The sequence below is a fragment of the Oppia nitens genome, unplaced genomic scaffold (assembly GCF_028296485.1).
Source record: "Oppia nitens isolate AA-2021 unplaced genomic scaffold, nextdenovo-longstitch-racon4-pilon3 scaffold1_pilon_pilon_pilon, whole genome shotgun sequence".
NCBI classification, from domain to species: Eukaryota; Metazoa; Arthropoda; class Arachnida; order Sarcoptiformes; family Oppiidae; genus Oppia; species Oppia nitens.
In genome coordinates this window covers 14,719,882-14,864,060 of record NW_026533199.1, presented here as the reverse complement: position 1 = coordinate 14,864,060, position 144,179 = coordinate 14,719,882, and the positions used below count along the sequence as shown (strand labels likewise).

The following is a 144,179-nucleotide window of genomic DNA, read 5'->3' as shown; positions in this document are numbered from 1 at the left end:
TTTATAATATTATTACTATTTATATTATTATTATTATTTATAATATTATTATTATTTATAATATTATTACTATTTATATTATTATTATTATTATTATTATTATTTTATAATTATAATTACAATATAAACAAGATTAATTTAAATTTAATTAAATTAATCAAGCAACATCTATATGGTGGTCTAACTATATTGTGTTCATACGATTATCTAATTTTAAGGGAATTAATTAAACGTACAAAATACAGGTTTTTTATATATTATTATTATTTCATACTATATATAAACTATAGAAATTAAATAAAAAATAAAATAAAATTATTATCTTATTAAATTATAGTTTAATATTTGTCGATGATAATATTTACAACAACATAAATACTACATCTAAAGGAATAAATCATATATATTATGATGTAAACAATTATTAAATTATAATTACTAAAAAAAAATATAAATTATAATTAATTTTTATATATAAAAAAAAAATTTTTTAACCAGAAAATCAATATATCTCTGGAATATTTTCTACTATCGGATAACATCATAGACTTTACGGATATAGTGTTTTCGCAATTATTGTCAAGTATTTTATTAATTGGCGGCAAATATCCCGTCACACAGTATAACGATTTGTTAGGATTTTTTAAAATCATTGAATTCAAAGTTTGTATTATAATATATTATCTTTTTAATTAAAATTTTTAATTAAAATTTTTAATAGTTATTTTTATATAAAATTTATACTGTACAATAATTTTTTTTGTTATTAATATCTATAAATATTTTTATATCTATTATCTATATTTTTACAATATATATATATATATATATATATATATATATATATATATTTATTTATTTATTTATATTGTAGTTTTGGTACTTAATGTTGCAAAGTGTTATATTTTGTACAACAATATTACTATTGAATGAAATGTTGTTTTCAAATATATCATCAAGGTTAGTATTTATACTATTTTATCATAATTACAATATATATTTTATAATAATCATAATAATACTTTTTTTAAAAAAAAATATTAAAAAACAGTTTTAAATATTATTTGAATTTAATATTAACAAACTTGTGGTTAGTAATTAATAACATCTTTTTTATGGGTAATAACAAATTTTTATATTAAATAATATATATAATAATAATAATAATAATAATAATAAATATAAATATATATATATATATATAATAGGTGTTACTTTAAAAAATACTACAATTAAAAATTTAATAATAATTGGTGTATTACTTGTTGTCAAGTTTTATGCAATTAATTTCCTAAACAATCAAATCCTATCGACAACTATACAACAATCGCATCAAACAATCGATACGTTAGAAAATTTAGATAAACTAATAGATAATTCAATGAATATAATATTATATTATAGTAATGAGGAAATTGAATTAATTAAGGTAATTAAGATTTTATTTATTTATTTTTTAATTTTATTAAAATATATAAATAAATAAATAATTATAATGAATAATTGCAAAATAAATATAAAAATTATTTTTTAAATCTATAAAATCAAAAAACATTATAATATAGATAATAAATATTATTTTTTTTTGAAAAATTAAACTTTATCTAAATCTTTGTAGATTTAATTTATATTAAACCAATTTTTTTAAACCTAAATACAATTATTATTGTATATTATATTAGATAATATTTATTATAATTTAAAAAAAAATAATTTTTTTTTAGAATAATGGTACAAAAATTGAACAAAATTTAATTAAAAAAACTATGAATAATAATAATAATAATAATAATATAATTATAAATGATTGGATATCATTATATACTAATATAAACGATTTAATGAATTTGATTTGTTTTAATAAAACACATGTAATGCTAACCAGTTTTACACTTTACGGATCAATTGGTAATAAATATTACAATAAATACATACATTTGGCTGAAAATAAATATTTTCAACAATCCTATGGACGGGTAGTTCATAAACAAAATCGTCAATCAATGGTTACCAAACACTATATGATATTGTATGTAATATTTTTTGTTTGTTTGTTTGTTTGTTTGATTGATTGAATATTAATTTTTTTTAAAAATTAAATATAATATTTAGTATATCATCTAACATTGATATATAAATAATAATAATAATAAGATTTAATAATAATAATAATATTTAATATTTAATAATAATAATAATAAGATTTAATAATAATATTAATAAGATTTAATAATAATAATAATAATAATAATAATAAACTACAAATATATTAATTAATTTTTTTAAAAAACTAATTAAATTTTATATAATGTCGTATAGATATCTGTGTACAAATTAATTAATTAAATTTTTATTCAAAAATAATACTATTTAATAATAAATAGTTAATTTTATATTGTAAACTATATAAACTATATTGAAGATAGAATGTAATATTTTTTTAGTTGTTTGTTTAAAAAATATTATTAATATTTTTTTTTAAAAATAACAATTTTAAAAATTAAAATTAATATTATATAAATAATAATAATAATTGTTATCAAATTTTTAATTCAATAGATTGCAAATAATGAGAGAAAATGGATTTTATGATAAAATGAGTGACGAAGGTTTTAAACTACTTACTATTAATGAAAATAATAATAATAATAATAATAAAGTGATGGATGAGTCAACATATTATGTGGACAGGGATTATATGATAGTGGATGAGCTGAGGATAGCATTGGGACCCTTAATCATAGGCATTACCGCTACTGTTATAGCATATGGTTTGGAAGTTATATTCAAATTATATAATTTATACTAACTTTTTTTTAAAAAAAATTTCATCAGTTAATTATCAATAATAATAATAATATTAATAATTATTAATAATAATCTTAGTTTTTATACATTAATTATAATGTATAAAAATAAACATATTAGAAATAATCATTTATATATTGTATATATATTTACTGTAAATAAAAATTATTTAAGCAATAGGTTTTATTTTTTATTATAAATTATATTAATTACTAACTAATAAACTAACTAATAAACTAACTAATAATAATAATAATGTATAATAGTTTTTTTTTGTTGGTATAATAGTTATACATACTGTACGGTATTAGTAATTAGTATATACTGTATATATATATTGTTAAAATTAATATATATTTATGTTTTACTTTTTATTAAACTCTAGAAACAATAAAAACATAATTTTAAAAAATAAATACTGTAATTAATTATAAAAATTCACATAAATTTGTTATAAGCTTTAAATCATTTAGAATTATGAATCAAAAATTTTTTTGATAAAATTACATATTTTCTCTAAATATTTATTTTTCCCAAAAAATAATTCCCATTTTTATCTAAATTTGATCTAAACTTAATTTTTTTTTATCTAAAATGAATATATTAGTAAAAAAATACAATTTACACAAAATTATATATTGTTTTCTAATTAAATTAAATTAATAATAATAACTTCTAATAAACTCTTAATAAAAATTATGATTTTTCTCTAAACTATTGATTTTTTTCCCCAAAAATATAGATTTTTCACAAAATCATATTTAAATCATATAATTACTAATATTATGAAAAAAAAGATTATATAATACTACAAAAAAATTTTATTGTAAATTATTATATTTGATATTAATAAATAATTTTTAAAATAATTATTATTTTTATAAAAAAAAATTAAACATTAAACATGAATATTATTGTAATTATTAATAATATTATTCCACAAATTTATTGTTTATGACATTAAATATATTTTTATTTTTATTTTTGAAAAACATCATAAATATTATATTATAAACAAAAAATTAATTAGAAATTAATTATTAAATAAAAAATATTTACTGTATATTAACATTACATATTTATACAGTTTAAAAACACATAATATTATTAATAGTTTTTTTTAATTGAAATTATAAATATTAAATATAATAATTAGAAAAAAATAATAAACCATAGATATATTAATATCTAATTAAGTGTATTTTTTTGTTTTCGAAAAATATTATATCATAAATAAATAATTATCAACAACAACAACAACAAAAATAAATTAGAAATAAATTATTAAAATCTTTACACTATTACACATTATTAAATATTTATACATTTTATATATACAATATATACACATATAATATTATATTAATTTTTKATTAATTGAATTTTTTGTTTTTGTTTTTTTTAATGACATATATATATACTGTATAACAAAATAAAATATATAAATTTGCTGGATAACTATTTGTATTAAAAATATTTAAAAAATTATATGTTATTTATGTTTAACATTATTATTTGTTTAATAGATGATTACTGTAAAAAACAATTTATATGTATGATAGTGTTCACATATAATATAATTTTTATTGTATAAGTTATTATTATTTATTTACTATTAATTACTTTAAATAAATAAGTTTAAAGTAAATAAAATATTATCAAAAAAAAATTATATATTTTAGTTAACATAGATGATTTTTTTTAATAATTATTAATTTCTATTAGTTATGGATCCTAATTTTCCATGTATAACATTTGATGATAATACAGCAAATCAATTTGATTTAACATCAATTGAATCAATTGGTAATCTAACTGTCTATACATCATTTATAGTGAGTATATAATTTATTAAATTAAATTATTTATTTATTTTACAGATATTAACTATTTATTATAATTATTTTTTTATACTTTAATAACAAAATAGATTAATAATAATAATTACTTTATAAATATAATTAATTATTATTATTCCTATTATTATTCCTATTATTATTCCTATTATTATTCCTATTATTATTCATATTATTATTCCTATTATTATTCCTATTATTATTCCTATTATTATTCCTATTATTATTCATATTATTATTATTAATTATTATTATTAACTTTAAAATTTTAGCATCATCTATTTGGTGGTTTAACTATATTATGTTCATATGATTATCTAATTTTAAGGGAATTAATTAAACGCACAAAATATAGGTTTGTATATACAGTATTAAAGCATACATTAATTTCAATAAATTAATTTAAAAAATAAATATTTTATTTTTTTTATTTCAATAAATTTATTATTATATCTTTTAATTTAGTTTAATATTTGTCGATGATAATATTTACAACAACAACATAAATAATACTAAACCTAAAGGATTAAGTTATATATATTATGAGGTAAACTGTTTTTTTTGTATTGTTAATTTTAAAATTATCTTAACTTATATTTTTAATTTTTAATTAAATTATAAATTAAATTTACAAAAAATTAACTAAATATTTATAAATATGAAACAGAAAAATTATATAATTAACTTAATTATTAAAATTTATAATTAAAACAAATAATTTATTTAAAAACTAAATACTTATAAACAAAACAAAAATTATAATTTATTTTTAAATTGTTTTTACTTTACATTATATATATATATATATATATTAGAAATGTTAATTTATATTATCTTCTATTAACTTAATAACTTAAATTATTAAATTAATAATTAAATATTTATAAAAAAAAATTATAATTGAATTTTTATTTTATTTTTTTTTAAACCAGAAAATCAATATATCTCTTGAATATCTTATGCTAACCGATGACATCATAGACTATACAGATATTGTTTATTCAGAAWTATCGTCAAGTATTGTAGTAATTGGCGGCAAATATCCCGTCCAACAGTATAACGATTTGTTGGGTTTTTTCAAAATCATTGATTTAAAAGTTTGTGATTTATTGATTATTAATTTTTTTTAAATAGTTTTAAATTAGTATTTATTTTAAAAAAATTATATATTGTAATATAGCTATATATATGTATATATATATATATTATTGATATATATTATTTTTAAAAAATTAATTTTTTAAAATCAAATATATATATGTATATATATATATATAGTAATATAGCTGTTCAATATATATATATATATACTGATATATATTATATATATTATTTTTAAAAAATTAATTTTTTAAAATCATTGATTTAAAAGTTTGTGATTTATTGATTATTAATTTTTTTTAAATAGTTTTAAATTTTATTTATTTAAAAAAATTATATAGTATTAATAGCTGGTATTAATATAGCATATATATATATATATATATATATACTGTTCAATTATATTATTGATATATATTATTTTTAAAAAAATAATTTTTTAAAATCATTGATTTAAAGGGTTTGTATTATTGATTATTATTTAATATTTATTAATTAAATAAAATTAAAAATTCAAATATATTTATAAAACACATTATAATATATAATATATATAGTTTTGGTATTCAAAGCATTATATTTTTCTGTACAATAATATTACTATTCAATGAAATTTTTTTTTGAATATAATTTATATATATATAGACATAAAAAATTTTTGATATTGTACACTTAGTAATTTATTATTAATATTTATATTTAGAGTTTTGGTATTTAATATATATATTAAAAACATAAATAAATTAAATTAATAAAATATTTGTTTATATTTAATATATATATWTTTTTAGTTTTGGTATTTAATGATTCAAAGCGTTATATTTTGTACAACACTATTGTTATGTAATGAAATGTTGTTTTCAAATATATCATCATCAAGGTTAGTATTTTTTTTTAAAAAAATCATGATTACTATATAACATAATAATAATACTTTTAAAAATATTGAAAAACGCAGTTTTAAATATTATTTGAATTTAATATTAACAAACTTATGGTTAGTACTAAATAACATCTTTTTTGATGGTAATAACAATTTTTTATATTAAATAATATATATAAAAAATAATAATAATAATAAATATATATATATAATAGGTGTTACTTTAAAAAATACTAAAATTAAAAATCTAATAATTATTGGTGTATTACTTATTGTCAAGTTTTATGCAATTAATTTCCTAAACAATGAAATCCTATCGACAACTATACAACAATCGCATCATACAATCGATACGTTAGAAGATTTAGATAAACTAATGGATTCAATGAATATAATACTATATTATAGTAATAAGGAAATTGAATTAATCAAGGTCTAAATCTAAATAATAAATATATTTTTTTTTGTTTTGTTTAATTAACTTATTTTTAATTTCTAATTATAGAATTTATCAAAAAAAAAATATTTTAGTTTATTAATAATTAACATAATATAACATATATAAAAATATATAAATTTATTATAAATTATATTAAACTATTTTAGACATTAATTAGCTATATATATATATATATATAAATTATATTTTCAATTATTATCAAAATTTATATTTACTATATTTTTTTTAGGCAACAGTTGTCTAAAAATTAATCAATTAGTCAAACATGATATTATTTAAAATCTAATTAAAAATTTTACTTTTTTAGCAATTCTTAAATTTAAAAATATTATAATTTATTTAATGAATTTTAGAGAAATATAACTAAAAAAATACACAATTATTTAAATTACAGTTTTTTTTAATGAACATTTAGTTGAAAATTTAATGTAAAACATATATAAATTTATATTAAAAAAGTAATAAATATTTTTTTATTTAATTAATTTAAATAAGTAAATAGTTTTATATATATATTAAATAAATTAGATTAGATATGAAATTATTTATGAATACAATTAAATAATTAAAAAAAAATTATAAATATTTTTAGATATATATATAATAGTCAGAAAATTTAAATTTTAATATTTATTTTTATTAGCTGATTACATTTTAGCATTATATATATATTTTTTATATTATTAATTTTTTTTTAGAATAATGGTACTGAAATTGAACAAAAATTATTTAAAAAAGCAACAAATTATAATAATAATAATAATAATAATAATATTAATATATTTCTACAAAATGCATCATTATTTGCTAATTTAAATGATTATATGAATTTGATTCGCTATAATAAAACACATTTACTGATTACTAGTGAAATAAGTTATGATGCAATCGGTAATAAATATAATAATAAATTTATACATTTAAGTGAAACTAAATATTATCAAAACTCATATGGACGGGTAGTTCATAAACAAAACAGTCAGTCAATTGTTTCCAAACACTATATGATTTTGTATGTAAATTAAATTTTTTTTAATTATATTTAAATTATTTTTAAATTATATTTAAATTATTTTTAAATTATATTTAAATTATTTTTAATTATATTTAAATTATATTTATATTAGTAATGTATCATAATTAAATATTCAACATATTTAACATATACTACTAATATATAATATTAATTAATTTTTTTAGTATTTTATTTAGTAGATGAGTCACTTTATAAAAATTTGATTAAATTATATAATTTGTAAATTTTTAATTTTATAGTAAATTAAAACAATCTATATATTAATGTATAACAAATTATTTTAATACAGTTTATATATATACAAAAAAAATATTATTTAAATAATGTTTTTTTATTATTTAATGAAAATAGATTGTATATAATGAGAGAAAATGGATTATTCACTAAAATGAATGCCGAAGGTGTTAAACGACTTATTGATGATAATAATAATAATAATAAAGTGATGGATGAGTCAACATATTATGTGGACAGGGATTATATGATAGTGGATGAGCTGAGGATAGCATTGGGACCCTTAATCATAGGCATTACCGCTACTATTATAGCATATGGTTTGGAAGTTATATTCAAATTATATAAATTATACTAAATATTATATATATGTATGTATAAAAAAAATTTTATCGAAAAACATTGTTTTATTATATTATAGTAGTAATAATTAATATTAATTTAAAAATCTATATTTTTTAAAATATAAATTATTAATTTTTATATTATATTAGTTATACCTAAATAGTATATCACTGAAAGCCATCTATAATTATATCAATAATTAAAAACAATAATATTATTTAAAATAAATTATAATAAACTGTTATTAATAAATAATTATGAATTAAATTGTTGTTGTTGTTGTTGTTGTAATTATTGTTTATAAATAAAAATATTATTTCTATTAATAAAATAAGTTTATTTACGTAAATATAATTATTAAAATAATTTTAAATTTATTAATTAGTATGATCAAAATAACTATTTAGGTTTAGTATTTAGTTTTAGTAATTGTTTATATAGTTATTGTTGTAGTTATTAAATTATAATTTTAATATTATTGATTAAAAATCAAAAATAAATATAATTATAGACTCTAAAACTTTTAGATATATATGATTTGTATATAAAATAAATTATTTAGTTATTTAATTTTTAGTCAAACAATAGACATAAAATTTTTAATTTGTATATTTTTTATTTTATAATTTTATTATTTATAACTACAATTATTTTATTTTTTTATTATTAATTTTTAGTAATTCAAATCATTTTTAATAAAACAAGCAATATTTATATTGACAGCTAAAAAATTTTTTAATATAATAAATTATTAGTATTTTAATTAACGATTTTTTTTACAAAAAAAATAACATAATTAATATATGTTATAAATAAAATATAATTTATACCACCATTGATTTAATTTTTTTAAATAATAAATTAATTATTATTTATTTTAGCGATTTTTATAATTATTAGAAAACATACATTTTATTAGATATAGAGAAAAAAATTGTAAAATAAATTAAATCTCTAATATTGTATTATATTAGTAATATTATTTTTTTTTAAAAATAATTATATACTAAATCTTATAACATTGATTGAAAAAAAAGTTAAAATTATAATAATAAAAAATGTAATTTTTATTTTAATATTAAGTTTTAATAATTTTACTAATATATAAAAAATATATTTTAAACACTTACCTGACTGTATGTGTGTGTAAGTGACTGTCAAATATCATAAGTAAACGTTGAAAAAAATAGTTACAAAAGTTTTTATTTTGTAACCGTATTATAACTAATTTATTATTATTATTATTATTATTAGTAATATATGATTGGATAATATATTTGTTGTTATTGTTGTTGTTGATTGTGTTGCTATTGATTTGATAAAAATATATTAATATTAACAAACAAAAAATAACAAACAAAAAAAAACAAACAAAATATTATAATAACTTAATAAATAAAAATAACATGTGTCAAAAAAAAAAATTTTGTTTTAATTTTTAATTATCATAGTTGTTGTTAATTTTAAATATATAATTAAAATAAATTTATTATTATTATTATTATTATTTAACATATATTAACAACAATAAATATATAACACAATTATAATATTTTAGTAGTAATAATAACATAAAAATAAAATAATATTATAGTTTTTTTTTGTGTACTTGTATTATATGTGTTAACACATATCAAAATATTGTTACAATTGTTGCTAATTGTTTGTTAATTTATTTAAATTATATACAAACAAATAAATTTAAACTAATTTAATAATAATAATTGTATTATTATTATTGTATGTGTTATTAATATTTAAAAAAAATTATAAAATAATAATAAAGTCTCAATTAATTACGTTATCATAAACGGGGTGGGGGAGGGAGGGGTTTAAATTGTTGTTTAAATAAAAGTGCAACCGTAATATCTGAATCACTCCTCTCCTCTCCTAACATATAATTTTATTTAAAATTTTATTATTTATTAAATTTTAAATATCAGATATATATTTAAATAACATATTTAAATAATGTTTAATATAAATCATATTTAAATTATATAATTTATACTAACGTTTCTAAATATTATCTGTTATTTAAATAATAATATTCAAAAATAAATAAAATTTACAGTTTATCATTTAATTATTTTAATCATTAATATAAATATTTAATTTACTCTATTTTATAGTTAAATTATTTTATGTTAAAAATCTAATCAAATCTGTAAAAAATAATTATAATTTATGTTTAATTAACATAATAAATGTTAGCAAATGTTATAACTAATAAAATTATTGTATCATTATTATAATTACAGTTTTAAAAAAGCGTTTATAACTAGTTTTATCTAAATTACATTTAAAATTAAAGTAATCTAATTATTTAATAATAAAAATAATATTATTTTATTAATATAATTTAATATTAATATAATTATTTGTTAATAACATAATAACAAATTAAAATTTTAATTTATAATTTAAATTTATTTTTAATAAATACAAGCAATATCTATATTGATAGTTTATTTTTTAATATATTAAATAATAATTATTATTATTTTAATTAAGGATTTTTTTAAAAAAAAATACATAATTAATATATGTTATAAATAAAATAGTATTTATACCACAATTTAATTTTAATGGGAGATGGTACTGAGATTTTTAAAATAAAAATAATTAAATAAATATTTTTTATCGATTTTTTTTTATTTGAAAACATATTATACTATTCAATAAATAATTACATATATAAAAACCAAACGAAAAATGCTTTTGAAAAAAAGCATTTCACTAAAACAAACTTTTAACTGGACTATAAATAGACAATGTACAAGTAGACATTAAAAAAAACTTTTAGGCTTTAAATGTTTTGAGCTTTTAAAAAAATAAATCTCTAATATTGTCTTAAATAATTTCAGGTAAAATTAGACAATTTAAATCTGATAATTTTTTATTATTATTTTATTTTATACAAACTTAATTAAATAATTAATTTTTTGGGTATTTATAAAAAACAAGTAGGTTTATCTGGTATTTATCATAATTTTAATTAAATATTTTTAGTAATACAAATAATTTTTGTGTGTAAAATTACAGGTATCTTTTTTATCTATTATAAAGTTATTAATTTGACAAAATTGATTGATTAATAATCTTTTTAACTGAAAATATTTTTAATAAATTTTTTAAAAAAAGTAATTTTCTAACCAAAAATCTGAAATCAGACATTCAAAACATAGACAAAAAAAACATATAGATTTCAATAAATATAAAATTTGTTTCAAATATTGATTTTTCTAGAATTTTTAATTTCAATGTACTATCAGAAATAATAATAAGATTTTTAAAAATAAAATATTTAATCTATTTTTTCGAAAACAATATTTTATAAATAAATAATTATTTCTAGAAAAATATATATTAGATAAAAAAATTATTAAAATTTTTAAAGCATTAACATTACATAATACAGTATTACTACAATAATAATAATAATATATTATTAATAGTTTATCAATAAAAAAAAAAGTTTTTCTATATATCTCATATACATATTTAAAGTAGATATTGATATTTATAATAAAAATATGCTGGCTAACTAAAACAAAAAAATATTACTAAAATTATTATTTTTAATAAAATAATTAATTTATAAATGTCTAACAATATAGAGTTTGTAAAGTATTGTAATTATATTTTATTTAAATATACTATTTTTTTGTATATACTTTAGTTTATAATAATATAATTCTAAAAAAAATAATTCTAGTTATAAATAAAATGATATATAACTTAATGTTTAATTTAAAAATCAATATAAAAATCAATATATTTGGTTGTTTGGTCATCATATTTTATTTAATTATTAATTATTAATGTATATAAATATAGTATAAATATATCGTATATATATAAACTAATAAAATTAAATATTGTTATTCAGATAACAACATTATTGACACATTACAGGGCTATTATTATAATAATAAAAGTTTTTTAAAAAAAAATTATATTTTTTACTATTTTATTATATTATTATTATTTTTTTAAAAACTATTTGTCATTATACAGTAATATCTGACTATTATTGACTACAATGAATCCTAATTTTCAATGTGCAACTTATGTGGATAATAAACCGACACAATTTGATTTAGTAATTGAATCAATTGGTAATCTAACTGTTTTTAGTAAATTTATAGTTGAGTATATAATTTGATTAATTTTTTTTTGAATATATATAATATATATATATATATATATATATATATATATATATATATATATATATATATATATATATATATATATATATATATATATTATATCTGATTTTAATATAATGGGAATTATGGTAATATAAATAATTACTATAAATTTGATATATTGATATTTATATAAATATTGTATATATTTATTTATTATTACATTTTATTAATATTTAATTAAAATTAACAATTAGAAACATATTTACGATGGATTTACTATATTATGTTCATATGATTATCTAATACTACTTGAATTAGTTAAACGTACAAAATATAGGTTTGTATATACATTACAGTATATATATATATATATATATATATATTAATATTTTAATTATATGAATTTTTTAATTAATTTTTATATACATTTTTATATTTGTCGATGACACTATTTACAATAACATAACAAATAGTACATTTAAAGGAATATATCATATGTATTATGATGTAATATTTTTTTTTTTTTTAAAAATAATTAAAAAAAACTATTAATAATATATTAAATTTAAACATTAATTTTTAATTTACTATTAGACTAAATATATATTAAAAATAATTTGTTATTAACTATAGAAAATCAATATATCGACCGAATATTTTATGCTATCGGATAACATCATAGACTATACGGATATAGTATTTTCTGAATTATCGTCAAGTATTGTATTAATTGGCGGCAAATATCCCGTCCAACAGTATAACGATTTGTTGGGATTTTTCAAAATCATTGATAAGAAAGTTTGTATTATTGTTTTATTAATTTGTTTTAATTTACTTAAAATTTTATAATTTATATTTATAGTGTACATTAAATTATTTATTATTTATTTCAATAAATCTATTATTTAATATATAATAATTAAAACAATAAAAAAACAAATATATTTATAAAACACATTATAATATATAGTTTGGTATTCAAAGCAATTCAAAGCATTATTATTATTGATTATCTTTTTTAAATATATATATATATATATAATTATCTATATAACTAGCATATAATATACTGTATATATATATATATATTAATATAATATTCATTTACTGTAATCTATAGTTATATATTTTTGATATATATAAATTTAAAAAATAATATATAATATATATATAAAATATTTATATATATAAATATAGTTTTGGTATTTAATGATATTAAGCATTATGATTTGTACAATTATATTACTATTGAATCAAATTGTTTCAAATATATCATCATCATCATCAAGGTTAGCGTATATTTGTATTTATTAATATTGATTATATTATAATATTAATTTAAAAAAAAAATTAAAACTCAGTTTTAAATTATATTTGACTTTATTATTGACAAACATATGGCTAGTAATTAATAACATCTTTTTTATGGGTAATAGTAATAATTTATATTTTTAATAATTAAGATTTAATAAAACTAAATTATTTTTTTTTAAAAAAATAGGTGTTACTTTAAAAACTATTACAATTAAAAATTTCATAATTATCGGTGTATTACTTGTTGTCAAGTTTTATGCAATTAATTTCCTAAACAATGAAATCCTATCGACAACTATACAACAATCGCATACAACTATAGATACGTTAGAAGATTTAGATAAAGTTATGGATTCAATGAATATATTACTATTTTCTAGTAATGAGGAAATTGAATTAATCAAGGTAATCTAGATTTTATTTTTTTTATTAAATTATAATTTATACATTTAAAAAATTTAGGAAAAAAAATGATAATTTATTTCAATTTCTAATTTAACAATTATACATATAATAAAATAATATGATTGTATTTTATATGTATATTTGTTAAATTAGAAAAAATTAGAAATTAAAATAAATTATTATTATTATTATTCAAATTTATTATATGTATAAATAATTACTAAAAAAATAATAGAATAATTTATAAATTATATTTTATATTTTTTTTTGTAATTATTATTAATTTTTTAATTAATTATTATTTAGTATAAGGGCAATAAATTTGAACGAAATTTAATTAATAAAATAATGAATATCGACAATAATAATAATAATAATAATAATAAAAATATAATTTTGCATGATACATTTACATTTGGCTCTCATATAAACGATTACATTAATTGGATACGATATAACAAAACACATGTAATGATTATTAGTGAATCAGCTTATGATGCAATTTGTAATAAATATAATAACAAATACATACATTTGGGTGAAAAAAAATATTTTCAACAATCCTATGGACGGGTAGTTCATAAACAAAACCGACAGTCAATGGTTTCCAAACAATTTATTATTTTGTATGAATTATTTTTTTTTAATTAAAAAATTAATTAATTAATATTATAATTAAATTTATATACTTTAATATTTTTATTAATATTTTTATAATAATATTTGTTTAATTATATTTATATATATATATAAATATTAATTACCAATTATTAGCATTATTTTTATGTTATTAAAATTTTGTATAAATTTTTTTTCAAAAAAAATATTAACATCGTATTATTAATATTATTTTAGTAAAAATTAATTAATATTTAATTTAATAAATGAAAATAAATTATTATTTATAATAATATTATCTTTTTTTTGATTCAATAGATTGCATATAATGAGAGAAAATGGATTTTTTCCTAAAATGAATGACGAAGCTGTTAAACAACTGTCTATTGATAATAATAAAGTGATGGATGAGTCAACATATTATGTGGACAGGGATTATATGATAGTGGATGAGCTGAGGATAGCATTGGGACCCTTAATCATAGGCATTACCGCTACTATTTTAGCATATGGTTTGGAAATCATATTTAAATTTTATAATTTATACTAACTTTTTTTTAAAAAAAAATTTCATCAGTTATTTATTTATAATAATAAATAATATTTATTATTATTATTATTATTATTATTAATCTTAATTTTTATCTTAATTTTTGAATCTATAAAAATAACATGTTATAATGATTGGTATGACTGCATGATTGTATATATATATATTAGCTTGTCGGTTTAGTTATTTCCGGTAACTTATATAAAAATTTCAACATTTTATTTCTACGATTTAATAATTTCTTTATCAAAAATTTAAAATGTTAAAATATAAATTGATTATTAAACTATATCCATATAAAATTAATTTTAATTTTTCTCTAGTAATTCAAATAGAATTTTTGATTAAAATGAGTACACTTAAAATAAAATACGCACACTAAATATATTTTTACGTTTACCTGACGCATATTAAAATATAAAAAATATATTGTTATCTTATCTAAATCCTAACGATTATTGAAGCTGATATTTGGTAAAAAATTAAAAATAATATTAAAGCTAATGATTTTACAGACATATAAGGACCAGATCGTCAATAAAGTTTAGCAAACAAAATCTAATAATTCTAAAGACTAAAACTATAATTTTTTATATAAATAGTTACAATTGTTATTAAAAATATATAAATAAGCATAATTTTTACTTTTGAATATAAAATGATAGTTATTTGTAATTTTTGAAATTAAAAAAGTATTATCTCTTTATCAAATCAACTAATCTCATCATAGTATTTTCAAAAATTATTATATAAAACTTGAAGGAATTTATTTAAAAACATAAAACTTACTCGACTTATAGCCACCATATTGCATCATAACATTTTCATATAAATAGATTTTTACATCATCAATTATATAATTATATTTAAAAAATAGATATTTTATCATTTTACAGTTTTAAGCCAATAATCTCTAAAATAACTTTGTTAATTAAATTAATTAATTGCTACGTAAATCTGTATGGATTAGTTAATCTGGTGCAGTATATCTGGATAAACTATGCGTAAAGGTTATCGAATAAAACGTATTTTAAATATCGGTAAAAACTAAACCGAGAGACTAATATATTCTCAAAAATTATAATAATTAATAAATAATTATATAAATGTTAAACTTTTGCACAAAATAAGCACAAAAAATATTAATTAATTAAAAAAAATTTGATATGTATAATATTTCATTTAAATATATTAATTTTGTAAAATCAACTTTTTTTTGTTCATTTGATTATAATAAAAAAATTACTACAGGTTTTCTACAATTTTATTTTTTTAATATATAATTTTTTATAAATATAATTTATAATAACATTATTTACAATATTTTATTAATAATAAATTAACATTTAATAGTAAATCTAAATATAACTTTTAATTAAATTAGAAATATTTATATTAAAGTTTTTTTTTGTTTTTGTTGATAATAATAGTTATAAAGATTATTATTATTATTAAACGATTTTTTTTTTAAAAACAATTTAATAAATGTATATTATAATTAAATATAAAAAAAATTTTCCACAATTTAATATAAATGTAAAAATACTTTTTTTAAAAGTAATATATTTAATCTATTTATTTATTTTTTTGGTAATTACATTATTTAATCGATAAATAAATAATTTTAGAAATATTTAAAAAAAATAATGTAAAAATGTTTTGAAAAACATTACACCAATAGCTAGATGTATATAAAATACAAAAAATTTAGAGTAAAATATTGTCATTTAATTACAATTAAATTAAAATTGTATTGTTGTAATATTATAATAAAACAATTTTTTTTAATTAAAAATCTATTTATAATTATTAATTTATTATCAATCACTATGACTACTAATTTTGAATGTGGCACTTATATGGATAATACAGCAAATCAATTTGATTTAACAACAATTAAATCAATTGGTAATCTAACTGTTTATGGTTCATATATAGTGAGTATAATTAACAAATTTAGCATAATTAGAAAAATTAAATTAATTAATTTAGCATAATTAAATAATTAATTAATAAAAAACAAATATAAAACAAATAAAAAAATTTATATTTTTTATTTATATACTATTTTACTTTTTCTTACGGATTTATTTACTAATTACTAATTGTTAAAATTTAATATAATAATAATAATATAATAATAATAATAATATTATAATAATAATAATAATAATAATAATAATTAATAATAATAATAATAATAATTTAATTACTTAATTAATATTAAGACAAATATTTATGGTGGTTTCAAATTATTGTGTTCATATGATTATCTAATTTTAAGGGAATTAATTAAACGCACAAAATACAGGTTAGTTTCAGGTTTCAATATTCAATATTTAATTTATTTGTATTGATATATTAATTTAATACTAATTTTTTTTTAAAAAAATTTACAAAATTTTTATATATAGTTTAATATTTGTCGATGATGATGATGATAATAGTAATTACAATGACATAACAAATAGTACATTTAAAGGATTAAGTCATATGTATTATGAGGTAAATAATATTTATTATTTTAATTAATTTAATTAAAGTTTTATTCTAATATTATTTCAAAAAAAAAAATTTAATAAAATTTAATTAATAATAAATAATAAATAATTGTGATTTTAATTTACTGCTAGAAAATCAATATATCGACCGAATATTTTCTACTAACCGATAACATCATAAACTTTACGGATATAGTATTTTCACAATTATCGGCAATTATTGTTATAATTGGCGGCAAATATCCCGTCCAACAGTATAACGATTTGTTGGGATTTTTTAAAATTATTGATATAAAAGTTTGTATTGATATTAATTTTTTTAAATATTAATTTTTACTTAAAATTTTATAATTTACATTTATATTGTACATTAAGGTATTTATTTAATTATATCTATAATATTTTTTATATCTATTATCTATAAAATATAAATATATATATATAGTATATTAATAGACTAAGTTAACATATTTATATCATTTATTTTTATTTTAATATTAATTTTTATTGTTTATTTTTACTTAAAATTTTATAATTTATATTTATATTGTACATTTAGAGTAAATTTTTATTAAAATATATAAATATTTTTAAATCTATAATCCATTATCTATACCTATATATAATAATTTTATTTTATTATTATTATTAGTATAAAATATATTCAATAGATTCAAGTCAAATATAATCTCTATATTATCTATTTATCTTTATATATATTATTATATATATTTTTGGATTAGTTTACAATATTAATTGTTTGTTATAGATATATAATTAATAAATTTATTTATTTATTTAATTTTTTTGTAAAAGTTTTGGTATTTACTGATACAAAGTGTTATATTTTGTACAACAATATTGATATGTAATGAAATGTTGTTTTCAAATATATCATCATCAAGGTTAGTATTTTTTATTATTTGTATTTGTGGTTTAAATCTATTAAAAATGTTTTTATTATTATTATTATACTTTTTTATTTATTATATAATACAGTTTTAAATATTATTTGAATCTAATATTTACAAACTTATGGTTAGTGATAAATAACATCTTTTTTGATGGTAATAACAAAAATTTTAATAATTAATAATATTTAATACACTATTTTTTTTAATTAATAATTATTTATTATAAAATTTTTTATATATATATATCTAATAGGTGTTACTATTAAAAATACTACGATTAAAAATCTAATAATTATTAGTGTATTACTTGTTGTCAAGTTTTTTGCCATTAATTTCCTAAACAATGAAATCCTATCGACAACTATACGACAATCGCATCAAACAATCGATACGTTAGAAGATTTAGATAAACTAATGGATAATTCAATGAATACAATATTATTTTATAGTAATGAGGAAATTGAATTGATCAAGGTTATCTAGTTTTTTTTATTAAATTATAATTTATACATTTAATAAATTTAGGAAAATAAATAATTTATTTTAATTTCTAATTTTTCAATTTAACAAATATACATATAATTGAATAATATGATTGTATTTTATATGTATAATTGTATATAATAGTAAATACTTATATATTAATAATAATTTAAATATAATTATTAATATGCATTAATATATGACTTATTTTTAAACAAATATACACAGAAATACAATACATTATATATATATATATATAATATTTTAATAATTATTATTTAAATTTTTTTAATTATTATTATTCAGAATAATTGTACTGAAATTGAACAAAAATTAATTAAAAAAGCAATAACTAATATCGATAATAATAATAATAATAATATAATTATAAATGATTAGATATCATTCAGTACTAATATAAACGATTACATAGATTTGATTTGTTATAATAAAACACATTTAATGATTACTAGCAAAACAATTTATGAAGCAATCGGTACTAAATATGATAATAAATTTAGCATACATTTAGCTGAACGTAAATATTATCAACAATTATATGGACGGGTAGTTCATAAACAAAATAGTCGATCAATGGTTACCAAACAATTTATTATATTGTATGTAATGTTTCCTATTTTGTTTGTTTGTTTGATTTAGTATTAATTAATTAAATTTATAACTTTATATATATACAGTATATCATAGCTAAAAATCAAACATTGATATATATATATATATATATATATATATATATACAATATAATTTCCAAACAATTTATTATTTTGTATGTACTGTAAATTTTTCAAATATATATATAGTATATTAATATAACAATTAAATTTATATAATTAAAAACATCAAAACTAATATTGAGATATAGGTAAATTATTAGAAATTTTTTTTTAATTTTCAATATATTTAACTAATTTAATAAATTTAATATATAATTTAATTTTTCAATATTAATATAGTATATTCAATTTGTTTGCAGCAATTTGTCGAGAAAAAAAAATTATAATTATAAATTATCCATATTTATAATTATTTATACATTTAGTTATAATATAAATATCGTTTTAATTATATAAATCAATAAGATTTCAATCTGTTTTAATTTCAAACTTTACATAGTTTATTTTATATTTAAACTTAAAAATTTACAAATTACATTATTCAATTTTAATTGAAGAAAATATAATATTTTAAAATTTTCAAAAATAAAACTGTAATATTTAAATAAATATTAAAATCATATTTTAATGTTACATATGCTAATACTATATTAGTGTTAACCTAAGTTATTTTATTTTTCATGAAATTATAAAATTATAATTTTAACTAAATTTAATTGTTATTTTTTGTTTGTTTAATACTAAAAGTATAAAATATAAGTTTATAAAAAATAAGTGTATCCTATTCACTTAAAATTAAAAAAATCTTTTTTTTTAAATAAAATTATAAATTTAACTAAAATTAAATTTTAATTTTACTATCTGTATTTAAATAAAATGTTTACTACTTAGAATATATTTATTTAAATGATATTAATTAAAAAAAAAATAAAATAACTTATTTCATATTAATTACTACTAATAAAATTATATATTTTTTATAAATTAACATTGTCAACTAAAAAAATTACAATTAATTAATTTAATTAAAATAATATAGTTGTAACTTATTATAGCAATTTAATGTAAATTATTAAAACATTACTAATATTATAGTAGTATTTATTCTTATATTATAATAATAATATGAGAAAAAAATATATTTAAATAATTTTATACATTTAATATATTTTTTAATAATTAAAATGTTTAATTAATTAATAAGAAAAATATAATAAACCTCTTATAATGGTATCTATTAATTAATATTTAAATAATTAATTATATTAAAATATTATAATGTAAATAAATTTACAGTTTACATATTTTTATATATACATATATATTCAGGGTAGTATTATATAATATTAAAACGGGAGAGTATATAAAATAATGTCAATTATTAGTGAAAATATTAATTAGAAAAAAATATATTTTTTAATAAACTTAATTAAATAAATAAATTAGATTTAATGTTTTATTTAATTTTATAATAAATATAGTATAATAAAGCAATACAAACCAAATAACATTATCAATAACCTAGATGAAATAAAAATTAAAAATTAAAAAAATGTAACATAATCTAATCTATAAATATAAAACATATTTAATAAATAAATAACAATTGTAATTAAAATTAAAACTAACTATTATTTAATTTTTTCAGTTAATATCTAAACTGTGTGTAATAATTATAAAAATATTATTAATTTAATTATTATTAAAAATAAAAATAATTATCAACAATAAACTGTAATATTTTCTAATAATTTAGAAAATAATTTAATATTAATTTTACTTATAACCAATTTTAGTAAGTTCTCTAAAGTAAATTTTTTATATTAATATTTACTTGTTTATTATTATTTTATTATTTTTTTTAAAAAAATTATAACATTCAATGTTATTATTAAAATTGCTCTAAATTAAAATTTATAATTTATTTTTTTGAAAATAAATAAATAAATAAAGTTATTATTAGAAAACTATTATAATTTTTATGATATAATATATAATTAATAAAATAATTGATTTATATCTATTATAGTATATATATATAGTAATTTATATGCACACAAAAAAAACTATTTGTTATAACTTATTATAATATCTAATTATAATCAAAATAATTTTTTATATCAATATATTAAACACAATTTTTTAAAGACAATATTAATTATATAATATTAATTTTTCAATATTAATATAATATATATACAATTTTGATTGCAGCAATTTTGTCTAATTAATTATAATATTATATCAAAAAATAAATTATAATTATTTTTTACATTTAGTTATAATAATTAATATTTTTTTTGAAATTTAAATCAAATTGATTTCAATATGTTTCAAATTACAGTATAGTTTAGTTATTTTTGTGTAAACATAAAAAATAACAATTATATTATTAATTGAAAAAATACTGTAATATTTAAATAAATATTAAAATAAATATTTACTATTTAATATGCTTATAAAATAATAGAAATCATTTGTAAAAATATTTTTTTTTATAAAATTATAAATTTAACTAAATTTACTTGTTTTTTGTTGTTGTTGTTTAATAATAAGTATTAATTAAGTTTACATTTTAGTAGATTAGATTTTTAAAAATTTATTTTCATGTTATTTTCCTATAATAAATTATTCTAGTTAAGAAAAAATTTAAACAAATTTTAAATTACTTAAATTTATATTAAAATTAGTATTTATTTTAAATTTGTTTTTTTATTTATAATTTTTATGATATCTATTTTTTTTAACAAATTTATTTATCAATAAAATTTAATTAAATACAAATTAAATAAATAAAACTGTATAAAAGCAATAGAAATAAAAAAAAACCTTAATAAATTATTTATTAAACTTTTATATTATAGTTTTAATTAAATCAATTAGTTTTATAACAATTAATAATAATTTTTATTTAATAATAGTTTATATATTACATTAAATAATTTACAATTATAATTAACAATTATATAATGTTATAGTTTTTATTAATAGATATATAAATATTGGTATATATATTGTATATATTTTTTATTTTAGACATAATAATGTTATTTTTTTAACAATTTATTTAATAAATAAATGATTATTTTTTAATATATTTTTTAATTAAATAGATTGATTTTACGTATATATATATAGATATATAATCACATTTATAGTCACAACACAGTTTGGATATTTGTATATTAATATATAATAATAATATATATGAAAAGTACAAATATAATATTGTTAAATTTTAAAAAAAACAAAATTAATAATTATTTTAACAGTAAAATTAATTAGATTTAACAATTAATAACTAATATATTGAATATAAAAATTTTTTTTAAATTTAATTAAATACATTTAAACATTGTTTTTTGTTGTTGTTGTTGTTGTTAAAATAAACTTAACATAATAATTTTAATAAAAAACATAATAAATAATTATTAAAAAATTATATATTTACTGTAAATATTTTTTTTTAAAAAAATCAATTGTTTAAAAAAACAAAACAAAAAGTAGCATGCTTATTTTCCAGTACAATCAATATTAACTAACTGGGAATCGCTGGTAGTATTAGTAGTAGTAGTATTGGTATTAACATTAATAAAAACAGCATCATCAACTTTTGTAGTAGCATTGCCAGCATCATCACCAGCATCATCATCATCATTGTCTACAACAGTGGTAGATCCCAGTGCCGAATCGGTCAATGCTTGTCTGGCCAAATAGCGTTCCCGTTTGATTTTCCTTTCAACATCGCCGGGTATGTCGGGTACTACCAGATCAATCAATCGGCATATACTGAACACCAGGTGCTCGAACACTACGACAAACACAAATCGTAGGAACTGTAGCTTCCAGTAGAATACCGTGTGTTCGCCGTTGGGGTCACGAAAATCCCGATACCGACATGTCTGGTTCATTGTACCGGCGGGTGCAGTGGCCAGAGTAAAGTTGACAAAACCGGACAACGATGCCGTCGATGTTGATGATGGCGATGCTGTCGATGTGCTACTATCGGAGCCATACATTTCGTACAGATATAATGTTTTCGGTATAAAATCCGATGTAAATGCTATGAGAAATGCCTATAAAATTAAATTTAAAAAAAAATTATATAAATAATAAAATAGTTTTCATTATAAATTACAACTAAAATATTTATTTAATTTATTTTGAAATAAATAAGAATTATATTGGCCTGGTAGCTCTGCTAAAATTTATAATTTATAAACCTATTATTATATTAAAATTTTAATTTTATATAAAAATTACAGTTTTACATATATATATATATCAAAGTTAAAATTAATTAATCATTTTTAAATTTTTATTATTTCTTTTATAAATATGTAATTTAAAAAATTATATAAACTTTTTAAAATGTGTAAATTATATACTAATTTGTATTTATAAATTTATTAAAAAATATTTATAATAAATTTTACAAATTTAATTTATACTTATAATAATAATAATAATAATAATAACTTTTTTCAAACAAACAAAAATATAATTAATTAAAATAAAAATAACACAAATATTTTAAAAAACTAAAAATTGTGGTGTTGATGCGTCTACTAAAATTTCTAATTTATAAACAATTATTATATTAAAATTTTATTTTGATATAAAAACTACAGTTTTACTTATATATCAAATTTTAAATTAATTAATTATAAAATTTATATATTTTTATAAAAAAAAATTATATAGACTTTTAAAAATGTGTAAATTATATGATTATTTATATGTATAATTTTTTTTAAAAAAAATATATAATTAACTTTAATTAAATTTAATTTATACTGATAATAATAATACTATTTTTTCAAAATAAAAAAAAATATAATTAATTAATTAATATTAAAATTAATTAGTAATAAAATTACTTAATTAGTAATAAAATTAATTAAAATTAAAATTAAAATAAATAAATAACTCATACATACATTGCTAATAACTGCAAAATGTGCCAAAAAAGTCAATATCGGAAACCATACGCCAATATTGTTGGCTCTTTCGGGTATCGGTCGCCGGGTATGACAAACCAGTTTATGTGCGTCCAGTCGTATTTCAAACCAATTGTTTATCAGCGCAAACAACGGCGCCAGTGGAAAGGCGGCCACAAATATCGTAATAAACCCGAACTGTAGTATCATTTCCAGATATTCTTCAAACAGTCCGTCGTAGCCAATCAGCCGATAGTCACGTTCCCAACGTGTATACTGTCGATGATCCCGGTGCTCGATACCTAGAGTTGGGGCAATTAGATAGTTTCTAATAAATTTATTCACTGTTAATAAAGTTTCTAGAAAGTTTCTCAAGTGAATAAATTTATATATATATAAAAAAATATATAACTTTATTGTGTATACTATGGGATCCCCATATATCTAAAGTTATTGTAATAATTTACTATTATATTAATACTATACATATAATATTATACTATATAGTAGACTATTAAATAGGATACATACATATATATATATATATATATATATATATATATATATATATATATATATATATATATAATATATATGAATATATATATATATATGAAATAATTATAATTATTTAATAATAATCAGTTTTAATGATAAAATTTGACTCATTTTATTATATATATATATATACCATAGTTGTAGAGATCAAAATTAATCCCATAGATAGAAATTTCTTTTAGACTAACTTTCTAGAAATTTTCTCTATTATTTTTATAAATTTTTCTATTTTTTTTTTGCCAACACTACCTGTACGTTGCCGATGATACCATGACTGTATCATAGGTACCAACAATTCACGGGCATTATTGATAACTTGTTTGCCAATCATTATGATAGCCAACTGTTGGGTTAGCTCCATCAGGCAGCCACTGGTGCTACACTGTAAAAAAAATTATAAAAAAAATTATAGAACTCACAAAAAAATCGGTGAGTTTTATGCGGGACGCGAACTCCATACCTCCTCGTTGCGCAAACCAAATATGGTACCGTACTGTCCGGGACGTCCGACAAATCGTCCCTTAAAAAATGCTATATAAAATATCGATGCGTAAAAGTTGACAAACTGAAATATAAACACTTTAAATGCCAATTGATTATCAAATTCTGATTGTGTCCGGTGCATTTCTATTTTTTTTTGAAAATTAAAAATTTAAAAAATAATAATTTATATTAAATTAATAATTTTTTTTAAAACAAAAATTCTAACTGTAATTAAATTATTAATATTTTTTAAAAAATACTAATGTATTTTTGTACTTTAAATAATATTTAGTAAGTTGAATTCCTTATTTTTAACATAAAAAAACTTAAAAATTAAAATTTTTTATTTTTCTCTATTATACTAAATTATTGAAAAATTTTATTATTAATAATTAATATTTAATAAAAAAAACTAAATCTCTTGTATACAGTATATATATATACACCAAAACAATATGAATTATATTAAATTAATAATTTTTTTAAAATTAAATTTCTAAAAACATATGAAAAAAATCAAATTATAAATTAAATAATTTAACTGACATTATAATTGTAATTAATTTTTTTTATTAGTTATCTAATATTTTATAGTTAAAAAATTTCTACTATATACTAGTACTTTAGTTTTTAATTTTAAATCAAAAAAAATATTTTTACTAAAACAATAAATCTAGTTTATATATATATATATATATATATATTAGTATATACTATACCCCATTCAGTGAGACGGTAGGCAAGCTTTTCGTAGACCATACCGACACTCATAATCAGTATTAGGTTGACTACAGCACCGGTAGAGCTTGAGATCAGGGATGATATGTTACGCATACCTGGCGACTGATACGATTGCATGGATACTAGGATTATCCGATAGATGATGACGGCTATCATAAATATGAATACCAATACTAACTGTCCGTTTATGTATTTTTTTTGATGATTAACAAAAAATTATTAGTTAATTATTTAGTGATCATAAAAAAATAATATAATTGTTTGATAAATACCATTAAAACAATAGTCATATAACCGGCAGTTATACGCAAATAGCGGACATTTTTCGGAAATGTCGGCTCTTTAGTACCGGTTATCGGATTGCGTTCAATATGTGGTGCTCTGGCGCTGAACTGCGGACGCGGTCTCTAATTATAACCCAATAAAAAAAATAAAATAAATATTATAATTAATAATCAAATAAATAAATTTTTTTTTGTTTAAATTAGTTATTAGAGATTATTATATTTAAAATAAAATTGTTTAGCAATGTTTGAGATTTTTTTTTAATAAAAATAAGTACTGTATATATACTGTAGTTTTTTTTAAGTGTTATTATATAAAACAATAGACAAACAAATTACACATATATTTTATGATTTGTATTTTTTTTATCAAATAAATAGTTATTTGAAAAACATTTTTTTTCTTCTCAATTACAACTGATTGATAAAAAAATATTCAAAAAAAATGTTGTTTTTTTTGAAATTTTAATTAAAATATTGAAATTATTTTTTTTTAATTAAATATTATTATTTTTAAAAATATTTTATATATATATTTTTTGTATACCTCCTCCTCATTGCAGTCAATTGATCCCCAATGGTGTGCCAGTGAAACACTTTTACGTTTCCAATACTCTAGAAATGCTACGGCTATTCAATTAAATTAAATTAAATTTAATTAATTAATTATATAATATTTTTAAAAATAATTATTAAATTAAATTAATTATGAAGTATATTCATTTAAAACTAATAAAAAATTAGTTTAAAATTAATTATTAATATATGAAAAATAATTAAAAATTAGTTATAAGATATTTTATTTTTAAAAAACTGTAATTAAATTACAATTTTAAAAATTACTAATATATATTGTATATAAATTACTAATAAAATTTAGAATGACATATTAGTTATTTTAGTTTTTTTTTAAAAAAAAAAGTTAATTTTAAAATTATTAAAATTATTATTTCTCTCTAAAATATTGTTTGATTGCAAAATTATTTTATTAATTAATTATAATTAAAAAAATAAATTATTAAAATTATTATTAATATTATTTTTTCAAAATAAAAAACTAAATTTATTGTATACATACACCAAAACGATATGAATACGGCATACAATACAGTGCCCGAGTGGTCAAACATTACCGACAAACGTGAGTACAGACAGGTTTCGCTTAGTGACCAGTATTGGCAACCCTGGTGTTCATCACATGTCGGACACATCCGATACTGTTGGCCACTCTGGCATATCTCTTGACTAGTATAGACCCCACAAAAAAAATTAATTAAAATTAATAAAATTAATAATTAATTTTTTTTATACATACGATGGTATATCACTGTTAATGCTGAACAAGCCGTACAAAAATACTAATACACCCACTATTGAGGCCGGTATTAGCCAACTGGTATAGAAGCCTATGATAATAATAATAATAATAATTAATAAATAAGTAATAAGTAATAAGTAATAATAATAATAATTAATAAATAAGTAATAATAATAATAATTAATAAATAATAATAATAATAATAATAATAATAATAATAATAATAATAATTAATAAATAAGTAATAATAATAATAATAATAATTAATAAATAAGTAATAATAATAATAATTAATAAATAATAATAATAATAATAATAATAATAATAATAATAATAATAATTAATAAATAAGTAATAAGTAATAAGTAATAATAATAATAATTAATAAATAAGTAATAATAATAATAATTAATAAATAATAATAATAATAATAATAATAATAATAATAATAATAATAATAATAATTAATAATAAGTAATAATAATAATAATAATAATTAATAAATAATAATAATAATAATAATTAATAAATAATAATAATAATAATAATAATAATAATAATAATTAATAAATAAGTAATAATAATAATAATTAATAAATAATAATAATAATAAATTAATAAATAAATAATAATAATAATTAATAATAATACTAATTAATAAATAAATAATAATAATACTAATTAATAAATAAATAAATAAATAAATACTAATTAGTAAATAAATAATAATAATAATAAATAATAATAATAAATATTTTATTTATTTTTTTAATAATTTGCATTAACATAAATTATGTATTATTATAATATATTATAATCAACATATATAGTATTTATATTTATATATACAGTATATATATATTAATTATAAGTTATACTGTATATTAATTAATTACATAAAAATATACAGTAAAACACCACTTACCTAACCATGCAAAATATATGGTAATTTTTTCGCCAAAATAATCCCTTATATGATCCAATGGCTGATATTTATACCATTTAGACCATTGGGCCCAATAGTGATACAATATTTGACGTTTGTTTAGGTGTTGCGGTTCAGACACTTGACGGGGACAGTCATACTGGCCCTTAAAAAATCATAAACAACAACACATAATGTAATCCTGTATAAACATATCCAATATAATAATAATAATTAGAGTTCGGGCAACTTGTATAAGGGAATTGGGAAGTTCCCTAAATATATTATCCATTTAATTTTTTTTCTGGGAAAACAATAGGGAAAATAAAATGTTTTTTCCGGGAAAATAAAATATTTTTTTTCGGAAAAAATAATGTAAAATTAAATATTTTTTTCTGGGAAAAATAGGGAAAATAAAATATTTTTTCCCTCACATAACACATTTAAAAACAAAATAGTAAAAAAATATATTTCTATATATATTTCTAGAATAAATAATAACAAACAAAAATAAAACAATTATTTTTTTGTTGCTAAAAAATTTTTTTAAACTTAAATATTTAGAAACTAAATTTTAGTCATACTCTATATATATATTAAAAAATAACATTCAAAATACAGTTTAAATTAATTAAAATCTTAAATAAAAATGTATTGTTATGTATGAGCTCAAGGAAATAGATTCCCATCAGGAATTTCCCGGGGGGGGGGGTCAGGAAAAAAATAGGGTATTTAAAAACATGGGATGGAATTAGCCGCTGCCGAACCCTAATAATAATATTAAATAATTAAATAATTATATATATATATAAAAAAATATATAAAATACATCATGTAGTGGATAGGCAGCTTGAAATACTGATTGTTCAACCAATCGACTAATACCTAACTGTGCTAGGCTACGTTTACCAAATAGGGTCGACTCCAATATATCGTGTATAACACGTATACGTTGTTGGGTTTGAAAATACAGGTGCGGGTCATCGGAACCGACAAACTTCCCCAGTTTAGACATTTTAAACGGACAGGTATAGTAAGCTAGGGGCCGGTTGGGTACATAATCGTACATTGGATTCGGTAAACGTAGCCAATGAAATACATGATCGGACCAGTTATTATCTGAACCACCGCCACCATAACTGTCCACTGGATTGTTAGGTAGTGCCTGTAAGGGTGCCCGTAGACACAGGTGCTCAGCATAGGTGCACATCACTGGGAACGGTACGTATAGTTTGACAAAATGTATGTATCGATTGCTAGTACTATCAGTTAGATCTTCATATTGTTGGCGATGACGGGCACCGGTATGTTGTTGTTGTTGGTATTGTACAGTAGCTGCCGATCCTTTAACTACCGATTCCTCGATTTCGATCCCCAGTTGTCGGAGATTTTTTAGAAATTTTTTACGATATTTTTCCGATTTTCCTGCCAATGATTCGCTGGACTCCTCGTAGACTAATATATAATCTTTAAAAATAAATAAATAAAATTTTAATTGAAAAAATAAAAATTTAATTTAATATATTTTTTTTGAAAACAAATTTGAAGTCTAAATCTGAATTTTTAATTTTTAGTAATTAAATAAATTTTATTTTATTATTTTGTCTTTATAGTTTACAGTATTATAATATTAAATACATAAAAATAATCTAAAATATTTTTTTAATAGTTTTAGCAAAAATTGATATTGTATTTATAATTATTATTTTCTAAAATAAAATTGACTAGTTGAATTTTATTTCTAATTATTTATAGTCTAATTTTAAATTTTTGAAAAAATTAAATATCATTTGTTATAATAGTCAAAATTATATATTATTGCATCAATTTTGTGTTTTATACTTATACTGTAATAATTAACTTACAGTTTTTAACAATTATAATTATTATAAAAAAAAAATAACTAAATAAATATGTATATTTAAAAAAAAATAATTTTATTAAAAATTTATTTATAATTCTAGTTTAATAATACAAAAATTTAAACTGTTATTTGTATTTCTAATATCATAATTAATATTGTTGTTGTTATCCAAAATTGAAAATTAAAAAACAAAATTTTAAGTCTAATATTTAAATTTTTTATTTATAATGTTAGTATATTGATAGAAGTAATTACTAAAATAATTTTGTTTATAATAATTAAATAAAGTATTTATATATTTACAGTATTATAATAATAAATACAGTTATATTGTATTTTTAATATTTTAATTATAATTAATATTTTCTCTAAAAAAATTAACTAGTTGAATTTCATTTCTAATTATTTAGTATAATATTAAACTTTAAGTAATTAAAAAATTACATGGATGAATTCATAATGCATTAATTTATATATTTTTTATCAATTATTATATGTTTTATACTTTTCTATTAATTATTAATTTACAGTTATAAACAATTATAATTATCAAAAAAATAATTAAATAAATATATATATTTTTTAAAAAATAATAAATTCATTAAAAAATTATTTATAATTCTAGTTTAATAATACAAAAATTTAAACTGTTATTTGTATTTCTAATATCATAATTAATATTGTTGTTGTTATCCAAAATTGAAAATTAAAAAACAAAATTTTAAATCTAATATTTAAATTTTTTATTTATTAAATTAGTATATTGATAGAAGTAATTACTAAAAAAATTTTGTTTATAATAATTAAATAAAGTATTTATTTATTTACAGTATTATAATAATAAATACAGTTATATTGTATTTTTAATATTTTAATTATAATTAATATTTTCTCTAAAAAAAATTAACTAGTTGAATTTTATTTTTCAAATTATTTACTATAATATTAAATTTTAAATAATTAAAAAATTACATGGATGAATTCATAATGCATTAATTTATATATTTTTTATCAATTATTATATGTTTTATACTTTTCTATTAATTATTAATTTACAGTTATAAACAATTATAATTATCAAAAAAATAATTAAATAAATATATATATTTTTTAAAAAATAATAAATTCATTAAAAAATTATTTATAATTCTAGTTTAATAATACAAAAATTTTAACTGTTATTTGTATTTCTAATATCATTATTAATTTTGTTGTTGTTAATCAAAATTGAAAATTAAAAAACAAAATTTTAAGTCTAATATTTAAATTTTTTATTTATTAAATTAGTATATTGATAGAAGTAATTACTAAAATAATTTTGTTTATAATAATTAAATAAAGTATTTATATATCTACAGTATTATAATAATAAATACAGTTATATTGTATTTTTAATATTTTAATTATAATTAATATTTTCTCTAAAAAAAATTAACTAGTTGAATTTTATTTTTCAAATTGTTTACTATAATATTAAATTTTTGTAATAATTAAAAAATTACATGGATGAATTCATAAGGAACTAAATTACATATATTTTGAAGCAATTATGTTTTTAATACTTATACTTTAATTATTAACTTACAGTTATGAACAATTATAATTATCAAAAAAAAAAATAAATAAATATTTTTTTTAAAAAATAATAATAATTTTATTAAAAATTTATTTATAATTCTAGTTTAATAATACTATAATAATACAATACAATAATAGTAATTGTTTTTTGTGTGTATTTCTAATATCGTAATTAATTTTGTTGTTATTGTTGTTAAYYGAAAATTGAAAATTTAATAATAAATTAAGTTTAATATTTAAATTTTTATTTATAAGATTAGTATACTGTATATTGATAGAAGTATTGACTAAAAAAATAATAATAATAATAATAATAATTAAATAATGTATATATATTAATAATTCTAATTTTTCTTTAATATTTATAATTATTTAATAATTAACTAGTTGATTTTTATTTCTAATTAGTTAGTCTAATTTTAAWTTTTTTTGAAAAATTAAAAATAATTAATTAAATTAATTTTCAAACAAACAAACAAACAAAAATTAGTTTAATAATAATAATAATTACCAATTTGTCTTTTTTTGTCATTAAATGTAATACAATTATCGTCACCACCGTTGTTGTCATCAATAGTATTATTATTATTATTATTATTACTAGTATTTTCAGTAATTAAATCATATTTCCTATATTTTTGATGGTGTCGTTGTTTTTGTTGGCTACCAGTGCCAGCAACAGTATCACTATCGCTACTGTCATCATCAAAATTTTTCTATAAAAAATAAAATACAATTAATTTAAATAAAATGTTAGTTTTATTTTATTATATAAAGAATATTATATTGTATTTAATACAAAATTAAATTATTTTAAATAATATTAATTTTAATTGTTATTTCTATTGTTTTTTGTTGTTGTTATTGTGTATACAATATAATTAAATGTAAATTGAAAATTTAGTTTATTTATTTATTTATTGTATTTAATTAGTATTACAATTAATGTTATTATTTAACTATAGTGTTGTTAATTTAAATTGTTTATTTTAACAATGTTATCAATAWAATGTTATTAATAAAATGTATAAAATCTAAAAATTGTCAAAACAATGCTAATATATTTTATATTAWTWWTAAAATAATCATTTTTATGTTTTTTTTAAAAAAAAAACATTACTAAATTAAATAATCTTTTGACCTATTGCTCAAGCTATTTTATAATATTTATTAACAAACAATAAATAAACTTAAAGTTTAAATTAAATTTGACAGTTTTATTAGTTGTAATAAAATATTATTTTGTTAAAAATTATGTTTMTTTAAAGTTATTWAAAAATAATCTAAACATTATAAAAACATTAATTAAATGACAATTTTTTAATTAATTAATTTGCTAAAAATTAATATATTAATAAATAAAAATTTAAAGATTTCTATAAAATTTCAAAACAAACAAAATGTTTTGTAATAAAAAATATATATAAAACAATAGTATTTATATATAAAAAAATTTTTATATAATATTATTGTTAATAAAAATAATTATWATTTTTYATAGTATTATAAATATATTAATTTGTTTTAGATTTTATTTTAAAACAGTTGTTTGCTTATAAAATTTTATGTATAGAAAATAAATTATAATATAAAATATAATAAAATATTGTTTAATATTTTGTTTGAAAAATTAATAATAATATTAAATAATTAATTATTATCTTTTGTTTAATATTATATTTAATACATTATTTTTATAAATATATATWTATTTTTACATATACATGTTTATATATATACATGTTTAACTAAATTTAATATTTTTTTAAAAAATTTAAATTTAGATATTATTATATAAAAAATTCACTATTGATTGTAAAGTGTTATGAATTATATAAATATATGTAAATTATTATACATTATGTAATTAATTTATGTTTATTGTTCATTAATTTAACTGTAAATTGATATATAATAGTATTTAATTAATAATTTTGTTAACTGAATTAAAAATTGTTAGTCATATAAATTTTAAAAATTTTTAAAATCTATTTATTTAAAATAATAATTTTTTAAAAATAATTAATAAATATTTATGTATTACTATATATATAATAAAAATTACAAAATAAATAATTATTATTATAGAAATTTTTTTTTGAAAAAAAATTAAAATAAATATGACAATAAAATATTTTATTATTATGAAAATATTTTTCAAAAAACAAACAAAAATAAACTTTTAAAAAATAATATTTACATTTTTAGGATCCAGCATCACCTGAGACTCTTGTGTGACGCACGATGCTATCGATCCATAGCTACCGGTGCCGGCAATACCAGTACCACCGGTACCACCACTACCACTGCCTTTACCATTCAATTCATATTTTTCCACATATCGACCCAATGGCATAATTGTTTAATAAATATATATATATATATATTTATACTGTAATGTAAATATTTGAAAWTTTTTTTAAAAAAATATATGAATTAATATTATTATTATTATAGAAAAATTTTTAAAAATAAATATTACAATAGAACATTTTACAAATATTATTATTATTATGAAAAATATTTTTCAAAAAAACAAACAAAACTAAAACTAAAAGACAATATTTACAATAATTATTGTATAATAATTTTTTATTTTTTTAAAAAATAGATTAATTTTATTAAAATATCTAMAATATAGTATATTATTATTATAGAAAAATTTTTAAAAATAAATATAACTATAAAATATTTTATTATTATTATTATTATGAAAATATTTTTCAAAAAAAACATAAACTAAAAGACAATATTTACAATAATTATTGTATAATAATTTTTTATTTTTTAAAAAATAGATTAATTTTATTAAAATATCTACAATAAAGTATATTATTATTATTATTAAAATATATTTAAACAATGTTATTTAATTATTATTATTAAATATATTTTTTATTTTATAGTAATGTTATTGTTTTATTTTTTTATTTTAAATATATTAAAATAAAAATATATTTATTTTTAGTTTATAATCCAACGAAAAATTAATAATTATCTAATAATATTTATGTTAAAATTTTTGTTTATAAATAATTCAAAGTTATTTAACTAATAAATAAATTTTGCTAATTAAATTATTAGYTATAAYTTTATTATTATTTATATGGTATATGYTATGTTTGATGATAATGTATAATAAAATCAATAGATTTTAATTAAATTTACTTTATTTTATATATTAATATGTAAATTCAAAATTTTATTTTTTTGTTATGTTTTTACAATTATATATATATATATATATATATATATATATATATATAATAGTATAATAATATAAAACATAATTGACTTTTTTTTAAAATAAAAATATTTTTATTGTTATCCTATTATCATGTACTGTATAATGAAATAACTATATAATGACTTAAAATACAAAAATATTATATATTTTATTGATATTTATTTTTATATTAAATTATTAATGCAATTATATTATAATGTTTTCTATTGTTATTTCTAAAATAAAATTTTWATATATATATAATAATCGTATTAAAAATGTTTTTATAATATAAGATAATACTGTAATATATATATATTAAAAATAATAATATGTAAAATTAATTATTTAGGTAATATTAAAAATATTATAATGATATTATTYATTAATTTTGATTYTATATATATAATAGTATAATATATTGTTAAAATACAATAAATTTTACTTAAATWTCTASTATAAAATTGAAATTTTATTTAACAAAATAATTGTATACTATATATATATATAAATCATTGTTTCTATTTATAACAATATATAATATATAATTATTTTTTTCAATAAACATATTAACTTAGCATTAGATTTATTTAAAAACAAAATAATATTAAAACCAAAATATTTTTCAAACAAAACAAAATCTATAAATAATATTTCATATTAAACTCTAAATAAATATATTATAGATTTACWCAAAATTGTTATTTTTTTGGTTAAACTTAAATCTAACAATTTATCTATTTTTTGTATATAATTGAAAATACTATTTATTTCATGCGTCAGTGATATATATATATATATATATATATTATTAATATAGATATATATATTAATAGTATTATGAAAATATTTGTTGAGTAGATAAACACAAATATAATATACWGTATATATATATATATATATACACAATAAATATAAATCTTATGAGATTTCATTATAAGAGTCTTATATAATTGCATTTTATTATATATATATATATATAATATTATTTTTTATATATAACTTAACTAAACAATATCATTATTGTGTTTTTATAGAGAGTAGTATAGAAAACAATAAATATTTTTATTTTTTTGTAAAAATATAATAATAATAATAATAATAATGTCTAAGTGCAACAAACAAATTAAATTTTTTGTTATTTTATTTAATTTTTTTTTATTTATATAATTGATATACTTATTTGTTAAATTGTTTGCTAATAGTATATAATATTATATTAATATATAATTTAGTTTAGTTAARTAATTTATATAAATCAATATATATTAATTTGTTTTAATTAATTTAAATTAATACACTATGATATTAATATTAYTAACTGATAGTTAGTTATAATAATATTTAAATTAATTATAGAAAATCTATTATAATAAATAAAATAAAAGTAAATTATTTAAATAATCAATAATTTAAATTATTGATTAATTAATTAATATATTTTATGTTTTTTTTTTTAATTTATTATAATAGGTTTTATGTATATTATTTTAATATATATAGGAAAACAAYAATTATTTTGTTTACTATAAAAAAATACAAATATAATTAGTTATTASAATAAATAGACAAACAAACAAATAGTAACAAGATCAATTATTTTTGTATTTATGTATTGTGAAAAAAATGTATTACACACACAATAAATTGACAAATAAATAACAAAATTTAATAAAATAAAACAAAACACAATACATATTACTAATTATTTGTTAAATTTTTTTGTGTGTATAAAAAATTATTAAAATTAAAATAAAAAACTTTAATTATTGTTTATTGGTATTGATATACTGTATATTTTTAATTAATATTTTTATTATAAAATTTAATTTAATTTTTATAGCTTGAATATACAATRTAGTTTTTAATATAATAATGTATTTTTACAWACAGTCATAATAAATTGTTATTTTTAATATTATGTGATTTTATTTTTAAAATTAACCTAAAATTAWTTAACTATTCAAAAAAATATATAAATAWACAAATATTTTGTACAATAATAYACTATATAAAAATAAATAATATATATTTAACTATACATAAATGTATTTATTTTGTTTTTATTTTATTAAATTAAAACTAAATTAATCTAAAATAATAATAAATAATGTCTAAAGCTATAAACTAATAAAAATAAACAAAAAAYTAATTAATTAATTTCAATTAAAATTTCTAAAYATTTTTGTTTTGTTTATTATAGTATATATATATATATATAAAATGTACAAGCTTAATTAAATATATTTTTGTTATAAAAATAAATAAATAAATATACAATCTAATGTTTGAATAATGTTTATATAATTGAWTTAYWTGATATTTATTRATAATTTATTAAAAATTWCTAATGYTTAATTTATTAAATAAATATATATTGTTGTTTTTAAAAAAATTAATTATTTGTTTTTCACTTTTTACTAAAAATCAATAAAYTTCTATTATTAAATTTTTGGTATTTAATTTAGTTATAAACTTTTATTCAAATGATAAAATGTTTGAAAATATTTAATATATAAATAATATTCTAGAAATGTTAATTAACAAATAAAACAAAATTTTATTTAGTTTATTTTATTATTATTWAATAAAAAAAAATGTTAATTCAATAAATCAATAGTTTAGTAGTATTAGATAGTGTATGATACAGTAGAAACTGTATATTACTATCATTATGATAATAATAATAAAAACAATACAATAATATAATAATATAATGATTCAAAACACATACATAACWTTTTTTTTCTTATTTATTTATTTATCATAAATATTCAMTACATACATGCAATAATATAGACAGCATTTATATATTATATAAATATATATATATATAATATATAAAAATAATATATAATATATATTTGAATTATTGATTATATGATGATTGTTTATAGCATATATATATATATATTACTAAATAAAATTAATTATTTTTATTTATTTATAACTAGTTTTTTATCACTAGATTATATAATATATATATATATAGAATTAATATATTAATTAATCAAAAATAAAATAAAATGTATTAAAATTTAATAAATAATAAATATATTTTGAATCATTAATATTTTAAAGTTATTAATTTATTAACTAGTAATTAATTAAATAATTAACAATTTTAATTTAATTTTTAAAAACTATAAACAATATAATGTTCAATGATTTTAAAAAATATAATAATATATATTAGTTTTAAAATAATAGCATATTATTATTTTATTTAATATATTTGTTTTTGTTAATATAATATAAATATTTCCAACACAAAAAATGATATTGATAACATTTATATTAATATCTAAATATAATATTTTACTATTTTTTAGTAAACTATTTAATAGTAAATTAAATTTTTAACTAAATAATTTAAATTAGTTTTCTAAATTAATTACAGTTTTAACAAAAATAATTTATAACTTTAATATAATTTATAAATATACTAAAATAATTTTTATTATTACTTAAATATTTAAATTTAAGTTTCATATCAAACATACAAATAATACAAACACATAGTTAATCTCTATTTTTAATTAAAATATAATATAAATAATTTAATAATTTAGTATATTTTATTAATAAATTAAATAATAACAAACAGTAATAACAATAACAACACATATTAATCTATGATTTATTTTAATTATATAATATAAATATTTATCTAAATATATATATAATAAAATTGTTATATGATTTTAATTTATCAATACTATATATATAACTTGTTATAAAATAAATAAYTATAGATATATTAGTATTTTGTTATTGAATTTTTTTTTATTAATGACAAMCAAAAATGTCTATTAAATAAATAATAAAACAAATTGTTTTGCTTTAAAAATAATTATTTATTTCAWTTTWCATTTAAATAGACGAAAATCAATAATTATAATTGACGTTAGATTTTTGTTGCAAAATAAAACATGTTTTTTATTTGTGTGTATATTAACTYCAATTCAATTAACTTTCAAAACAAACAATTTATTTTTATTAGTTTAATGTATTATATCGTCAATTGGTTAAATCAAATTGATTAAGTAAAATGTTATGTTTAGTTTTATTTGTAGCTATTTGTATAAGTATTTTATTTATTTATTTTTTTTTAAAAAAAACAATATCTAATTGATAAGCAATTTATATTCAGTATTATACAGTATTATAAATATAAAAAAAATATTTCTAATATTAAATTATATCATTTAATTATGTGTTAAAATTATAAATAAAAMATTTATTAATAAATTGTTATTTAACTAAAAACTGATTTTTTTTTAGTTTTTGTAAAAATATTAAATATAAAAGATATATTAAAGTATCAAATTAACWAATATTTATACAAAAAAWATTAAAWTTATAATATATATATTTATTAATATTTAGTTAATTACAGTTTAGTAAAATTGCTAYAAAAAGTATATATCATATGTTTTTTGTAAAAAAATAATTAATAATTTTTAATCTAATTAATTAATAAAAWTTTTGAAATAAAATTTTAAATATATTATTTCTATAAATATCTAGTTTGTTGTGTTTTTTAAATTTTTTAAATTAAATAATATTTATTTATTTGTTATAAAACAAAACAAACTGATAATATATTGATTCATAAATAATTTACTAAACAATTTTTATGTGTTAAACAATGTTTTATTTATTGAACAAAAAAAAATAAAATCACATAAAACWATACAAACAAATAAATCAACAATTTTTTTATTGTCTTATTTTATATGATATTAATATTAATAATTTATTTATAGATATATAAATTGATGTTAAAATATCAAATTGTATCTAAATTTGTTGATTGAAATCAATTGWTATAAATCTATATATATTTATTGTTTTATTTTTTTCAGTAAATTTTATTACATAACAAACAATAAATTTAAAAAAATCTCTTTCACTATTTAATRAATATTATATACAGTTATCATTGTTTAACATAATAAGTATAGTATAGTTTTATTATTATTTATTTATACTAKAAATTAATTATTTATATTCAGTATTGAAAATCCATGAAATTTATTTTACTAGTAGTAAACATAAAATTAATTATTAKAGCTATAAAAWAAAAYAAAAAATTTATTATTTAAGTTAATGTTTATATTATCGATTATATATATATATATATATGCATTGTATAACTTATAATATGATAATAATAAAAATAAAAAATTATTTATTTTTATTTTAATTATCTACTAATTGCTTGTTATTTATAAGTRTATTGAATATYATTTTATTTAAATTAATACAAACTATTAAAACAATATAATGATGTTTATACAGGTATTTAAAATATAAAATTTATTTTTAAAAATTTATTATTTAATTTATTTTAAATATGCATATAAAAATTTTTWAAAAATAGYAAACTATTTATAAATTATATATATATATATMTTAATAMAATTCTAGTTATTACATTGATTTTTTAATTTTAGTTAAAWTTTTWTAATTTWATTATATTATAGAKTATATGTTTGTCTACTATTTGTTAATAATTTACTAAATCAATTACATTAAGGTGTAACTAAAAAATTAGTTATTAATATTTWTATATATATATATATATGATAATATATAACACAATTWTTTTTGTGGCATAAATATAGTACAAATATATTTATTACTTAATTATTATACAAACCAATTAGTTAAATATAATTTATGGATACACGCAATATATATATATATAATATAAAATATTATTTATGATTTTTTTCTACTAAAAATATGCAGCAATTATTATACTGTATGTATAATACAATTATCATATTATTGTATATATTATTCCCCTATAATTCAATAATTTAATTGGGTAACTCTCAAATAATACTAAAAAAACAATATTCAATATTAAACTTTTAAAATTTAATTAAAATTGTTTATAATTATATATATTGCGTTGTGTTACACTAATTCGTAGCCACTGTTACGCCACAGCGGTCCGATACGAGCTGATGAAACACAACCGGTACCTATCCGTAAACAGATACCGTCCAAGTCTGACGACTCACCGTTGAGTTAAAATAAATTGTAATCCGTATTGTAAATGAGTATAACAGTATTTATTTGAATAATAATAATAAAAACAAAAGTACAATAAATTTATATGTAATCCAATGGTATTTTATTAGGTTTGCAGTTTAATGCAAATCCTAAGCACTCTTTAGGGTTAACTGGTTTAAGTCTGAACCCAACACTTCATAACCAAATGAATGGTTTACAGCAGTTTATATACTCTCAAAATCAATGGGACTTATTGTTTGTGCACAACACCTATTGGTGTCGTGTGCAAACATGCCGTGCCTTCCCTAATATAAATTCATATACTATACTTAATTCCCAATAAGTATTAAAGAAATTAATTATTTAATAAAATATTCCCATAAAAATTCCCTATATTTTCCCTATATATTCCCTTAATATTCCCTATGTTTCTGTTAGGTGTTAACCAACTTAATAAAAATAGTGTTGTATATTTTGTATTATAGACGGGATAATTATCCGGTCACCCGGGTAATCATCCCGTTTCAATATAACTAAGCCTTTAGGGACGGGACTCCTGGTTTGTCCCGCCGGGACGAAACCGGGAATTCCGTTCCCAACTCTATTAATTAATTTTGTTAGTGTCGGTGCCCATCAATAGATGGCGCCACCGACACTATATAAACATCTTTTCCTGACAGTATTGTAGTAACAAAAAATAGTAATAATAATAATCAATAATAATAATAGTCAGTATAATTATAATAGTAATAATAATAAACTAATAATAACAACAATAAATAACAATAATTATAATCAGTATTACAATAGTATTTACCTTAGTATTGTTTTACAATGTATTGAAACCAAAATAGTATTAATCCCTTAAATATCTAATAGTATTAAATTCAGTATTAACGCACAACACTAGTCACTTATAAACCACAACAATATTAAATAATAGTAATTAAAATTAACAACAATAACAATAAGTATTAAAATAATAGTATTTAAAATTGTATTATAACACAAAAGTATTACATAGTATTACTACATAAAATCCTATACAGTATTATTAAACATAATTATGAGTACAAATATACTTATCAGTATTATTTTACATTTTATCAGTAATTTAAAGTTATATTTAATTTACATAGTCAGCATAGAAGATAATTATGAAAATGTTATCTCTATGCTGACCTCCATATAATACATTTCCCCTCACTTTAAAACGTTTCTGTCCTCAGAAACAACCATCCCCTCGCGTTGTCTGCTGATGTTACCGTCGATTGATATCACCTTTAAGACCGCGTTGACTAATCCTTTATTGTTGTTTTTCTTGTTGTTGACGTTTCTTGTGATTGCCGTTTCCTATTTCGTCCATGATCTTATACTTTTCTTATGACTCTCATTAATCCAATCCTGTCATTGAATGCTAAGGCGTCCCCCAGTATCCCAATAACGGCCATTTTAGATGGTATTTTCTTGTCCTTATCCTTATCGTTAATAGTCCCTTTAGTTACTTTTTCGATTACGTTTAGTCAACGATGTCTTTACTTTTCGTTTTGTTCATCATTTCTTTTAACATCAAGAATGTCGACTATTCTATCCTTGTTAACTTTTTATTGTCCCTCCTTACATCACTGTACGGCTCAAATACAGTTAATTCTCTTTTAACTTTAAAGTTATCCATTGTATTCTTTGTATCAGCTTTTTTTGAATATTTGTTTTCATCATAATTTTTGTAAATTGTTTTATTAGTAAATATGGTTTCAATAACAAGAGTGATCAGTTCTGTCTATTGAAACAACGAGCCCTTCTTCAACCGTTTGCGCAAACATATGCTCAAACCGGAGCATATCAGCATATCCTGTATAACGTGATTCGTTAACACGATAACGAAACATACAGAAGGCCTTATTCCAGACGGAAGTCATTCAAACCGTCTATTTCTTAAGTGTAATGGAGTCTTATTTTTTTGTTGAGCTCAAAGCAATTTTAAAGTTCTTGACTTTTTCTTCCAAATCCCAAGTCCATTCATCCGATATGATTTTAACTATTTCTCTTTAAACTGTCATTAACATAAATTTTGAACTATATTGTCTGTTTTATTAAATAGATTATTAACTGTGATTATAATATTCTGTATTTTTGGTAGTTTTAAAGATTATAACTGTTATTAGATTTAAATGTGATTTATTAGATATAATTGTTTTTAACGACATTTAAATAACAATGAACTTGTATCCGTAAAATCTATCCGAGATTTTACTCAATGTCCCCGACATTACCAGTGGCCACTAAAATAAGTTTATCGCGCTATTCAATTTTAATTTACTTAAAATACACAGTATAAACTTGACGTACAATGACGTAATTTGCTTTGACTCCATTAACAACTTATTCATAGAGATTTATCCTTAATCTCTATTGGATCCAATTAATCAGATGATTTCATCAAATGTTTCAGCTTATCGATCTCTTTATTAAGTAACTGAAAGTATCGGAATTTTTTTTGTAGTATTTATGTACTCATTTCCAGAGATCCATCCATTATTTGTTGTAATTAATTTATTTCTTCAGCTGATCCAATCATCTATTCTAATATTGCAATATAATCCGTTACGCTGTGAAGTAGCGTTTTAATTTGTTTAAGCGATTAATTCTTTTCAAATTTCTTCCACATGTGTTTTTATCTCTATCATTGACTACTGACTGCTGTCGACTATACTTTCATTTACAATGTGTAAATTATTTATCTCTATATATTGTCCAAATTTATTTTAAATTTTAATTTTGTGTATATTCCAGTATTTTATAAAATATTGTTTACTATTTATTTTGTCACTACATTATTATTGATTTGTTTAGTTTATAGAATTTTCCGTTGACTATATAGTATCGTATGTTGTTTCTGTTTAGTTTATCCACTGTTAATTCTATGTGATTATTTGATCTGTTTGTCTATATTTGAATTATGAAAATCTACACATTTTTGTACATCACTATTCATAATGATTTTTATCAGTCATTTTAATTGTTCGGTTGTTTCCTATTTTGCAACACCTTTCGACAGTAGTTTCCATTGACGTCATTTGTTCCAAATTTCCTGTTGACCAAAACTGACAACCACTATTTTCTATATATAATTTTTCTTTTTGACTATTCCGTCACATTTTGTTTCTATTGACCAGTCCAGTAATTACTCTTTCCGATGATCTCTTGTCATCTTTTTTGATTGTCGACCATTTTTGTTAATTATTTAGTCTGTCTACCATTTTTGTCAAATGTTTGTCGGTCATTATCAATAGACGTTTTTATTTATTTTCATTATTATTTCAGTAATTGTTTTCATAGACTTTAATCTATTACTTATATCGATCAGTCGTCCCTATCTGACATCTGTTTTCATTATTCGACCACTGTTTTATATGTCGACCTATTCTTTTTTCAGTTAATATCACTTGATTGACACCCTTTTAAATAACATTAGTTTAGTATAGTTTTCATTGTAAGTTTATTTCATTTACATTGTCCATCGTGTCATTTTTTGATTTGTCATTTGATGTTAAATGTGTCATTTTATCCTTTATTTAATCCATCGCGATTTTCATTTTGATTAGTTGTCTACTGGCTTTTGTTGTCCACCGTGTTAGATGATTATCTCTTTTCATTTGTCTTTATTGTAATAGTCCATATAATAATTTTTTTTAGTGTAACCTTTGCAAGTTTTTTATTCATGGATTATGATGATTTCTTTTAGATTGTAATCAATTAATTTTTTGTTTTTAACCATTATAAATCGACGATTATTTCACATCATAATCTTTTCCATTATCTAATCCTTGATCAATCAAATGTTATCATCATCCCCTGATGTCTTCTTAATTTTTTATTTAATCAATTAAATTGACTATATTTTGTTTTCTAGTCTTTTATTATTTAAATTGTAATCTCTTTTCTTTTCTCTTTTCTGACCGATTTTGTCGAAAATGATTTGCACTTAATTATCCTCTAATATTTCCATTTCCATAAATTTTAAAATTTTGTCGTAGGTTATTCGTTAGTTAATTTTCCTATTTCTCAGTTTTATAATCAGTTTCTTTAATTTTCAGCTCCAACTACTTTTTTAGATTCACTTGTTATGGTGAAGCGAACACTCATCATTAGCGCCATATTGGATAAATATTACATTTATTTATTAGTGTTTAAATAAATTTTAATTAGTATTTAATTAGAAAACAGTATTTAATAATTTTGATTTATTTTATGTCGATTAATATTAGACAATTTATTAAATTGCATAAACCATTTATTACTAATTTTTTTGTAAAATTGAAAATAAATATTACAAAAAGTATTTTGAATTAATCAAATAAATATTGAGAATCTATTAATTTTATTTGAAGTTCTTTATGACATCGAACAGCTGCTGTTTCGCGAACGGCTTCCGTAGTCGGTCCTTCAATTCTAAATTTGATGTTTAACATTGGGATACTAACAATAATTATATAAATTAATTCTTTATCTACAGTTACAGTGTGATATACAAAATCGTTTATTTCTATATTATAATAGTTTGCTAATGCTCTATAATAATATGGTGATAATTTAGATTCGGTGCTTGAAATTCTTATCATTCCCAAGTCCTTTGGCGGCGCTATCATCATTCGGTTGTTGACTTTCACAATTTTTGTTTCTTTAGTTATTAAAAAGTCTTTAAGGTTTTTATGTCGAAGTACTGAATCAGTTCCTAAGTATAAAATACCCAGTTGTGATTCATTTGTTGCTTGATTGTTGTTTGACGTTATTAATGCTTTGATAATAGGTCGTTCACATGAGACCAAGTATGTTCTTTGCAAATCATTTAAGTTCATTATGTCAATTTGCATTAGTTCAGTTATTAAAGGAAGATAATTTTTGCTCCAAACAATATCTCTTATTGGTGCGCCAAGTGTACAACTAAAACATTTATGGAGCGTATCGTTTCGATAGATTTGAATATTCCTTGAAGTCGTTGGAACATCTGGATTAAACAGTTCTGCCAAAATAATATAATTCGTTGTTACCACCATTTTGTGTTCGGCTGCTATGTTACCATTAATTACAACAGGAGTTTTAAACTTTTGTTTGATGACATTACCAGTAATTTCTATTTCATAAACTTTAAGTTGTATCACTTTTCTCTCGTCCGTTTTTAATAATAATATTGCTCGTAATGTGAAAATTGATTGTCCGTCTTTCGATGTATTATGTTTTGATAATGCATCAAATGCGATCCCTTCAGCCTCTCCTGCAATACCTGTTGCGTAGCGTACATTCACTAAGATGTTGTCATTAAATATTAATTCGTCAATTTGTGTAAACTTTTCTTTTGTGATAATAACAAATTTACGGTGACATTCATTGAAAATTGAAATAATTTTACCAACTTTATATGTGTGAGAATAGATTTGTTGTCCATTTAATTCGTTGTAATATGCAATTGTGTTGTCAGTCGCTGCTAATAAGTGATTAATTTTAACACCACTTTTAATAATTTTTATCGGTGCGTTCATTTTCTGTTGTAGTTTAAAATATATTGGTCTTAGTGATCCGTTATTAAATGCTGCAATTTGTCCAGAGTTAAGTCCAATGAAAAGTTTTTGATATCCAGTATTAAAGGTACTAACAGAACATCTAAGTCTGTTATACGCGTCAAAAGTAGAGCCAAATGGTACACTGAAATTAAATTCACTGTTTTGTCCGATAAATACATCGTCGGTTGATTGTCCATAATGTGTTGCTGGTGTTTGATTAACTACTGCTCCTATTTGGTGGTTCAATTGTGGCTCATTTTTTATTTCCGTGTTATCTCTGATACCAATGAGTACTGGTTTGATTTCATCCGCAATTCCTGTGTCAACTACATCGGCGTCTTCTTCGTTTGTTGCGTTTTCAATTACATTATCTGCATTGCTTGTATCATTCTCGTCATCCGCATCATTTGAATCATAGAAGTCGTCGTAACATTCATATGCCATTAACTCGGAGTATAGATTATTTCTTAGAGTTGTCAGATTTGTTGGATGTCTATAATCACTGTATGTGCTTAAAAAGTATTCAGGTGTTATCTCATCTTCAGCGTTTTCTATATCCATTTCTGAATCACTAGAGATGGTAATTACTTCAATATCATATGGATCGATTGGGTTATTAATTCGTGAAGTTGACGGTTCACAATAAGGTAGGTTCACTGAATTATTAGTTGAGTTATTATTAAGCGGCACATTATTGTTGGCATCATTTGTCCCTTGATTGTTTCCATACGAGTCCATAGAAGAGTCACTGTTTGATTTATTATTAGACATCTGTTATAAACATAATAAAAAAAATAATGGTTATATTTAATGAATACATTTATAGTTTTTAAATCACAGCGAGCTTTAATGAGTCATAATAGCGCAATTATCCCCCAATAGTTTAATAGATTAAGTGGTAATTATTAGTTTATTAGTTTATACCCCAACATTATATAAGGGTTATTATGGTAACGAGTGTTTATTATTAGTCGGGTCTTTATTATTAGATATTAGTCGAGTGTTTATTAAATATTAGTCGGGTGTTGTTGTTGTTTAGCCATCCTCGAGCTTCGGAAAACAGCCGTTGTTTGATGAAGTGTTGGGTTCGTCCTTAGTCCACACGTCTGTCAGCTACCATCCCTTGCAGTTGATAGACGTAGAAATTTTGAGTTCCAGTTTAAGAACTCAGTTAGGTGTTGACTCGTTTAAGTCAATCACAGCGATCATTACATGTCATTCGCACCCCTCAGCCGGTTTAAACCAAGGCTCTCATTCCTCCCATGTGAGGTGAGAAGATCAGAGGATTAGTGTCAGCTTTTAAACCGACATCCTCTGTTGACAAAAGCGCTGTGCTACCATTCCCTCGGTATGCACATGCCTATGATCTTTTTTGGACCTTTAAGCCCTATTTATGAAGAGTGACTTTGCTTTAAAAGTCTACTCATCACTGTGCTTGGATTAGCGTGTGAGTCGGTAGGTTCTGTTTAAAGAACCTTACCGACGGTGTATAACAGGTAATGTAAGTAAAACTCCAGTTAAAGAGCTGTGCTACCGGTAATAGTTGAGTAAATCTCACCGCTTTAGCCACCACATGCGTTGTGTTACACTAATTCGTAGCCACTGTTACGCCACAGCGGTCCGATACGAGCTGATGAAACACAACCGGTACCTATCCGTAAACAGATACCGTCCAAGTCTGACGACTCACCGTTGAGTTAAAATAAATTGTAATCCGTATTGTAAATGAGTATAACAGTATTTATTTGAATAATAATAATAAAAACAAAAGTACAATAAATTTATATGTAATCCAATGGTATTTTATTAGGTTTGCAGTTTAATGCAAATCCTAAGCACTCTTTAGGGTTAACTGGTTTAAGTCTGAACCCAACACTTCATAACCAAATGAATGGTTTACAGCAGTTTATATACTCTCAAAATCAATGGGACTTATTGTTTGTGCACAACACCTATTGGTGTCGTGTGCAAACATGCCGTGCCTTCCCTAATATAAATTCATATACTATACTTAATTCCCAATAAGTATTAAAGAAATTAATTATTTAATAAAATATTCCCATAAAAATTCCCTATATTTTCCCTATATATTCCCTTAATATTCCCTATGTTTCTGTTAGGTGTTAACCAACTTAATAAAAATAGTGTTGTATATTTTGTATTATAGACGGGATAATTATCCGGTCACCCGGGTAATCATCCCGTTTCAATATAACTAAGCCTTTAGGGACGGGACTCCTGGTTTGTCCCGCCGGGACGAAACCGGGAATTCCGTTCCCAACTCTATTAATTAATTTTGTTAGTGTCGGTGCCCATCAATAGATGGCGCCACCGACACTATATAAACATCTTTTCCTGACAGTATTGTAGTAACAAAAAATAGTAATAATAATAATCAATAATAATAATAGTCAGTATAATTATAATAGTAATAATAATAAACTAATAATAACAACAATAAATAACAATAATTATAATCAGTATTACAATAGTATTTACCTTAGTATTGTTTTACAATGTATTGAAACCAAAATAGTATTAATCCCTTAAATATCTAATAGTATTAAATTCAGTATTAACGCACAACACTAGTCACTTATAAACCACAACAATATTAAATAATAGTAATTAAAATTAACAACAATAACAATAAGTATTAAAATAATAGTATTTAAAATTGTATTATAACACAAAAGTATTACATAGTATTACTACATAAAATCCTATACAGTATTATTAAACATAATTATGAGTACAAATATACTTATCAGTATTATTTTACATTTTATCAGTAATTTAAAGTTATATTTAATTTACATAGTCAGCATAGAAGATAATTATGAAAATGTTATCTCTATGCTGACCTCCATATAATACAATATAATAATATATTAACAAAAATAATAATAACTGTAATTATTTGTCTAACATGTAATGCAAAATTTTAATATAAAATAGCATTGAATTATACTAAATATTTATGTATTATTTTAATCTAATTAAATCTGATTAAAAACTTAATTATTTAAGTAATTAAATGCTATAACAAAATAATCATCAGATTTACTGTAAATCACATAATCTATATAAATATATAAATATATATATTTATATATTAAATAATTATATTTATATTAATTAAATTATAAATGATAAATAAGGAGACAGTGACTAAAAATTTTAATTAATATCACATTAAATATATATATTATATTATAAATTTATATTAATGTCTAAATTATTTAATTAAAATTAATTATTAAGTTTACACTTTTATATACTRTATGTAATMTATATATATATATATAAGATATAAATTTAKTATTAATAWTATCAGTATTATTAATTTATTACTTACGTCTAATTGAATTGAATTGACAGTTATTTATTTATTTATATTTATTTTGTTGATGAAAAAAAGCAATGTATTAAATATATATAWATATATAGTATTTATATATTATCGGTATTATAGTTGTATTGATTGAACATTTTTTTATACAGTATATTAAATATTGATAATAACACTCAATACTTGATAACAATAATAATGTTTTTATTTTGATTGTTTGTTTGTTTTATTTTATTTTCAATATAATAAATAGTATTATAATATAAATATATATAATATTCTCAATAGTATTTCACAACAATATTATTATAATATATATACTTTAGTTTTTTGATGAAAAAATATAAATATTTTTTGTTTATTTATTTTATTTAATATATTTATATCTACTTTATATCAATATATTTATTATATATATACATATAAAGTATGATATATGTAATACAGTAAATATATTTATTTAWWTATTTAGAAATATTTTTTGACAAATAAAACTATAATAAATTATCTCATTTTTTTATGCAATACAATGAATAAAATTTTATTTATTTTCATTTATGAAACAACATTGATATAAATTTTTCTGCAGTTTTTAAAATAAAAAATATTTTTGTATATAAATATATTTATATATATATATATATATWYATATCAAATAAAATAAATATATTTTATTTATGCAGATATTACTACTACTACTACTAACTTAGAGTATGCAAAATATGTGAATATTTTTATTATTATTATTCAAAAAATAATACACCAAACATTAATATAAATAAATTAATATTAATGATAATAYTAATAATAATAATAATAATAAATTTATAGATTAAATATTAATAACATTTGCACAACCACAGTAAATATTAGTAAATATTATATTTAATATATAAAAAAAATTATTATTATTATTATWTTYATAAACTAATGACAATAACAACAATGATAACAATAGATGTAAAAAAWTTTTATTAGCAAATTGTAGTTAAAATTTATTATTATTATTATAATTTGATTGTAGATTTAAACATAACATATTAATAGTAGACATAATAATATTTATATAATTATTAGTACATACAGTCATAATCACAACAGTARTAATAAATTATTTATTTATATATTAATATATATATTATATAWWWTTTATTTTATTATATATAATGTAAAAAAAACATTTACATAWATTATGAAACATATATAGAAAATATATTTATTTTTTTTGATAGAAATTACTAATAATAATAATCAGTATTTATTTTATAAATAATTTTATTATTTATATGTATATATAGTTAATACAATACTACTGTATATATTGTATACAAACCAATAACAYWMACATGAGTTTACACTCACACACACACACACACTCACTGAGAGAAAATTCACTATAATTTATATGAATGAATATATATATATATATATAGATCAAGAATATTCTGTATAATATTCTGTGTATTTTAGTTTTACTGTTATTATTATTATTATATAATATATAATATGTGTGTCAAATGTACAGTTAAAAACCTAAACCAATATCTATTATATAAAATAYTAGTAGTGCGCAAAATCTATAGTAGTATATATATATATATATATTGTATAACATATTACTACTACTATATTATATTATGTTTATATATATACTGTATATTGCATGTTAGTTGACCTGCGTSAATTTTTATSWAATTTTATTTGTATWGTATTGTACTGTATGTACATTAWATTTTAKATGTATTAATAATTTTATTTTATTGTAAAAATAAATTTAATAGATTATATACTGTATATATATATTATATATTTGTTATTATTATTTATTATATATATATATTATTTAAATTATATATATCTAAAAAAWATATAATTTTATGTATAATTTTTAATAAATATTTTCTAATCAAAAATAATAAATATTGTAGTATATTATATATTATTATTATTAATTAAAATATTTAATTGCTGTAAAACATWACATGTTAATAAATTTTTTTTTWAAAAAAATACTATTATTTATTTATTAATTTTGTTTTAAATGTAATAACTTTTACTTTTTTTTGATATTTAAATAAACAAAACAACAAAAATATCTATAAAAATAAATTTCTAWAWTGATATAAATTTTCAAATAAAAAATAAAATATAAATTTACCGGATCTTTCACTATTTATATATATATATATATATATATATAATAAATAACTATAAATTATAATTATTTATTTATTTTTTGTGTAAAAATATTATATATATATATATATATAATAATAGCTATATATATATATATATATATATATATATAAAACAATTTCAAGAATGTCGGTAATCGTCTCCGGTTTTGTATTTATTTTTTATATATATATATATATATACTATATATATATATTTACTATATATATACAGTATATTAATCACTATTACCAGACAACACACACACACACATCAGGTATGACACAAATCGGATGCACCAAAAAAAAATAAACTCAAATTAAAATATATATACATATTATATGCCAGTCAAATGCCAGKTGCTATTATACTGTATATATATACTGTACTTAAAAAATAATCAATGATTAGGCTTAAATGCTTACATATAGTTATTTTTTTTWWAAAWAATAATAATACATGACATGTGTTACTATACCCACTAATATGTAATCTATGTGTCTATATGTGTGTATGTAATCTTTATATGTATGTCTATGTGTGTATGTGTTTGAATGTGTGTGTATRTGTGTRTATATGTGTGTGTATATGTGTGTATGTGTGTGTATGTGTGTGTATGTCTATGTATGTATGTATGTATGTATGTATGTATGTATGTATGTATGTATGTATGTCTATGTATGTATGTATGTATGTATGTATGTATGTCTATGTATGTATGTATGTCTATGTGTTTGTGTGTGTGTGTGTCTAAAAATATTTTTAGTCTACATATATAGTATAATAAGTATTGATATTATTATAATATATGTGAGAAATATTTTGTTAGTAAAAGTTTTTTTTACTACTAATACTACTAATAATTGAGAGCTAAATACTTGGAAATAATTGAGTTTTCAATTTTATTTTCAAATTTTTTTTTTAATTTCATAGATAATAATAATAATAGCATTATTATAATAATATATACAATATATATATACAGTAGATTCTCTGTATTAATAATGATAATGACAACAACAATAACACGACATTCCTGTTTAGGGTTTGGCATATGAAAAATGAGTGATTATAATGACTGAGACATACTATAGACTGTGTATTAATAGTATAGATAATCACATTTTTTTAAAAAWAGTTATTRTTGTTGTTGTTTTTTTTGTTGTTAAATACAGGCATTTACTGTATATACTATATATATATATATATATATATATATCAGGGTTAAGCAAGGTTTTGGATTTTAGGGGGGGTAGACCGGGGTAAAATTTACAAAATTCTCAATATATATATATATATATATATATATTGGGTATATAGATTTTTATACATATATTATACGGCAATTTTTTATATAATCCAAAATCATATACTAGAGAAAATTCCCTAAAAATTCCTTAAGTTCCCGAATATTCCCATGTAAATTCAATAAAATTCCCACAAGTTCCCGTATAAATTCCAGGGAAAATAGGTAAAATTTCCAAAAATATAAAAAAAAATACTTAAAAAACTTAAAAATTAACAAAAATTTAAATTTTAATAAAAAATAAATATTTTTTAAAAATACTTTTTAAATTAATAAAAACTTAAATTTTAACAAAAAAAATAAAATAATGTATTTAAGATTTAAAAATAGTTGATAAAAGCATTAATGATACACTATGAGTTATTTTTAGTATTTTAATAATTTTTAACTTTTAACATAATTAATTTTTTAAACAATACTTAATGTTTATAGTTTGTTATATATTTTTATCTCTTTATCAAATACTGACTGAATACTACTTATTTAACTCAAATTTCGTTAAAGTTTAATTATATTAAGTACAAAATTGAAAATATTTTTAAATTTTTTATTTAAAATTTAAAAATTATTAATAAAAACATAAGTATTTATTGTTTTATTAACTTCTTAAACTTATATTTAAATTGTAATATGATTACTCTTTTCAACAAATAGGTAATTTTTAATTTTTTAGTTTATTTTAATTAAAATAATGTTATTTTTTGAAGACTTTTAACGTTATTTTAACTATTTTTAATCAATAATTAGATTTTTATAAATATTAAAAACATAAAAACACTTACTAAAATAGTATCAACTAAAATTAAAATTTTTATAAATTTCAAAAAATTTTCGGCGCCTTCGGCGCCGAAAATTTTAGGGGGGGGGGGGTCATTTCTCCTCGTTTTTAAGCGACAATTTTTTCAATTTGGTCAAAAAGTCTGGGGGGGTAAAATCCCAATTTCTCGATCTTAGGGGGGGGGTTTTTTGGCCTTACCCCCCCTACCCCCCCCCCCCTTACTTAACCCTGATATATATATACAGTATATATATTGTTGGTTGGGTTGAACTCCAGGCAAAAATGTTATTCAAGATTCACTAACTAACTAACTAAGCGATTATCTATATATATATACTATATATTGTATATACGGTATATATACTGTATATATACTGTATATATACTGTATATAATACTAGGAAAAAATATTTACTTATTTTTTTGAGTAAATCGGAAATTTAATTAAAWTTTTTTTGTGTTCAATGTATTTAAACTACAGTATCATCAATACATACCAGTGCTTAASATACCTACTAATACTACCAATACTATACATACATACATAAGCCACATTATCAATACAATAGACATAACCAGGATACCCACATATATRCAGTATATACTGTCTATAATATATACCTATTATAATTATAATTTTTTTTGGTAAATGCTCAGGGGACTAGTAGTAGTAGTAGTAGTAGTRCCGGTAGCTAATTTATTAATAGATACCCCCCTCCCAACAAAAAAAAACTATCTACTGTCTATGGTTTGGACAGTTAGCTCTCTCTATATAGACTAACTAAATCATACTCCCAGTGCTTAACCATTATTTAGTTTTTTTTTCAATATAATAATATTTGTGTCATATATACTGAGATTTTTTTTAAAAAATAATTATTATTATTGTATTAAATTATAATTATTTTAAAAGATAATAATTAATTATAATTAGCAATAATTATTTATTTATTAATAATTTTATTTACTATTTTTTTAAATTTATTATTATTTATCTAATTTAATACATTATATTATTAAAATCATTATTTTTAATATATATATATAATTATTATTTGATTGAAAATATCTATCAATTTTATAATTATTATATCAAACGACATATATACTAATATATAATAAATAGTTTATATTTAATATTTAAATTTTAATAAAAAAAACAATTGAATTAATCTATGATGCTTATTTTATTTAAAAGTATGTGATTTAAAGAATTTAAAAAACAATAAAATAGTCTGAATATAAAGTTATTGTTAGTTGTAAATATAGTCCTGTTAGTGTACTTTAAGATTAATTTTAAATTGTATTTTTAAATATTTGTTTAAACAAATTACAATTAAAACTATAACATGATGTAAAAAATGTCATTTTTACTTTTTTGCAAAAAATACATATGAAAAATTTTTAAAATGACATTGTTTATTTACCTAAATATTAGGCGATAATCAATGAAACAGATGTAAATTTTATGATTTTTTATCATTTGTAGTTTTCGAATAAATTAACTTTAAAATTTGTTTTAATTTCGGACAGTTTCAATTGTAGAATACTTATATATAACTGTAAATTATTAATATATTTATTGTTTATTATTTATTTAATAATTATATATTTTTTTCTCGACAATATAAATWTTGTTTTAAATTTTAACTAAAATTTTTTAAATATTATATAACTAACAGTTTATATATATATWTATATTTTGACACATCCTTTTTAAAACTAATAATATTTTTTTTAGAAAAAATATTATTTATTATAATAATTGTATTATTATTTGTCATAATTAGTTATCTAATAATTGCTTTAATAATTTAATGCATCAATAATTTTGTTTATATTTATAATACAATATATATATATATAATATTATTTTTCATATATATAACAAAAAAAAACTACTAAATATCTACATAAATATAACGGAAAATATAAATTAGTATTTATTTTTCTGTATATTTTATATAATATTTTAGTTTTATTTTTTTATTTTTGTTGTTGTGTTTGCACTCAAAATATAAATACTATTAATTATTATTATTATTAATATTATTACATATAAAATACCGGATACATCAATAATAAAAATAATATTTTATGAAAATAATATTAATTGCTTAGATGTTAATAATATATTAATATATATATATATATTCAAGTATTATATAATATATATATATATAATTTATTTTAGTAAAATTATATGCAACTATTAATAATAATATTAATAATAATACTGTAACGGGAATGGTATTATGGGTTATATAAGGTTGGTCCCGTTAACACGGTCCGAATAACCGGATACCGTGAATATATAAAATAATGGATATCACTGCAAAGGTAATGCGCGTAATTTATGTACGGGTAACTTAAAGGACACTATATATAATATATAAGCCTTCTCACGGAAAGTTCTCCGTGAAATACTACCATAATACTATAATATTGTAAACGTTATTTATGTACTGTGTAGGCCCGTAGGCCCACAACTTAACTTAAACTTAACTTTATTATAATATAATGTAATGGTATCGATAAATCGTAAGTATTACATGTGTGAGTATATATAACTTATAATAATTAATTTAACTAATTTAACATAATTATAATTAACATTTAACTTTATATATTTGTTTAGCATAATATTCTTAATAATAATAATTATAAAAATCGATAATTAAATATAACATAAATTAGTTATTAATGATAATCATATTTGATAATTACATATATAATTTAACATAAGATAACTTTAGATACAGTAGAGCTAATAAATACAGTATAGCTTATTTATATAATACATAATAAAGATATTTTTATTATATTTCTCTGGAGGCGCCCACCATTCTATCACAATACTATTAATATTTAAGTCCATTATATAATAAATAGTTAGAGTATTATTATTATTATAATTATAATTATTAATAAACAAATTAACATATATTTTTAGACATTAATAATTTTTKTGTRTGTTTGTTGTGTCTATTATTGAAAAACATTATAAACTATGATATTTCAAACATATTAATAATAGTTAAAAGATTTATTATATAATTGTTATGTTTTTTGAAAAAAAATATTAAAAAACAATTATTATTTAATGTAAATTTAATAYATAYAKATATATATATATAATTTATTTTTAAATACAGTATAATTTATAAAATGATACAAATTATATTTTTTTGTAYTTCAAAAAAAAGTGATACATATAAACATATTTAAGCCTAATTTATATACAGTTATGATATATATATATATAATTTTTTTAGCATAAAATAATAATTTATATACATTTATCGTAACATTATATTTATKTAWAAAGTAAAAAAATATACAGTAAGTTATTATAGTACAGTAAAACTCAAAACTATATCTAAAAAATTTTTGTTATAATTTTATTTTATTATTATTATTAGTATTTTGATATATGACATATGTCATTTATTATAACATTAACAACTAATAAAATAAAAAAAAATAAACTTAACTACAATTACATAATATAATAATGTTTTTTATTTGGTTGACTAATATAATAATTTTTGTTTTCAAAAAAATTAACTAAATATATATATATATAGAAAACTAATTTCCAGTTAATTTTTTTAAAAAAGTCAAACTTTATTAACATTATATATCAATATATATATATATATATATAGTATATAATGTATATAACATACATGTATACTACATGTTATATATATAACTTATAAAAAATTATATATATATATAAAATATTTAATAAAAAAAACTAAATGTGAATATAGTGTGCAAACCATTTGTGCCAATAACTGGCTATTAAAAAAAAGTACAGTATATTATATATATATATATATATAATGTAAGTGTCTAGCCCTGGGCTATCCCAGTAGGTATCCCAACACATATACATACATACATATGTACACACACTTTGAAAGAGAGAGAGAGAGAGAGAGARAGAGAGAGAGAGAGAGAGAGAGAGAGAGAGAGAGAGAGARAGAGAGAGAGAGGAAACACATACCAGTGCAGTGGACAGGCATTAATTTTTTTTTACATTTAGTATTAACCCCCCTACCTCTCTCTCTCTCTCTCTCTCAACTTGATTAGACACTCATATTTATATACAGTCAATGATGAGTTTGTATACTAACTACTACTAACAGGGTAGGGGGCAGAGAGAGAGAGAGAGAGAGAGAGAGAGAGAGAGCACCAAACAAAAAATTATATACAACATATTGGAGACCCTACTAAACAGGGAGGGGATGTTAAACAAGGAGCGCTTGTWTGTKTGTGTGTGTGTGTGTATATATATGTGTGTGTATATATGTGTGTGTGTATGTGTGTGTRTGTGTGTGTGTATGTATGTGTGTGTATGTATGTGTGTGTATGTGTGTGTGTGTGTGTGTATGTATGTGTGTGTATGTGTGTGTATGTGTGTGTGTATGTGTGTGTATATGTATGTGTGTGTRTATGTATGTGTGTGTGTGTGTGTGTGTGTGTATATATATATATATGTATGTGTGTGTATGTATGTGTGTATATGTATGTGTGTGTGTATGTATGTGTGTGAGTRTGTRTGTGTGTGTGTGTATATGTGTGTGTGTGTATGTGTGTGTATGTATRTRTGTATGTATGTGTGTGTGTGTGTGTGTGAGTATGTATGTGTGTGTGTGTATATGTATGTATGTATGTGTATGTATGTGTGTGTATGTGTGTGTATATGTATGTATGTGTGTGTGTGTGTGTGTGTGTGTGTGTGTGTGTATATGTATGTATGTATGTGTATGTATGTGTGTGTATGTATGTGTGTATATGTATGTATGTGTGTGTATGTATGTGTGTGTGTATGTGTGTGTGTGTGTCTGAGGCTAAAATTGTATTGAACTCTTGTACCTCTCATATATATAAACCAATATATAGTCGGATGGATACTACATGTATGTACTGTACATATACTAAATATACTGTATGAAAAGGACCAGTAGTACTGGTATTTTAAAACCTTGAATTACTTGTTATACACTGTCAAGTGAGTGAGTGAGTGAGTGAGTGAGAGAGAGAGAGAGAGAGAGAGAGAGAGAGAGAGAGAGAGAGAGACTGGCTCTGTATATTGCCAGAGGATAGAGGAGCCGGTGATCAGTCAGCTAAGGGGTGTTCACTCCAAACTATACTTATAYTGTATACATACCAGTGCTATAGCTATATATATATATACAGTATTTATATATATATATATAGAGATAAAAATATTAGTAATAATTTTTATTTAGARACAYAATATTTTTGTTGTGATTATTATTATTATTATTATTTTGTGGTCACTATTACTACTACTACTATGACTATGAGATAGTGATGGGTTGACACAAGTTTGGGTCGACAGTTAAATAAGCGACAGTTCCTCAATATAGTACAGTATGTACTGTATGTGTGTGTCTATGTGTATGTGTCAGTGATCTGGATATACCGTATATGGATAGGGAGTTCAAACATTAATACAGTAGTAAACATCAACAACAAAAATATTGGGATTTATTTATAAAATCATTTATATATTATTGAAATATATATATATATATWTTTAGTGTGAATTTAATATATGATATTTTTTTTAAAAATCCACAAAATAATAACATWWAWATATATTATATATATATATTTAAATATCTACCGGTGCTAATGTGTTTGTGTGTGTGTGTGATATATATTTAAATGGGAGATAAATAATTTTTTTTAATAAAAAATTTATTATTATTATTAAAGTTTACTATATATACAGTATATACTKTATATATATATAAAAAAATCATAACACGTCGGTATATGTATCTGATATCTACTGTATCTATAAATAAATAAAAATAATCATCAAATAAAACTATGGTATGTAATRATATTTTTTTTTGATTTTGATATATAATAATAATTATATTTTTATTTAATACTAAAAAATTGAGATATAATTTATTATTAGATTTTTGTCTACAAAATAATAATAATAATTTACTATTTATAGTAATGAAAATAAATTATTATTATTTTAAATTAAATATTTTTTTAATCAATACTTATGTTTATTATTTTATTTCAAAAAAATTTATATTGAATTTCACTGTTTTTTTTTCRCTTAAATATTTGATTTATTTATTTATTAATAATTTTTTTGCATTKATTTCAATGATATCAATCAAACATATGATATATTTTTTATACATCAATATTTCACATATAAATGTATATTTAGTTTATATATTTACAACATTTATTATGGATTTAATACAAATAATAAAATTTTTGTTGTTGTTGTTGTTGTTATGTATAGACATAAACAATACAATTCAATACAACAACAAAAAAATCAAAAAATAAATTGTTTTACAAATTTTTCAATACTAACATAAAATAAATTATTTTATTTAGTTTTTTTGTTGTTGTTGTAGAATAGTTAAGCATAAATTATATTTTAAAATCAATATTTATTTACTCAAAAAATAAATAAATATAAATAAATATTTTCTTATAGTTTTATATGTAATATATGTATTAGATATATATCTACTGAAAAAAATATTTTATTTTATTTTTTTTYGTTTGGATTATACGACTAAATAAAATTTGTGRAAAAATGTGTACCAATTCTCACGGATAGACACATTGAATGGTATGGTATGGTATGGTATGGTTGTGTGGGGGCACCGGGAGGTTGACATGCAATTCAAATAACAACACACACACACACAAAAAAAACTAAAAGTTTATTTTATGAAAGAAACAGTCAGAGAGAGAGAGAGAGAGAGAGAGAGAGAGAGAGAGAGAGAGAGAGAGAGAGAGAGAGAGASAGAGAGAGAGAGATAAAGATTTTGTATAGAATTTTATGTCTCTCTCTCTCTCTCTCTTTCAATATCTTTTAAATCTCTCTCTCTCTCTCTCTCTCTCTCTCTCTCTCTCTCTCTCTCTCTCTTAGTCTCTCTCTCTTAGTCTCTCTCTCTCTTAGTCTCTCTCTCTCTCTCTCTCTCTCTCTCTCTCTCTCTCTCTACATATAAAATAGTATTATTTTTTTWAAGTAAAAATTATAATATTATTTCCCATATATTTATTGTCGTAATAATTGTGTGTTTAGTGAACCTATTTTTTTTTGTGTAAGAGATTGTATGTATGTTTGACATTATATATATATATATATATATATTAGAAATTGTTTAGCAATGAAAACCGTTTGAGATTTTTTTATATACAGTATTTAAGTACTGTATATAATATATTGTAGTTTTTTTATGTGTTATATAATACAATAGACAAACAAATGTCACATTTTTTGAATTTTTTTCATTGAGTTATTTGGAAAAACATTTTTTAGTTTCTTACAACTGATTGATAAAAAAAATATTCAACAAAAAAAGATAAATGTTTTTTTTGAAATTTAAATAAAATACTGAAATTGTATTTTTTTAATATATAAATATTATGCATTATTATTATTATTATTATGTAAATTTAGTTTTTAACAAAAAACTAAAAAAATTGTTTTACAAAATATTATGCAATCATATAGATAACTAGTTTATTATTATTTTTTTCAAAAAAAAAATAAAAATAAAATTATGTGCATTAAAAAATCAATTTAAAAAAATTAATATTTAAATATATAAAATCTATGATGATAAAATAATAATATAATTTATAATAGATTATTAATTTTTAAAAAAAATATTTTACAATTAGTATAATACAGTGTATATTACAGTATTAATAAAATAATAATAATAATTAYAATTTATGCAACTATTTTAGGAATTTATTAAATTTTAATTATTATTATTATTATATTCAATAGTTATTACTATATTATAATTTTGTTGTAGTTGTAAATACCTTCACATAGTTWATATGATAAATATTTTTAGGAAAATTATTTTTTATTACATTATTAAATAAAAAAATAAAAATAAAATTTCTCTTTTCAAAAAAGCCATTGATTTTAATAATAAATAAAAGGGGTGATGGGTATGTATGTGTGTGTGTGTGTGTGTGTGTATGTATGTATGTATGTATGTRTGTATGTGTGTGTATGTATGTATGTATTTGTATGTATCTGTATGTATGTATGTGTGTGTGTGTGTGTGTGTGTGTGTGTGTATGTGTACTGTATGTATGTATGTGTATGTGTGTGTGTATGTATGTGTATGTRTGTGTATGTGTATGTGTATGTATGTGTGTGTATGTATGTGTATGTGTATGTGTATGTGTATGTGTRTGTGAGCACAGGGAGATTATATATCTACATGTGCTGTATATTACAYACACACACACATACATAAAGAGTTTCAAACAAGTAATAAAAAAACATAAGAATTTCTAACTTTATTTTTTTGTTGGTTTTTATTATATATTCATTTAAAAACATTAAACAAAAATAATTGACAGAAATATGCGAATTAATAGCTCTCTCTCTCTCTCTCTCTCTCTCTCTCTCTCTCTCTCTCTCTCTAACTATTTTCACTCATCTATTAAATCCCAAAAGGAAATACATATTTTTGTTGTTATTATTATTATTATTGCTATTAATAACACACACACAGACAAGTAATTTATGACTGACTTAATAAAACTGACTAAAAGAGAGGATTTGTATTTTGAAAGTCATTGAAATTTTTAGAGAGAGAGAGAGAGAGAGAGAGAGAGAGAGAGAGAGAGAGAGAGAGAGAGAGAGAGAGAGAGAGAGAGAGACTATTTAGTTACAAACCATATGACATATTTTAAATACTTTTGTCATAGATTTTACTTATTTTTTCCACAAAAACAAAACAAATGTTTTATTTATATATATATATATATATATATATATATACGAGTTATTTAATAAACAATTAATTAAAATTAATTTTTTTCATTATTATTGCTATAGTGATAATAATATTGATTTTTAAAACTGTATTATAATAATAATTATAATAATAATAATATAGTATTTTAAATTCAATTTGTTTTATTGATTTATAATTTTAAARCTATTTTTTTTGAAAAAATACAATAACTATTGTAACTGTAATTAAAATTTTTAGTACAAATTTAAACTGTATATTATTTTTGAGTTAATATTTTATAGAATAAAGCAAAAGGACTTATTTATTAAAAAAAAAATTATTATTACAAATAATATAAAATTTTATCAAAATTTTTAAATATAATTACTGTTTTGTGTGYGTTTTAATCAATACATTGTACAAAAATTTATTATTTATTAATATTTATTTTTAAGAAAAAAAACTTAAATCATATATAATTATGATTATTATTTATTGAATTATTTTTTTTATAATTACAGTTTTTTCTTAAAAAAATAATTATAGACTTTGTTTAAAATTATAAAAAATATATATTTTTTTAAAAATCTAATTTTATTTAAATTWTAATTATTTAAATTTTYACAACTAACCACTGTATATTAAAGATATTTATTTTAACATAACATTACAAAAATAAAAAAATAAATATTTTTTAATAAAWTTTTTTTAATATAAATTATATAATCAAATAACAATATAAAACTTAGAAAAATAGAAAAATGAGAAAAATTTATTTTAAAAAATTAAAAAAAAATATAATTTACATAAACATCCTATTAATATTTATAAATATTTCTATTAAATTTACATATTATTTATATCAAATAATCATTACGCAATTATTTTAGTTATTATTAAATTTTATATTTATATATATATATATAWAATWTATATAAAATAGTATATATTTACAACAATAATAACAACAAAATAGTTATACAAAACTCATATTTCAATTATTAAATATTTAAGTCTATTATAGACATATAAATAAATATACTGTATATTTCACAATTGAAAGTTAAAACATAAATTTTATTTAAAATAAATTAATAATTTAAAAAAAAATATTATTTGTATTAAAATTTTTAACAATTTTTCAATAGAGTAATACTAAATAATATTTTGTATTTTTTTTTAGAAAAATTTATATATTATTTATTAGAGATTTAGTATTAATTAAATTTAATTAGTATTATTAAAATTTAAAATCTATTATTAAAAAATATTTTTATTTTTATTTTGTAAATTAAATTAAAGTTTAATACATAAGTTATTAATATTTTATTTAATTATTATTTTTTTTAGGCACTACTAGTATTTGCATACCTAAGCGGGAAAAAACATTTTTTAATAAATTAATTAATAATTAAAAAAATGTTAAAACCGTCGGTACAATTGCAGATGCAATTGGCTTCACAACAACAACAACAGCATCGCCAGCACCGGTCGACACCATCCATACCAGTGCTGGCCAACCATAATAACAATAGACTTATTAGTCAAACATCGCCGACATCGCCGAYACCGACACCACCGCAGGACAACATTATACGACCCAAACCGCGCCGTATGACTACCACTACTACTACTAGCACTAGTAGTAGTAGTAACCAACTGTCCCGTCACTGTACGTCAGTAGACTTGAGATCCAGTCCACCCCAACAACACCAACAACAACAACAACAACACAAACAGCAGTGCCTACCAGTGCTACCACACCAACAGCAACAACAACGGGAAACACCACCAGTTAGTAATGGTCGACCCAATACACCGTTAAGTCCCATACGACGGGATCTATTGGGCGGTTCGGCACCGGTATTGAGTCATCTGATGGCTGCCGCCGGCGCCGCCGGAGTCGGCAATCGGTCGTCGCCTAGACTATCGTTATCGCCATTTCAACCGTCGGTTATTGTTGACGACAGTAATAGTAGTGGTGGCCAAACAACACCGAAAACATCGGTAAATAACAAACCGATGATATCCTCCTCGCGGACAAGTCATGGGACACCACCKAAACCGGCCCGTAGTAGCTATGGTCGCAACAATTACTATCTGTCCTCAAAGTCGACACCAATGCTCACCACTACCGCCACCACCGCCAGCACCGCCAGTGGTGGTCACCACTCAATCTATGACGTCGACGATATCTACGATGTCGTAGACATTGGTGGCCATCGCGTCGGCCACAGTGTCGGCAATGTTGACGATGACGACGACGACGACGACGGCGATTACGCCGACAACGACTACTATGACTACTACTACGAACCGGCAGTTTTGCTGAGACAACAACAATCGGCTCTTAGCTATAGGCCATCGGACGGCTCGTTGTCCACCAAATCGTCGTCCACTACTGACGGAACAACCACTGCCGACCAACAGTCGGCAGCGGCGGCTACGGCTGCAGCGGTCAACAGTAAACGTAAAGTATTGTCCAAAATGAAGTCCCGACGCCGTAATATACTGTGTTTCGGATCGACTATACCGACAACACCGACGACGCCAACTAATGAGTATAGTAGTCAACAACAACTGTCCGCTTACTATCCGTCGATAGTAACGCCTAACAGTGCCGTCACTGGCGGTAAGGCTAACAACAGTAGACAACCGCCACCACCACCACTACTATTGCAGGCCAACGGTTGGGCGAGTAGTGGCGATGAAAGGGTCAGCGCCRGCGGTAAAGGTGGCGGYGGCCATAGGTCACTRTCGTCATCGGGTCATGCATCGATGTCGTCGGGTACCGATACTACTAATAGCACCGATAGATCYACCAATCATCATACCGGTGCTAATACTACTACTACTACTACTACTACTACCGGTGCTCATAGTTAAAGGTGGCGGCGATCCGTATGCTTGTAGTAGTAGTCGTCCATCGGTTGARTCGTCGGCAGCGGCAGCGGGTCTCCGATCGCGTAAAGCCGYCGGTAGTCATCATCGGGAGGACAGTATATTTTCGAGGGCCGCCGCCGCCGCCGGGATGTCCGCTGGTCATATGGCTGCGGGCACTGGAGGTATGACCAGTCTAGAGGGCGTACGGGCAGCCATTGAACAGATGTCGCTGAGGACACAAGGTTTGGGATTTAATTTTTTATTTATTTTTAAATTATTTATTATTTTTTAATTATTATATTTTTTTAAACATTAAGTTTTTAATTTTTTTAAGTAATTGTATATTTTATTTATATTTTTTTAATAATTAAAAATAAAACTTTAAATATCAATATAAAATATAATGTAATTTTAGTTATATTAGAAATATATTATATTTTTAGTATTTAGAAAAATTTATTATTTTTTTCTCAAAAATTTTCTAGGATAATTAACATTTTTTTTTAAAAAAAAATTAAGTAATAAACTAATTAATTAATTAATTAGTTAATTATTATTAAGTTTGTTTTTTAAAATGAAAAATTAGTAAATCAAAAAATAAAACTAGTTTTAGAAAAAAAATTATACTAATAATAATATGATAGTAAATTATAAATGTATTTAAATAATTTAAAAAAAACTATTGAAATACTTGTATTTTTATTAATTTTTTAAATTAGTTTTTTAATATTTATATTTTTTACTTTTTATTAAAATCTTAAATGTTTACTAATATAATAATTATTTTTACATAAACTATTGTAAAACTATTTAAGTTAATATTATTACAGCTTTACATTAAATATTATTATTTATTACATTATATTATATAAACAGATAATTTAATCACCATTTAATTTGTTAAAAAATAATAATATTTTTATTTATTATTTTTTAATTGTGTATGTTTTTTTGAGTGTGCAGATTATATATWTTTAATGCTWAWTTATTTAACTAAATTACAAATAAACACATATAGTTAAATTAGATTAAAATATTTAATAATAATAATAAAATACAATTTTTTCCTATTTATTTACATAACTGTAAAAATAATATTATTGATTTAATTAAATTAAGTTATATTTTTAATAATTAATACAATAGCTATAATTGGCATCAAATAATATTAATTTTTATATTTTTTMTRTTTATTATAATAATTTTATGAATTAATTAACTTTTAGTAATAGTTTTTTTTAAATTTTAAATTAAAATTAGGAATATTTTTTTAAAAAATAATCAAGTTTGTATTTATTTATATAATTTTTTTTTAATATAAAGTATTAAAATATGTTTTAATTRRAAAAAATTAATAAWATTTTTTAACACTTTTATAATACTGATCTAATAATACTAAAGTATTTTATGATAAAATTGTAAAATTAATTCAATCATATTATTTGAATTGAATTTATTTCAATAATAATTTAATTATTTGAGTCAAGTTTGAAATCACTAATTGTTACTTAAAATTTTTAAATACTAAAAAAATAATATCTCAATTAATTATTTAAATTTATTAAAAAATAAAACATTTATTAATTTTAAAAAAATCTATATATATTTGTTTCTATAATTATATAATATTTTTTAAAAAAAATTAATTAATAATAAAATATATTTTTCAACAAAAAAAATCTATAAAATTAATGATATATTAGATTATTTTAATTAAATTAAAATTAATTTTTTTTATTAATATAATAATTAGTAGAAAATTAGTAGAGTTTTATGAAATTTTAATTATAATTTTATTAATTAATTTAATTAATTATTTCTATTTCTATATATGTTTTTCGGGTTATATATCGGCGGCTCAACAGGTGGCCACTCGACCAGTACCTACTCGTCCTACTATTCGGGCAGCGATTACGAGCCGATAACCGGAAATACTTTCCGCCACCGATTGAAACGATATTCATCGATGGAAACCGTCGGTACAAACGTGACCACCAATGCTGCCGACGATTTTGTTTGGGTGGACACACATTCACGGCTGGTTGAACTGCAACACTATCCGTGGGATACCCAGGATGTCCTACGACTGATACGCGAGGGTCGACTACGACAACGGCTCCGTTGGATTTCGATGGACTGTTTGCCGCGGCTGTCCTATCTGTTACAGCGGCCACTCATCCGGATAGCCAGCGAAGCTCAACGACTGGCCAAACCGTTAGGTATGTATGTGTGTGTGTGTTTGTGTGTGTGTTTGTGAGTGTGTTTGTTTGTATGTATGTGTGTGTGTGTGTTTGTGTGTGTGTTTGTTTGTATGTGTTTGTTTGTATGTATGTGTGTGTGTGTTTGTGAGTGTGTTTGTTTGTATGTGTGTGTGTGTGTTTGTGAGTGTGTTTGTTTGTATGTGTGTGTGTGTGTGTTTGTGTGTGTGTGTATGTGTATGTGTATGTGTATGTGTTTGTGTATGTGTATGTGTAAATGCGTGTATGTGTAAATGTGTGTATATGTATGTATATATATTTATGTGTGTATATATTTATGTATGTGTGTGTGTGTGTGTATGTGTATGTGTATGTGTATGTGTATGTGTATGTGTATGTGTGTGTATGTGTATGTGTATGTGTATGTGTATGTGTATGTGTGTGTTTGTGTATGTGTATGTGTATGTGTAAATGCGTGTATGTGTAAATGTGTGTATATGTATGTATATATATTTATGTGTGTATATATTTATGTATGTGTGTGTGTGTGTGTATGTGTATGTGTATGTGTATGTGTGTGTCTATGTGTGTGTGTGTGTGTGTCTATGTGTGTGTCTATGTGTGTGTGTGTTAGTGCTAGTGTTAGTGTGTGCCAACTATATTAACCTACCGGTGCTTATCTATTACTGTTGTGGACAGGTATCTGTACGAAACACGAGATTGCCGGCGCCATCCGTATTGTTTTCGGCACCCAATTGGCCGATACATGCGTTAAATCGGGTCATCGGGCGGCCGCCATATTTGCCGTGAGTGTTGGCGGCGGTGGCGGCRGCTGTCCAGTAGGCAGTGGCGACTAYTCWCAGTGGCGTCAATCCAAACAAACCCGAGCCGGCCTACAGCTATCSGTCGGCCAATTTCACCGATGGATGTGCGACGTCCGTATGGGTCAGTTTGTTGATGAAGTGGCCGCTATTTATATGACCGCTGCGGTCGAAAATCTGGTCGAAGAAATTATCATTCATTGTCTTCAAGTTACGGCCACCACTGGCGCCGCCGGCGCTACAACTGCCGACGGTAGTAGTGGTGGTTGCGGTGTAGTACTAACTGCTCAACTGTTGGACACTTGTGTGGCCAACAATCCCGATCTGTGGGGTGTTTTGCAACCGTTTGCCCATTTGATTGCCGGCCGTACGGCCAACGGTGCGCTAGGATTGTCGCCAGCGCTTAGCGCAGCCGTCGATATGATTGGCAGCGACGGCGGCTGTGGCGGCGGTATCGCCGGTAGTAGTAGTAGTCATGACGACAACAACGGTAGTCAACAGTTGGCCAAACAATTGGAACAAAAATTGTTGACCACTTGTGTCGGTAGTGTCCAACAGTTGGCCGAATTGATCGACGAAATCCGTAAATATCGGTTAGCTATGCAGCCGTCRGCGGCAACCAGTRGTGGTCAACAACAACAACGAAAATCTGGTCAAACCATGTGGTGGTCGCAACAAAACTGGTCGTTAGGCGGACTACATTCACTATACTATTATATGCGATGCGCCCAACTTGAACACCAATCGGCAGTAGTGGCCGCGGCCAACAATACAGCCGATGGCCAATCATCGTCAATCAGCGGCGGCGGTGTTGTTGGCCAGGAGTTGGTCTACGAACGTCCGTATCTGGTATTGCCGCCACTGTACGAATGGATGCGCGTATCGGCCGCCCAGGCCTACTATCGACGGTCGCCAGTAGTGGACAGGGATGACCTACTCCAGGCCGCCCGACTATTGTTACCCGGTGTCGATTGTCCACCCCGGCCACTGTCCACTTCCCTGACCAACAGCGAAGAGTGGCTATACTGGCGCCGCGATTTGGACAGTACGGAGTGTACCCGTCGGCTGAAAACCGATCTGGCTTTCCGTATGCTCGGCTCCGGGCGTTCGGATATTGTCCAACAAGCCGTTCAACTATTGCCGGCCAACTATGGCCTGAATACGGTCAACGATTCGGGTCTGACGGCACTAATGTTGGCCATTGTCGACGGTAATCAACGATTGGTTCAGCTACTGGTCGACAGCGGTCACTGTAATGTCAATGTTGAGACACCGGCGCCGCAGAAACAACAACAACAATACAAAAATCGTCAGTCAATTGCCGGCACCGGTAGTCACATATCGACAGTAACCCAGTACTGGACAGCACTGTGCTATGCCTGCGCACGTGGCCAGCGGGAAATTGCCGAAATTTTGTTGGCTGCCGGTGCCCGTGTCGAAGGCGGCTATCGATACGGTGACGATTGCGGCGATCGGCCAACACAGACACCCCTGCAGTTGGCCGCCGGCGGCGGACATACCGATTTGGTTCGCCTACTGTTGTCCTACGGCGCCGATCCCTATCTGAGTACCGAACGACCGGATCAGTCGGCCGCTGCTCACTGTACCGCCGCTCGCGGTTGTCCGCCAGCCATATCGGTGGCTGCAATGCACGGCCAACGTTGGATAGTACGGGCACTGTTAGCCCAGCAGACAACCTACAGCACGTATAAGGATGTTCTGTCGTTGGAGGAAATGCTGGCCGAAAGTTCGGGTACTGTTGGCGGCGGCAAAACCAGAGCCACCGCCGCTGCCGTTGATAAGTCCCGTATGACACACGGGTTGGCAGCCAATCATCAGTCGTCGCTACCGTCTCTGAATGTCATGTCATTGATGACCAGCAACAATACAACCAGTGATTGTAATACCGGTGCCAACAATAGTTGTAGTAATAAGTCGATGACCAGTACTACTACTACTACTATTGACGGGAACAGTAGTTGCAGTAATATTAGTAATACCGGTGCCAACAGTAGTAGTGTAAGTAGTAGTAGTAGTAGTACTACTACTACTAAAACTAGTAGTAATAATAATAATAAAGTCATACAATTGACCAAAACTAAGCTACGGGTGCTTCAGGAAGCTATGTATCATTCGGCCGAAACCGGTTGCCTAGAGATAACACTTGATCTCCGAAATCTAGGTATGAGCTAATGAGCTAACTGTCCAACCGTTTCAATTGAATTACTGTATTATTATTATTTTCTTCCCCCTCCCCCCCCCCCCCCGGTAGGCATTCCCTGGACATTGCATACATGGATGCAGACAGTGATCACTGCCCACGGTATGCGTTTGGAGGCCATTACCGATCAATTGTTGCGGGATTTTATGCACATGTGGTCCGATTCCGATGACTACTACTATAGTCTACAGTTTATCGATGAATGTTTGCCACTATTGTTCAGTCTATTACGCTATCAGACGGTACGGGTATAGTAGTTGACTACCTGTTCATCGATAAAACAAAAAATACTTATAATATCTCTCTTAATAGCCGACATCGGATACGGCATTATTGTTGGCCGACATTATCAGCACGTGTTTCGGTAAACGTGGCGGCGATGAACGCGTCGGCGGCGGAGGCGATGTTGGCCGCCGTCTGCATCCAAATAGACGATCACAGCATAGCCTATCATCAAACGGCGGTAATATCGGGCCACCAATTGGTGATAGTATTGGTGTCGGCAGCAGTAGCTGCGGTAACGGTAGCATCCAATCGATAGACACCATTGACCTGCGTATGGGCGCCCGTATTGATGCCAAATATGTTAACAACAGGGATATGTCCGACTGTACGTTCAAAGTCGAGGGACGGGTGTTTTATGCCCACAAAATCATATTAGTCAACGCTTCACAATGGTTTCAGACTCAACTGCAACCTACCGGTGCTGCCGGTGCTGGTGTTGGTCATCATCAGCAGCAACAACAACATACCAGTGCTCAAGATATTAGTAAAACAAGTACTACTACTATCACTACTGGTACTACCGATCCGTCATCTGTATCGTCATCGTCATCATCACTGTCCACTACAGCATCACCATTGCGTTCATCGTCATCAATATCCTTACCTCCCGGTGCTCTACAACAACAACATCAGTATCAACAACAACAACCACCACATCATTATAATTATCATAACAACAACAATAGTCGTGAACCTATTGTTATCAATAATATTAGATTTGATATATTTCAGGTATGTTAAGGCTATTAATTAATTATCTACCAGTGCTTATAATTAATTAATTATAATAATATTAATATATTTTTTTATTAATTATTAATTATAGTATTAAATTGTCTAACAATTTGTTACTAATTTAATTAATTAACTTTACAAAAACAAAACAAAATTATATTATAATTAACTAATTATTGATTAATTAATTAATATTATATATTATTTTATTTTAATGATTTAAATAACCAAAAAAAAAATATTATTTCTACTTAAAATAAATTACTTAAGTTACTAATTAATTAATTAAATAATAGAAAATAATTTATTGAATTAAAAAATCTAATTTATAAGTATTAATTAATATTTTTATGTATTATATTAGTTTAAATTGTCTAAAACAAAAAATTTTTACTAATTATTTAATTAACTTTTAAAAAATTAATATTAGTTTATATTATAATTAACTAATTATTGATTAATTAATTAATTAATTTTATTTAAAATTTTTTTTATTTTTTTTAGAAAGTAATGCAATTCCTATATAATGGCGGTTTTGATTTGAATACCGATGTCGACCAAAACGATATATTAGAGGTATATTAATATATATATATATATATAAATTAAATTTTTTTATATTAAAATTAATATTATTTTTAAAAAAAATTAAAATAGTTAATGTCTGCCGCATCCTATTTTCAATTGGACGGACTGTTGAGGTACTGTAGCCGCCGGTGCTGTGACTATATATCGCATGAAACAGTTAGTACACTATATATGAATGCCATACAGTTTAGTGCACTTGAATTGATGCAACATTGCCAGAGATATATACTAGAAAATATGGTCACCCTATTGGCTAATAATCAACAATTAGGACAATTATTATTGTTTGATAGTACAGCTACCGGTGCCACAGCTAGTAGTGGTAGTGGGGTTGGAAAGTTGCCCAACAATAATACCGGTGCCAAACATCACAATCATCAGCAGCAACAACAACAGGTAGTCCAACATAATAGACTACCCGACCATTTGACGGCACTGTTGTTTACACTACAACAACGGTGTCGGGATAGACAACAACAACAGCAACTACTGGCCCATCAAAGACAACAACACCAACAACAACATAAAAGTCCCGTTAAAAATCATTTATTAAAATAATTATTATTTTTTAATATATAAGTAATTTTTTTATATATTTATTTTATTTATCGAAAATAAAAATAATTAATTAAAATACTCAATAAGTATTAGTTATTTATAAAAATATTTATATATATATATATATATATTTAAATTATATAAAAATTATTAAATTTTTTAAAACAATATATATTATATAACTATATACAGTATATATTAATAGCCCCTTTAATTTATATATTAATTTAACTTGTATTAAATTATTATTAAATTTCATAAGCTGTAATAAATTATAATAATAAAATTTGTATATTTATAAAAACATGAATTTTTATGTACAAAAATAATTTATTTTTTTTTGTTGAAAAAAATTCAAGTTTAGTGTAAATTTATTTGGAAAAAATGGATATTTTTTTTTATAAAAAAATGCATTTATTTGGAAAAAATATTTTAGGAGTATATTTATATCTAACATAAATTATAAAGAAATATTTTATTTATAAATATTACAGTTTTTTTTATTATTAATTAAAAAAAATAAATAAATATTTTTCATATATAAACAAAATTAGACCAAAAAAATAATTCAATAACAAACTTATATAATAATAATTATATTGTATCCAAATATATATACAGTATTTTTTTAATAAAAATTTAAATAACATTAGTAAATTAATTATGTTTTTTTTAAAAATAATTAATTATATTATATATATTTTAATATCTATTTTAAACAAAAAACAAATTTACTGTAAATTAATTAACAATTGATATAATTTTAATAATTGTTAAGACAGTAGTTATAATACTACCGGTGCCATAGCTAATAATAATACTAGTAGTGGTGGTGGGGGTGAAAATTTGCCAAATAATACCGGTGCCAAACATCATCATCATCATCAGCAACAACAACAGGTGCTCTCAAACATAATAGACTACCCGACCATTTGACGGCACTGTTATTTACATTACAACAACAACGGTGTCGGGATAGACAACAACAGCAACTACTGGCCCATCAAAGACAACAACAACAACAACATAAAAGTCACGTTAAAAATCATTTATTAAAATAATTATTATTTTTTTATAATTAATTAATAAAATAATTTTTTATATATTTATTTTATTTATCAAAAAAAATAATAAATAATTAAAATACTACTCAATAAGTATTAGTTATTTATAAAAATATTTTATATATATATATATATTTAAATTATATAAAATTATTAATTTAAAAAAATAATAATAATAAACTTATGATGTATTTAATTATTCTTAAAATAAATATTTCATTAATAATATAAATATTAATTATGACAGAAAAAATAATTATTATTATTATAGTTTAAATATTTAATTTATAAATATTAAAAAAATAGTTATTAATCAATTTGATGCCTATAACTGATTATAAGTTGTATTTTATTTAAAATATTTAACTTATAATTATATTTTAAATATACAGTTTATATATATATGAAAAAATTTATTTTTTTATCAACTATGAAATAATTAAATTATTTGATTATTATTTCTATATATATTAATAAATTTGAAATTTATTCAATACTAATCATTTAAACAAAACAATTATAATTTTTAATCAATAATTTATTTACTCAATACTTAATATACTGTACATGAATATCAAGATTAATGTTAAGATAAAAATAATTATATATATTGTTATTATTATTAAAAATTTTTTTAAAAAAAAGATTAAGATTAATATACAGCTTACAGATTAAAATGAAAAATTTAGGACAATTTTAAAATTTATTTTTAGATATTATAAACTAGTTAATAGAAAAAATATTTAGATCTAATATTATTATAAATAATAATAATATTATTATTGTTTACATTAAATATTATATATATATATCAGTATTTAAATATATATTTAAATTTAATATATATATTGTTATATACCGGTATTGTTGTTGTATTAAAATATTTTTATATCATTTAAATAAACAAAAATTGTTTTGTTAGAAAAATAAATAAATACCTGTACTTGTATTAATAATACATAAAATTAGTTACACAAAAATAAATTAGTATATAAATAAAATGATTTATTAGAAAAATAAAATTAATTATTATTATTTTTTTTAAAAAATTTATAAAATTAATTATTATTATTTTTTTATAAAAAATTTAAAAATTAAGTTTTATTATAATTATATGTTAAACTTTTAACTTTAAAAATGGATAGCAATAGCCGTACATTAGCGGGTCTACTATCGGCCATTGATTTGGCCAATGAGCTAACGTGCGGTATATGTTTGGGTATAGTTTGCCGACCACTGGTCACACCGTGTTGTCGGCAATTATATTGCAACGATTGTATTAGTCGATGGCTAGACAACAGCAATGATGGCCAACAACAACAACAACACCGGGAAATCTGTCCATTGGATAGAAAACCGTTAAAATTTAATCAACTAATGAAAGCGCCTTTATTTTTGACAAATATGTTGAAAATGTATCATAATTTAGGTAAAAAAAAATATATAAATATAAAAACTACTTTAAATTAACTTTTTAAAAAGTTTTTAAAAAACTATTATTATTATTAATATTATTATTTATTTGAAAAAAAATTTTCTTTTATTTTAATATTTTAGTTATTAATATGATATACAGTTATAACTAACTAAAATTATATATAAAATTTATTTTTATTTAAACTAATTATATACAGTAAATATATATATATGTATATATATTAAAATTTTCATATATATTTATAAATAACATTAAATATATTAATTATATATATATATATATAAACTATTTTCCATATATATATATATTCATAATTGACTGATAAAATTAATTATTCATTCAAAAAACATGTATTAAATATCAGTATATTATAGTAATTAGTAATTAAATAAAATTAATTATTTAAAACAATAATAAGGCAAAAAAAACTTAAACAAATATTGATTAAATGGAAAATATTTTTTTGAGTATAAAATTTTATTTATAAAAATACTAATAACTAATATGTTATTAAAAAAATAATACTTTAATTGTTTCATTTATATCTATAAAAATTTATTAATATTTTCTATTCAAAATTTATTACAAAACTTTAGATATTATTTTTAATATATATATATATATATATATATATATTCTACATATTTAGTTGAAATTAATTTTCCATAATTTACTACAGTTTTTAAAAAGGGTATAAAAGCCATGATTTTTATCAAAAAAAATTATTAGTCGTTATAAATATATATATATATATTTGATAGCAATATTAGTAATAAATTAAATATTAAAAATATATTTTATTAAAAAATTAATAAATAATTAATCAATAAATAATAAATAATTTAATTAATCTTTTTGTTTGATTGTATTTTATTTAAATTTAATAATATTATAAATTGTGTTTAATTATATTAAATTAACAGTATATACATATATACTGTATATATATATATATATTTATTTTTTGAATTTTATTTTGAATACATAGCGTGTGTTTGATTTTTTTGATTGATTGATTTTGAGGTAATATATATATATATTTAATTATAATTATATATATATTTATATTAATTTATACATTAATATTTATCTGTTTTTTTTAATTTTTTGATTTTTTTTTGTTAATTTTAATCCCAGTTCAATCAATGGATTCAATATTGCCAACTAGTATTTCAAACAATGATACTATACCTGGATTTCCTATTAAATTGATTTTGTGTACAATTTGCGAGCGCATCCCTATCCGACCGGTTGCCCGCAATTGTTGTCCATATATTATTTGGTGCGATGTCTGCGCTGCCACCGGTGCCGACGCCACCAGCGGACAACCAACTCAACTGTTTGTGTCATAACAATGCTATTGCCACCGATGTTCCCATAGAGCAGCCCAATCGTGTTGGTGTCGACCCAAAAATACAGCGCATACTGAATTCAATTGAAGTGTATTGTATGCACAAACCATACGGTTGCCGGACATCAGCAAAACTGCCGGATCTGGTCGACCATCAAATACAATGCGGGTATTCACCAAAGATAATAGGTGCGGAACAATGCAGTCTACCCCATAGGCGACCATACATCATCGGCACTAGTAGCCGCCAATGCTGACACCACATCAGTGACACCGATACAAAAATTTGTATAAAGCTATTATCGGCAGTAGTGAGAGAAGTCATGCGGCAACACTGGAAACACATATGGCGGCCATAAATACTGTTTACGAAGGAATTCAAAAATTGCGAATGAACGAATTAATAAATAACGTCAATAAAAGAAATAACGTCAATAATAATTAAAAAACAATTAATTATTAAATTTATAATTAATTTTTTAGTATTTTTAAATTTGAATAAGTTATTGTTTATAATTATTGACGTTATTTCTTTTATTGACGTTATTTATTAATACGTTTATTTCTGAAAACTGAAAAGATTTTTGCACACAACCAGTATTTTTCAGTAAAATTAAATTAGTTTTTATATCCATTAGTTTTTTAAAAAAAAAAATTCCAATTAATACTATTAGATTAGAATTTAATTTATTGTTTGATTTTTATTTTAATAATTATTATTTAATTACAGTATTAATACAGTATTTAATTATAATATTAAAACCTAAAAAAATTCATATATTTATAATAATTTTTATTTTATATTATCAATAATAAATGTTGCAAATGTGTGCAAAAAATTATATTCAATATAATAATACTTGAAAAATTATAATAAATTTATTTTTATGATTTAGAAATTTTAATTTAAAAATTAATTACTCAAAATTATCAACAACAATAAAATTATTTTAAAAATTATAATTTTATTACTATGCTATTAATAAAATTTATTTAGTATAAAATATAATTTAAAATAAATTAAATCCAAAATTATTATTATTAATTATTAAAATATGAAATATTATTTTAAAAAAATATTATATTATAAATTTTTATTTATACTATTATATATATATAAACTAATTTTATAATTTAGTATAATATTTAGTATATTATTTATGGTGATAGTTATATAATAACTTATTTTCATATTAATTACAAACTGTAAAATTTTAATTTAATTTAATTAATAATATACTTAATATACAATATTTTAAAAAATAATATTTTATTACTTATTTACAGTCTGTAATTATTATTAGTTTATTTTATATAAGTTTATAAATATTACAAATGTATAAATATATTTTATACTGTTTTAATAATAATTTATTTTTCATTATTAATTTATTGATATTTTATGCTAAATTAATATAACTTGATTAAAGTAGTTTTAATAATTTTTTTTAAAATTACATATTATTACTGTAACTACAATAACAATAGATTCTAATAATAATAATTTTTTATATATTAATAAATATATTTAAATTAAATAAACTTATGAGATATTTAATTATATAAAAATATATTTAAATTAAAAAACAAAAATTTTTTTATGACATAAACTTTATATATTAATAGCCATTAATTTTTTTATAGATTATATTTATATTAATTGTAAATTGTATTAAATTATTATTAAATTTCATAAACTGTAAACTAAATACAAATATAATTTGTATTTATATATAAATATTAATGTTTTTAATAAACTGTAATCTTTTAAACTTAGAAAAAATATATATTTATTTTGAATATAGCATAAATTATAATAAATAATTATTACATCAATTTAAATAAAATAAATCTATTTTTTATTTAAATTAAAATAATTTTTTATAATTTTATTAATAAAAAAAGTTTATTATAATTATATCATATTTAGTTTTTAAATAATATCTATTTAAACCAATACAATTTTAATATTTACAATAATTATTTTTAAAATAACAAAAACAAAACAAACAAAATAATTTACGAAACCATAATTATTAACAAAATAATTTAATATTTTTAAAAATAAACTAATTTAAAAACTTTTTTCTAAATATTTATTTTTTTAAATTAATTTTTGTTGTTATTAAACTGTAAATATAATTTTGAAAATAACATTTTTTGAATCAAAAAAAAAATTTGTTATTAAAAAAAATATTATTTTTAACAAGTGTTTTTTTTAATAATAATTAAAGTATAAATATATTTGCAATAAAATTAAATAATTGATTAGAAGTCAACATTAATCGTTTATTTATTTATTTTCATTTATAAAATAGCTAAATAATGATTGAAAATTTAATTTAAAAAATTATTTTTAAAAAAATATAAATAACAGCTAGTATATAATTGAACGGTTCACTCATATGATATATACTTTAATTTTTATATTAATATCATTTTTAAAAGTATTAATGCCAACTAGTGTGTGTGTGTGTGTGTGTGTGTATTAGCTAGTGTGTTTTAACATAAAATTATTGTAAAATTAAATTATTTAGTTTAAAAGTTAGTATAATTTATAGATTTTAAATATGATTTCCAAACCATATACGATAACAGTAGCGGTAATGCCTATGATTAAGGGTCCCAATGCTATCCTCAGCTCATCCACTATCATATAATCCCTGTCCACATATGTTGACTCATCCGTGACTTTATTATTATTATTATTATTAAAAGTAAATTGTTTAATTGCTTCGTAATTCATTTTAGGGAATAATCCATTTTCTCTCATTATATATAATCTATTTTTAAATTATTTAAAAAAAATAAATATTAATTTATTTTATAATTGAATTATTATTTTATTTATATTTTTTTTTGATAAACTGAATTTAAAAATAAATTAACTAATTTTATTGTGTATATTATAGTGTATATATATATATATATATATATATATATATATATTATTAATTACCTATAATACATCGAAATTAGATTTTTTAAATATATATATATTTTTWAAAAAAAATTATAATATTAATATTCAAATTTTAAATCAACAACAAAAACCAGTTTTATATATACTTTTGTGTGTTTTTCAGAAAATTAAATAACATTTATAAAAATAATATCTATTTTTAATATACAAGTTAAGTATTATATTATTGTATTAAAGCCTATATCCAAATTAAACAAATAGTAATTATTATGTATTAATTAATATCATATATATATATATATATATATACATTAAAAAAATAAATATAAATAATATATTTAAATATAAAATACAATATAAATATATAAATTATTTAAATAAATATTATTTAATTTTCTGAAAAAACAGTATATATATATATATATAATTATAAATTAGATTTTTAAGTACACAAAATATAAGTATATTATAATAATAATAATTAAAAAAAATTACATACAATATAATAAATTGTTTGGAAACCATTGACTGACGGTTTAGTTTATGAACTACCCGTCCATAGGATTGTTGAAAATATTTTTCATTAGCCAAATGWATTGTTGATTTATCTGTATATTTATTACCGATTACTTCATAGACTGATTGACTGGTTAGCAAAACATGGGTTTTATTATAGCGAATCAAATTCATATAATCGTCTAAATTAGCAAAYAATGAAATCCAATCGTTTAAAAATACATTTTTATTTTTTTTATTTTTATTGCGATTCAATGTTTTTTTAATTATTTGTTGTTCAATTTTATGGCCTTTTCTCTGAGTAATAATAATAATAATAATAAAATTATTATAATTATTATATTTATTAAATATATATATATATATAAATCTGAGACACTTAGTAATTAAAATTAATTGAAATTTAATTTAAATTAAATTTGAAATTTAAAAAAAATTATACTTTAATTTATAATAATTAATAAATTAATAAATTATAATAATTATTATATTTATTATATATATATAGATATATATATATAAATCTGAGACACTATTAATAACTAAAATTAATTGAAATTTTTTTAAAAAACAAATTTTTATGATTAGTTAGACTATAAATATCTCTAAAGTTTACTAATAATTATACAGAAAATTAATTATAATTTTAATATAATAATATTGTATTACTTTAGATATATATATATATATCATAGCTAATCATAAGAATTTGTTTTTTTAACATTTAATTAATTAATAGTTATTTATAAAAATTATTTATATAATCTATATAAAACTAAAAAAAATTACCTTGATTAATTCTAATTCCCTATTTTCATACAATAGTATTGTTTTCATTGATTTATCCATTAGTTTATCTAAATTTTCTAACGTATCGATTGTTTCATACGATTGTCGTATAGTTGTCGATAGGATTTCATTGTTTAGGAAATTAATGGCAAAAAAATTAACTACAAGTAAGGCTCCAATAATTATTGAATTTTTAATTTTAGTATCTTTAGTATTAACACCTATAATATCAATATAAATAATATATAAATCTTTAATTAATTAATTTATAAAATTTTTTAATTAAATGTAATAACTATAGTTATTATTATAGAAAAATAATAAAATTTGTTAATTACCAATAAAAAACATGTTATTAGTTACTAACCACAACTTTGTAGATATTAATGTCAAATAATATTTAAAACTATGTTATAGTTTTTAAATAAATAATTAGAAAAAAAAACATTATTATTATTATATTAGTTGATACGTAATATATAATTAATTAATTAAATATTTAATTAAAATACTAACCTTGATGATGATATATTTGAAAACAACATTTCATTACATATCAATATTGTTGTACAAAATATAACGCTTTGAATCATTAAATACCAAAACTATAATATATATGAATATATATATATAAAAATTAGTTATTTTTATAATAAGATTAATTAAATTATAATAAAATATTAATTTTAAAAATATTGTTTATATAACTAAGATTTATAAAAAAACAAATTAATACAACTAATATATATATATATATATATATATATATATATATATATTAAAACAAACAATTTAAAATACAAACTTTAAACAAAAATCTAATAATTTTGTATAATTTGTTTTTTATAACTTAATAATAATTACTAATTATAATAATAATTAAAATTTATATTAAAAAATAAATAAATTAAGACACATAAAACAATATATAAAATACTTTAAACTCAATAATTTTAAAATATCCCAACAAATCGTTATACTGTGTGACGGAATATTTGCCGCCAATTAATACAATACTTGAAAATATTTCTGAATAAACAATATCTGTATAGTTTATGATGTCATCGGTTAGCGAAATATATTGCATCGATATATTGATTTTCTGCAGTTTTAATTAAAAACAGTAAAATTATTAAAAATATTTTTTTTAATATATATATTTAAGATAAATTAAATATATTTATTCTTAAAAAAATTACAGTAATATTATATTATTATTTTTTAAAATAAAAAATTTAGACAAAATATACCTCATTATACATGTATATATAACTTAATCTATTATAAGTAGTTAAGACAACATGGTTCACGAGGGGAAGGCACAGTGCTATCCCCCATATAACTGTGTCACGGAGAGGGGGTTCACGTGATCACGTGACTCCACCTAACCTAAGTGTACTACACTAATGACGTCACCACTACCTCTAACCGAACCTAACCCAACCTAACCTAACTGACCAATTACCCGAACCTTACCTGCCTGAACTGACCACCTACCCAATCTGACCAACTTACCGAACAAACCAACTACCCGAACTGACCACCTACCCGAACTGACCAATTACCCGAACCTTACCTACCCGAACTGACCAACTACCCGTACTGACCAACTACCCGAGCTGACCAACTACCCGAACTAACATTAATTATTGCATACAATACATGTAATATAATGACATCACTGTATTGAAATAATATGTACACACTGTATTGCAATAATATTACATATACTGTATATATTAATTAACTTAAATTGTTAATAACTTTTTTAATTGTAATTAAAATTAAAATTTTTTATTCTTAAAAGATGCTTAAAAATGTGTAGTTTGAGCTAATAAAAAAATAATTATGAAAAATTAACTAATAAGCGGTCAAATTAACAAATTAGTGTCTTATAGACTGTAGTACGGAATACATTGGATTGAGGCTAGCATTGTATTCAAACATACATCAAATTAACTCGCCAGTGGAAGATATCAGTGTATAACTGAGTCTTGAATTTATAATTTGTGATTATTTATAAAAAAATAAAGTAAGCACAAAAAAAACTTCAAAAAAAAAACTTTTTTAAAAAAAAAACTTTTTAAAAAAAACTTTTTAAAAAAAAAACTTAAAAAAAAAACTTTTAAAAAAAAACTTTTAAAAAAAACTTTTAAAAAAACTTTTAAAAAAAAACTTTTAAAAAAACTTTTAAAAAAAACTTTAAAAAAACTTTCAAAAAAAATCTTCAAAAAATTAATATTAATTAATTAAAAACATTTTTTTATTTACTTTCATATTTTATGTTTAGCACTATGAATAACTATCCTAGAGATAGTTTCGATAGATTTGGAGATGATTTGTGTGCATTACTATTAAGTCCGCTGGTCGCAGATGACAAATCATGTCTAAGTGAAGTTTCAACTCAATGGAAACAATGTCTTCCTGTTTATCATCGAGTTCTCCGAATTACCGACGATTACGATTTTGATTGGCATAAACGGATCGATGACAATACAATACGTTATGGATCTCTAGGTTTAGGATATGTAGCACTCGGCGATAAGTGTTTGCAGTCATTACACTCAAAATGGGCATACATTACTAAATTGGAAATCAATTTGGCAATTATTACACAAAATAAATCAATGCATTTATTTTTGGATAATTTCAAATATTTGAAGGAAGTGTCATTCTTTTGGGGTGACAAATTTCCAATTGATGAAGAACTCATCTATATTCTTGATTTGGATATTCCGGCAAAAATTAAGGCCATTAATTTTATGGATAAGATAAAATTCAATAACAGCAATTTTGTGAAATTTATTGAAATGTATGGCGAAATACTTAAAGAAGTGCACATTGACGGTGAAGTATCGTCTCAACTACTATGTGAACACTTGCCTATTTCACCAAAATTGAAAGAACTCATTATTAACAAACAATTAACCAAAGATCAATGGATTAGTCTTTCTGCCAACAAATCATTGAAAAAACTGACAATTGACTATGATGTCGGTCAATACGTTTTTAATGCATTCAATTTAATTAAACAACTGACGCCTTCAATATACTTTAAATCTGATACGGGTAAACAAGTGGCTATTGTTGAAAGTCTACCAGGATTTGGAAAAGTTGTCGATAAACTGAGAAAAACTGGTACTTATAAGACTTCAATGAATATGAGAAATTACTCTAATTTTTGCGTTTACGTAAAAAATCGCAAAGTACTTGTATTGTATAACATTTACAACAACTACCTTAAAGCTGTATTAGAAAGCAAAACAGCAGGAGTTTGTGAGACTATTGTATTTGATAAAAGTGTTAATATCTTCAATCATTTTCATGGATATCTAAGAGATGCATTAATGAAACCAAACATCACGAATATTGTTATACCTGAATTTGGACTAACACAGAAATTTTTGGATTTGTTAATAGCGAAAGCTTCTAAATATCCTAACAAAGAGTTAACCGTATCAATAGTGAACCATATGGCTGTCAATAAATACCAAATTAACAACTTAACTATATACACTACTTATAAATACGTAAAAGATAATATTGTTTATGAATAACTAATTATGTAATTATTTTTAATGATTTATTTTATTATACAGAAAATAAAAATATTTACAATTAACTTATTTATGTAAATTTTATACAATAAATAATTGAATAAAAATAATTTTATTTACAAAAGCGTTCGTTAAAAATTTTATTTCTAAAGTCTTTATCTAATACATATGATATATTTTCTTCAATAAGATTACATTTATATTCATGGATACGTCTGTTAAAAACTATCCAATGCCAGTTAGATATACGAGCTTGTCTTGAAGCATATGACCAAACATACATAGTCTTTATCTGTATTTTGTCATCAAATCTAACTTTCTTCATATTTATTTGTTTATTAAGTAATCAAAGTATTTAATAATAAACTCTTCATATAATTCATTCAATGCTTTTTTAGTATTAACACCAGTCAATATCATTTTCCCTTTTCTAGTGAGAGTTATATGTCTTTTATTACCACAATTGATTCTCAAATGTGGAAATATTTCCAACTCATAATTACTGCTCCAATTAAATTGATTCATTAATTTCTCTACATTCAAGTCGCTTTTCAGGTCATGTGACGCAGCAATGTTAGTCACACGTAAGTTATGTAATTTGATGTCATATCCGAGTTTTTGTATTATGCGAGCAGTCTTTCGTAATGCTATTCGACCATCATTTTTTGATTTTGCGCCAACACATACTAGTTTACCAGAGTCGTATATCATAACCGTGGCATTAGGGTTACGATACCGTTTAATTACTCTCACAAATGGGTAATTGTGATATACACAATTACAACAGTTGTTACACAATTTTCTTAAATCAATAAAACCAATCATATCAAAGAGATCAGCTGTCATCGAAACATTAGTTATCACAGGCATATTGATAATGCAAATTGTATTACTATAATAAATGTTGATGTATTTATATACTCATAAACTATTGCATCAACTATTACAAAAACAGTTGAAACAAGTTTTTTAACAACTATTGCTTCAATTATTGCAACATCTGTTGCAATAAGTAGTTTAACTACTATTGCAACAACAAATAATGTATTACACTACCGTAAAATCTGACTACTCTATAAAATATTTATTATAAAAGCAAAGTGTATACACAATTATTGTATTAGTAATTATTAGTTTTGTTATATCTGATTATTATTGTGAATTAAATTTTTATCATCAAAATGGTTGGCAAAACATTGTTTCAAAAATCCATTTTCAGCAAAACTGAAGGCGAAAACAAATTTGACAAATTTGTTCGTGTATTGGAACATGAAAACGGTGAAAAATTTGTGGACATCCGACTGACTGTTTGCAATGATGGAGAAGATGTCTTCTACACCAAACATGGCGTTTATTTATATGGTAATGAATTCAAAGAGTTGTTGAAAAAGCTAGAAAACCAAGACTTTGGTTCGTTTGGAGATCATCGAGTTATCTCATTCATGCGTTTGAAAAAACAATTGTATTGTTTTAGTATCATTAGTAATGGTAACATTAAAAAATTAAATGTCATATTCCCTGAAATTGACAATTTATTGTCAATGAAAGATGAAATCATTAAATATCTTAATTAATGTAATTATTGTATATTATTAAACTAATATTGTAATAAATAAACAAAACAAATTAATTGAATAAAATAATTTTACTGATAAATAAATAAAAATTGTATAATTATTTACATTTTAATATGAAAACAAATAGTAATTTTTAAGCCATTTCCACAATAGCTCACACTTGTGTTGAGCACATCTCATATCAGATTTATCTGGTATGATACGTTCATGAAAATGACATGAACGACCACCATACATTCTCTTTAATGTCTTAAGACTAGGACATCCATACTGATCCAATTCAACGTAAGGTATAGCACACATGTCCAATAGATCCGCCAATTGTAGACACTTAATACCAATGTATGGCTTTTCTTTGCTTTTGATTTTCTCATACATCTCAATAATAATTTGTTTGGCATCCATTGTTGAGTTTTGTGTTATCTCAGTGTTCACTGTACGTAACGATAGTCCCAATAAGTTGTTGGCCAAATAAAGGTTGGTAATCCGATCTTTCAATTCCATATCTCTATAAGTTAGGTTTGTCTCACACAACTCAGACATTTTACAAGTGTGAGATATTATTGCAATCTCACGGGGGACAAAGATATTGTTATAAACAAAACCTTGTGCGTCCATTACACCACAGATTTGATTAATTTTACTCATTTTAGAGATTAAGTTTGTTTACTATAAAAAGTAAGTCGTGTTCGTTGTTGAGAGGAAACCCTTCTTCTATAAAATAGCGCTCAATGCGATGTCTATATGTTGACGCAATATTTGCTAACGTACCATTAATTACGTTTACATCAGTCATAACAATAAGAAACTTTTCATTGTAAATATCTTTTATTTTAATGTAAATATTATAATAATCACTAAAATTTTTATACACATCTGATAAATGACATTTACCAGTTACATAATAATTTGGCAATACAGTCATTAATGTGAGGGTTAAAACCAAACACAGTTTGGATTTGTTCAAATGATCCGCCATTAAAATAATTAGTTAAAAAATAAATACAATATAATCCACAAGTATTAGAGTATACACTTTGAAAATTAATACAGTTGTAATACCAACCGTTTACAGTATTGTCTTTTATAAAATTTAAGATATCAATATGTAGTGGTTGTAAACCAAATGAATCAAAATATATAATGCTACCATTATTTGTTTTGTATACACTAACCCAATGTTCCCCAGGAGCACTAGCTTTATCTGTATTAATAATAACACCACTAGCTTTTGGTATAATATTTGGTAGCATATCTCTAGGATATGTACCATAATATTTATTACAATTTTTAAAATAATTATTTATTTGTAATGTATTCATAGTAATTTATTGAAAATTTTTAATAGCAAATCTTGAGCTCTCTATTTCTACACAACTATCATATTCACAAAATATGATTGCAGTTACAGTCTCTTGTATAGGGTAGGCAAACTTAAGTTCAACTCGTAAGTTACCTCTAACAACTGTTGATACATAACCACTTTTTGCTACTCCGTCAGATAAATCCGGTGTAAAATTGAATCCAAATAATGTATAACCTTCAGCATACTCTTCCCGTGTTATGTCAATATCTGTTGAATGTTTGATTTGATTTGCTGTTTCAAATAATCCAAAGTATTCACGCATATATTTTTTATTTGTAAAGTCTGGTGTGTATGGTCTGTGTGGATATTGAGTGCCATCAACATAGCAAGCAATGTGTCGGATATTGTAATTTTTAAAATAAAATGGGTTCATATTATATGAACCATTATATGCTTCGTTACTAACAAAACCAATATATATTTTTCTAGGAACCACTCCATTGATTATATTATTTAAATAACAATCTAATGTGTCTTTAGCTATAATTGATGTCTTTACTTCCTTTCGTGTAATAAAATAGCGGGCATTAGCACTTTCAAGTGCTCTATTGTGTGCCACAACTACTTGCGGGTTAACAATAGATTTATGCATAAACAGTCTTACGTCCATTATTTCAACTGTTGGTATCAATGTTTTATCATAAATTAAATAAAACTTGGGATCTTGTGGATAGATTTTAATATTCAGTGTGACTCCTCCAAGTAATGACTTTACTTGTGATGCTAAATCAATGTGCAAATTGCCATACATTTCAACTTCACACCCGTCAGATAACGAGTTACCTGACGGTCGTATACGACTACTTCTTATTTCATTTACCGAATCCATAGGTGTCTCATCTTTATGCCAAAATGCAGTCTCTAAATGCGTTTTTCTTGCATCTCTATTACTGTTAAGTAATGTGTCAATATATGACACATATGAATAATTCACTGATGATGTTGTAACAGTTGTTTGACCAATATTAACATCAATTTGTTTAATAAATGAATGCATTAAGTAATTGATTGGAGATATTAGTTTCCAGTCTTCTTGTTTAACTTCAGGGGTTGTTGATACAGTAGATTTTTGTAGTTTAAATTTTAAACACAAATATAGCTCACTTTTGCTTAAATTAATATATTCATTTAAACCTGTATGCACTTCAAACTCAATAGTATTTGTTGAATTAGATAATGTACTTATTGGACGGTGTTCAGTTTGAACATCTCGTTCAATCATTAGTTGGGTAGGTGGTACTCCAAAGACATCCATTTCTGGAAGTGTCATTAGAGATGATAATTCGTGTATTGTAGACATTTTTAGTATTTTCTTTGTTTTTTCTTAACTGTTTTACGTCTTTTATAAGATTTTGGTTTAGTTTTTGTTTTTAATTTACGTTTACGTCCTAAACCTTTTTGTTGTCTAACATTTGAAACTTTATTTTTAACATCTGTTAAAATTGTATCAGCTGATCGTATCAGCTGATTTGTGCCGGCTTCTTTGAATGATTTACCAGATAGTATATCATTACCAATACCGTTAAATGCATCCCATCCTTTAGTTGCTACATATTTTAATGCAGGTTTAATGTGTTTAAATATTTTTCCAAATATACCATTTCCGGACTGGTATCTATGTCCAGCATAAGATACAATACCGTTACCGGCTTGGATTTTATAGTAATCAATATATGGATTATTCATACTTTAATAAAATGCAAAGTTATAGTTACTCTACCAAATTTAAATGGTATAGATAAACCACTATCATCTTTTATAGATATTTCAAGTGTTTCAAATTCATTGAGTCTTACAGGTCTATATTGAGGTCTTTCATAATTTAAATGTACTGTATCTCCAAATTTATATTTTCTAGGTATTTCAACTACTCTCAGTAGAGGTGCAAATGTATCACCAACTAGTGATGGGTATACAATATCACTATATAAATATAGTGAATGAAAACCGCCACTAATCTCTACAGGATGATAGCCTTTAATAATATTTTTATTTTCAATTCCATTGAATACTATATTAACCAAGCTATTGCTACCATAATAATAATTATGTGTAGCTTTTCTATCTTTTAAACCTAAAATGTTTTCAATTTCATCGCCCAAATCAGGAAATATTTTAACTACATTTTCAACTATACCAACATGAATTGTAATAAAATTATTAATCTCGTTATAAGCTAATTTTGGTGGTTTAATGTCAGTAAATAAAGTCAAAATATTGTTAATTTCATTAACTAATTTCTGTGGTGTTTCATAATAGCCAGCTTTAAGTGTAAACTTATCATCATATTCATTAGACTGTTTACCATATATACGTCCCATTTCATCAAATAATGTAATTTTATGATCATTTAGTATATTATACCATGACTTGGTATAAGTTATTTCAGATATACCAACACACCAACTATCATCAAGTTTAACGGTTTTGCCTAATTTTGTCCTAAAATCAGACATTGTATTGTCAAATGTTTTGACATTATTAACTAAAGTAATATATTTACTCATTATTCGCAGAGTTTCATTTGTGTATTGTTATCAAAATAACAATTCCAAATAATTTTTTCTTTATCTCTTAAAAATAATAACACAACAATAAATATAATAAATAAAATAAAACACAGTATGTTAATTAGTAAACAATTCATTTTTATTTTTAAAATACAGTATCAGTGCCTTTTATAACATTTTTACATAACTTTAGTTTTGGATTAGGCATTATATATCCAATACAACTAGTTAAAATAATTGCCCATAAATTTTTGTTGCCAATTTCAAAAGTTAAGTTAATTAAACTAACAAATATTACAATTGTCATTAATGACATTTGAATAGTAAACAAAATTAATTCAGTTTTACACAATTTATTTAGTATAGACATCTTGAATGCTATCAACCCAACTGTTGTATTCTTCCGGATAGTTTAACCACTTAACAAAATACTGCCTACGACCACGTCTAACACGACTTCTAATAACTCTTTCAATACGGTATAGATTTTCTTTGATCTTTTGGATCTCTTGTGGATAAAATCGTTGTTCAATAATATTTCCTTGTCCATCACTTAGTCTAAACACATATTGATTATCACCTTTTATAGTCTTTACTACAGTAAAGACTTGATCAGTCCAGTTAGGGTAATAACCTTTATCAAATTTAGACATTTCGTACACTTTACGTACTAAATCTCCTGTAGCGACATCTGGTGTTTTAAGCTTTTTAGATTTAACATATAAGTTATTGTATACTTGTTTTGTATTTTCTGTAGTCACTTCAATAGGTGACATACCTATAGATCTGTGATATGATGTATTGTATGCATTAACAAGTTTTTGTAGTACATCTACATATCTTCGCGTACCATTAGCAGTAAAGTATTTAAACATACGTGACTTTAATGTACGATTAAAGCGTTCAACTATAGCACATTTTATTTTATAATCATTTGAGTGAAAGTAGTTAACTCTATTTAATTTCAGATATTTTTGAAATATTTCATTTAAAAACTCTTTTCCTTTATCTGTACGTAAAGATAATGGTTTTCTGTTTTTAAATAGTGTTTTAAAAGCATTTGTAATGCTTTTTCCTGTTTTAACTTTCAATGGAACAGTAAATGCAAATTTAGAAAAACAGTCAATTACTGTTAAAATATAATTATATTTATCATTTTTATTAGCAAATTCTCTCATATCAGCTAAATCTGCTTCCCATTGCTCATCAATATATGTCACAACAATAGGATTTCGTATAAATTTTCTGTGTACTTGTTTATGTAGAGTATAAGTTAACTCTCCTTTTAACCAATCTTTTACTAATTTTAATGTTATATTTGGATTTAATTGTTTAGCAGTTTTATACAAATTATTTACACCACTAAATGATCCACTATTTTGTGGATCATAATATATTTTATTCAACAACTCATTTATATTTTGATCCATTGTATAGATTTTTTAGATTTAGATTTTTTAACAATCTTTTTATTTACTACTTTTTTAACAACTTTTTTGTTAGGTTTATGAACTTTTGTATTAACTTTGCTTTGTTTTTTAGTTGTATTAATTAAATTATTTTTAATTAAAACTTTTAAAACCATATCTTCTATTATACTTAAAAATGAATTATTAATATGTGGAAAATTATTAATATGTGATAAATTGTTTTTAATATTGCCATCATTTGTAACATTGTCAACAATGTTTTTAGTTACTAATGTGTTTGGTTTAATTTTATCAAACGGTTTACTATCCACACTCATTGTTGAGATATCCATATCGATGTCATCATCACTATCATTAGTAACCAATTCAACTTTTCTGAATGACATTATTTTTTTATTAATTCGTATACAGTTGTTAGTAACGGTATTAACCACATCCAAGCGTTTCCTTTTTGTACAACACTTTTACAAGTTTTTAAACTTTGTTTCCTTTCAAACTTTTTAAGTAAAAGTTTTCTACTTTTATTCAATTTTTTAGTTTTTATATTTCCTTTTATAACATTTAATCCAATTTCTTTTATAGCTAAATATACTTTTGGGTCTTTAGCTAAATAATTCAATAATGTTTTTTGTGTTTTCTTACATTTTATTTTAGAAACAAACTGCAAATCTCTAAAATATTTTTTCAAATTATCAGACATTACTTAGGAATATAGCAAATAATTTTCAATTTATTATTAATTGGTATAATATTTGTTTGTACTCTATATTTTTCAGGTGTATCCTGCTTTAGGTCTACTTTAATATAACCATATTGAACAGATGTGGCGTCAGTATACACTTCTATAAAGTATTTTGAATTTTCCGGATATATCTGTGAAGCTAAACTAATTATCTGTCTTTTATCTCTTGGGTTTTTAAGTAATATCAAATAATGACAATTTAAACTAATTGTCCTCATTTGGGACCCTTGATGAAATATATTTTGTGATATAAATATCACACTTATATTCATATGATGACTACCTTTAGTAAATAAATTTGCTAATTTAACATTATTTCCCAACTCAGTCATCAAATCATCAATAACTATGAGATGAGGTTTAATCTCTTTTACTTCTTCTTCATTGGGTAGGCCTTCAATATATTGTATATCACAGTCAGCAATAGATTTAGTGTACAATTCTTGCCATTGTCCGTATGCCCACACAATTTTTAACTTATTTGGTATATCAGTAAAATATAAAGTTTGTTTATAATTCTCCAATATATTTCTAAGTAGTACAGTTTTACCACTACTTGTAGGTCCAGCGACCATACAAGTGAATGGGTGTTTAAATGAAATGTGTTTTCGATCCACTTTAATGCAATTCATTTTAAATAAATAAAACATAGGTTTAATAATAAAAATATTTATTAAGCTTTTATAAAATTTTATACATTTGATTTTGAATCAAATTTCCATTCACAGGTAGCTAACTCGGACAAGTATTTTACTAATTTGTTAGTATCTTCTATTATATCATTTTTCAGTCCAATTGCAGTCAATCTATCKGTTACAATTTTCATTCCYGGCTCTGARAGCATATAAAATTTCATGTTTTTCAAACGAATCAATTCAGTTTGAATGCATTGGTCYTGTTTTGGTTTYTTAAGTGGTGGTTCTGAAATGATATWTAAATACATTAATTACATAATTTATTATAAATAACACAATACCTTCCAATAGTTTTTTCAAATAACTGTCTTTGAARTGTCGTTTAGCCATAGTAGTAGTGAGTATAAAATAATTTTATCAAAAACATTGYTTTATATAGTCAATTATGACCTCAATATCTATACTTAGTTTTATATTTAGATGTTTATTTATAGTTAATGTAAATAAAWTRAACATAAAAATAGTTTTTAATCACATTTTATTCAAATTAATTTCAAATAATTAGTACAATAATATAAATATAAATAGTATTAAATAGTTTTAACATATTATTCATAAAATCCATAGGGGACAGTTTGATATAAAGGGTGTCCCCTAACAATCCTACGTTTTTCAGATACTGCCTGATATATCTTATTTACTTTATTTGTTGTCACGTTGTGCAGTTTATCTGAACGGAAACATAATTGTGGAGCCAGTGTTGTGATTGATGTATTGTTAAAGTAGTGTTGAGCAGTCTCTTTAACTCTTTCAAAGTTTATTTTATGCTTTACTTCTTCAGTGATTGAAATGCCTTTTACTTTAACTTTTTGAATCACACGGCCATCACCAGTAACGACCTGATAGCCATAGTTTTTGGGACCACATGAAGTAAATGAGTTGATATACGACCCTTCTTTGTAATCTTTTTCTATTTCATCGGTCATATCACCCAAGAAGTCTCCGATCGGCGGGTCGTACCAGACTTTGGATGGGTCATGTCGGTAAATAACAGAGTCTGTATCAAAATACAATACTCGTCCCTTTGCTGAATTTTCAATGCCGTGTAATTCACGATACAGATGTATACGTGCATTTCCGGTAACCATTGATGCCAATGCAATGTTTGTATTTCCAGCAGATGAATAGTTGTCGTCAATGTATTGGTAGTTGACTAAAATAGTCTCATCATTGGGCATAATTTCTCCTAAAGTATAGTATAATAAATAATTTATATTATTATTTTTTTTAAAATGTATTTTTACCTTTTATTTGTATTTTAGCATCAGATATAATGCTACGGTATGCATCATATGTTTTGCAAAGTTTAGTTTGTTTTTGGTTAGGTCTTTGAGCCAGTTTTCCCCACAAACTATTCAACATTAACTTTGCAATGAAACGAAGACCGGGATTTGGTGACATCTTATCAAAGTCCAAATCCACACCTTCACGACTTTTGTACTCATTGATGTAGTTTCGCTTTAACTCATCATTAGTGCAATTATCAGGCCATCCACTTGCCTCTGTCTTGAGTTTAAGCCATTGTTGTATGTATGGCTTAAATATTTCATTAGTTTTGCGTTCATAATGCAAAACCTCATATATTTTAATAACTTTGTAACCCATTTCAATTGCTAGTTTGAGCTCTTCAGAATACCAAGTACTGCTGAGAGCTCTCTCTTTGTCGTTATGACTACATTTATTTGGATTCATATCCTTTGCGCATTGATTACATAATGCAAATACTAACTTTTTGTTTTCTGATTTTAATGGTAGTACAGGTATGTATAGATCTTTGGGAGGCAATACTTTACATTTGATGAATCCAAAGTAATTGTCAATTGATGTATCGTTGAATTTACTAATTATAGATGGATGACCAATAGGGTATTCGCATTTTGAAAGTACAGTCGGATATAGACTGCACACGTCTTTATATTTGATCACCTCATTACCAGTACAATCAGCGTTGAAGAACAAATTGTTTGTACGACCACCATAAAACGACTCACGAATATTTGCGTGACCTATTTTGTCAATTGTTTTATAGTATGCCATACGTTTTGTGTGATATGATTTGAACTCAACATCAGTTGTCAAAAGCTTATCAAAGTCGTGTTCCCAAATAGATGTCACTTTGAAGCCTCTAGACTTGTAATATGTTTCCTAAAGTGTATATAAATATAAGTAAGTTGTAGATAAACAATAATTTATTTAAATACCTTTTCTATTGTCCTTTGATAATCTTTGATTGGGTCTACTTGTACAATGCCATCATAGTTATCTCTATGTCTGAACAGATGAGTACATTTTTGACATCCATGCCAATAACATCCATTGAACTCAAATATCTCTCCGAGTACACCATCTCGAATACAACCATCAGCATAGTTCTGTCCAATTCTCATCTCTCTACAGATCTTCACACCTCTCTTCTCCTCCATCCAATCAAGCCATACATTGCCTTTGTTTGACTTGTGGCGTCCGTCAATATATCCATTGATGGGTGTGACACCAATCATATCATCCTTTAGTATTTTAGCTCTAAAATACTCGAGACCAACACCTGCTAGTGTAAATCTACGTGTGATTGGATCCAATCCGGTGAATCCTTTGAAAAGTTTGCGGAACTCCATGACAGCAATTGTGAGTACAATTACATCATTTAGACAATACTTTTTGATTTGTTGTTCAAAATCCCATAAGTAATTGTTTGCTTTGAAGTCATTGTACCACTCCACACACTCTTTAGATGATCTCATTTCATCAATACCAAAATGTTTTATGTCTGGTATCTCACCCGAGTAGCCGTAGTTCTCTTTTCTGTTGAAGTGATGGGGAAAAAATCCTTTGCTTACAATGTTTTGAAAGCCGAAAGATTTTGGAAGTGAAGCCAATGGTTGTTGGAAATAACTCAGTGAGTCGATGAACGATGTGTTATTGTTTGTGATTTTGAGTATTTTCATACCATTCATAATGATATCACTCGGATCACCAAATTGTCTTTCAAACAATTCCTGGAATATGAAATGACCATCATATCCCCGAAAATTGTGCGCAATAACGTATAACTGTGCTTTAATTTTTGATGCTCTTACAGCGACATCTTTGAATAAATAGTCTGAAAACTGTTCGACTACATTATCCTTATAGAATGTACGGATACCATATCCGCACACTTTACATCCGTCATTTGGTTCATCAATTGAGGCATCGCATCTTTTCGCCATTTGTTGGTAATCCCAACATTTGTCGCAAACACATACTGTGTAAAATATTTGTAATTAGTATATATTTTCTTTCATAAAATTATTATATAATAACTTACATGAAATAAGTAGATTAGGTTTGTGATCATAAAACCCATTATTTTGAGCTATCTGTTCACTTTCAATATCAAAACAAACTATTAGTTTGTTTTCTTTGTCTTCTTTTTCCAACTTATTCATATCTAATGGTTTTATATAGCAAAAATGTGGTGATTCTTTGTAAAACACATTACATTTTGTACATTTTAGATGATAGCAAACATGTTTTACTCTCCTATCAGTTGAGTATTCAACATTACATGTATTACATGTTTTTGATTTAACTTTGCAGATATTGTTATCTTTGTGATTTTGATAACATTTATCGCTAACATATGTGCGATTGCATAAATCGCAATCTATTTTCTCACTGTTTTCATCACATTTGGGATATGCAGAACAATAGTTACACACATACTTACATGTGTGATTGATTTTTTGATGTTTCGTTAAGCAATATTTACATAAATTTGATATTTGCGTATAAGCATTGATGTCTTTAATAAAATTATAATGACCAGTGTTTTTGCCGTAATCAATATGTTCAATGAATAGTTTTTGGGGAAAGTCTGTAGAGCCTTGAAATAAATAATTGTCGACATTTGATGAGTCGACAATTATCAGTTGTAATCCTTTTGATCCGTCAGTCAATTCAATAGTGCTGAGATACTCCTGCATTTGATTCCAATGTTTTTCCCCAAAAGGTTTATTGTAGTCAAGTCCTGCAGATTGACACAACTTTTGTGACTCGTCTTTTTGATATTTGTCGGAATAATTGTTAGCAGTAATTTTTCTCCATCTACTGTTTCCACGAAGTGTTTGATTTGCAAAGCATTCTACAAACCATATAACACCAATCCAAATTGCACGATATCCACAACCAACATCTGTAATTTCATATTTTTATTATTTACATAATATAATACATCTTAAGTTTAAGATTATTTACCATTTTTGTTATCAATCCGAACAATGCATTTTATACGTTTACTTCTTTCATCTGAAGTTTCCGGTGGAAGTTGTCTCTTGTTTTTCATATTAGGTCCAGATCCTTCTAGCGATTCAGTTACATAAACTTTCATTTTAAATACGGAGAGCAAAAACTCTGTATTAGATTGGATGAGACCAAAGATTTTGTTGGCAAACTCTTGTTTATCAAACTGTGAGATTGCTTTACCGCCCATATATAATGGTTTATTTAAGCCCTGTGCTTCGATTATCACACTATAATAGTCGCTAGCATTGTGGTTACGAAATGCCGGTCGCACCAATGACTCATACATCTCATCAATTTGATCATTAAATTGAAGCAAATTATCAATTGAACCCAAATTGTGTTGAAATCGAATAACTTTACGATGCTCTTGTCTTTTAAGCTTTATATATGAATGGGTAGAGTCATTCAATACATGAAACTTGACTAATTGTTTAACTAAACAAAAATTTTAATTATAATAATTGCATAATAAGTTATATAATTTTAATACATACCTGTATTGTCATTGTTGTCATTGTTGTCATTGTTGTCATTGTTGTCATTGTAGTCATTGTTGTCATTGTTGTCATTGTTGTCATTGTTGTAATTGTTGTAATTGTTGTCATTGTTGTCATTGTTGTCATTGTTGTCATTGTTGTCATTGTTGTCATTGTTGTCAGTGTTGTTATTGTTGTTATTGTTGTCATTGTTGTCAGTGTTGTCAGTGTTGTCATTGTTGTCATTGTTGTTGTTGTCATTGTTAATATCGTTGACAGGTATGTAATCAGTAGGTGTGTTAATGAGTGACTCCTGACTTTGCGAATATGAATCATAAACACCTGCTCCCTCTTGTACTGGTAAACCATAATTATTGTTGACCAACAAATCAAGGTTTACATAGAAGTCGTCACTGAAATCATCGTTAAATATGTCGTCATTTACATCAAGTATTTCGTCATCCATTGATTCTCTAGGGTCGGGTATTGGATTGTCTATATAGTCCACCGATGACTCGTTCATAGACTCGTCCATAGGCTCCGGAAAAGATGAGTTGTCCATTGCGTAGAGAAAATAATTGTTGAAATACTGAAAAGTATACTTTTATAAAATTTGTTAATATTTAAAATTTTTATAGATTAATATTTAATATTATAGATATAAATTAATTAGTAAAAATAGTTATCTATTTTTATTAATTAACATTAATTATTTTTTGTTTATATTTATATTTTTGTATTTATAGATAAATTTCTATAATAGTATTTTTTATTTAATTTTTAAAATATTTTTTTATTTAAAAAAATATTTTCAAATATTTTCAAAGAATATATTTTTTTAGTTTTTTTTTAAAAAGTTTTTTTTTTAAGTTTTTTTTTGAAGTTTTTTTTTTTGAAAAGTTTTTTTTTTGAAAAGTTTTTTTTGAAAAGTTTTTTTTGAAGTTTTTTTTTAAAAGTTTTTTTTTAAAAGTTTTTTTTTAAAAGTTTTTTTTTAAGTTTTTTTTTTTTTTTTTTTTTTTTTTTTTTTTTTTAAAATTTTTTTTTTAAWTTTTTTTTTTTAAAAAGTTTTTTTTTTTTTTTAAAATTTTTTTTTAAAAAGTTTTTTTTTGAAGTTTTTTTTTAAAAGTTTTTTTTTTTAAAAAGTTTTTTTTTTGAAGTTTTTTTTGTGCTTACTTTATTTTTTTATAAATAATCACAAATTATAAATTCAAGACTCAGTTATACACTGATATCTTCCACTGGCGAGTTAATTTGATGTATGTTTGAATACAATGCTAGCCTCAATCCAATGTATTCCGTACTACAGTCTATAAGACACTAATTTGTTAATTTGACCGCTTATTAGTTAATTTTTCATAATTATTTTTTTATTAGCTTAAACTACACATTTTTAAGCATCTTTTAAGAATAAAAAATTTTAATTTTAATTACAATTAAAAAAGTTATTAACAATTTAAGTTAATTAATATATACAGTATATGTAATATTATTGCAATACAGTATATGTAATATTATTGCATACAGTGTACATATTATTTCAATACAGTGATGTCATTATATTACATGTATTGTATGCAATAATTAATGTTAGTTCGGGTAGTTGGTCAGCTCGGGTAGTTGGTCAGTACGGGTAGTTGGTCAGTTCGGGTAGTTGGTTCGGGTAATTGGTCAGTTCGGGTAGTTGGTCAGTTCGGGTAGGTAAGGTTCGGGTAATTGGTCAGTTCGGGTAGGTGGTCAGTTCGGGTAGTTGGTTTGTTCGGTAAGTTGGTCAGATTGGGTAGGTGGTCAGTTCAGGCAGGTAAGGTTCGGGTAATTGGTCAGTTAGGTTAGGTTGGGTTAGGTTCGGTTAGAGGTAGTGGTGACGTCATTAGTGTAGTACACTTAGGTTAGGTGGAGTCACGTGATCACGTGAACCCCCTCTCCGTGACACAGTTATATGGGGGATAGCACTGTGCCTTCCCCTCGTGAACCATGTTGTCTTAACTACTATTATATAATTTAATTGTATTGTTGTTATTGTTGTTTTGAATAGTGTCATCAAAAAATATTAAACTATAAATAAATTTATTAAAAATAATTTTTTATTTTCAAAAAGTTTTAGTAAATGATTGTTTATAATATCTAAACTTTATATATTAATATATATATAAATAAATAAATATAAACCTGTATTTTGTGCGTTTAATTAATTCCCTTAAAATTAAATAATCATATGAACACAATAAATTTAAACCACCAAATAGATGTTGCTAAAATTTAAATATAATAATAATAATTTATAATAATAATAATAATTTATAATAATAATAATAATTTATAATAATAATAATAATTTATAATAATAATAATAATAATAATAATAATAATAATAATAATAATAATAATAATAATAATAATAATAATAATAATAATAATAATAATAATAATAATAATAATAATAATAATAATAATAATAATAATAATAATAATAATAATAATAATAAAAAGCGAAAGACGAAAACAAAATACAATGTTCTATAATAACGAAAAAATGTTCTATAGAAATCAAAATAAAATAAATTCAAGCAATATTAACAATACATCACAAATAGATGAAATAGAAAACTACTGGAAAGAAATCTGGAGTAACCCAAAGGAATATAAAGAATCAAATTGGATAAATGATATTGTAGATGAAAATAAAGAAATACCACAAATGACTTCAGTAAATATAATTAAAGATGACTTAACCGAAGCCCTCAAGAAATCCCACAATTGGAAAAGCCCAGGACAAGACAAAATACAAAACTTCTGGTACAAACACTTTACAACAGTACATCAACCAATGGCAATAGCAATGGATAAAATAATACAAACAGGACAAACCGATGACTTCCTCACTTCTGGAATAACATATCTACTCCCAAAAACAGAAAATACATCAGATCCCAGTAAATATAGACCCATCACTTGCCTAACAACAATGTATAAAATCTTAACATCCATAATATCAACAAAAATATATAATCATTTAAGCAACAACAACATAATAGCTGAAGAACAAAAAGGCTGTATAAAACACTCTATGGGCTGTAAAGAGCAATTAACAATAGACAATATCATAACAATAAGAGCTCGTCAAAAACATAGAAATCTTGAAATGGCATACATAGACTATAAGAAAGCATTCGATTCAGTCCCTCATAAATGGTTATTAAGAGTGTTAAAACTATATAAAATTGACAACACACTGATAAACACATTAGAAAATATGATGAAAAAATGGAATACTAAATTGTGTGTCAATACAAATAATGGAACAAAAATAAGTACAGAAATAAAAATAAATAGAGGAATATTTCAAGGAGATTCACTCAGTCCTCTGTGGTTCTGCTTAGCCATAAACCCACTGTCATCATTACTTAAAAAGCTAAAAGGCGTAAATCTAAAATCAAGTGATACAAAATATAATCTAACACATCTACTATATATGGACGACTTAAAACTATATGCCGAAAAAGAATCTGATTTAAATGCAATGCTAAAAACAACAGAAACTTTCTCCAATGATATAAATATGGAATTCGGATTAGATAAATGTGCTATAATGAAACTGAAAAGAGGAGTCTATTCTGAAAGAAATCAATACGAAACTGAAAATGGATATATAAAGGCACTAGAAAATGGAGATATATATAAGTACTTAGGAATTAAGCAAATGCATAAATCTAAAATGACAGAAGTTAAAGAAGAAATAAAGAAAACATTAAACCAAAGAATAATAAAAATACTAAAATCTCAACTAAACTCAAACAACAAATTCAAAGCCATAAACACTTGGGCTATACCTGTACTGACATACTCGTTCGGAATAATAAAATGGAGTAAAACAGAACTTGAGACCATTGAAAGACATATAAGGCGACAACTTACAATGTTTGGACTACACCACCCTAGAAGTTCTGTAGCACGACTGTGTGTTAGTAGAAAGCATGGGGGTAGAGGGTTACTAAACATTGTAAGCCTTGAAGCCAAACAGCGAGAATTGCTGAGAAAATACCATCAACAAAAATGCAATGTCTCAGAGCTCCACAAAATAACAGCAACACTTGATAACAACTACACACCTCTAAATCTCAGCAATAATGAACATCAAATAGAAATACAAAATGAAAAAGAGAGGATTAACACATGGGCCTCAAAAGAACTCCACGGTAGATACAGAGCAGAACTCAACCAAACACACGTAGACGAAGAAATGTCTACAAAATGGTTGAAGTACGCCGGTCTTCATGGAGAGACAGAGGGGTTCATGATGGCAATACAAGATCGAGCGATTCCGACACGAAACCATCAGAAATACATCCAAAAGCTAAATATACCAACAGACAAGTGCAGGATGTGTCATATGGAGTCAGAAACAATAGAACATATACTAAATGGGTGTAAAGTACTCACAAACACCGAGTACCTAAGCCGTCACAACCAAGTAGCCAAAATCATACATCAGGAATTGGCAATAAGATTCGGACTAATCAAAGAACCATTACCATACTATAGATACGAGCCACAAAGTGTAATGGAAAGCAACAGAGCCAAGCTCTACTGGGATAAGGAAATAAGAACAGATAAGACTGTGGCCCACAACCGCCCAGATATAGTACTAGTAGACAAACATCAAGATAAGGCGTACATAATAGACATAGCGGTCCCACTAACACACAAACTACAGGACACGCATAGTGAGAAACGCCGAAAATATACAGACTTGGCCTATGAGATCAATAAGATGTGGCGCATTAAGAAAGTTGAAATCATACCTATAATCCTGTCATCAATGGCCGTAATACCGAAAAATCTGGCCTTAAGTTTGGAATCACTGGAAATCAGAAAAACTAAGATCTATGAAATGCAAAAAGCAGTGATACTTCAGAGTTGTAGAACAGTCAGAAAAGTACTAGACTTGAGTTGAGTCTAACCAGTCGTGTCTCTGCCACCAAAAGTGGCCGACACAACTGTGATCACACCGGAACAACCGTGATATACAAAAATAATAATAATAATAATAATAATAATAATAATAAGAGGAGGCACAGTGGTGTAGTGGTTAGTGTGTAGGGCTAGTAGAGTAATGGAGAGTAAGATCGTGAGTTCGAGCCCTGATGTGGAAAGCAATTTTTCTGAGAAAAAAAATTGTTTTAACTGTGCTTCCCGTCCCTGCCCAACCAACGCTGTTTAGGACGGCCAACTTAAGTAGTATGGGGAAAGCGGGGTGCTAAGTGAGGACGAGTTTCTGCCCGACCCGGGTATCGGTACTTCGGTATCGGTGCCCACCTGGGGGTACCCGCAAGGGTGCTCCCACCCGGGGGTGCCTGTAAAAAGGTGCCCCCACCCCGAAGGGACGTCCGCAAGGATGTCCCTTCACCCTTCGAGTAGTTACTCGTCCTCACACGCAATGGCCACTTTTGTTTCAAAAAATAAAAATAAAAATCCTATTTCAACAAACACATGTTAGTGGTGAGAAATGGGTGGCAATAGACACATGTTAGTGTTGAGCTTTCTCTAGGGACCGGGACCCCGTAAAAAGGCCACAAAATATATAAATATGATTACACGTAGTCGTAGGAATAACGGGGGGTGTTCGGGAGGTACCCTCTCAAATAAATCCCGCGTTCAGCAGGTAGGCATTGACTGCTGTTCGTTAAGTATGCATCATATCCCACGCAGTGATGTGCTATGCGGGCAAAGCTGTGATGTAATGCGACCGCAGACTAGTCAACAAAATCAGACTAACCTCCAAAATGTTTCAGTTCAAGCTGGTTCTCAGCAACAACTGACCAATTTGGTTGACAAATCGCAAAAGCGCATGAGATGGACACATGAGATGAATACCTTGATAATGCGCGAATACTACAGATCAACTCGACTCGAAACAAATATGACTAATTACAGAAACCAAATATTCTTAGCATTCAAACAAAAATATCCAGAACTAAATGTAACGGAACAAAGAATTGCAGACCAACGGCGATTCTTAGCAAAGAATAATAAAATATCCCCGATTGAATTACAAGAAATCAAACAACAAGTGGCACATGAACTATCATTAAATGAAACAACTGAATTAAATACCACAGTAGAAGTAGTGCCAGAAATAGAAGAGACACCTACAACAACAGATAACATAAACAATACAAATGATGAAATAAAAAGAATAACAGCAGAAAATGAACTAAAAACATCTTTAGAACAATATAAAGACTTTGAAATAGAATTCAGACCTAAATTACCAAAAATAAGAAGTGGCATTAAAACAAGATCTACTATAATAACGATAAATGATATACTTAAAGATTACATCGAAGAAAATATGTCGTTGAGCGCAATTAATACAATAACGTATTGTGCAGCAGTAGCAGTATCGAGACTCTTAGGCTACAAAATAGAACACATGTCTACAACAAAACCAAATCAAGAAAATGTAATACCTAAATGGCAAAAGCGAATAGAGACACGGATAGAAGGGAAAAGAAAAATAATTGGAAGAATAACGCAAGTGTTAAATGGAATCAAATCAAAAAGACTTAACCAATCATTAAAAGATATATACAGATCATTACAGACAAAACCTGGAAAACCTGAATTTGAATCCATAATCCGAAATTACAACGACACATTAAAACAAACAGTTCAAGCACTATCACAAAGAATTAGAAGATATAAAATACAAAGCGAAAGACGAAAACAAAATACAATGTTCTATAATAACGAAAAAATGTTCTATAGAAATCAAAATAAAATAAATTCAAGCAATAATAACAATACACCACAAATAGATGAAATAGAAAACTACTGGAAAGAAATCTGGAGTAACCCAAAGGAATATAAAGAATCTAATTGGATAAATGATATTGAAGATGAAAATAAAGAAATACCACATATGACTTCAGTAAATATAATTAAAGATGACTTAACCGAAGCCCTCAATAAATCCCACAATTGGAAAAGCCCAGGACAAGACAAAATACAAAACTTCTGGTATAAACACTTTACAACAGTTCATCAACCAATGGCAATAGCAATGAATAAAATAATACAAACAGGACAAACCGATGACTTCCTCACTTCCGGAATAACATATCTACTCCCAAAAACAGAAAATACATCAGATCCCAGCAAATATAGACCAATCACTTGCTTAACAACAATGTATAAAATCCTAACATCCATAATATCAACAAAAATATATAATCATTTAAGTAACAACAACATAATAGCTGAAGAACAAAAAGGCTGTATAAAACACTCAATGGGTTGTAAAGAGCAATTAACAATAGACAATATCATAACAATAAGAGCTCGTCAAAAACATAGAAATCTTGAAATGGCATACATAGACTATAAGAAAGCATTCGATTCAGTCCCTCATAAATGGTTATTAAGAGTGTTAAAACTATATAAAATTGACAACACACTGATAAACACATTAGAAAATATGATGAAAAAATGGAATACTAAATTGTGTGTCAATACAAATAATGGAACAAAAATAAGTACAGAAATCAAAATAAATAGAGGAATATTTCAAGGAGATTCACTCAGTCCTCTGTGGTTCTGCTTAGCTATAAACCCACTGTCATCACTACTTAAAAAGCTAAAAGGCGTAAATCTAAAATCAAGTGATACAAAATATAATCTAACACATCTACTATATATGGACGACTTAAAACTATACGCCGAAAAAGAATCTGATTTAAATGCAATGCTAAAAACAACAGAAACTTTCTCCAATGATATAAATATGGAATTCGGATTAGATAAATGTGCTATAATGAAACTGAAAAGAGGAGTCTATTCTGAAAGAAATCAATACGAAACTGAAAACGGATATATAAAGGCACTAGAAAATGGAGATATATATAAGTATTTAGGAATTAAGCAAATGCATAAATCTAAAATGACAGAAGTTAAAGAAGAAATAAAGAAAACATTAAACCAAAGAATAATAAAAATACTAAAATCTCAACTAAACTCAAACAACAAATTCAAAGCCATAAACACTTGGGCTATACCTGTACTGACATACTCGTTCGGAATAATAAAATGGAGTAAAACAGAACTTGAGACCATTGAAAGACATATAAGGCGACAACTTACAATGTTTGGACTACACCACCCTAGAAGTTCTGTAGCACGACTGTGTGTTAGTAGAAAGCATGGGGGTAGAGGGTTACTAAACATTGTAAGCCTTGAAGCCAAACAGCGAGAATTGCTGAGAAAATACCATCAACAAAAATGCAATGTCTCAGAGCTCCACAAAATAACATCAACACTTGATTACAACTACACACCTCTAAATCTCAGCAATAATGAACATCAAATAGAAATACAAAATGAAAAAGAGAGGATTAACACATGGGCCTCAAAAGAACTCCACGGTAGATACAGAGCAGAACTCAACCAAACACACGTAGACGAAGAAATGTCTACAAAATGGTTGAAGTACGCCGGTCTTCATGGAGAGACAGAGGGGTTCATGATGGCAATACAAGATCGAGTGATTCCGACACGAAACCATCAGAAATACATCCAAAAGCTAAATATACCAACAGACAAGTGCAGGATGTGTCATATGGAGTCCGAAACAATAGAACATATACTAAACGGGTGTAAAGTACTCACAAACACCGAATACCTAAGCCGTCACAACCAAGTAGCCAAAATCATACATCAGGAATTGGCAATAAGATTCGGACTAACCAAAGAACCATTACCATACTATAGATACGAGCCACAAAGTGTAATGGAAAGCAACAGAGCCAAGCTCTACTGGGATAAAGAAATAAGAACAGATAAGACTGTGGCCCACAACCGCCCAGATATAGTACTAGTAGACAAACATCAAGATAAGGCGTACATAATAGACATAGCGGTCCCACTAACACACAAACTACAGGACACGCATAGTGAGAAACGCCGAAAATATACAGACTTGGCCTATGAGATCAATAAGATGTGGCGCATTAAGAAAGTTGAAATCATACCTATAATCCTATCATCAATGGCCGTAATACCGAAAAATCTGGCCCTAAGTTTGGAATCACTGGAAATCAGAAAAACTAAGATCTATGAAATGCAAAAAGCAGTGATACTTCAGAGTTGTAGAACAGTCAGAAAAGTACTAGACTTGAGTTGAGTCTAACCAGTCGTGTCTCTGCCACCAAAAGTGGCCGACACAGCTGTGATCACACCGGAACAACCGTGATATACAAAGATAATAATAATAATAATAATAATAATAATAATAATAATAATAATAATAACAAATTTTATAGTATATAATAAATGAGTGTTTAAAATAAACTGATTTAACTTGCTAATAATTAAATTAATTATAATAATTTAATACAATAGAAATATGATGTAAGAAAAAAATTATAATTATTATAAATTATTATTATATATACTCACTATGAATGGACTATAAACAGTTAGATTACCAATTAATTCAATTGATGTTAAATCAAATTTTGTTGGTTTATTATCCTCATAAGTGCCACATTCAAAATTAGCACTCATTGTAATCAAATTGATAATTAATAAATTATAGACAAACTATTAATATATAAAAATATATATCATATAATTTTGTTTTATAAATTTTTATAATATCTTAATAAAGAATATTTAGTTAATATTAGTTTATATATATATATATATATATATATATCAATATATTCTTCAATATTGTAAAATTTTAATAATTAATTTTTTTTATATAAAAATTATTTATAAATAATTAAATAAAAAATATGATTATTATTATTTTGTACTATTTTGTACTCGGATCATTTACAATAATAATAATATACAGTACTAACAATAATTACTATTGATTTATAACTATCATTTATATGATAGATGAATATAATGATAAAATAATAATAATAAAAGTAATATAATCACAAAATCAATTTTTTTGTATTTAGAAATAAAAAAAATACTGTATATATATTATAATCTAATACTAAACTAAAAGTCCCGTTAAAAATCATTTATTAATATAAAATATATTTTTCTATAATTAATTTAAATGATCATTTATATGATAGATGAATATAATGATAAAATAATAATAATAATAATAATAATAATAGTAATATAATGACAAAATCAATTTTTTTTGTATTTAGAAATAAATAAAAATTATATATCATAATTTAAACTATATAAAATTAATAATTGAAAATAATAATAATAAACTTATGAGATGTCTTTAATTATTATTTTTTTAATAAATAATTTATTATAACATAAACTATATTATATTATTAGTCTATAGATTTTATATAGATTATATTTATATCAATTTAACCTGTATTAAATTAGTAATAAAATTCATAAATTGTAAACTTTGTATATTTGTATAAAATATTGTAAATAATTATATAAAATGTGTTTTTAAATTATACATTTTTTTTTGCTAAAAAATATTCACTTTTTTCTAAAATTTACTTTAAAAAATCATGTTTAAAGTAAATTTTAGAAAAAAGTGAATATTTTTGAGAGAAAAATCTAAATATTTTCTATAATAATTTAATTTTAGAAAAAAGTTAAAATTTATAAAAATATAGTATAAGATGAGTGCTCAAATTTTAAATATAACATAAATTATAATAAATAATTATTACATTTATTTAAATATTACAGTTTTTTGTTATAAAATTAAAATATTTTTCATATAAATTTGAATTAGATTAAAATAATTCAAACAAACTTTTTTTGAATAAAAATTAAAATAACGTTAAAATAAATTAATTGTAAATTTATTAATAATTATATCATATTTAGTTTTTAGATAATATTGTTTTCTAAGTTTTAGTTTAAAAAAACTTTAACGAAATAATTAAATAGTTTTTTTAAAAAAAATTAAAATCAATAAAACTGTAAATTTTACTTTAATCTTAAAAATTTATATAATAAAGATTTTATAATTATTATATAATAGCATAAACGGCCCTTTTCAAAAACTGATTAAATTTAGTGAAAGACAAACCGCTGGTCGTGCGGAATATTGGCCACAAATTATTATAATAATAAGTTTTGAATATTTCTCATTATAATTGTATAATTAATTATTAGTTTGTATTACTAGTTTTCAGCATTATTTTTATAGTTTACTTTGTGTATTAATATTATAGTTATTTCTCAACTATTAATTTGATTTAAAGTTTAGTTTTAGGTTCAAAACCTGAGTATAGATACATGTATTAGTATCCGGGTCTCAGTTTTGAACAGTAGTGTCGTTTTGGAAGCCGACTAAGACAGTCGCTTAGTGATATGGTTGGTTAGCCGTAAATTTATGCCGTGTTTTACACGTGTTGTCTATAATGGCCCGTTGGCCTAATTAATATAATTAATACCGTATAATATCTACTATTAATTTTAATGTATATGTAAATAGTTTAAGTTAATAAAACACATTAAAACCTATTGTTCGTGTGTATCATATGTGGCCACCAATTGCTGGGCAATTGGTTGAGTTTAACTATCTGTTGTCCGGGACATCACCTACAGTGATAGGTGCGTGCAATCGTAGGACTCGCATAGCTCGCGACTGTCCACATCAGGTTATACCCTTTGTAAGGCCTGGTTACTTAAGGGGGATAGTAGTCAGTGTGGATAAGGGCTCCGCGTAAGGCCAAAGTTCCGCAGCGACCCGAATCCCGTCTTACATTAGTATTATTTTTATAAACATTTTTATTTAATTTATAGGTATTGTTAACATATATTTAGATTTATATACTTTAAGTTTATTTTATTAACATTATTTACTATTATATGTATAAATATATTAGTAAATAATATTATATAAAATAAAACAAAAATTGTTTAAAATAATTTATTACTATAAGTATAATGATTATATATTATAATTAATTGTAAAAATTTTGTAAATATTTATACTTTATTTATTATATTATGCTTTATTATAATAATACTAAAATAATATAAAAGCAAAATAATATTTGTAATTTTTTTCTAATTGCATTTATTTTTTAATATTATTATTTTATAGAAAAATATAGACATTTTATATAACTTATAATATTTAAATTAAATAAATATTTATTTTAAAATAAGTATAAATAACTAGTTAACTAGTTTAAGTTAAAATAAAACAATTTTATTCAAGATTTTATTTTTTTATTTTCATATAAAATAGTAAAATAATTTTTCAAAATATTTAACTAATAATTTTTTAAAAGTTCATAATAATATAGTTTTTCATTAATTTTTAAAATAGAATAAATTATTGTTATTTATTATAATACTGTAAATGTAAATTCAAAATATAAAAATAATTAATATTATAATTTTAAACTAATTAAGTTAATTGTTAGTAAAAAACTGTAAATTAATAATTAATATATAAATATTAAATATAATTATTTTACAAAACAATTACTTTAGAATACCAACGACGATACATTTTAATTTTGAATTAAAAATAAAATTAGATAAATAAAAATTAATTAGTTTAAAAATAGAATAAATTTTTTTAATTATTAAATTTTAATTTAATTTAGACTAATTATATATATTTAAATAAAAATTTTGTTATTATTATATTGTTGAAATTATTTTGAAATAACATTTTTGATCTAAAAAAAATTTGTTATTTAAATAATTTTCTAAAAATATAAAAAACAAAATATTATTTTCAACATAGTTTTTTTAACATAAATGTTTAGATAATTATAATTGTCGTAACTGTAAATAATAATTAGTAGTATAAATATATAAAAATATTTGCTGTAAAATTAAATAATTGAGTAGAAGTATAAATATTAAACTTTTATTTATTTATATTTTCATATTTAAAGTATAAAAAACTGTAAGTAATGTTAAATAATATTTTTTTTTTGTTTTTTTTATAGAAAAAAATATTAGAATAACGAAAAACTACTTAATTACAATTTAGTTATTATAATAATTTTCTAAAAATATAAAAAAAACAAAATATTTTTTTTAACATAAATGTTTATATAATTATAATTGCTATTACTATAATGTCTATTAATATAACTATAAATAATAATTAAAATATATCTACAGTATATATAAATATTTGATGTTTTATTTATTTATTTTTTATTTAAAAATAGTTAAAAATTATTTTTAAAAAAGTTAATAATAAAATAGTTTTTCACCTAATTTTTACAACTAATATATTTTTTTTAAATATAATAAATTATTGTTATTTATTATAATACTGTAAATATATATTAAAACGATAAAAAAAATAATTCTTATGATAATTAAAAATCTATTTTATTTAATTGTTAGGTTAAGTACTAGTAAAACTGTAAATTAATAATTAATATGTGAAGATTAAAAATTAAATTTGTTGTACTAAACAATTACTTTAGTTAACTAAAAATAAACTAATTTAAAAATAGATTATTATTTTTTAATTATTTAATTAACATTTTATATAATTTAAATATATGTATATAATAAAACAGTATTTTTATAAATAACTAATATATACTGTATATTTAGTATTTTGTTGTATAGATAAATAAAACTAAATATTTAAAAAATAATTATTATTTTAATAAATGATTTTTAACGGGACTTTTATGTACTACTACTAGTACTACTACTACAACTATCAAAAATTATTTAGTATTTTATTTTAAAATAAAAAATTGTTTTTTTTGTAATTATATTATTATTATTATTATATTAAATAGTAATAATTATTATTGTTATATTTTTATTGAAAATGATAAGTACCATATAGTACTAATAATAATAATTATATTTTTTTTTATTTAATTATTATTATTTTTTCTTTACAAAACATTATTTAATAAATAAATAATTTATATTAAAAAAACAATTAATTATTAAAATGTTAAAATATGACATCATTACACATACAATATTGAAGTATTATTATTAATATTTTATATAAATAATAATTTTGTTTTTATGATATATACTAGTATATATTGTATAAATTACAACTAGATAATTATATTGTAGTAAATATGATGATTAACTTATAAAAAATAAAATAAAAATTTTTACTATTTGTCACATTAGTTGAATAAAATGCAAGTAATTTATGTAGTTTTTATTTTTTATTATTATTATTTTATATATATAAACTAATATAAATTAAATATTGTTTATTAAGATTAATGCACTGTAATTTTTATATATAAAATATTATATGTTTTTATATAAAGTTTGTCTATAATTTATTAATTTCCAATTTGCTTGTTCAATTTTTACTATTAGTGCTTAAAAACAATTAATTATTAAAAATTTTACAATATTTTACGACATTACACATACAATATTAGAGTTTATATATATATATATTATATATAATAGTTTATAATAAACTAAATATTGTTTATTAAGATATATTAAGATATAAAATATAATGTATAAAACAAAATTATATGTATATATATTTATATAGTTAGTCTATAATTTATTAATTTTCAATTAGCCTGTTCAATTTGATTACAATGAGTGCTAATTTTGAATGTGGCACTTATGAGGATAATAAACCAACAAAATTTGATTTAACATCAATTGAATCAATTGGTAATCTAACTGTTTATAGTACAACAATGGTGAGTATATAATAATTTATAATAATAATTTTTTTAAAATGATATTTCTATTATTATTATTATTATTATTAATTATTATTATTATTATTAATTATTATTATTATTATTAATTATTATTATTATTATTATTATTATTATTAATTATTATTATTATTAATTATTATTATTATTAATTATTCTTATTATTATTATTATTATTATTATTAATTATTATTATTATTATTATTATTATTATTATTATTATAATATTTAAATTTAGCAACATCTATTTGGTGGTTTAACTTTATTATGTTCATATGATTATTTAATTTTTAGAGAATTAATTAAACGCACAAAATACAGGTTTATATTTATTTAATTATATTTATTTATTTACTAAAAATTTATTTAAAAAAACAAATTATTTTTATAAATTTATTTATAGTTTAATATTTTTTGATGACACTATTCATAACAACAACAATACAAATAAATTAAGTTATATATACATGTATAATGAGGTAAATTTTGTCTACATTTTTTATTTTTTTAAAAATAATAATATAATATTACTTTATTTTTTTAGAATAAATATATTTAATTTATCTTAAATAAATATATTTTTAATAATTTTGTTTTTTAATTAAACTGTAGAAAATCAATATATCGATGCAATATATTTCGCTAACCGATGACATCATAAACTATACAGATATTGTGTATTCAGAAATATTTTCAAGTATTGTATTAATTGGCGGCAAATATCCCGTCACACAGTATAACGATTTGTTGGGATTTTTCAAAATTATTGATTTTAAAGTTTGTATTTTAATTGTTTGTTTTTTTAGTATATTTATTAGTTGTATTAATTTGTTGTTTTTTTAAATTAATTTTATTATTATTTAATTTATATTATATAAACTAATATATATATATATTATAGTATTGGTATTTAATGATTCAAAGCGTTATATTTTGTACAACAATATTACTATTGAATGACTTCATAATGATTTCAAATATATCATCATCAAGGTTTGTAATAAAATAGTTAGTAAAAAACTAATTTTAATTAAATATTAAATAATTAATTATATATATATCACGTTTCAACTATAATCATAATATTGTTTTATTATAACGTAGTTTTAAATATTATTTGACAATAATATCAACAAACTTGTGGTTAGTAACTAATAACATGTTTTTTATTGGTAATTATAACAATTATTTATTAATATTTTTTTTTAATTACATTTAATTAAAATTTTTTATAAATTAATAATAAAGATTATAAATATCATATATATCGATATAAATAGGTGTTACTATTAAAGATAGTAAAATTAAAAACATCTTAAAATTAATAATTATTGGAGCCTTACTTTTAGTTAAGTTTTTTTCAATTAATTTCCTAAACAATGAAATCCTATCGACAACTATAAGACAATCGCATCAAACAATCGATACGTTAGAAGATTTAGTTAAACTAATGGATAATTCAATGAATACAATACTATTGTATGGAAATAGAGAATTAAATTTAATTAAAGTAATTGTTTTTTAGATTTTGTTTTTTATAGATTTTTAGAAATAATTTTTATACATAACTATTATAAAACCAAAAAAAAAACAAATTCTTATGATTAGTTAGACTCTAAATATTTCTCTAAAGTTTACTAATAATTTTAACAGAAAATTAATTAATTTTTAATATATAATAATATTTTTATTTTATTTTACAATATATATTATCTATAATCTATATATAATTATATTATAAATTACACGGTTTTTTATTTGGCTATAACCTTAAAATTAATAAAGTTAAGATTATTTAAAATTTTTTGAAAATAAATGTGTCAACAAAGTATCATTTGTTAATATAGATTAATCTTGATATTATTTATTATTTTTTTGATATATAGAATAATTATTCTTTATATAAATTTTAACTTTTAATTAGTTTTTAAACAAGTTTATTAGCCAACAACAAAAAAACCGTGTCAAGCACTTTTGTCCCAGTTTATATATCTAACAATATATAGATTATATATAGATTATAGAGATTATTGTAAAATAAAATAAAAATAGTAATATATTAAAATTATAATTAATTTTCTGTGTAAATATTAGTAAACATTAGAGAGATATTTAGAGTCTAACTAATTATAAGAATTTGTTTTTTTTTAAATTTCAATTAATTTTAGTTATTAATAGTGTCTCAGATTTATATATAGATATATATATATATAATAAATATAATAATTATTATAATTTTATTATTATTATTATTCAGAGAAAAGGCCATAAAATTGAACAAAAAATAATTAGAAAAACATTGAATCGCAATAATAATAATAAAAATAAAAATGTATTTTTAAACGATTGGATTTCATTATTTGCTAATTTAGACGATTATATGAATTTGATTCGCTATAATAAAACCCATGTAATGCTAACCAGTCAATCAGTTTATGAAGTAATCAGTAATAAATATAGGGATAAACAGACAATACATTTGGCTAATGAAAAATATTTTCAACAATCCTATGGACGGGTAGTTCATAAACTAAACCGTCAGTCAATGGTTTCCAAACAATTTATTATATTGTATGTATTTTTTTTAATTATTATTATTATTATTATATTATACTTATATTTTTGTGTACATAAAAATCTAATTTATAAATATATATACAATATATAGTATTATTTGTAAAATAAAAATAAATATGCTATTAGTTAATATATAATAATTACTATTTGATTAATAGGATATAGGCTTTAATACAATAATACTTAACTCATATATTAAAAATAGATATTATTTTTATAAATAATATTTTTTTTAAATAAATATAATTTAATTTTTTGAAAAAAACAAAAAAGTATATATAAAACAATCAATGGTTTCCAAACAATTTATTATATTGTATGTAATTTTTTTGTTGTTGATTTATAATGTGAATATTAATATTATAATTTTTTAAAAATATATATTTAAATATACTAAAAAAAATCTTATTTCGATGTATTATAGGTAATTAATATATATATGTTTAACTATATACACCATAATATACACAATATTCTATTGCAATTAAATTTTCAGTTTATCATAAAATTAAAATAATAATTCAATTATAAAATCAATTAATATTTAATTATTTTTTTTGATAATTTTAAAATAGATTGTATATAATGAGAGAAAATGGATTATTCCCTAAAATGAATTACGAAGCAATTAAACAATTTACTTTTAATAATAATAATAATAATAATAATAATAAAGTGATGGATGAGTCAACATATTATGTGGACAGGGATTATATGATAGTGGATGAGCTGAGGATAGCATTGGGACCCTTAATCATAGGCATTACCGCTACTGTTATCGTGTATGGTTTGGAAGTTATATTTAAATTATATAATTACTAACTTTTAATAAATAATTCAATTGTAAAATAATTTTACAATAATTTTATGTTAAAACACACACATTAATAATTTATTTTTTTAAATAATTTATTATTATATTGAATATAAATTATGCACATTTAAATTTATTAATATTAAATAAAATTATGATTTTGTATTATAGTAAGTTAAATACAGTATTAATAATAATAAAAATTATTATTATTAAAAAAAAATAAAATAAATAATTATTATATTCTAATCTAATAAAAATCTAATTTAAATTTCAAAGTAATTAAATAAAACTGATTATTGAAGTGTATGGAAAGTATTTTTTGTATTTTTTAAATTTATTGACGTTATTTATTAATACGTTCAATTAAATTGTTAATTGCATCGTATTAATGGCCGCGATATACGTTTCCAGAGTTGTCGCATGTTATATCACTACATCCGATAATAGCCTTTATACACGCACTTTACTATCGGTGTGTCAGTGTTAGCATTAGCGGCCCCAACATTGGGCGGCTATTGGTGCTGTGCTGATGTATGGTCGCGCCTACTGGTAGTCCGCATATTTCGCACCCTATTATAATTATAGCGATACAATATATGTTGAGTAATACATTATAGTTATCTAATAAAAAACAATTTTTTAAAATTAATTAATTACAGTAAATATATATATAGTTTTTGACATCATTATATAACTGTTAGCACAGATAATACGTTTGAATGTAACGGTATGTCTGAATGTAATGTTTATTACATTTATACGTATCTAAAGTAATAAACATGGTATTGACATCAATATTGATGTGATAGTATACACAATCAAAATAGACTTCAAAACCATTAGTGCTCTCAGTAATGATAACGTGCAGGTATGTCGAGGCCACCAATTGACCAAAACAATTGATATACTCATGATTGTTGTCTTTTTTTACAGTTATGTCTCAACTTCTCAATCCGCAAATTGTATCGCAAATAGCTTTCGGAAGTTTTCGGTTGCTTTGGCGGAAGTTTTCGGTTGCTTTGGCGGAAGTTTTCGGTTGCTTTGGCGGAAGTTTTCGGTTGCTTTGGCGGAAGTTTTCGGTTGCTTTGGCGGAAGTTTTCGGTTGCTTTGGCGGATTAGATTAGATTTAGTCCTTACTTCTGGACTCATCGATCGAATCGTTTGCAAAACAAAAACATTGAATAAGACATTTTGAAAGCTATTTATCAGTAATTAAAAGTAAGTCAACTAATCAATCATAATATATATATATACTAATGAATTGCAATTAATTTTTACTATTTTATCTTTATATTTTTTATTTTATATTTAATATTATTTATTTTAATATGTTATAACTCTTATACATTATTTTACATTTTTAAATAAAATGTTTGTTTTTTTTTGTAAAAACCATTATTATTATTACTACATTTATTTGTGCTATTATGGTATTTATCTGTATGTATCAGTCCATCTGTATATTAAATTAAATTATATTAAATTTATTAGTTAATAATAAATAAATAACAATTAAAAATAAATATATCAATCTATTTAATTTATTTATAAATATTATTGACTATTAAATTAAATTTACTGAAAAAATTAATGCTTACCATTTTATTAAATTATTATTTAAATAAATAAATAAATAACAAATAGCTACACAAAAAAAAATATTTGTTTTTTACTAATAAATTAAAAATGTATTATTAATGTTAGAAAACTGTAAGTTAATAATTAATATGTAAATATTAAATATATTTTTTGCACAAAATAGTTAGTTTAGACAATATCCAGTTCCAGATTTTTATTTTAAAATAATATTAAATAACTAGAAACAAATTAACTATTTAAAAGTTAAAAATTAATACAATTAAAAATTAAAAAAATAGTATATAATTATTAAATTTAATATTTAAAAAAAAATTATTTTTTTGTTATTACTATACTGTAAAAATAATTTTGAAATAAACATTTTTGGATTTAAAATTTCGGGTTTTAAAATAATTTTCTAAAATATAAAAAACTCAAAAATGTGCTTTTCTACAAGTGTTTTTTTAAGATAAATATTTAGATAATTATAATTGTCGTAACTGTAACTAATAATTAAAGTATAAATATATAGAAATAATTAATTTTTTGCATAATAACCTCAAACTTTTATTTATTTATTTTCATTTAAAATAGTTGAATAATTGAAAAAAAAATTTAACTAATAATTTTTATAAATTATTTTAAAAGAAACTTCATAATTAAATAGTTTTTAATCAAATTTCTACAACTAATATTATTATTATTTTAAATATGATAAATTATTTTTATTTAATAATACTCTAAATATATATTTATATTAAAACGTTAAAATATATAATTAATATAATAATTTTTAAAAAAAAACTCATTATTAGGTGTTAGTGTTAGTCAAAGTGTAAATTAATATAAAATATATGAATAATAAATATATTTGTTGTACAAAATAAATAGTTTAGTTAACCTCTGGTATCACATTTTAATTTTGAATTAAAAATAAAAATTCTGTAATTAATGTTAAATAATATTTTTTGTTTAATTAATTTTTTATAGAAATAAATTATTAGATTGAGGGCGAACTGCTAACAGTTACATTGTTTTTAATTTTTAGATAAAAAATAGAAAAAAATAATAAAATTTACAGTTATTTTGTATTATATTAATTATATATATATATTCTATATAATTATAATAATATTTTATATATAATAAATTAAATCAATTAAATAAACGTTAAATTACACTATTTAACAATAAATATAATAATAAATTAAACAATAATAAACTGATTTTATAGAAAAATATAATCTACAAAATTAATCGTTTACCTTGCAACCTAAATACATATTAATTTTGAATTTATAATAACCTTAAATAACTAGTAAAAAATTAAAAATCTAGTTTAAGTTAAAATTTAGAATTAGATAATTAAAAAAAATAGTATATAATTTTTATAATATTCATAAAACTGTAAATAAAAATTCAAAGTTTAAAAAACTTATAACATATACAAAGTTTAATTTTGTTGGTACAATAAAGCAGATAAAATATTTTTTTAAATCATTAAAATTAGTTAACTAATAACACATATTGATTAGTAAATTAATTATGGTTTAATATATGTATTATAAATATATAATTTGTAGTTAACTTTATATTTATTTTAAATTTATTAGTTAACAACCAACAAAAAAATAACAAATTAACAATTAAAATCTTAATCTATTATAATTTATTTATAAATATTATTAAATTAAATTAAATTTACTGAAAATAATTAATGCTAAAATTTTTACAAATAAATATTAGTTTTTTACTAATAAATAGATAAATGTATTATAAATGTTAGAAAACTGTAAGTTAGTAATTAATATGTAAATATTAAATCTATTTGTTGCACAAAATAATTACATTAGTCTTTACCAGCAAATTATTATTATTCTTTTTTTTAATTTAAAATAAGTATAAATAACTAGTAAAATTAACTAGTTTAATTTAAAAATAAAACAATTAGAAATAGAATATAATTATTAAATTATATTTAAAAAATTTAAACTAAATATTTTTTTTAATTTAGAAATTAAATTTTGTTATTAAAATAATTTTCTATAAATATTAAAATCAAAATATTATTTTCAACAAATATTTTTTAACAAAAATGTTTAACTAATTAAAATTAAGTTATAACTGTAAATAATAATTAGTGACTTTAGATATATGTGACTAAAATTTGTGTTTTATTGAATGAAATATTTGCTTATAAACATGAAAATATGTGATTATATTTTGTTAAAATAGTCAAAATATGTGGTTATAATTAATAAGAAATTAAAAATTGTGTTACAATTAATGAAAAATTAATATTTTAGTTTTTTTAATTAATACTTAAATACATAAATTAAAATTATACAACTTTTAAACTCTTAGTATAAATTAAAATCTTATTGTCTTTTAGTAGACATTAGAAATTAGTAGAATTTAGAAAACATATAAATATTATGTTACAGTATTTGTCTAAAATTAACAAATAGTAATAATGTATAATACATTGCATAAACATAAATTGCTAATTTATTTTAAAATATTGCAAACAATAATAAATATACTAGAAAAACATAAGAAAAAATATATTTTAACTAATATTTTCTAATATTTTAGAGTAATATGCGAAATATGTGCTTATATTTGATAATATGTGACTACCTTTTGAAATATGTTGTTATATGTGTTTATGTGACTAAAACTTTTGCTATAATTATTAGTTTTCAATCAATTGTTTATATATCTAATTATTTTGTTAATATCTTTAATCACTAAAAATATAAGTTATATGTGAAATAAATGCTCTAATAATAATTAAACTATAATTATATAGAAATATTTGCTGTAATATTAAATAATTGAGTAGAAGAAAACATAAAACTAATATTTATTTATTTACATTTAAAATTAGTGAAAATAATGAAAGAAAATATAATTTAAAATTTTTTTTAATTATTAAAAAATTATCATAATAAAATAGTTTTTTAATAATTACTACACCTTTAAGCTATTATTATTATTATTATTATTATTATTATTATTATTATTATTATTATTATTATTATTATTATTATTATTATTATTATTATTATTATTATTATTATTATTATTATTATTATTATTATTATATATAATAAATTATTGTTATTTATTATTAACATTTGTTATTTATTGTATTAGTATGAAAAAAATAAAAATAATCAAATCAATTTAAGTAGAATCTAATTTATCAATAAATATATTTTAATATAAACTATAAATTAAAAAACTTTTTAAATAAATAAAAATAATTTTAACAATAATAAAATTGTAGTATAATATTTATTTATTTTTAAAAATAGTATAATTCATAAATTTTTTAAAATATAATATACAATAGTATAATGGATATAATTGTTTTTATATTTAACATTGCTTTGATTGATTGATTTATTTACATATTAAATAAGATTAATTAATTTTTAAAAAAAATATATATTTTTAGTATTTTATTTTGATAGCTGATAAAACTGTTACAAATTAATTAATTTGTTTATAAAATATATTATTATTTTTATTTATATATAAATTAGAAAGAAATCACTGGAGAGAAAAAATTATTAAAATTATTGATTTTTTTAATCATCATTTAATAAACATTTTATTATTTAATTTTAATTATTTATAGTTTTAATTATTGTAATTTAAAGTTTTTGTGCCAAATATAGTTATACTTATTATTATTGTATTAAATGTTAAATTAAAATCAATTTCATTCTATTGTACAAAAATTATAAATGTTAAATTTACATTTTTTTAAAAAAATAAATATTTATATAATTATTATATTTAATAACTACTTATTATAAACTATATGTTTGTTTTTGTATGTTTAAAATAAACGTAATTAATTGACATTTATATTTTATTATTTATGATTTTATGTTAATAAATAGATAATAACATTCAATAATAATAATTATTAATTAATTAATTAAATTAGGTATATTTATTTTAGTTAATACTATGTTTATATATAATTATTTTGTGTTAATAACAAATAATTAATAATAATAATAATAATAACTTTCGTTAATAAAAATTTTGTGAATACATTGTAATTACAATATTTATTTTTTTATATGAGTTAATATTTTTATTTATTTATTTATTTTTTTAGTGTATTTTATTAATTATTTATTAATTTAATAAATTATAACTATTATTTTCAACGTTTACTTATAAGTTATGATTATATTGTAAGGTCAGGTAAGTGTGTAAAATCTAATCTAGGAAGTTAATAATTAATATATGAATAATAAATATATTTGTAAATTTAACTAAAATTAAATAAATTAAACTTAAATAAAATTACTAGTAAAAATTAACTAGTTAAAATAATATAAACTAACAAATTAAAAAAAATATAATATAATTTTTAAAATATTATAAAACTGTAATTAAAAAATCAAACTGTAAAAATACTTAATTAAAAAAGTTTAAATTTTATGCTTTTTTTAAAAAAACAATATTAAAAAAATTTAAAAAATGTATAAGTTATAACTAATTTTATATATAACATAAATTATAATAAATAATTATTACATCTATTTAAATATTACAGTTTTTTCTTATAAAATTAAAATATTTTTCATATAAATTAAATTAGATTAAAATAATTCAAACAAACTTTTTTGAATAAAATTTAAAATAACGTGAAAAATAAATTAATTGAAAATTTAATAATAATTATATCATATCTAGTTTTTAGATAATATCTATTTAGACAAAAAAAACAAAATATTATTTTTTTAAATTTATGAAATTATTTTCTAAGTTTTAGTACTTAAAAAAACTTTAACAAAATAATTAAATAGCTTTTTTGAAAAAATTAAAATCAATAAAACTGTAAATTTTACTTTAATATTAATGAAATTTTATATAATGATTTTATAATTATTATATAATAGCATAAGCGGCCCGTTTCAAATAATGATTAAATTTAGTAATTTTTTTAATAAAATTTTTATTTAATTTATATGGTATTGTTAACATATATTTAGATTTATATACTTTAAGTTTATTTTATTAAACATTATTTACTATTATTGTATAAATATATTAGTTAATAATATAATAAAAACAAAAATTATTTAAAATAATTTATTACTATACGTATAATGATTATATATATATATATTATAAATTAATCGTAAAAATTTTGTAAATATTTATAATTTATTAAAATAAATGCAAGCAATATTAAGATACTTAAAAAACAAAATAATTTTTATTTCTAATTGCATTTATTTTTTTGCATTATTATTTTATAGAAAAAATATATACATTTTTAAATAATTTATAATATATAAATTAAATAAATTAGATTTTCTATTAGTCTAAAATTTAAATTATTAAAAAGTATGATAAACTATTAATTTTCAAAAGTAATCCTAAAGTTTTTAAAATTAAATTGATTATCTAATAAAACAAATTGATTAAGTAATTAATTACAGTTTAATATATTTATCTATATAGATACATGTATACATATATATGTATATGTATATATTATAAATATAATTTTTAGTTGACTTTATATTTATTTTAAATTTATTATTTAACAACAAAAAATAACAAATTAAAAATTAAAATCTTAATTTAATCAAATAAATCAAATTTATTTATAAATATTATATAATTAAATTAAATTTTCTTAAATAAAATAATTAATGTTTTCAATTTTACAAATAATTATTTGTTTTGTTAATTTAGTTAATTTCTAAAAATAATAATAATTATTATTATTTAAATAAATAAATAAATAACAGATGTCACAAAAAATACTTGTTTTTTTTTTGAACTAATAAATATAAAATTGTTTTATAAGTGTTAGTCAAACTGTAAGTTAATAATTAATATGTAAATATGGACAAAATATTTAATTTAGCTGTTATCCGTATATTAATTTTTAATTTAGAAATAAGTATAAATAACTAGTAAAATTTAACTAATTTAAGTTAAAAATAATACAATTAAAAATAGAATAGAATTAAGTTATATTTTAAAACTTTAGACTAAATATTTTTTTTAAAACTAAATTTGATAAAACATTTTTTTTGTATTTAAAATAGTAGTTAAATAATGAAAGAAAATATAGCTAATAATTTTTAAAAATTATTAAAAAAAAGTACATAAAAAAATAGTTTATCATCTAATTTCTACAACTAATATTATTTTTTCAAAAAAAAAATATGATAAATCATTGTTATATATTATAATACTGTAAATATATATTAAAACGATAAAATAAAAATAATAAATATAATAATAAAAAACTATTTAAGTTAAAGTGTTAGTCAAACAGTAAATTAATAAATTATATATAAATATTAAATACATTTGTTGTGCAAAACAATTACTTTAGCTAATCTCCAACGTCACATTTTAATTTAGAATTTAAAACTAAAGTTAGATAACTAAAAATTTTACTTAATTTTAAATAAAATAATAATCAAAAATAGATTAATTTTTTTTTAATTATTAAATTATATTTTAAAACTTTAGACTAATTATATATATATATATATTGAAATAAAAAATATTTTTCGTTATTATATAATATTATATTATAGAAGTTATTTTTAAATAACATTTTTGATTTAAATAATGATTTGTTATTTAAATAATTTTCTAAACTATTAATAACAAAATATTATTTACAACTATGTTTTTTTTAAATAAATGTTTAAAAACAAAATTCAGGTATAATTTAAGTTTAAGATATTATTAAGTAGTATTAACTTTGATTTTTAATAATAATTAAAAATATTTTTTTTTACTAATAATCTAAAAACTAATGACTTATATACTAATAAAAATTGTTTTTTATATATTAGTAGTATTATAAGTGATATATTGTTACTTTAATTATAAAATAAAAAATAAAATAGTCAACTAATCCAATGTATTGAATCCCGTATATACGGGAAACCTGTTTCCGTATAATTATTTATGTGTTTTTGTATTGTTTGTGTCAACCATTATATTATTGTTGATGTCCTCCCAGCAAATGGATGTCCCGTTTGCAGTGTGTGTGTGTGTGTGTGTGTGTGTGTGTGTGTGTGTGTGTGTGTGTGTAAGTTCCGGCGCCAATGTATTAGCCAATCAGTTATAATAATAATCACCGATAATAACTATTATGTTAAACGGTAAGTACATGTAAATTATTTTTTTGATTTTAAGTTAATTAATTATTTTTCTGAAGTTATAATATTAATTAATTATTTATTTTAATTTAGGTAAACTTTACATGTAAAAAATACAATTAATATTCATAGTATTAAATATTTAATTAAAAAAAGTAATTAATAAAACAATACATTTAATTAGTAAACTCTAAATAATATTAACTAATTATTATTAATTTTTATGTATTAATAATTATTTTTAAAAAATCGTATAAATATTATTATCGTAATTAAACTGTAATTTTATTCATAAAATATAATAATTACTTATAAATAATATTTTTAACTATTTTAATATATTACAGAAATTTATTACTATATTTAATATTAATTTATTAAAAAAATAATGTAATTGTAGATTATAAAATAATAAATTATTTCAATTAAATTTATATACATAAGTAATTTATTTTTAATTTATTTATATAGTAATAATAAATAATTACTTAATTATAAATTTGTAATTTGTAAATATATTATAAAAGTTTGAGTTGATTAGTAGACTTTTAATTATAAAATATTTTACTATTAAGTTATTATTTTAATTTTATGAGAAAATAACAGTTCAAAAATTTCTAAAAACAAACAAATTCATAATTGTTGCAAGCTAAAATAATACAAATAATATAAATAATGTTAAATAATTAATATAAAAAAATAGTAATTTATAAAACATTACATTTAATTAATAATAGTTTTTAAATTTAACTGTAAATTTTTCCATAAAAGTAAAATAATTACATATTAATAAATTGTTTTAAAAATAATTTACAATTATGATGATTAGACAAAAAAATTTTACTTAAAAAAATATATTATAATTGCTTATTTTACTTAAAATGCTCATAATAATAATTTTATTATCTCATAATATTAAAAAACAGTTACACTAAAAAATTATATTATGCAATTTATAACAATTTAATGTTACTTATAGTATAAATTTTTAAAATTTTAATTAATATATTTTTGTATAAAATTTTCATTAATTATGTTAATTTAATTAAATTATATATTTTAAATAATATATATATATATATATATATATAGTTATGAATTGATAACTGTAACTTAAATTAGTTTATTTACTATAATTATTTATTTATAATTTATTGATTTCAATGGGACAAAACTTTATTATTAGAAAATAAAAGTTTTAGCATTAATTTTTTTATTGAAATTAATTTTGATAGAATAATTTATTTTAAAATATTTTAATTAAACAGTCCATATAATAATAATTATTAATATCGAGATTTAGCATTTAGTTTTTACTAAAAAAAAATATTATTAATTTTCCACACCCAGTTAGTATTAATCTAACTGTCCATTACTAACTATTATTCAATAAAATATGATTTATAAAATAATTGTATTTCTAATATCTTAATAGATATCTATCGTAAATATCTATAAATTATTGTCTATTTATTTACAATTAATTGTTTATTTATTTTTTAACTAACTGTAAGATAATTTATTTTTATAAAATTAACTTTAATAATTTTATCATTATATTAACTAGTAGACAACAATGTACCAAAGAATTTAATTTTCAACAATTTTAATCTAATAGAAATTTTATAATCTCAACAAATAAATAACAATAATAATAATTAATTTATAATAATAATTTTTGTTTAATTAAAATTAATATTTTTAAGTGACATAAATATGCAAATATACAACTGTATGTTTTTTAATTAAGTTTAATATATATATATATATTAATCAATTAATAATTTATTAATAACAAAATTTTTAATTATATAAATACATGAAATTTTATTGATAATAATAAATTTATCATTTTTAAAACTTTTAAAAATTAGTAAATTAATATTTTTTAAAACTAAAACTATTAGAATATAATTAATTATATAAAACAATATAAAACTGTAAAATAAAAACTTTAATTTATAATATTTATATTTTAATTTAAATTTTAGTAATAATAAATCAATAGATAATAGACAGATAAATGATAGCAAAACTATTTAAACATTGATTTACCAACTATTTTTAAAAAATTAATAAAAAAATACTTAATTTAAAATATTTTCATTAATTATTAATAAAATTAAAAACTAATAATAATTTTAATTATTATTATTATTATAGATATAATAACTGTTTTTTTATTAGCAAAAAATATACAGTATATCACATAATATGTTAAGTAAATATTATTCAAATAAACTAAAATATTATTTTTATAATAAAGTATATAATTATTAGTTTTTATTATAAAGTAGAGTAATTAAGTTTATTTTATTATATAAAATTTAGGTACAATCTTAATCGACCCATTTCTCCAATTTTGATTACTTAAATATTTTTTATTATCAAAATTATATTTTTTTAATTATTATTACAATGCTTTTTATTTAATAAATAGTAATTTAATTTAAATATTTTTTTTAATTGAATACTGTAAATATTAAAAAATATTAAAAAATTAAAACAATAAAATTTATTATTAATATAATAATTTAAAACCTATTTTTAGTTAATTGTTAGGTTTAGTGTTAGCCAAACTGTAAATTAATAATTAATATATGAATATTAAATATATTTTTTGTACAAAACAATTAGTTTAGATATCCTCTGGCGTGACCTTTTATTTTTAAATAATTAAAAATTAACTAATTTAAATATAGATTAAATTTTTTTAATTATTAAATAATATTTTAAAATTTTAAAACTAAATATTGATTTAATTAAAACTATTTTTTTTGTTATTATTATATTGTAGAAATTATTTTGAAATAACATTTTTTTGATTTAAATTTTTATGTTTTTAAAATAATTATCTAAAATATTAATAACAAAATAATATTGTTTCAACTTAAATGTTTAAATAATTATAATCATCGTAATTGAAAATAATAATTTAAAGCTTAAATATATATATATTAGCTGTAAAATTAAATAATTGAGTTGATAATTTTTAATTTGTTATTTATTGCTAATTATTTTATATTTATCATTAATCTCTTATTAAGCTATTATTATTATTATATTATTTATTGTAAATTCAATATTATTATTTTTTAAATATTTATATTATAAAATAATAATTTTAATTAACTATAAATCATTAATTTCTCTGTAATAATTATTTTTTTAAATATTAATTTTTAATAATAAATTGATAGAATACTGTAAGCTAATAATTAATATGTAAATAATATATATATTTTTATTACAAAATTTTTACTTTAGCCGACACACTCATAATTTATATTTATTTTGAATTTAAATTAAGTAAAAATAACTAGTAAAAATCAACTAATTTAAATTAAAATAAAACAATTAAAATAGAATGTTTAAAAATTTTACAAATAATTATTTGTTTTGTTTATTGAAATTAATTACTAATAATAATATTTATTAATTAATTAATTAAATAAATATAACAAACAGAATGCACAAAAAAATATTTGTATTTTTTTTACTAATAAATATAAAAATAAATTATAAGTTAATAATTAATATATGAAAATTAATTAGTAAAATTTAACAATTTTATGTTAAAATAATACAATTAAAAAATTTAATAAAATAATATTATAAAACTGTAATTAATAATTGAAACTTTAAAAATACTTAATTAAAAAAGTTTAAAACTTATATAGAGATGCCATATGTAAACAAAACATTAATAAAAATGTATTTAATTTAAGAATTTTAAAAATTAAGTTTTATTATATTTTATTATTTAAAATTCATTAACAAACAATAAACTAACATTTGTAGGCAAGTTATATTGAAAATACAAATTTAATATATTTTTATTATTATTAGAGTTATATAATTATAGAGAAAAATACGATGTATCAGTATTATTTTAATTAAAAATTTTATTTGTTTTTAATGATATATAAACTTATTAGTTAACAAGAAACAAACAAACAAAATTGTTTGTACAAAACAATTACTTTAGATAACTAGCATAACTAAAATTTAATACAACTTATAATTATAAATGACAACAATTATTTGTTTTTTTTTATATAAAATACTGTAATTTTTATAGATAAACACAATTGTATTATATTTATTTTATAAAAATAATAAAAATTAGTATCAACAAATTCTGATTTTTTAATAATTATTTATTTATAGAAATTTAATTAGAGAAAATATTTTATTAATTTTTAGTAATAATAATAATTATTATTATTTTTTAATTAAATAATAAAACTACTAATAATATTTTACTAATAAGTTTAAATCTGTATGTAATTTATTAATATATAAATACTAAATATTAAATATATATTTGTTGAAAAAAATAATTAGTTTAGCTAACAACCCCAATACATATTAAATTTGAATTTTAAATAAAATTATATAAATAGTAAAAAAAAACTAACTAGATTAAATAATAAAATAGTATAATTTATGAATATTAAATATATTTGTTGCACAAAATCGCAACTAGATATCGAATTTTAATTTTTAATCTAAAATATGATTAAATAGCTATTTATTTAAAATAATAAAATAAATTTAAAATAATAATACAGTTTGAAAATCATAAAATAAAATAAAAATTTTAAAGTTAAATAAAATATAACTAAATAAAATTTGATTTGATACTATCAAACTGTAAATATTAATTCAAACTTTAATAATACTTAATTAAAAAAAAGTTTAAAATTTATTAATAGCTGTCAATTGAGAGAATAAAATTTTTTTAATAAATAATTTTAAATATTTAAAATTTTTTAAAAATATATTTTCTTTTTTTATATATTGACAAACAGTAAACTAATAGCTGAGAAAATTATATAGAAAATATAAATATAATTTATTTTTATTATTATTATATAATTATAATTAGGTATATATATATATCAGTATTATTTTGTTAATTTTTTTATTGTTTTTAATTTAATTCAATATAATTATTTTTTAAAATTATATTAAATAAATTAAAATTAAAATAATTTTTCAGGTAAAAACTGTATAAATTTTAACTTTTTATTACTATTACACAAATATGTAAAAAATTAATTAAAAAGGCAGTTATGAAATGATATCAATTTTGATTATTTATCAATAATTTATTTATAAAATTTAATAATTATTAAATAGATTACAGTCATATAAATAATAAAAATTATATTAAATTAAATTTTTTTATTAATAAATTAGATTGACAATTGTTGTTTTTTTCAATAAAACTTAATTACTAAAATAAATTTTTAATAAATTATAGTAAATAAATACTAAAGTTTATTATATTAATTTTTAAAAAAAAATAATTAATAGTAAATTTACACTGAAGCTAAACTGTATAGTAAACAATATATTTTAGTTAATAGTTTTATTAATAACAAAATTTATAGTATAATTAGCATTCAAACTGTTATAACCTTATGTTATATAAATTTATTTTATAATTAATTAAAAACTTAATAATTAATCTATTTATRACATATTCTTTATAATAAATATAATAAATTTTTATTAGTGTTATTGTTGTTGTTATAAAATTATTGAAATATTAATATAATTAAGTAAAATATTTTTAATTAATTATTAGTATACTATAAGTCTAATTAGTATAATAAAGTAATATTATTATAATTTAAATGATAACAATTATATATTTTTTAAAAAATAATAATAATTTTTATTAGTTAATCACAAACGCATATTTATTATTTAAAAATAAATTATATTAGCCGAAATAGCAATARTAATTTTTATTATTTATTATTATTATTATTTAATTAAATTATTTTAAATATTTAAAATAATTTTTTTACAACTATTTATTTTTTTCTAATAAGCCAATATTATAATTACAATTATCGTTATTTCTAATATAATTAGAAAATATAATAACTAAATAACAATTAACATTTTTGTGTATTAATTTTTTAAAAATATTTAATTAAATTCAAATTTTTATCTAATTTATAAATTTTAAATAAAAATAAAAATTATGACTAAAGTAAAATAAAATATAATTTTTACACTATTATAAAATTGTAAAACTACTTAATTAAAAAAAGTTTAAATTTTATGCTTTTTTAACAAAAAATAATATTACAAAAAAAATATATATAAACTATAACTACTTTTATATATAACATAATTTATAATAAATAATTTTTTAAATGTATTTAAATATTACAGTTTTTATATAAATACTATATTGTATAAATAAAAATAATTTTCATACAAATTAGATTAAATTTAGATTTAAATTGAATAATATATAAAATAACGTTATAAATTAATTGTTTATTATAATTATATTATATTTAGTTTTTAGACAAAAATGCAATTTTACAAAATTACTACTGTATTTATAACAATTATTTTTAAAAAATTAAAATTAATAAAACTGTAAAATTTACTTGAATCTTTAAGATTCTATATAATGATTATATAATTATCTTAAAATACCATCAACGGACGTATTAAAAATTTTGTAATTTATATAAAATTATTTAATTTAATTTATAAGTATTGTTAATATATATTTAGATTTATTTACTTTTAGTTTAAGTTATAAACATTATTTACTATGAATATTAAATATATTTGTTAAACAAAATAATTAAATTAGCCAACAAATTGTAACGGTAATATCTGCTACGGTGGTAACCAACCGGTACGCCCACTCCTGTAGCAGATAGCTTGCGATAGGTTCGGGAATCTGGCCTCCGAACCGCTTAGTTTTCTCCCGTTAAATAGGTAGGCTTATAGCCTCAGATGAGCGACCACTTATGGGCGATGCGGTAAAGGTGTGGCCTATACAGTGACCAGCTTTGGACCCGAGCTTAGAGACTAGTATTGCGGCGGCTTAGCTATCATACTCTGTTATTGCAATCACTATAATCACCATAAGCTATGACTACTATATCACATACAATGTGTATAATATTTACAATACTTTATTAATAGTTAATAAATATCACAATCAATATAAAGCGTATAATTATAACATAAATCAATATAATAGACTTAAACCCGAGCTGTCTTACACACTCACCCGCCAACCGACTGTGCACTTCAAAAGCTAACACTACTCTGACTATACCATTGGTATCAGTCCTCCATTACTATTCAGCTCACGTGTGAAAAGGCAGCACTGGTATCAAAACTTTGTGCATAAATAGCGTTTAAAAACAATTACTAGAATATTAAACAAAATACATATAAGCGTTGATTGGGAACCGTTTCATCCCCCTCTTCTTCGCTTGGACGTCCTCGACCAAGTCCTCCCATTTAGCTTTACATATGCTATTGCTCTGCGATACCGTTGCTATTGCTTTGAGTTCCGTCAGCTTCCTGTTGATTGGTGCAAATAAATCCCGTGTCCACCTGGACTAACCAATAAACGCTCGACAACTCACTTAAACGGCTAACCACTTCCTCCGTGTCTGTAAAGCTTTCTCTTGTCCTCTCAATTGCTATAAAATCGTTGTCTAAAAGCTTTGTATTAGCATCCGCTTAATCAATGGTTGCGTCCATAGGGTCTAGCGTTAAGTGCGTCCACTTGACCTCTGCCCTTTGGCCCATCGATGCGTTATATTAAGGCTTTGCAATAACCTTAAGCTGCCCCTACTCTGAGGTCTTCGGTGATGTCAACCACTGGAATAAAATCTATATCATCGCCGAACCAATCGACGGGCTTTCCGGTGATTCTACTGACACCTCTGCAGTAGATACTAATTATAGGCTTCTTCTAACAGTAGCTTCTCTTCAGCCAACTGTGCGGTACTTTTTCATAACTTCCTGGACATAGCTTTTCTTGTTTTGCTTTCAACACTTATTTTCCTTTGCTTAATAAAAACTAAAAATTAATTCAATAAAACTCCGCTTTTAACGGCTTTAACACAACAAATGCAAAATAATTTAGTTTTTATCTTTAATTTTTCCCCTTTTCTTCGCTTTAATTTCTCCGACAATTAAAGCTTCAGAACCTTTGATATCTTCCGGTTTGCTTTTACTTTCATTTAAGGAATTATTTTTAATTAAAGCGTAATCTTTAGGCTTCTTTGGTCTTCGCTTTCGTGACGACTTCCGATTCTTTCGACTGTCATTAAGCTTATGATCGCCTTTCTCTTCGTCTTTATGGATCTCTTCATGCTTTCTGTCATCGATTACATTGTTAGCTGTTGTGGTGTCGCTTTCGCTATCTTCTTCATCTGACGTAACTTTATATATATCTGACTCAGCTTTTGATGTCATGTCAACTGAAGTTACAACGCTTCCCAAATACATTTTCATCATAGCGTTTGTGCGTTTAATTTTGCTTTGAATGTCGTCCACATTTTTGTTGACTTGTTTTCCGTGATTCCCGTGCCATAACAACGATGAAAGCTTTCCTCCATTAGATGGTGTCCTCCACTCATATCTTCGATCTTCATTAGCTTCGCGATCATCAATTGTTGGCTTTGGTTTCCACTTAATGTCCACTTTCGGCTGATCTGATTCCCGATTATCGTTTCTACGACCACTATCACCTCTGTCAGCTCTGCGTTGTTCAATAATTTTCTTATGTTGTTCTCTGTTAGCGTTAATACGATTGGCATCTCTCGGTGCTCTACAATCTCTAGTGAGATGTCCACTGCGCTCACAATTATAGCATGTATTGTAAAAATCTTTACGCTGAAGCTGAGGACAGTTAGATCTGAAGTGATCTCCTTTACAGTAATAACATTCCCGCTTTCTATCTGATGTCGACTTAATACCATAGCTTTCACTGCTTTGATCACCAATTGGTTTCCAATTTCTTGTTAATTCACGATTTAGGAGTGCATTCACAGCTTTATCCGGGTCTTCAAAATTTTCAATCGCTTCCCGATAGACCATATCATTCATATTATCCATTATGACTCCCATTATTACTTTATTATCTTTTATAGAAGAATTTTTAGCTAATGTTTTTACTCTTGAAGCGAAGTTTGACGGCGACTCATCCAATCGGCGCTTTGCTTGCATGAACAGCAATATGTCAGCTGTATCTCCCAAATTGTACCGACGTCTGAAAGCTTTGTCAAAGTCATCCCATGTTTTAACGTCATCATTGTCTTTGATTGCATCACAATACCAATCAATAGCTGGTCCACTCATACACTCGCCAACCCCTTTCAAACGCAGTTCCTTAGATAAGCTTCTGCTATCCGATTTCAATGTGAATGTATTTAACCACTCATGAGCTTTGCTTTGAATACCATCAAACACTGGCATCTTTGTCATCAGCGACTTGTGGTGACTCTCTTTTTCTTCCTTTTCGGTTAAATATTTGATAAGCTCTGACATATCCAATGAGTTTACGGCTGTTGGCTGAGCTTTGACGGCGTCTGCGTTTAGTGCCATCCTTTGCACTTCATTCTTCAACTCTCTCATATCATTTTCATGCTTTGTATTCATATTGTTTATCAGCTGTTTTATCGTGTCTTCATGTCTAGCGTTTAGATCTGCCATAGCTTTAGCGACAGCGGCATCGATTGCGGCCTTATCTGCCATCTTGTCTTCAAATAGCGTTTGTATACAATCGGTGTATTTGTCTTCTTCGCTATCACTTGAACTAAATTCAATAAGTTTTGCGGTCTCTTGAGCTTTACGTCTATCTCTTTCTTCTTTGCGTAACCTTTTCTTTTCTTCAGCTATGCGATGTCTTTCCTCGAGATCCGGTTTATTGCGTAACCCTTGACTCATGCGGATGTCACTGCAGTCCACGAAACAGGGAGAACGGGCGCCTCCACCAAAAATGTAACGGTAATATCTGCTACGGTGGTAACCAACCGGTACGCCCACTCCTGTAGCAGATAGCTTGCGATAGGTTCGGGAATCTGGCCTCCGAACCGCTTAGTTTTCTCCCGTTAAATAGGTAGGCTTATAGCCTCAGATGAGCGACCACTTATGGGCGATGCGGTAAAGGTGTGGCCTATACAGTGACCAGCTTTGGACCCGAGCTTAGAGACTAGTATTGCGGCGGCTTAGCTATCATACTCTGTTATTGCAATCACTATAATCACCATAAGCTATGACTACTATATCACATACAATGTGTATAATATTTACAATACTTTATTAATAGTTAATAAATATCACAATCAATATAAAGCGTATAATTATAACATAAATCAATATAATAGACTTAAACCCGAGCTGTCTTACACACTCACCCGCCAACCGACTGTGCACTTCAAAAGCTAACACTACTCTGACTATACCATTGGTATCAGTCCTCCATTACTATTCAGCTCACGTGTGAAAAGGCAGCACTGGTATCAAAACTTTGTGCATAAATAGCGTTTAAAAACAATTACTAGAATATTAAACAAAATACATATAAGCGTTGATTGGGAACCGTTTCAAAATTACTCGTAAAAAATTAACTAGTTAAAATAATACAAATTAAATATATAGAATATAATTTTAATAATATTATAAAACTGTAAATAAAAAATTAAACTGTAAAAATACTTAATTAAAAAAAAGTATAAATCATATAAATAGTTATGACCAGCAAATACAGAAAATTTAGTTAAAATAATTATTTTTTAAATCATTAAAATTAAGATTTAAAAAAAATATTTTACAGTTTTATATTGATTAACAAACACTAAATTAATATTTATAGAAAAATATTAATTGAAAATATAAAATACAGTTATTTTTTTATAACTATTAAAGTACTTACAATTAATATTATTTCTAATATAATTCAAAAAAACTAATGATTAAATAACAAATAATAGATTTGTATAAATTAATTTTGTAAACATTTAATTAAATTTAAATTTTTATCTTATTTATAGGGTTGATTTTTTTAATAAAAATAAAAATTATAAYTCAAGTATTATAAAATTTATAAKTAATTTTTTTTAGATAATTATAAGTGTTATTACTTTAAAAAATAATTTAATTTATAAGTTTATTAAAATTATTTTCTATAAAATTAAATAATAGATTAGTAAAAACACTCAATTTATTTTATTTATAAATTGTTAAATAATAAAATGATAAAAATTTAATTGAAAAAGATTAAAAAATTAAAAAATTATAAATGACAAATGTAAAATTATGTAAAAATGTAAAAATTTAAAAAAACTGTAATTAATGTTACATATAGATTTTTTRTTTAATTATTTTTTATAGAAATTAAATTATAGGCTGAAGTCGTTCTAAACAATTAGATTTTTTTAAATTTTTATATAAAAAAATAATTAATTTTACAGTTTTTTGTATTTATAACAATATTAACTATATATATTATATAAAATTATAATAATATTAATTATATAATAAGTCAAATTAATTGTCATACGTTAAATTACATTATTTAACAATAAATAAAATTTAAATTAAACTATAGTTATTAAAAATTATTATTTACAAATTTTTAGACATTAGTAAACTAATTATTAAAAAGTAACTAAACAATAAATAAATAAAACTGTATTATATTTACTATTCTGTATTAAATTTTTTTATATACATATAAAACTTTAATTGTTAGTCAAGTTTTTTATTTTTTGGTATAATACATTTTTCTAAACATTATTATACTAATTGTTATTGTAATTATAAATGACAATAATTGTATATTTTTTTATATTTAAAAAAAACTGTAGCTTTTATGGATAAACACAATTGTATTATATTTATTATATATAAATAACAAAAATTTAGTAAGGTAAATTCTCAAAATTTTTAATTTTTATTAAATTGTAGAAATTTTAATTTAATTTAAGAAAATATTTAATAATGTTTATAGACTAAATAAATTAATTACCTTTAATTAACAAGCAACGTTTTTTTCTAATATATAATTTATGTTATTATATTTATTTGAATTAAAATATGACAATTTATTAACTGTAAAAATTTTTTCCAATTAATACACATTACAATTATTTATAAAATAATTAAAATCATATAATTAAATAATTTAATATTATTTTATTAATTTCAGTTTATATTAAACTAAAACTAAAAATTTACCTAGTAAAATTATGAATCGATTTGTTTTAAAGTTTYATATTATAATTTTATAATATTTAATAATAATACTAAATAATTATGACTACAGTGGCAAATAATGTTAGAATCAAAATAATTTATTATTTGTAATTTAAGATATTAATTATTTATATAAACTTTAAATTTTAAACACATTTAAGTTTTTTTTTAAAAATCATAGTTGAAGTAAATTGAAACTTTTTATTTATATATTATATTTAACTTTAATCTCTTATTAAACTATTATTATTATATTATTTTTAAAAACTTAAACTTAAATTTTATATTAATGTTAATATTTATATTTAACTAGATAATTATTAATTATTTAKAAATCGTTAATATTTTTTGTAATAATTTTTAATTATAAATATTTAATAAAACTGTAAATTAATAATTATAATGTAAATATTAACTATATTTGTTGAACAAAATATTTATTTTAGCCTTTCTCCGCTCGATTTTTTTTCAGACTCTCCTAATTTCAATCCATACAAACAGCTAATTAAAATTTTAAAAAATTAAATTAAAATTTATTTACTTGTTGATAAATTATTAATATTGTAAAAAATTTCTAAAATTTTATATTAAACTTTTTATTTATTTTTTTTAAAATAATTTTGTTAGAAATTAAAACATTTATTATAATAGATGAAATATATAGAAAATATTTTTTTTTCTCTAATTATTAATAGTTTTTAAAATTTATATAAATATTTATTATTTAAAAAATTATTATTTTTACAATTTTTTTAAGTTTAAGTATAATATATAATTTTTTTAAATTTTACTAATTATTTTTTTATTATTCAATTAATAGTTATTAATATGTAAATTGTTAGCAATATTTATATATATATATATATATATTAAGTAAAATTAATTATAACAAATTAATTAAAAAATATTTTTTTAAAACATTAGTACAATTATGACTAATTATATTAATAAATTTTTTTAATTCTTAAAAAATCAGAAAAAAATTTCAGTTAGGTTTTCATTATTAATATACAACGTTATATTAATATTATTTTAAATAAAAATTAAAAAATATATTAGTAAAAAAGTTTAAAACAAATGTTATTTACAAATCTTAAAAATAAAACAACATAATTATTTTTTAAAACTTTAAAATTAAGTTTTTTTTTATATATAATACAGTATAATATTATTTATTATAACAAACAATAGTTATATTTTAAAATACAAATATAATTGTAATTCGTATTACTATTAAATTTCAATGATTATAATTAGAGATATATATTAGTATTATTTTGATTAAAAATTTTATTTGTTTTAAATGATATTTAATAAATTTGTTTAAAAAATTATTATTTAAATAAAATCTTTGAATTTTAACTTTTTATTATTACTACACAAAAATGCAGCAAAAAAAATAAATATATTTAAATATTAATTAATATGTATACATTAGTTTGTACTTTATTTTAAAGTATATGCTTATGTAATAAATTTATTTAAATAAAAATAACAATTAGAAATTAAAAATATTACACTATCTAATATCTTATTTATAAATATTATTTAATAAAATTAAATTTACTAAAAAAATTAATAACAATAAATGTTTACAATTTTTATCAATAGTTATTTGATTTGTTTGATTGAAAATATTTTTAGATACAATATTTATTGTAGAATTTATTTTATTAATTTTAAAAAAAGCTGTAAAGTAGTTCGTAAGATAATTATTATATTATAATAAAATTTTTAATTAATTTTAATAGGATTTATATAAATATATTAATTGTTTTAACATTTAACAATTAATATACTGTTTATCATTATTTAAATAAACAATAAACTTAATAACTTTATAACTAAAATAAAATTTTAATTATAGTAAAATAAAATGTCTTGATTATTTTTAATCTATTCAATAAAAATATATTTTTAAAAATGATTTTCAATTTTAATAATTACGGGTACATAAAAAGTTTATAATTTAGTAAATAGTTTTTTTTGTAAACAAAATATTTTATTTACAGCTAAAATATTCAATTCAATATATTTAATATATTTTTTTCTAAAAWWACTGTAAAATTTGTTACAAATTTTTTTTTATAAAATTAATAAAAAAAACCACATTTATTATAAAATCTAACATTTTAATTATAACTTATAAGTAACTTTTTAATCATAATTATAAGATAAATATTAGATTATTATTATTATTTAACCAATGAAATCAATATTTTTTGTAATTAATATTTTTTAATATTTATCAAAAAAATAACGTAATTAWTTGTGACATTTATATTTTATTGTGATTTTTTTAATAAGTAAATAATAACATTCAATATTAATATTAATATTAATATTAATAATATTAAAATTAATAATTAATTAATTAGATACAATTTTAACAACAAATAATAATAATAATAATAATAATAATAATAATAATAATAATAATAATAATAATAATAATAATAATAATAATAATAATACAGAAGTTATAATACGTTTATAAAAAAATATTGTAACTATTTTTTCTACCTTTACCTACAATAATGATTTTTGACAGTCAGTCAGGTAAGTATRTAATACATGCTATTTGTTGTAAATATATATTTATTGAATTTAATTGAGATAATAATAATAATAATAAAATTGAAACAAAAATCATTAGATTATTACAATTATTCAATTATTTGTTTTTGTACAATATTATTATTATTTAATAATTTAATTTCAAATAACTAAAATTAGTTAAAAATAATTTATATTATAATAAAATTAATGATTATATTTTTGTATTATATTAGTACTGGTAATTAAAAAAAAATTTGTGATAAATTGTTTAATASATACACTTTCTAATTACTGTATGTATATTATTATAAATTAAAATATATATGCTAATCTTATTTATGAAAAAATATTTTAGATTTTATTATATAAAAATTATACAAAAAATTTTATTTTATTTTTATTTACAAACTCTAAGCCATTTTTAGTTTTTTTTTAAAAAAAAATTAATTATAATTTTATTTTATTATTTCTAAAAAAATATAATAATATTCATATATAACAGTTTAGATTCAAAAATTTAAATACTGTATATTAAATTATTTAAATAGATATATGATTTTTATATAAATAACACTTGATATCATTATATTTAAAAAAAATAATAATAATAAAACTGTAATATTATTAATAAATTTATATAACATTTTTAGTAATAGTTTTAAAATAATTTATTACTCGACTGAAATTAGAAGTGAGTATAAAATTATAATTAATTTAATTTTTTCAAAATTATGTTTTTTTGGTGCTCTATACTTAATTGATTATTGTTGATATTTTTATTAAAAAATTAAAAAAAAATATTTAACAAAAATAAACAGTTAATTAGATAATAATAATAATAAATAAAACTATTATAGTTATAAATAAAATTACAACATTTTTTTAATACTTATTAAAAATAAAATTTTATAATTTGATATATTATTGTTTGTTTAGTTTAGTTTAAATAAACTTTATATATAGAAAATTAAATATTTTTTATGTCTTTTAAATATGATTTGATATGAATTGATAGAAAGGCATTGTTTGATTGGACAGACAGACAGACACACAGATATATGTGATATACGGACAGTCATATGACTGACCACTGGACGGGCGACCGATAAGACTGTCCCAACAAATGACTGATGAGATCAATAGCTGAACACATCACTGAAAAATTTATTATATTTTTTTTGAAATAATATAACTTTTATATAAATATTTCTAATTAATTTTAATTATTTATATAATTTAAATTTTATTATATTATATATATATATATATATATATATATATATATATACTAATAATTTATTTATTGATTTTGTTTTAATAATTGTTTAATTATTTTAATATTAATTGTTATTAATTATTATCATGTAATTGTTAAGATAAATAAAATAAATAAATAATTTTTTAAATAAACAATTGAATTTAATTTTTTTTCATAAATTAGTGTACAGTATAGTTGTATTTAAATATAGAAATAAAATTTTTGTACATTATATCATATATATATGCATCTATTTATTATTATTTTTTAATTTTTAAACTGTAATTTTTTAATAGAGTAATAATTAACACAATTATATAAATTGTTTTAATTTATTAGTTTATAAAATGATAAAAAAGTTATGTTGAATGCATGAGTGATCGCTCTCTCTCTCTCTCTCTCTCTCTCTCTCGGAGAGAGAGAGAGAGAGAGAGAGAGAATGTATATACAGACAGATATATACAGAGAAACAGTAGATTCAATACAACAGTAGTTTGACAACCAGTTAATAGAAAATCAGATTTTTTCAATTTTGTTCATTAATTCAGTTTATTTTTGTTTTTTTGAAATACAATTTATTTTTGTCTATTAGTATATAAGTGTATACATTGTCTATATATAATATTAATAATAAATACTATATTTATTTTATTTCGATATTTTTTTAAAAATGATTTAAATATTAAGTTGTTTTAAAATTTCAAGAAAAAATAACAATATAAATACAATATAATAATTATGTTTCTTTTTTTTTAAATAATTAATTACAAAATAAATATAATTATTTAAATATATTATTATTGTTGTTGTTGTTATATAGTTTTGCCGATAATTGTATAGCCATTGAAATGGTCATCAATTGCGTTGAAAATTATTTTCATTATATCTAAATTAAAAATCAGATTTTTTCAATTTTGTTCATTAATTCAGTTTATTTTTTTGTCTATTAGTATATAAGTGTATACATTGTCTATATATAATATTAATAATAAATACTATATTTATTTTATTTCGATATTTTTTTTAAATAATTTAAATATTAAGTTGTTTTAAAATTTCGATCAAAAAATAAATAAAATACAATAATTATATGTTTCTAGTTTACATATAAATTATAATCTATAATATATTATTTATATTATCTATAATTTTATACTGTATACTATGATATATAATTATAATTATTTTAATACATATATATATTATTTTTGTTGTTATAGTTTTTATCCATTAAATCGGTCATTACTTGCGTTGAAAATCATTTTCATTATATCTAAATTAAAAAAATAAAAATAATATTTATTAATSAATCAATTTATTAGTTATAATTAGTGTTTATAATATAATTAGATATAAATGTTTGACTAATTTGGATATAATCTGTAGTTAATATCAATTGTTCAGACAATTTGTTTCCCATTTCAAGTCATAATAACACTCACTGGTTGTGGACATCACTGGTCACTGATCTCTCTGTCAATGATTATCTGCAAACAAAACAAACAAAAATTAATTAAATAAATAGTTTAATACTGAATACCAACAACAAAAAAATGAGTAAATTTATAATTAAATGTGTTTTTTTTTAAATTAAATTATTAGTTAAAATAGACACTCATCTCATAAAACATTGTGTTTATAGTCTTATTAAACAATCAAACAAACAATTAGATTGTTTTTATTTTATTTATTTTTTTAAAATTTAAATTAGTATTATATTTTAGAAAATTAATAGTTATTTCCATTAAAAAATTAGAAAATCAAACAATAAATAAATAATGTATCACTTTGTTAAATCAAATGTATTTTTTTAAAAAATAATTATATTAATAGTTATTCAATTCATAAAACATTAATTTAAATTATTGTTAAATTTTTCTAATTAAATATTATTGTAAAACAAAATATTACACTCAAATAAAATTAATATAACATATTAACAGTCAATATCTATGACAACAAAAACTACAAAATAAAGCATTTATTTTATCAAAAAATAAAATAAAATAATATTATCTAAAAATATTATATTTGTCACACAATAATTTAATTGACAAACAGTTTAATACATTTTCACTAATAGTTAATGTTTGATGTGAACTAACTATGAATAAAAAATTAAAATGTACTAAAATTTATATTACAATTTATAATTTAAAATATCATTTAAAAAATTATTACAACATTTATTGAAATTCAATGCTAATTAAATGTTAATATCTAAAATAATTTTAGTTATTTTTACTMATAAATACATATCTCTTAAAGTATTGGTAAACAAAAATAACATCAAAAATAATAATAAT

The 144,179-nt window shown here is 20.8% G+C and overlaps 6 protein-coding genes across 6 annotated transcripts; 2 read left to right on the top strand and 4 right to left on the bottom strand.

Moving 5' to 3' along the window:
• Positions 1-23,812: 23,812 nt before the first annotated feature.
• On the bottom strand, positions 23,813-35,348 carry LOC128951653 (anoctamin-7-like). The gene is made up of 14 exons (XM_054296899.1): positions 35,193-35,348; positions 33,660-33,708; positions 33,504-33,581; positions 30,380-31,017; positions 29,551-29,716; positions 28,623-28,713; positions 28,386-28,552; positions 27,855-27,937; positions 27,296-27,430; positions 27,002-27,200; positions 26,260-26,426; positions 26,049-26,181; positions 25,242-25,543; positions 23,813-24,377 (listed from the first exon to the last, which is right to left on the bottom strand). The coding sequence occupies exons 1-14, from the start codon at positions 35,346-35,348 to the stop codon at positions 23,814-23,816; spliced, it is 2,928 nt and encodes a 975-aa protein (XP_054152874.1). The 3' UTR covers position 23,813.
• Positions 35,349-42,146: 6,798 nt separating this feature from the next.
• Positions 42,147-96,878, bottom strand: LOC128951652 (uncharacterized). Its single transcript, XM_054296898.1, has 3 exons — positions 96,867-96,878; positions 46,766-49,491; positions 42,147-42,248 (listed from the first exon to the last, which is right to left on the bottom strand). The coding sequence occupies exons 2-3, from the start codon at positions 48,575-48,577 to the stop codon at positions 42,147-42,149; spliced, it is 1,914 nt and encodes a 637-aa protein (XP_054152873.1). The 5' UTR covers positions 48,578-49,491; positions 96,867-96,878.
• LOC128951651 (sialidase-like) lies at positions 65,632-66,827 on the top strand. Its single transcript, XM_054296897.1, has 2 exons — positions 65,632-66,773; positions 66,818-66,827. Exons 1-2 carry the CDS (start codon positions 65,632-65,634, stop codon positions 66,825-66,827), a joined length of 1,152 nt encoding a protein of 383 aa, XP_054152872.1.
• Positions 66,894-74,474, top strand: LOC128952495 (ankyrin repeat and BTB/POZ domain-containing protein 2-like; the record flags this gene model as incomplete). Its single annotated transcript, XM_054297900.1, has 7 exons — positions 66,894-67,337; positions 68,961-69,314; positions 69,993-72,296; positions 72,387-72,577; positions 72,648-73,352; positions 73,860-73,931; positions 74,013-74,474. Coding segments are annotated over exons 1-7 (4,506 nt in total), but the record flags the coding sequence as incomplete, so codon positions are not given.
• Positions 86,556-87,009, bottom strand: LOC128951649 (TATA box-binding protein-like 2). Its single transcript, XM_054296896.1, has 2 exons — positions 86,643-87,009; positions 86,556-86,569 (listed from the first exon to the last, which is right to left on the bottom strand). The coding sequence occupies exons 1-2, from the start codon at positions 87,007-87,009 to the stop codon at positions 86,556-86,558; spliced, it is 381 nt and encodes a 126-aa protein (XP_054152871.1).
• On the bottom strand, positions 89,045-90,382 carry LOC128951648 (uncharacterized protein F54H12.2-like). Its single transcript, XM_054296895.1, has one exon. It carries the CDS (start codon positions 90,380-90,382, stop codon positions 89,045-89,047), a length of 1,338 nt encoding a protein of 445 aa, XP_054152870.1.
• Positions 96,879-144,179: the final 47,301 nt, after the last annotated feature.

What these genes read in the sequence shown, in the direction of transcription:
- LOC128951653 (XM_054296899.1), bottom strand. Translation starts at nt 35,348, where the DNA reads ATGCCATTGGGTCGATATGTGGAAAAATATGAATTGAATGGTAAAGGC. An exon ending in TGATACTGTTGCTGGCACTG is followed by an intron (nt 33,582 to 33,659) that starts GTAGCCAACAAA and finishes GTAATAATAATA; the next exon opens with ATAATAATAATACTATTGAT. An exon ending in ATATGACTATTGTTTTAATG is followed by an intron (nt 27,201 to 27,295) that starts GTATTTATCAAA and finishes ATAAACGGACAG; the next exon opens with TTAGTATTGGTATTCATATT.
- LOC128951652 (XM_054296898.1), bottom strand. Translation starts at nt 48,577, where the DNA reads ATGTCTAATAATAAATCAAACAGTGACTCTTCTATGGACTCGTATGGA. An exon ending in ACGATTTTGTATATCACACT is followed by an intron (nt 42,249 to 46,765) that starts GTAACTGTAGAT and finishes CTCAACGGTGAG; the next exon opens with TCGTCAGACTTGGACGGTAT.
- LOC128951649 (XM_054296896.1), bottom strand. Translation starts at nt 87,009, where the DNA reads ATGCCTGTGATAACTAATGTTTCGATGACAGCTGATCTCTTTGATATG.
- LOC128951648 (XM_054296895.1), bottom strand. Translation starts at nt 90,382, where the DNA reads ATGTCTACAATACACGAATTATCATCTCTAATGACACTTCCAGAAATG.